Raw genomic sequence first — 144,179 nt, 5'->3', positions numbered from 1 at the left:
GTTCAATATGCTGCTGAAAAGAATACATACTGTTCAACTATTGGATGAAGTATTCTGTAGGGGTCTATTAAGTGCATTTGCTCTATGCTGTCACTTAATTCTAACATTTTTTGCTAATTTTTTTTTGTTGTCCTGTCTGTTAGTGAAAATGAGTTATTTAAGTATTCCACTATTATGGACCAGTACTTTTGATTAATAAAACTAGTTTCATTTACTTTTGGTACATGAGAGTTAAGAATCGTTATTTTTCCCTTGATAGAATGTTACTTTTATGAACAAGATATGACCTTCTTAGGCTCTTCTGATTAATTTTAGTTTAAAGTTTATTTTTTCAGATATTAGTACCACTACACTTGCCTGGTATGGTAGTCCATTTGCTTGATACAAATATTTTTCCCACTCTTTCTCTTAAAGTCAATGTTTTTGTCAGTAAGATGCATTTCTAGTTGGTAACATATGGTCACAACTTGATTTTATAATCAGACTCATCATTCTATGCCTTTGGAAAAGAGAGTGAAAACCATGAATATTTAACGTTAGTATTAAAAATCGTGCAGAATTCCCTGCCTTTTTGTTGTTTTCGTTGTGCTTCTTTCTTGTTCTTTATTTGCCTATCAACGTGTAAGATTTAGTTTCTCTTTAATAATTATGTGTAACTTCCTCTTCTGTCTGCAATATGTGTTTGACTAGTGCTGACTTAGTGGTCACAAATTGCTTTATTTTATATCACTGACTTTTCCTTGGTTTCCAAAGACTTGAAGCAGTGGCTCAATTTCAAAGTCTCTTTGGCTTCAGGCTGTTTGTAAGCTGGTAATAGGAACTGGTCACTTTGAAATCTGAGTTCTGAGCAGAGAATAGTTGCTTAGTTTTCTAGAGATAGCCATCCTGTATTGATGATGCCCTTACCGGGTAGAATGGGGCTGCTGACTAGCTGACCATTTAGATGCTCTGCGTTCTCAGCTCAATAGAGTTGAGACCTGACCTTCTCTATGCCCAGCTCCTGTGGCAGTTTCCCATCCCCCACTTGCTGACCATCTCAGCGTTTCCTCTTTACTGATTGTTTTGTGGCTTCCAAGCTTATAGTTGTGCTTGCATCCTGATACCTGCTTGCTTGTAGCTAACTGTATCTGACACCTTCAGTCCCTCAGTCTTGAACAGGAGGCCCTTCCTCAAGATGGAACCTGGATACAAGATGGAACCTGGATACAGTTCTCTGAATTTATGAACGTTAAGGCTTCCTTGTCTGATTGATGCTTTTCTGTCAACTCAGGGAGGTCAAAGCTCTTCCTCAGTTTTACTTTTCCAAATACAATCTCTCTGTTATTACACAGACTACTGTCTTTAGGAAGTGTAATGGGCAATGCCTCTTCTCTGCCACCATCTAGCTCACTTCTAAGATTTTTTTTTCAATCATTTTTTGTTATGCAAAGAAGATATATGTGGTCCAGAATTATTTTCTTGTGTTTTACACACTGTTATCAGATCTCTTCTGACTTTAATAAGCAAAAAAATGCTATGGAAGCAATAAAAATATAATGAAAGAGGAAAAATGCTTTGTGTTCAGAGTGGTGTGTTTCAGCAAGTGTTATCTTTGTACTTGAGATCCTTATCATATTAGTAATTCTGGGCATTTATCCAAAAATCTTTTGTTCTTTCTCTGGATGTTTAAAAAGATGACTACACTGAAAATACACTGCATATTACATTCTTAGTGAAAAAGCTCACTAAAATTGTGTTTTTGTCTGACATGTATCAACACTGCTTGGTATTTCTGCTTATATTGCTATTAAAAGTGACAGTAGTTTCATAAAATACTAAGGCTTTCCTCTGAAGACAGGTGTGGTTCAACAGACCAGATAGATTTAGGCGTATCTGTCAAGAAGTCAGCCATTTTGCTATTTTAGATCTTTTGAGTGATTGTATTGCCTTTCTTGTATAATTTGAGATGTTAATTTGTTGATATAATAACCTATTTATCAAAATAAGTTGGATTTGTCAGGGTGTGAGAACATTGGCATTATAAAAAAGAATAAAATTGTGAAATATTATAGTAACATTTTTTATAAACAGAAATAACAGCAAATAAAATGTTACCAGGGGAAAGGAAAATCTCACATAGTGTTAGAAGGTTCATAGAATTATATACTTTTAGGACAGGTATTTTTTATCTATACAGAAAGTCATGTGTAGTTAATATCCATCAATGAGATTTTACCAACATTTTATATGGTGCATGAACACAAAGTAAGAAACAAAAGCAAGAAAACTATGGTAGATCTCTGAGTAAGTCTCCCATGTAGTGCAGAAGTTATCACAAATTGAGGATTTTATAACAATGTACACTGACAACTTCATGGTTTCTGTGAATTATGATTCCTGACTGGAGCTGGGGCTTTTCAGGGTCTTGTAAGGATTAAATAACAACTACTTTTGTGCTCAGTGATGTATAGTGCACCAACTCAGCCTGCTTAGTTTTGTTTGCCTGCTGCAAGGATTGATCTGCAGGCTTTCTCTAGATCTACTTGTACTTGTTGGAGTTTGATTAAGGACTTTTCTTTTTCTTTTCTTTCTTTTTTTTTTTTTTGCCAGTCGTGGGCATTGGACTCAGGGCCTGAGCACTGTCCTGGCTTCCTTTTGCTCAAGGCTAGCACTCTGTCACTTGAGCCACAGCGCCACTTCTGGTTTTTTTCTATATGTGGTGCTGGAGAATTGAACCCAGGGCTTCATGTATATGAGGCAAACACTCTTGCCACTAGGCCATATTCCCAGCCCAGGACTTTTCTTCTTTCATTCATTTAAATATTTTTCAAATGATTAAATATTCAAGGTTAAGTATGAAATGAAACAAATATATATATATATATATATATATATATATATCACAAACTATTTGAAAACCCAAATTGTTACTTTATATTGAGGACAAAATTGAATATTAATTTATTTATTTGCCAGAAATAAATTTGTTAATTTATACAATGCAAAATATTAACCAGGGCCAATGGTATGTATGATCACAGTCTTATAAATATGAAATGAGAAATTCAGGGACTTTGCTAAATGAGATACCTAGTCCCTATGTCCTAAGGCATTGGCAAAATAAAACGCAATGAGATATTGACTTAAATAATTGCAGGTTCTCTCTTTGTTATTGGTGTGTGATAAATCCTTATGGAAAAAGAACATCTCTGTAGTATTATAAAACATTGTTTTTCTCATTTCCTCATCAGAGAAGTCTCTTTTTAAGTCTTTAGCCCACTTGGTGAGGGGGCTGTTGGTTCTTTGTGGTTTTGTTTTGGAGGAATGTAATTTTTTTAGTTCTTCATATATTTTAGATATGAGGCCTTTGTCTTCCGGGTCTTTGTTAAGGAAGTTCCGTCCCGTACCAAGGAGCCCAAGTGTGTCTTCTACTCCTTCTTGTAGTGTTTTCAGGGTGTCTGTTTTAACTTCAAGGTCTTTGATCCATTTGGAATTGATTTTGGTGCAGGGTGATATATAAGGATCTAGTTTTAGTTTGTTGCAGGTGTTGAACCAGTTTTGCCAGCACCATTTGTTAAAGAGGCTATCTTTCTTCCATCCTATTGTTTTTAGCCCCTTTATCAAAGATTAAGTAGGCATAGTTCTGTGGGTTCATTTGTGGGTCTTCAATTCTGTTCCATTGGTCTTCAGGCCTGTTCCGGTGCCAATACCAAGCTTTTTTTTTTTTTTTTATCACTATAGCTTTATAATACAGCTTGAAGTTGGGTATTGTAATTCCTCCAGCACTGTTCTTTATGAAGAAGTGCTCTACATCACTGCCTATAAAAGAAATGCAAATGAAAACAACATTGAGATTCCACCTCACCCCAGAAAGAATGTCCTTTATCAAGAAAACTAACAATAATATATGTTGGAGGGGATGTGGCCAAAAGGGAACCCTACTTCATTGTTGGTGGAAATGTAAACTGATTCAGCCACTCTGGAAAACGGTATGGTGATTCCTCAGAAGGCTAAATATAGAGCTCCCGTATGACCCAGCAGCCCCACTTTTGGGCATCTACCCAAAAGACCACAAACAAGAACACACTAAAGCCACCAGCATAACAATGTTCATCGCAGCACAATTTGTCATAGCTAAAATATGGAACCAACCCAGATGCCCCTCAGTAGACAAATGGATCAGGAAAATGTGGTACATATACACAATGGAATTTTATGCCTCTATCAGAAAGAATGATTACATTGCTCCATTCATAAGGAAATGGAAGGACTTGGAAAAAATTATACTAAGTGAAGTGAGCCAGACCCAAAGAAACATGGACTCTATGGTCTCCCTCATAGGGAATAATTAGCATAGGTTTAGTCTAATCACAGCAGATGATCACAAGAGCCTAATAGCTATGCCCTTATGAATGCATAAGATGATGCTATGTGAAATGAACTCCATGTTATGGAAACGACTGTTATATCATTGTTGTAATTACTTTCAACATGCCATGTGTAACCTTAGCCTCTATTGTTGATGATCTTTTTGTATCCCCTTCCTGTGGTTGTACCTGCACTATCTCTGTATCTCATCTGAGTACCCTGGATACTGTATATACTGGTATTAGAACTAGGGAAGTGAAAGGGAATATCAAAATCGAGAGACAAAGGATAAAAGGACAAACGACTCCAAAAGTAATAACTGCAAAACCATTTGGTGTAAACCAACTGAACAACTCATGGGGGGAGAGGGCAAAGGGGAGGGGGAGGGAGGAATGAGGGAGGAGGTGACAAACAGTACAAGAAATGTACCCAAGGCCTAACATATGAAACTGTAACCTCTCTGTACATCACTTTGACAATAAATAGAAAACAACAACAACATTGTTTTGTTTTTTACTAATTCTCCCTCCTCATGGGTAGATAACATTAATATGTAGGTACATTAATTACCAACACCTCTTCTCACAGACACGATTGATTGTTGAGAGTTTTTTGATCCCTATTTAAAAATGTAAAGAGTTTGAAGAGTTCATGTTTCAATTCTGCGTCTTCTGCCCTGCATTCCTCATCATTTGTTGTAGAGCAGAAACCGTTGGCCTTCATTTTCTGAGGATTTATAATGAACAGGCTTTAAACTTAGAACATTTAGAGGGGAGACTTCATGGGACTTATAAGCTTTAATCTTGACCTGTACTTCCTCTTATAAAAATAAACTCTAAGCATTGTTCCTTTGATATAATTATAAATGATCTTCCCAGAAAAAGAGCAAGTCTATTTTGATAGAACCTGGTAAGTACCACTGAAACATGAGTGATTGAAGGTTGGTTAGGCTGTTAGAGGCTAAAATTGGATTCCACAAAACCATGACATTCTTTAACTGCAGCCAAGTAGCACACACGGAGAGAAAAGGGCGGTAGAGATCCAAAACGTTTGGCCATGATACTTCACAGAATTCACATTTCTTTGAAATAATTTTAAACTCATATATTACCTAAGTGAGAGCCATTGTGAATACAGGAATTGAGCTGCCTTTGTTTTTCTTCTAAAATAATATAACTGAACATTTTAGAGTGAGCCAGTATCAATTTTATGGCAATCAGTCAATCAAAACAGGCATGAAAAACAACCAATCAAAAATCGCGGTTCTATTCTCCTTAAGTGCACTGGCTTTGTCCTTCATCTCTAACATACAGGACATTCTTTGGAAGTTAAAGAACCCGTGTTTACAAGGGAAAATAATGGCCTCAGTATCCTGCAATTGATTTTAAGGGCCAATAGAGAAACAAGTGGTTAGTTCAGTATTCTATTACCACAGCCAGTATAAAATCAATCAGGGGGAAAATGTGTTTCCTTTGTAGACTTTAATCAATACAAATAGATTTGCAAACCTCTTATATGGTGAGGAAGAAAGTACCCACAAGTGAATGAGTTTGAGGTTTTATTTTTTAATGTTATTTGTAAAATGGTCCTTTGGGCTGCTTACCTGAGCAAGGGCCCAAGTTTTATCCTTGAAACCACATATGTACCCAAACAAAATAATATTTCCAGATCTTCTGTCTTCAAATAAATTTCTGAAACTATATTTCTTTTACCCAATGTTATCATATGTTGGATGCTTTATATCATTGAGAAATACATAACTCATCTGAATTTCATTTTCATTTGAAGCTGCTATAAAAATGGAAACCATGTAGAAGACACACAAGTACTTAAGTGTAGTAAAAGACACAGTTCTTGATGACTAGAGTCAGGAGAAGTTTTCCTGACAGCTATGTAGGTGTGTGTGTGTGTGTGTGTGTGTGTGTGTGTGTGTGTGTGTGTGTGTGTTTGTTTATGTATGTTGGCCAAAAGATGTGTTTTGATATCTTAACATCAGTAGCAAGTCATTTGCCTGCACCTGCTTTCTTGCTTTCCACTTCTCCATGAATATTTATTGACAGTCTATTTGGGGCAACACAACGAGATACAAGCTGATGATCTAAAGAAAAATACAACAGGGCTTCTGCTAGTGTATGAAATGTCCATATACACAAAAGATTCCACTACACACTATGCTGTTCAGGGTTTTGAACAAAGTGCTTAGGAACATAAATGGCTAGAATAATGTCAGACGTATGAATAAGAAATAAGTTGGCAGAAGCAGCATAATTTAAGTAGGGCATTGAAGGGAGTAGTAAAGCTTGAAAAAAGGAAAATTCCTGTAAATATTAAAAGCATATGCTAAATCTTAATTCAGAGCAAGAATCCAAGTAAAATTTTAATGGTCATTAGAATAAACAGCGAACATTTCAAATGATATCTATTCCTTTCCAAATCATCTCGAGTTTCCTAGGCCTGGCAAGCCCCGTTCAAGATTTATTATGGCAGGAAGTCACTGCAAATATTGCAAGTATTACATTCTGCAGATATCTGTGAGAAAAAATATGTTCTTTAAAGAACTCGTTAGGGCAAAGTTACCATTGATAACTGGATAAACTGCTAGTCAAGAAGTTATAAAGCAATTTAACTAGGCAGTGACCAAGGAAAAACAGGAATGACTTTCCTAAGGTTCATAACAGCAGCACATGATTCAAAAATGTGACAGTGAGACTTTTATTTATTTATTTAGTTAGTTAATTTTATTGTGAAGGTGATGTACAGAAGGGTTGCAGTTACATAAGTGAGGCAATGAATACATTTCTTTTTGAACAGTGTTCCCCCTCCTTCATTTTCTCCCATTCCCTCCCCATTCCTCCTGCCCACATATCACTGTACATTGGTTCACCCTTTGTCCCACCATTTCTGTGATTTCCCTTCTCTTTCTCAAATCAGATAAACTTATATACAAGGAAAAATATTCCTTACAGCATTATTTAATATAGCTAAGATGTGGAATCAATCCAGATACCACTCAGGAGATGAATGGATCAAGAAAATGTGATACACACACACACACACACACACACACACACACACACATACATGTATATACACAATGGAATTCTATGCATCCATCAGAAAAAAATGGTATTGACCCATTCGTAAGGAAATGAAAAGACTAGGGGAAAAAATCATATTAAGTGAAGTAAGCCAGACCCAAAGAAAGACAGGCTGCATGGTTTCCTTCATTTGTAATAACTAAAATATTTCTAAAATATTCTTAGCAGAGGATCACAATAGCTCAGTAGATATGTGCATATGTCCATATAAAATGATGCTTATCAAAATGAACTCAAAGAGGTGGAAACAACAGGGTATTCTAGTGTACCGTTTGCAGTTATTCCTTTTTACTTTCTCCCCACTTCCTTTGGTTTATTCCCTGTTGTCACTGTTTTGATTTTTGTACACATTGTCTTATATATAAGTTTATCTGATTTGATGGTAAGAATTTATTGTAGATACGAGGACAGTGACTTGCTTGGCTTAGTGTATGTGTCTCTAATGGTGTTAGTCAGAGTGTGACACGTGTTGTTAAGAAAAATAGATATCTGGGATAATTATGGGATTTCCTGCTTGATGATATCTTAGTGTGAATGCAATGAATCAGCACTTCAATGAACAGTGGGATTCTCCTGCCTGCTCAAGTTTCAGATGGAGGAAGTGGAACTCTGATGATGATGGTCTCCATTTGCCTTCACTATGGAAATCTTTGTTAATTGAGACAGACTCTGGAAGAAAAAATTCGGAAATACACATTTTCCCCCACAGCTTTATTATAAACTTCCCTGAACATCTGCAATTTTATGTTCAAACTAGAATCATTGAAATATATGGTTTTACATTCACTCAGTTATCCCTGTTTTCAATCACGTGACCTTTACATTTAGTACATGATGTGGAGAGCACACTGCTGTGTAAGAGTAATTGATCATACATTTTGAGGGGAAATTATGGCTTCAAACAATATACACAATTATGTGATAAATCTTCTGTAATGCACATACTGCATGTGGTTATTTTACTCCCCTAGAGGCCATTTTTGTCTTTGAACATTACATTTTCTCCATGTTAAAAATGCCATTAAGGTAAAAACTAAGTTGATAATAATTGTCCTTTGGAAATGTGGAGAAACTCTCTCAAAGAACTTTAGTGGATGTCCATGAGTCAATTTCTTTGTTAGTGTCCAAGATATCAAGCCCTTCTTTCTACTTGTCTTTTCCTTCCAAAATGAATTTTTATGAAAAAGTGTAATGCTTCTTTGATCAGTACATATTAATTATATAAAGTAATGTATTTCCTGGTGATATTTTCATGTATCTATATGATACGATTTAATACCTCTGTTACATTCACTTGTTCGCCCTCCTACTTTTTCTTGTCCACTTTCTTCCTAATTGAAATTCCTTCTACTTACATATCTTTCACAAAATCTAGACTCTAAATATTAGAGAAAACATGTGACATTTGTCTTTATCAGTCTAGCTTTAATACATGTAGAATATGCCTTAATAAGAATTCGATTTCCAGTTCCATCCATTTTCCTGTAAACAATATGATTTCACATTTCTTTATAATCCAATAGTACTCCAGAGTTAAATACAGTGTATGTTACCTATCAGTTTCATCCACTGATGGGTACCTAGTCCAATTCCATAACTTAGCTATTCTGCATAGTGTTAAACAAACACAAATACACAGGAAACTCTATTGTATGCTGTGTTTCATGTTTGAGTATACAAGTAAAAGCAGTGTAGTGGTATCCTATGGCACACACACATATACATAAATACATATATGTATGAGTATGTATATATGTATATATATCTATGTGTATATATACATGTATACACACATATGTATGTATTTATATATATATATATGTATATATATATATATGCATGCCCTTGAGATAGAATAAAAGCTGTCTAAGATGGGCTTCTTAGGAAGACTGTTTCTTCCAAGCAGGTAAGCTTATACCATAAATCGTTATGCATATCAAATTGACATTACATGACTATTTCTAAATTTTGAAACTATCAATTATGTTTGGAGCAACTGAAATTCATGAAACATTCCTTAGAAACATACACAAATCCATTTATTATATTTGATTGCAAAAATATAAAAAATTCTATAAATATAAATATTTATAATAGTCTCATTAACACAAATTATAAAGAAACTACCTACATGAAGAAAAAAGGCAGAAGTTTGAAGACACGAAAAGACTACAAATAATAAGTTGGGCACATTGGATCATGTGTCTAGTTCCAGCTACTGGGAAATAGGGAGCTAGGACCAGAGGAGCACTTGACTGTGGGAGTTGAAGGTCAGCTTAAAAATGATAAACTCCACCTAAACAACCACAAAACGGAAAATGAAAGTTATAATATAAAACATTTCAAATAAACAGTTCAACTAGGTAAAACAAAATTATATATAAAAGAAAGAAAAAGTTTTATAGGAACAAGTAGACCTTAAGGAATTGCATAAGAACAGTAATTAAAATGTCAAAGGATATATTGAATATAGTAAGTCTTTAACACGGATTACATAATTAAAACTCATATGATTCACAAATAAAACAAAAACAAGAATTAAATGACTGCCCACTCTCTCTTTCAGAATACATGATACAGATAATAGCAGTGCTCACAGGAAAATATGTCCAATAATATCCTCAAACTTGCAAGGAAAGAGTAAAACCTCATTTTAAGAAGCTTGGAAAAAGCTGAATCTGGTTGTTGTGTTTTGAGTATAATTCCAGCATTTCATAAACTGATCATGAGAAAGAGACAGGGAAAGAGAGATAGAGATAAAAAGAGGAGAAAGAGAGACAAAAACAAGACCCAGAGAGATAAAGAGAAAGAGGAAGTAAAAAGAAAGGAAGAAAGAGACAGAAAGAAAGAAACAAAGAAGAGAAGAAGGAGGAGAAGGAGAAGAAGGAGAAGTAGAAGAAGGAGAAGAAAAGGACAGGGAGGAGGAGAGACAGAGAGGAAGAAGAGAAGAAAGAAGAAGGAAGAGGAGAAGAAATGCATTTTTTAATATTGAATTTTTTCATAACTCATAATGTATTAGCAATTTTATTTTAGTTGGAAGACTTTGCCTAGAACATTATTCTAGTTTCTCTATATCTTAAAAGAAATAGAGCTCTTTTAATGCAAAAGTTTCTAGAAACCATCACCCTTACCTTTTCTTCAATTGGTGACTCTGTAAGCCCAGCAAGGGAAGAATTGAGGACTAACCCCCAGTCAGCTCTTCCAATTTAATTACAAAAATCTCAGAGAATAATCAAAGAATTTGGAGGTTGGTAATATGTTAAATCTCCTAACTCTAAGTACAGATGATCAGCCATGAATTATTTTCATTTTACCATAGAGTCAAGTACTCAGTTTCTCAAAAAGTCATTTTTTCTTACAATTCTTATGCTTAAAAATTTGGAAATCTATAACTGTGGTCCAGAGTAATTTCTTTACTCAAGTTGTTTTCTTTGGAATCTAATGGAATGATCTGAACACATTTGGATACTGAGCTGAGCATGCATTTATCAAAGTGTATCCCTCAATATCAGAACTTCATTGACAATAAACCAGGCCAATTGGATGTTTTCTGTTATGAAAACCTTCTCTATGCTAAGATAATTCATCAAGAATAATGTTTGTCTCTCCAGGTTAGTGGTGTAGTATCTGAAAGTCACATTCCTGTAACTTTGTGTTTTGACTGGCCAGCTTCATGGAGAAATCAGGTTAGAAAAACTGTGGAAAACTGTGGGTGGTATCGTCTGTCTCTAGCACATTCTTAGAAGGGGATAAAATAGTTCCTCACACTACAATGGCACATTACTTCTCATGCAATGAAATTTTCCTTAAGGTTTAATTGCTGTGCCTGTTGCTTTTTAGCAGTAACTTTTTGGTTTAGGATATAGTGTGTGTGGTTGTGATGAGCAGAAACAATAAGCTGAGCAAGCAGTTGGTTGCAAATTCCCTAAATGATTTCAAGTCTGATACTTTGTGCACGTTGTGAACAAATTCAATCATGGTATTCAGTATAAACTAAGTGGAAAATACAACTTGTAGGCCTGATGGGAAGAGGAGCCTGAGGGAAAAGAAAGGAAGTGGTGACATGGTCCAAAACAGAAATGCCTCATTACCTGAATTGTGAAATGGTAACCCCTCTGTACAATACCTGGATAATAACAATAACATTATATTTATAAATGTAGAAAATTATCTCTTGATCTCTTACCTCTAGATGTCACTAGGCTAGTCCTGTATGTTCAAAGATCTTATTTATCTGTCTCAGATATGGTTTGTTTCCAATGAACTGTACTTCAATGTATTTGTATAAAAATTTTATGTATCTTAAGCTTTGGATTTCTTTAATCAAAGATTTTGTCTTGTTTTATGTCTTATTTACAGCACTTGCAATAATGAGGCTGTGTTACAGTTATACAGCAGATTTGGCTGAGTAAATTAGAATTGTCATCAATGTAAATCCTTACAAAAATGAATAAAACCTATAAATTAAGAAGTACAATTTTAAAACTTGAATATTGTATGATGGTATTACCTAAAATAATAGGTTGACATTTTATTTCATGCAATTAGAAGAGCATTGTAACTAATTAAATGGTTGATGGATGGATTTTCCTCTGTGATGGAAAGTGATCAACATAACACCCATGCCTTCTAAAAGAGAATCCTAATTTTAGCTCACATATTAGTATCTAAAACAAGTCCACATCTCCCTATACACGCTAGATATAGCACATAGCTCATCGAAGACCCTAAAATTTAGAGGTAATATTTTGGCAGGTATGGCTCTTTGCTCTTTGTTATACCATAAATCTGGGAAGGCGAATGTGACATTGTGTTAGCAGATATGTTGGACCATGCATCAGCAACAAGCTGGTTGATCCCAGAGTTGAAAGGCTCACATGATCCTCACAGACCTTTCACCTTAGTGCTGGATGACCAATGTCTAGAACAAAATAATTATACTAACACTTTTTTTTCAGTTTTTGAAATATGTCAGATAACATGCTGGATGTTATGTTAATTAGTGGAATCTTTACAGCAGCCATAGGATGAATAACATAAAAGACAGATACCATTGCTTCCTCTTTAGCAGATTGGGGTGGTAGTGCTCAGAAGACTGATGTAGCAAGCAGAAGAACAGCCACCAATATAGGAAATCTGACTGTAGAGGCAATGGTAACGGGACAGGGCTAACTCTCCGAGACCAGGTTTTATCATGAGAACAATGACATTGCTTACTTAGTAGCTGGCAATCACATTTCCTGTGCTCTCCTGTCTTCTGGCATCCTTCTGGCATCTTTTCCAGCTAGAAAGAAGGCTAAACATAGAGCTCCCCTATGACCCAGCAGCCCCACTTTGGGCATCTACCCAAAAGACCACAAAGAAGAACACACTAAAGCCACCAGCACAACAATGTTCATCGCAGCACAATTTGTCATAGCTAGAATATGGAACCAACCCAGATGCCCCTCAGTAGACAAATGGATCAGGAAAATGTGGTGCATATACACAATGGAATTTTATGCCTCTATCAGAAAGAATGACATTGCCCCACTCATAAGGAAATGGAAAGACTTGGAAAAATTATACTAAGTGAAGTGAGCCAGACCCAAAGAAACATGGACTCTATGGTCTCCCTCATAGGGAATAATTAGCACAGATTTAGGCTAGTCACAGCAGAAGATCACAAGAGCCCAACAGCTATGCCCTTATGAATGCATAAGATGACGCTAAGTGAAATAAACTCCATGTTATGGAAATGAGTGTTATATCACTGTTTTAATTACTTTCAACATGCCATGTGAACCGTAGCTTTTATTGTTGATAATCCTCTTGGATCCCCTTCCTGTGGTTGTACCTGCACTATCTCTGTATCTTATCTCAGTACATTGGAAACCGTGTATACTGGTATTAGAACTAGGAAACTGAAAGGGAATACCAAAATCGAGAGACACAGGGTAAAATGACAAACGACTACAAAAGCAATACTTGCAAAAGCATTTGGTGTAAACCAACTGAACAACTCATGGGGAGAGAGGGAAAGGGGGAGGGGGGCGGGGGAATGAGGGAGGAGGTAACAAACAGTACAAGAATTGTATCCAATGCCTAATGTATGAAACTGTAACCTCTCTGTACATCACTTTTAAATAGAAAAAATAAAAAAAAGATTATGTAGTGTACATTTCAATGAGTGTCAATAAGCAAATGTTGGTTCAAGGCTGGTCACTTGATCCATCAATATCCATAGTAATACCTTTGCTTTAGTTAGAAAAGAAATATGTGGAGTTGTGAAAGTGTATTACCTAAATAAAAAGTGCACTGCCTGTAACTGTCACTCCTTACAAGGTATTGTTTTAGGCCATAGAGAGATTTCTTTGTAATGATATATGATCATTAGCCTAGGAACTTGTAATCTAATTATAGAAATAGAACTAGTATATGAAAAATAATAGTGACTAATAAGTATAATATGAGTCATAGGGATTAATAAGTGTAATAAGAATAATTATAGGTATTTCAGAAGTGTAGAGAAGAAAAGTCAAAGAATACTCAAGAGTTGTGAAAGTCTCAAAACCCAGGAACATAGAACAGTTTTTGAAAAGGTAATTGATGGTGCTTAGGTATGAGAGGGTCATCAGGTGGACTGAATTGTGGATGGGAAAGATGAAACTTCTATTACTGTAGCCTTGTGTTTTGGCTCTGTGGAAGGGTCACTAAAGTATTACCAGTACCAATTTTTATTTTTAAATACACGAGTCTCAGCTTGGAAGATAAATTAGGCAGATACTGACCTATGAGGGACTCCTTCATAAGCTCAACAGTTCTAGAACTTTTGAGATGCCTACCTTTACTCGGCTTGTATTTTAGGTCTTGAAAAAGTTTTCTCACAATGTGTTATTTCTAACATCATGAACCATATGAAAATGGAGGGTACAGCACACACTATTTGTCTTCAGCCCACAAGATTCCATGACATAGATTAGACACAACTCAGAATGGAGGAAATAGGCCTCTGTGTTTATGATTTCACCATTAGCCTCTACTGAATCATTAGATCATATGAAAGCAAGCAGCTCCATTTCTATTACTTGGTGTTCTGAAGATCAACTGAAGAAAATGGATTCATCATAAAAAATGATCGCCAAAGATATTTATTTATATTTGCAAAATATATTTGTATATCTCAAAACAAATCTCTAAAGCCTAGTACACAGCTGGGTCACATCCACTAAGATATGATAGAACAGAGTGGAAAGTAATTGGTCTTAGGATTGATATCCTTGGTGGTAAGCAAAATTCTTTTATAATCAAATCATTTCTTTATACTTATGGAAAGTCTACAAATTTAATTTCAGTTTTAGTTTAAATAAATGATTAATGATATCAAAGAAAATAGGAAATCTGGAATTCAAGTATTTCAAATTTCAAGTATAATAGGTTCTGTTCCAAGCCTTATAACTTACAGAAAACTAAAGTATTAGCTTCGTTGCCTGGGAAGGAAGAAAGAAAAAACAACAACAAAAATTTCAACATCTTTAAAAATATTGAATTTCCCATGTTATTTTGTTATAGGAAAAAAATCACCAGTTTTGAATTAAGGACGTATCTGTTGGCTACATGGTAGTATTCCTACCTACTTTGGAGTGTCTGGTTGACATTAGACCTTTTGCTTTTTATTACTAGCTATACAAAGCTGCTTTATTACTATTATTTTTATTCCTTATCTCTCTTCTCATCTGGTAAAAGAGCTGTGGGTTGCAGGCATGTAATATCTGGCATTCATATAATTATTTCCTCTCCCAATTGCAATCTTAAGAAATCTTCCCTACTTTGACACTCTGAGTTCTTGCCAGATTTTTAGTGTGACACTTAAGAAAAGAGAGATTCTGGGCAAAATTTTTAGGAAATATTTGCTTTATAACTTGGTGGGAGGTATTTTTAGTCCTTTTACCAGATGAACTGAGCAATTGACAAGTTGCCACTACACTGGCCTTTGAGTGACTGATTTATTGTCCGTGTGGCAAAAAATAAATCTGAGAAGAGAGTTCTCAGCTATATATCCAATATGGTAACTACTGTTCATGTGTATCTACTTAATATTGAATTGAGAAAATTAATAATTTCCCTATTTACACTAGTCATATCCTATATATTCAAGATTCAGATGTTTTAAAATTAAAATAATACAATTAAGCTTTACTTCCTGGGTTTCTCTAACTACAATTTAAGTGTTCCAGAGTTACTGGTTGCCAGTGGCTATCATAGTGTGCAAAAATTATTAAACTTTCTCCATTACCTCATACAGTTTGTGGATAGAAGTGATCTTTCTATAATAGAAATGAATAATTTCATTTGTATTATATTACATATGACTACACATGTGATTTACAAACATAATATGGAAGAGTACAGCTAAAGTAAAGGCAAATTTAAGAAAGGAAAAGAGAAGTAGAGAGGAAGAGTAGGCAAGCATAGTCATACTATTTTATGTACCTATGTAAAAATGGTTGGGACAGATGGAGGTGGACTGATGGCAGGACTGATTCTCATCAAGACTCAGTGTGCTCACAAACTGGCTTGCTGTTTTGAAAGCCCTTTGTACAACATTTATAGATAATAAGAACTCAAAATTTAAAAAATGAAAAGCAGAAATACATAGAAATTTAGACTGCTATTTTTACCACAATTCCTCCACTACTAATAAAACTTTATGTCATTTGTCTCTATAAATTCTACAAATTCCAACTGCTGAGATGCTTGAGAAATCATATACTGTTAATTAGGGAAAAAGAGAAATGATAAAGTATTGAAACTCCATTCCTTAGGGAAGCTTTTATTTAGGTGATTATTTTAAATAAAAATATACCATTTAGATGAATAATCAATTTTAAAATATCAGAATGCAGTATCATAATAATTTCAGGTTGCTACAAGAGAACACTATATTATAATAGACAACAGAGTTTATTTTATTTTATTTTTACAGCTGTAGAGGTTGAGAAGCTTAACATCAAGATAGTGGATGATTCCAATGTCCAAGATGGACTTACCCCTTGACTCACACATAGTCTGTTCTTTCAGAGTTCTCCCAGGAGAGAAAGGTGAAGAGTCTCTTTTATAAAAGTAGTTATACTTTTTGTGGCTTAATCAAGAACCAATGCCTCCACTACTTAAGACCATCCACTAGAAGGTAGAAATTTCACATAGGAGTTTGGGGGAGATGCAAACATCTGCTGATAGTATTCCATCTCCACCAGCAGTATTCAGTTAGAACAGCTAAAGATTGATAAACATAAAAACTGGTGCTGGAAAGCAGCATACTGTTGTAAGAAACACCTGAAAACAGAGAACTAACTTTGGGATTGAGTAATAGGAAGAGGCCAGAGAATTAGGAGACAATGGCCAGGAAAAGCCTACATGGTAGTACAATTCTTAAGGTAAACCATAGGGTCCATGTTTCTTTGGGTCTGGCTCACTTCACTTAGTATGATTTTTTTTTCCAAATCCTTCCATTTCCTTACGAATGGGGCAGTGTCGTTCTTTCTGATAGAGGCATAGAATTCCATTGTGTATATGTACTACATTTTCCTGATCCACTCGTCTACTGAGGGGCATCTGGGTCGGTTCCATATTTTAGCAGTGACAAATTGTGCTGCAATGCACATAGTTGTGCCGGTGCCTTTAGTGTGGTCTTGCTTGTAATCTTTTGGGTAGATGTCCAAAAGTGGGGTTGCTGGGTTGTAAGGGAACTCTATGTTTAGCTTTTCTGAGGAACCTCCACACTGCTTTTCAGAATGGCTGAACAAGTTTACATTCCCACCAACAATGTAGTAGGGTTCCCTTTTGGCCATATCCCTTCCAGCATTTGTTGTTATTAGTTTTCCTGATAATGGACATTCTTACTGGGGTGAAGTGGAATCTCAGTGTTGTTTTGATTTGTATTTCTTTTATGGCCAGTGATGTAAAGCAAAGCACTTCTTCATGTGTCTCTTGGCCATTCTCATTTCCTCTTCAGAGAAGTCTCTTTTTAGGTCTTTAGCCCATTAAGGGGGCAGTTGGTTCTTTGAGGATTTGTTTTGGAGGAATTTAATTTGTTGAGTTCTATGTATATTTCAGATATGAGGCTATTGTCCATTGTATGGCCAGTGAAGATCTTCTCCCACTCTGTGGGCTTTCTGTTTATCTTGAAAGCTATGTCCTTTGCAGTGCAGAAGCTCTGCAGTTTGATGCAGTCTCATTTGTCCAACTTTTCTTTGATTTGTTGCATTTCTGGGCCTTTACTAAGAAAGTTTTGTCCTGTGTCTATTCCTTCTTGTAGTGTTTTCAGGGTATCTGATTTTCTTCGAGGTCTCATAGGGAATAATTAGTACATGTTTAGGATGGTCATAGCAGAAGATTACAATAGCCTAATAGCTATGCCCGTATGAACACATCAGATGATGCTAAGTGAAATGAACGCCACAGTATGGAAACAAGTGGTATATCATTGTTGTAATTACTTTCAGCATGCAATGTGAAACAGTGCCCTTTTTCCCCCTCTCTTATTCCCTTCCCATGGTTATACTCCCACTGTATATGATCTTAGTACCCTGGGTACTGTATATACATATATTAGAACTAGGGAAGGGAAAGGCAAAACCAAAATAGAGAGACAAATGATAAAAGACAAACTATTCCAAAAGCAATACTGACAAAACCATTTGGTGTGTAAGCAACTGTGCAACTCATGGGGGGGAGGGAAAGGGGGAGATGGGGGAATGGGAGGTGGGGGAAAATGAGGAGGTAACAAGTTGGATAAGAAATGTACTCAGTGCCTTACATATAAAACTAACCCCTCTGTACTTCACTTTGATAATAATGAAAAATTTAAAAAAAATAAGGAATTCTTAAGGTAAGTCCAGATGGGTTTCATAGAAGAAAATAGTCACAGAGAAATTCTCCTATTTCTAAGAGAATATCTAAAGATTATGAAAAGCATATTGATAGAAGTATACACAGTAAAGACTGCTGCAGTGCATTCTCAGATAGGAATTAGGACCATGTTAAAAACTCCAGGAGAGAAGATTGCTGTGAAGAACTTGCAAGGAAGTTGGCTGAACTGCATCAATGCTTGAGTGTTCTGTGGAAGATGGAACTTCTGAGCCATAAAATTGGATATTTAGTTGAAATTAAGAAGCAAAGAGTTGAAGTTAGTCCTCCTGAAATATGATAAAATCAGAGAAATGTCTGATAAAATAGGAGACAAGCAAGCATGTAAGAATGCCATTGATAAGCAAAGTGGAACTAGAACTTAAAAGTTTAGAAAGGTGTCAGGCTATGCATATTGAAAAAAATGACAAAGGAGGCACAGAAAAGGACAGGTTATAACTCATCTTAAATATGATGTAGCTTTAGGAAAACTAAGATCTCAAATTTTTCTAAAATTATAAGTATAAGTAAAGTCTTTTTATGCATGTGTACATACATTTGTATGAATATAGATAGACTTTTTGTTAGCATATATTAGCTATACAAGGAGATTTCATTGTATACAATATATTTCAATAAATGCTTGCCTGCCTATCACACATGAACGCTGTTATTATTGAACATTTATGATTAACCTATTGATTTATTTTTTAACAAACACTGAATGAAGTTCCTGTGATAAGCCTGGCAACAGGGTGGGGGCTGCATAGAGAATGGTGCATGAGAGAGACACCCATGCCCACTTAGACTGAATACCCTGCATTCTAGAGGTAGAAAAAACCCTAAGCAGGTAACTGATCCATCATCCATAGTACAAACTATGACAAAGAGAAGGAAAGTATTACTTCAATGCAGTGGTGTTTGGTAGTGTTTAGGTTTTAAGGTAGAGGAAGCTCATAATGAGATATCTTAGAAAATCCTGTCATAAGGGATGACAGGAAGTATGGCCATTCGCTTCTTCGTACCACTCTTCAAATTCCATTTTGGTTGGTCCATGAAGAGCAGCCAAGACTGAATGAACAAAGAAACACAAGTCAGATGAAAAAAAAAGTCTTTGTTGTTTTGTTTCGTTATTCATCAACTTTTAATCCAGTGCTTCTACAATTTCATACTGCACACTAGAGGCTGGAAACACAAGGCTGAAGTAAGAAGCCTTCTTGGTGGTATTGAAGAACAGCTTTGAAAACTATGTAGCCGCCAGCATGAAGAATGTGATTTGGTGTTAAGTATCTTCCTTGAAAAGTAAACCCCCCAAAAAAACGGAAGTGAGAGAGAAAATCTTAACTCCATAACACTCAAACACTCTCCTCTTTGGTTAGAAAATGTAGTTTCAGTACCTGCTCCAAAAATCTCTGAGATTCGTACTGTCATATTTATAGCTGTAAGATGAAAAATAAGAATTCTTCTCTTTAATTAGATGCTTGCAAAAGTTATGAATGGCCAGAGAAAAGGGAGATAGGTCATTTCTCTACCTGCTCTTTAAAGGATGAAGTTTGTTTACCACTAATTGTATCCTGTATGGAGTTGGCAAGCTTATCTGCTAAACTCTCTCTATTGTGGTCTAGGTCAGCTTCACCCGTGGGAGGAATAAAAGGTCCCAGTTCATTGAATCAAAGGCCTAAAAAATCATGGAGGACATGTTCCTATAATCAGGAAGTTTGTTTTGTAAACAAGTCCTCTTTAATCATGACATCCAAACTATTGTGTGTCACTTCAAAGTATTTCCACTCTAGCCCCAACTCATATTTTTGGTGGTGCACAGTCAAGGACTGAGCCTGGCAAATGCACACTCTACTCTGTCTGTTCCCTTTTAAAAGCCCAGAAAGATACAGTGAGTTCCCAGAATCATGTCTTCAAGCATCTTTATGGAAAAAAACAACAACAAAAGAATTTCACCAAGAAGGTCAAGTTCGTTCTTTCTTCCAGTTAAAGAATTATAAGTGCAGGAAAGAATTTAAACAGAGTTAAGTTGATTAAAAAGGGAAAAGAAAGAAAGGAAAACAGCTAAAATGATTCTCTGAGAAGGGAAAACCAGAGCTGGGTATCTGCAGTCCCTTCTTCTGAGACCACTAGTCACTAGTTACTTGGTTCTGCTTTCTCTCCCTTCTGGGGAAATGCATTTTTTTTGTTTGATTGGCTAAGTGGTGGCCATCGGCCACCAGACACCTTCTGATTGGACCATTCTCCTTGGAAGATAAGTTCCCTTCTGGCTGTTTAACCTGCCTCCCACCTCAGAGTACAAAGACAGAGTGGGAGGGTTTGACTTCTGCCTTGCTGAGGAGTGCTGAATGGCACAAGAGAGTGTTTTTTGCCATGTCCTTGTCTTCAACTATCTTGGCCTTCATCTCAGTCACTATTTTCTACACCTAACATCCTAGCTAACTTGGCTCACTATCCCTAACTTTATCTTCAAAAAGTGACTGGAGCCATTAAGAGGGATATAAAGTGAAGACCAGAAACATTTCTCCTCAAGCAACTGTCATGTTCTTAAAGTAGTGTGAGAGATGATGAGATGGGAGAAAGGGTCAGAATGTATGACTGAGAGGGGAAAAATATATATTTTTTTATTCTCAGAAGGTGAAGACCATGCAGTTCTGTAACTATCAGATTGAGTAGAATGGCTAGTAGTTTACAATTACTGTTGTCACTCTATTTGATTTTGGTACCCTATGTATTGTATATATGTTTCTCTAAATTCGGGAAGGGAAGGGGAACATGAAAATGGTGAGACAGAATGTAAAAGGCAAACCAATGCAACATCAATATTTATAAGACAATATAATGTAAACCAACTGTACAACTCAGGGGTGGGGGAGATTGGGGAGGAGGGAAGGTGGGAGAAAAATGCGGGAGGTGGTAACAAATCTGGCAGGAAATGTACTCACTATCTTTCAAATGAAACTGTAATCCTACTGTATATCACCTTGACAATAAAAATAAAATATAAAAAAATATTCACAATTGTAAATAGCAATGGCTTCTGAAATATGTGGTGTGTGTGTGTGTGTGTGTGTGTGTGTGTGTGTAAGAGAGAGAGAGATACCATTTAAATTCTTCACTTATTGCTACTAAAATTATAACTCTCCTTTTCAAATGTCTTACAGAGTTTTTGTAAGTCAAGCAGGCATGTCCTAAACAAAACAAGGCATAGCAAAAGCAATGTAGGTTTAGAACTCTCATGCTACAGAATGTGGGAATCACAAACTCTGGGAGTACAGCCGTTCCATAAGGACAAGAAAGCATTGCCATTGCCATGAGGGGAAGCCATTGAGTGCACCTGTGTGTTTGTTTCCTGTGATCACTGGAACTCCACCTACCATACACTCACTCAAGGTAACAGAAATGTATTCCTTCACAGTTCTGGAGACCAGAGTGCAAATTCAACATTCTGGAGGAACTGAACTCTTACTTGAGCTTTTAGGGGGAAAAAAAAACCCACATTGCATTACCTTTACCTGTTTGTGGTGGTTGTTGGCACTCCTCGACTGTGGCTGCATCACTTCAATCTCTGCCTCTGTGGTCATGTTACCAACTCTGAGGCTGTCCATGACTTGATCTATGAATCACGTATCTCTTCTGGGAACACTTGTCATTTTATTTAGGACCACTAAGATAATGCAAGAAGACACTCATGTCAATATTCTTCCTTTTTCAACTGAAGACCCTCTTTATACATTCAGGCTACATCCATGCTTCTGGAACTAGGATACTGAACTATCTTTGGGGGAAGCATTACTTACTCTATTATACAAAGGAATAGGAAGATCAGCCCCCCATAAAAATGAAAAGGGCTTTTCTTTTGAGGTTCATTCTCCTGGTGACATAGTTTCTGTCATGGCCTCTCCTTGACCTTAATCACAAATCTAGGAAAAGTGCCACGGGCGAGGCTCCATTTGTGGTATCTGTGTGACATGACGTGAGAGTGAGCACCACCAGCTTTGCCAGGGGAAAGAAATCGTAAATTGGCCTGCTCTGTGAGTTTCCGTTCTGTTATCCTACACGAACTGAATGCTAGGTGTTGGTGCAAGCAGGTAAATAGCAGAGGACTGCTGCCCTCAACCCGGTAGCATGCTGTGGCATCAGAGTCACTCAGAGAATACACTGAAGGTAAGCTCTTATATTCCCATGTTAGCACTTTTTGGCTTAGACCACGGGTTCCTTCCTTGTCTTTATGAATCTACATCACAATTTTGTCATGGATCTGTTAACATTTTGTGTTGTGAGTTTACAAAGGCCATGTGGCACATGAATAAAAGAATATTTGCTATGGTGGAGAGCCTTCCATCTGGAAATCACTGCTTACTAGGCCTCCCGTCAGAATACAACTCAACATTCTTTCTTTTTTTTAAGAGACAGGATCTCAGTATATAGCCCAGGCTGACTTCAGATGTGAAATGATTATTATCTAATTTCTTACTCTTGACAAACTCCCCCACAACCATTAATTCCTAGTTAGAATTATTTAGATGTAATCCAGATAATCCTAATTTGTGATTTTTCTCAATACATTAGAAATTGAGAAGTAACATAGGGACATGGAGAGTAATAAAAGGTTATCAATATAGGCTTGACAGAAAATGATCAGTACAAGGATTTGTGCTTCATATAATGTTCTTTGAGAACTGCATTGTTATCGTAAATCTGTTTACATGTCGATGAGTGTAATTATTTAATAAAACTTTTGCCACAGTTCAGCAGATAGACTCTGAAAAAATAAACTTTGGCTAAACACTGGAAAGATGAACAGCTCTCATTTGAAATGGTATTGTAATTATTAATTAATATTTAATATCATCCACATCCATCAGAAATAACTCTATTGAACATGCAATTTCTTTATGGAAACAGCTTAATTCTCATAGGACTTTAATGCCTTAGGTAAATCAGATATGATTATTACCCCAATTATATAAATACAGGCACTGTGGATTAGGAGAGATGATGACTTGCCTCAGATCTCTTGGCAGAATGGTTGAGCTGGGATTTTAACGTAAGGCATCTGGTGTGAGACCACCATTCCTTGAAATCTTTGTACATTCACAGTGCCCGGTCTACCACTTTCTCAGCCAGGTGTGACAGGATGTTCTTTTTGTTTGCTTAAGTCTCCCAGATGCCCACCCAAACCTCAATACATTAAGATGATTCTTTACAAGCTGGGGTCAACCACTACTTCCATTTCTCTCGTAACTCCTTTGTGCATGTTTTACTCCGTGTAGAGCACAGATTTCCCATTCAGAACATAGTCTTAGCTTTGCAATGATGATCCTGGCACACATCCACACAGCTACATACATCTGCACCATAGAGTAGAGGTATGAAATTCATAAAATAATGCCAGGAGAGACTCCGGGAGTCCCAGGACGACCACAGTTGACTTCAGAAATAGTGCTGTTTCTATGTATTACCTCAGTTTTGGAAGACTGGACTTGGAGAACGGAAAGAATGCAGAATTTTGAGTGAGAAACTAAGAATTCTGATCTGACTACCTTGACTGCCATGCCTATGGACAAGCCCCCTGGTTCTCCAAGGTCAAATGTGTACTTCTCAAATGCCAATAATATGGATATGTGTAACTTTCGTGATGTGTATGTGAAAAGCATTTTTTCCTTCCTTCCTTCCTGGTCCTGGAGCTTGAACTCAGGTCCTAGGTGTTGTCCCTGAGTTCTGTTGCTCAAGGCTAGCACTCTACCACTTGACCCACAGTTCCACTTTTGGCAGTTTTGGATGTTAATTGGAGAAGAGTCTCCTGGATTTTCTTGCCCAGGCTAGCTTTGAAATGTAATCCTCAGATTTCAGCCTTCTGAGAATCTAGCATTACAGGTATGAGGCACCAAAATGTGGCTCTGAATATATTTTAAGATTGCAAAGGATTGTCAGTCAGTCCTCTATATATTTCTAGCCCTCACTCTGAGATAATAAAACTTGCTTTTGAATATAAATGTGTCTCATAGCAGAGTCTGACCTTAATTGAGGGTCATGAGATGTCAGGCAAAGCAGATCAGGTCACTGACAGAATTTGTGCATCTCTAGATCATCAAATTTCCTTCATTCTGGGTAGAGGAATAACAGCCAGATTTCCATACCAGGGGGTTGTGCTCACTACTGAATTTCATTCTGACTGTTCTACTTTTAATCATTTAGTGTTAAATACCTGTTATAGAAAGATTCATCATATTTTTCCTTCTTTCTACTCTTCTTTCCCTCTTTTCTTCCTTTCCTCCCTTTCTTCCTCTCTCTCCCCTCTTTTCCCTACTCTCTCCCTTTCTCCTCTCCTCCCTGATTCTGTCCTCCCTCCCTCCCTCCCTCCCTCCCCCTCCCTCCCTCCCTCCCTTCCCTTCCTTCCTTCCTTCCCTCCTTCCTTCCCTCCTTCCCCCTCCCCCATCCCTCCCACCCTCCTGCCCTTGCTCCTTCCTTTCCTTCCTTCCTTCTTCCTGAGAAACAATAAGCTATATACACTAAATTTTCCATCTATATTACTTAGGATGACAGCCCTTATGGTCACTTTTCCGAAATAAAAAATAAATATATATATATATATACACACACATAGATGTATATATACACATACACATAGAAGTTATAATTTTTCAAATTAATTTTCACAATCTGATTCATTATGAGACCTGAAAAGAGCAGCATCTGAAACTTCTAATTTCTGGACCTTGTTTACTTCTAGTCTTGTAATAGGAAGAAAATTTCACTATACCAGAGATAAATTCTGGACCTTCCCAAAGTGATATCAATTGTTGCTTTCGTTATTCTTGGACATAGCCATTAAAATTACTGAAATGTTCTTCAGATAGTTAATTCCTGAAAGTTATTTTCATTTGACAGTATAGAAATTGTTATTTGAAATCTCTAGTAGTACATTATTTTAACTATTTTAGTACTTTCTTATCTATTTTCCAAGATTACAGAAAAAATTTCTTTTGTATTTATTCTTAATTTTAAAAGGTACCCCACTGTGCACAAACCACTGTGACTGGTTATAAGTGGTTATTCTGTATCTCATATTTTCTCATTAGCCCACTGTGATAGCAGTGTGAGACAGAAAGAATACTGTATATACTCTAAAACAGGAAAATATTCAGGCCCCTCTAGGATTCCTTTCTCTCTATCTCTTTTGCTTTTACAATGAAATGTTTGAAGCTAACCTATACATACACACTTTAGTATGGTCTGAAACTTTGGGACAGGTAAAACAAATGACTAAAGTTCATAATAATATAATTTATGAAAATTCAGTAGGAATAACTTTTTAGTTTAAAGAAGTTTTTCTATTACCTACCATATTAGTAAGCTATGTGTAGATATTTTCTTATAGTATGATGGGTTTAAAATATGAATGCATTAACATTTAAAAATGGAAATCTTTTTATATATGTCTAAGGTGCAATGAAGAAATACATCTGTTTGTTGCTCTATATATTAGTTATGAAGTCCCCAACACCACTTCAAATAAACGAATAAGCTTTAAAGAAACAAGTGGAAAATTAAATCATTGTAAATGTTATAAAAGTCAGAGTTCTAAAGTTTTAAATTTTATAAAAATTACAAATACCCACATATGAACATAAGATATAATGGTCAGAATATTGGTTTCTTTTTCCTTTTTATTTATTCAATCTACTCAAATTTTGAAGCTGAAGGCATAGTTCAAGTGACAAGGTGCTTGTCTGGAAAATGCTAGATCCAGAGTTCAAAGCCCAATACTTAAAAAAGAAAAAATATTTAATTACAATTCTAGAACAACTACAGCTTCCCTTCTGCTATAGTCCTTAAACTTAGCACATTTTTTTAAAAATCCGGAGAGTAACAGACATTAAAAGATGCTCAGATAATTATAAAGCACATGTTGTTTTTCTTCTGAAATATTTATCAAAGAAAGATCCAGGAAGAGAATTACAAATGCTTATCACCGTCATATTTGGCAGAGAAAACACTAAAGATGCATACTTGAGTAGATCACCAGAAATATTTCCTCCTTAAAACAGGATAAATATTCACTGCAGTATGCATAAGGTTCATGTAATCATTTCTTTTAAAATTGTATTTTGAATGTTTTAAATTTTAAAATAGATTTAGTTGTACAGAAAAAACTGAGAGTTTCGAGTTTGCTTATATGCCCCAAATTTTCATTTCTTCTAGTTTCTGTATCTGTTTTAACCCTATCTTTCTACTGATCTATTGGTTCCCTCTTTTCAATATTTCTTTCACTCTGTAAATTTATAAATAAAATTATAACTAATTAATCACATATAATAGAATTATATACATTATATAAATATAGCATATAGTTATATGTACTGCAAAATTCTGTTATCAAATTATACACATAAGTAAAGATCAAATATATACTTTATTTTTAATAATTATATGTAACTATATGAGAGCTACTGAGACATATGATTAACTAAAATATGACTTTTCAAATTTCTTGAGTTTTATTCAATGATACTTTACTAGCTATACAATGAAAGATTGATGTGACCTTTGCACACCTGTATACAATGTATTCCAACATAGAAATGATGAACTTTTATATAAGTCCTGCTTAAGATTTTACATAAACCACTGCTTATATTTTAATATAAATCTCTTTGTCTGAAGTTAACCCAATTATTCTACTTGTTTAAAATAGTTTTATTATGATATATCTTTGTTCATCTCTTTATTTTTAGCTTTTAGGGATGTTTATAATTAAATTTGGTTTCTTATGCTCTCTGTATAGTTGTGTCCCATTAGTTAATTTTTGGAACAAATTTTCTGAATTACCACAATTTTTTAGTATTTAGTCTGCTGACATTTTCAATCTTTTAAAATATTACCAAAGGAAAAAAAGTTGTAGTCAAAACTAAGGAAAAAAATTACTTTGATTATTCAAATACATATGCAAGTGTAGAAAGACCTCTTTGATCTTTTAAAATTCACCCTTACTTTGATGTTCATTTCAGTCACTTTCATAGTCCTTGAATTATTATTTTGTAATTAGTTTTTAATATGTTTCCAAAGATATTTAGGGTGAAACTAGAACTATAAGTACTTCTAGTTCACATCAAATTAAAGCAATTTTTGAAATAATCTTATTAAAGGTTATGTCAGAAATGTTGCCAGAACCATAGTGCATAATTTTGTTATTTATCTCTTATTGACAGGTGATCAATGCCTTTAAAGTTCATTAGATATTAGTGCAACTTAAGGGTAGCAGTAGCAGATTTGTAATCAGGAACATTTCAAATTTATGCCATACTACATGATGATGGCTCTATTAAACTCTGTGAGTTACAAACAACAACAAATAAGAGATTAAGAAAACATTGATGATATACTCAGATGGAGCTATATTTTTTACTGTGGTCTACTGTTTATTAGCTACTAAAATTATTATTAAGTATACCAGCACCCAAATTCTGTTTCCTTATTTGTTAAATGTGATAATACAAATTAGTAACAGTCTCTGAAAATTAAGTAGGTGACATAGCCAGAGTTATTGATAGGATAAAACTTAGAAGCAAACTACAAGTAGCTAAAGAAATAGAGCCACAAAATAAAGGATACAACTCTTACTCCACGAATGAGACACTGTCGAGGTAAATACAATCTGTAAAATTGTCTGAGCTTTTCATCTTTCTTCTGTTTTCAAATTTTAAAATGTTAAATATGACAATATAAAAAAAGATTCATTAGATTTTTTTAAGTCTACAAAAGGGAAGGAAGAATGCTTTGAGGTTTTACCTCTTGAAAAGAAAAATTGGCTTTTCAAGGAACACATAATAACAGTGTAGTATTTTTATGAACATATATGGAAGGTGAGAGAGTAAAGGGAAGAACACTTTCATTAAATATCACATGATACATTAAGTGACATTAGATTATTACTCATAGACTATGGTCATCCAAGCATGTATATTGTAAAACTAAAACAACAGCAGTAAAAAAGAAAAACAAAACAAAACAAAAACACAGGATGCTACTTATAAGTCTAACCAGCCAAGGGAGAAAACCACAGTTACTCTATTTATACAAAAAGATATACAGGCAAAAATCAGAAATAATGTCTTGAAGACTTTCACATAATTATAATAAATGTGTACACTCAAAGCAGTCTAATGAATATGGTAGAAATTACATTGGATAAAGTGGCAAGAACTAATTTTATATTATGCAAAACAACTTGAAAAATAGGATAAGACCTATGATTTCATTAATATGAAGTTATATATAAGGTAAAATATTCATGACAGAACATATATCCATGTTTTTCAGAAACTGGGTATGAATTAATTCCAATTGTGTGTGAGAGTTTTATGGGAGTGATTTAAATTTGTATCTTTGATTCTGAGAATAATTACAAAATTATATACATTTTCTGAGTTTCAGCATGCTGAGTATTTGAAATGAGCAAATTTTAACATGTACATTTATTGTTTCTCTTGATTTTCTTTGGGACTCAAATTCAGGGCCTCCTGTTTGAAAAGCACATGCTCTACTAATAGCCCATAATCCTAGCATCTTACTGAATAACATTTATCAGTGTAATCTTAAATTAAATAAAATGAGTTTATGGGGGCTGGGAATGTGGGTTAGCTGTAGAGTGCTTGCCTAGCATGAATGAAAACCTGGGTTTCATTCCTCAGTACCACAGAAACAGAAACAGCCAGAAGAAGTCGTGCTGTGGCTCAAGTGACAGAATGCTAGACTTGAGCAAAAGAAGCTCAGGGACAGTGCCCAGGCCCCGAGTTCAAGCCCCACAACTGGAAAATAGAGGGCAACTGGAAAATAGGGGGGAAGAGAGAGAGAGAAAGAGAGAGAGAGAAATTATGGGCATACATGATTGAAATTTAAAATGATTAAAGGTCCCTTTGTTTTTGTCAGATTCTCTCCCTTTTTTATGTTTATGCTAGTCATGGATTTAACAGAGCAGGGATTACCAGAATATTCAGTTTATATAGGAGTTCAATAGATTATTCTTATTAAACTGAATATCTCCAAAATTTAAATATGCAAGGCAAAGAGTCAGCCCTTATTGTCACAATGCATATTTTAGACCTAAAATGTTACAAATGCTTGATGGGTGGGCTTCTACTTTCATTTTACAAAAATTATACTTTCTTCTTCTTAACTGGAAGAAAAAAAAACTTGCAGTTCTACTCCAAAATTTGGTCAAAGTTCAATTTGAAACTCTTGCATATTTAAAAAGGCTAATTGGCAAAAGCTATATTATACAAGGCAATAAACATTACAAGTTTTGTTCTCTGTAACCTGGGAAAATGATTTCCCAGAGATTTCTCATAATTGCCAAATTCTGTTCAGATGGCAGACATATGTCACTTGCTAATAGTGTGCATAAGCATTATTAGTAATCTAGGTAACATACGGATATGTTAAAGAAAATAAAGAAGTGAGTTTTGTAGAAACATAAAAGAATGTTTTGAGCTACTCTTTGAGCATAAAAGGACAGTGTTTTAAGAGGATAAACCAAGCATTGTACGTGTGCGTAGGTAATAAAATTCAGATCCTTCCAGCAAATGAGCTTTACATCTAGGTGGAGTTCTTCAAAGGAATATCTGTTAGCTATTTGCTGCTTATTCTGAAATCACTAATGATGACAGACTTGAATATACTCCATGAAATACAGAACCAGAAAATTCAGGGCAGTGTAGCAAGTGACTAGGTTCTCGCTGGTAATTTAAAGTGCTGGAATTCACTTAAAGTAAAATAAATTGTTCAAAGTGCCCCCACTGGGTGTCCATTAGACTTTTATGGCAGATTTAAAGACTTGGAAGAGACTCACTGGAGACCCAGGGGGCCTGCATGTCTCTTTGATCAATTATTGTGCTTTCCATTAAAATATTTTTACTTCACTGTGGGGGCATCTTGATCATCCAGCATCTTGCTACAGTTGTCAGATCAGCTAAGACTCTTAATTTTAAAGGTTATCGCTTTCTCTGTGCTAATGCGACCCATGCATAAGGAGTTCAGCATGTACCAGACACAAATCTTGCCTGCTGGACCAAGAATTGACTTCTCCACCCAGTAAATGATGCTATCATAAAACAGCCTAGTGTGTCCCTTTAACTACCTGGCTGATTGAGGCACATGTATAGCAGCTAGGAGAGCTGTGCTGATAAGCTTTTCATTCAAGTACATGTGCTTAAAAGATAGTATGTTCCAACCTTGTGATTTACTAGTAATTCATTGTGCTTAGTAGGAATAAGCAATCTTAGTAGTAATTCATTGTGTTTCTATGTTGATGTGTGAGCTTGGTAATTCACTAGTGTCTCCCAACACCTTGTCCTACACCCAATGTTAACTGTGGGTAACTAATCTGGAATGGCCTCTCTTGAGAACCAGGAGGCCTCAGATTCTTTCTTGTCCTGATAAGTGTTGAGACAAAAATTCACTTGACAGCCTTCCTCAGAGATTCATTTGTCGGCTTTAGTCAGTTCTTACTGAGGATCCCAGTAGAAGGTAGTCATAGTACTTGAAGGTTGTACATAGTCTTTCTTGAACTTTTGTTTCCTCATGAAATGTCTTTGTGATCCTTCATCTGTGGGGAATAATAAGCAGGAATGAAATATGTTTCTCCACATCATGGAGTTACCATAGAAGCTCCATATTCATGGCCGCACAATTTCCTGAGAGAGAGGTATCTATGTGCTTAAGCCATTGTTATTTGGGAACTAAGTTATAACCATCCCATGTAGCATGCCCTGCATAACATAGAAACCAAAGAACCTAACCTGTGATCTATTCAGAAATGGTAGAAATGCTAACCATCTGTCGAAAGAGCTTTGAATAAAGTGGCGTGATTTGAGGTTCTATTCACATTAAGATATTGACTTACATAACGTTGTCTGTTTAAAACCCTACAATATTTGTCCTGATATTTTTTCCACTGTACTATTTATTGACTCATTCATGTTGATTCAGGCACCCAGTAATTATTTTTCCAAAGCAGTGCTAACAGAAAGACAAAGAAGTTCAAACAATAACTTTGTAAATATGAATGATAGTCTCAGAATTGAGGCTGATATTGAGAATGAAGCTCTCTAGGCAGCAGGGAGTGCTTAACACCTGTTTTCTGTATTTAGTAGCAGCATTCACTGTGCTCAATGAGTGTAGCAACTCTCATCCCTCAATCTCAGAAAACACTTGCTCACACATTCTAAAGACATCACTTAATTGAAATATTATTTTTGATTAAGTAACAATTATTGGCAAGGTGTAGATGACTCACACCTGTAATCCTAGATACTCAGGAGTCTGAGATCTCAGGATCATGGGTCAAACCCAATCTGGGCAGGAAAGTCCATGGGACTCTTATCTCCAACTAACAATCACAAAACCAAAGTAAATGCACTAAACATAACAAAAAGAAGTGTGTATTCATGAATATATATTTGGGAAGGGGTTGGAGGCCCCTAGAGGATCTAGAGCTTGAAGGAAAAAAAGTGAAAAAGTGCAGTAAGTGGAACTTACTGGACACTGATGAAAGTGAATTATGCAACCCGAGGGTGAAGATGAGAGGAAGGGAACAGAATACACTGTATCAAGGAAATGTGCTCAGTACCTGACTAGTGCAATTGCCATTTCTCTGTACATCACCTCTATAATAACAATAAAGTAAATAAAAAACACACAAGTGGAACTGTGGCCCGAGTGATATAGTGATAGCCTTGAGCAAGAAAACTCAAGCACATTGTCTTGCCTCTGAATTCAAGCCCAAAGACCAGCACACACACATACACACATACACGCACACACACACAATTATTAGTATCAATCCTCATAATACTGAGGTATTTATTTTAATAAAGGTTTAATAGATTAAATTGTCTAAAATACTAAGTCAATATTTTCACACATCTTTTGTTCATTAACTTGTCTTTCTTCATTGTAACACAAGTGAAAACTTAATTCCACATTGTATCTTAAGCCACTCCATAATCTCCTTTTACATTTCTGCTTAAGAGCACTTTCCTTTTTTATTCTGAGACCAAGGTATGAACTACTTTCTGTAGGTGAGCCAGTTCTTTCCCTATTCTTTATTAGCTAGCCTATAAAAGAAGAAAACTATGCCAGCACTTCAACTTTCTCTGAATTGCTACAGAAAAAACTTTTCACTAATATTTACTTCAAGGAAGTAGACTGGTTTATTCAGTACTACTTCTAAGACCAGATGGATCAATTTCTATCTCTATGTTGGGAGCTGTCCACCAATGATGGAAGGACCATTAACTCTCCCTTCCCCATGACTTGTAATCAAGTCTGAGATCCTAGCTTTCATAGAGAAGCATAGGCAAGGCTATACTGTGATACTCCCTCTCTGGTAGCAGCTAGCCTCCACTTCTGATTGATCACAAGGTGATCCATTTTTGGATACAGGCTGTTGGAAGCACAAGCATTTCCCAATTTTTAGACTTGTTGTTTCAGTAGTGGGAAGAACAATATAATTTCACATCAAAGGCACAACTGTCCTACTCAGGATATTAAAATCCTGCACTTCTGAGTTATTATGCCCTGTCATCTAGTAAGAAGGCTAGGTTCTCATCATCTCTATCTACAAGTAGCTAAATTTAGGATGGAGAAAAGAGTGATTAATCGGAATGCCATCAGTATGTTAGAAGGTTCATTAAAACCAGAACTCAAATTTCTATTCCTCTCCTGGTTTCCATTCAACCCCTTTCATGTATCCGAAGATAAAGAGAAACAAAGAAGTATATTGGAAACCATCTATACTGGTATTAGAACTAGGAAATTGAAAGGGAATACTAAAATAGAGAGACACAGGTTAAAAAAAGACAAACAACTACAAAAACAATACTTGCAAAACTGTTTGGTATAAGTGAACTGAACACCTCATAGGGGGAAAGGGAAAGGGGGAGGAGGGTGGGGGGAATGAGGGACGAGGTAACAAACACTACAAGAAATGTATCCAATGCCTAACGTATGAAACTGTAACCTCTCTGTACATCAGTTTGATAATAAAAATTTGAAAAAAAACAACAAAGAACAACATTTTAAAGAGCAAAAGAAAGTGGAAGTAAATAAAAATTACTGGAAGGAGAGTGACACAGGAAAAAAAGGAGCATTTTTTAATGCCAGTGTTGATTTGCTATTCAGGGGTTTGCATTTTTGCTTGACATTTTGCTCAAGGCTGGCACTCTATCAACTAAGCCAATGTACTTTCAGCTTTTTGGCTGGTGAGATGAAGATTAAAGTCTCTTGTGTTTGTGTGTCTGGGCTAGCTTTGGACAACAATCCTCAAATCTCAAATCTCAACTCTTGAGTAACTAGGTTTTCAGATGTGAGCTATTGGTGCCTGGCACCAGAAAACAACAGTTTGAGAATAATAACTTAAACATTTTTAAATGATACTCGAGAAGAAAATTTGGAAATAAGAAGTCATTCTAACCCCAACAAAGGACACTTAAATTTGTTAAGAGCAAAAGACTTATTAGAATTGTGACATATAACATGGAGTGAGTGACCCTGGATAAAACTATGAGTGAAACCAAATTATTTCAAGCCTGACACTTGTGGCTCATGCTTATAAATCTTAGCTATTCAGGAATCTGAGTATGAGCATTGCAGTTTGAAGCCAGTCAGGGAAGGAAAGTCACAAAGGTTCTACCTACAATTAACCACAAAAAAGCCAGAACTGGAGCAGTGGTTAATGCAGTGAAATAGCATTCTTGAGCAAAGAAGTTAAGGGACAGTGTTCAGGCCCTGAGTTCAAGCCCCGGTATTAGCACTAAAGTATAAGCAAGCAAGTAAGTAAATAAATAGCTTCCTCTCTTCAGTTGTTTCCTTGGGTATTTCATCACAACAAGAAGAGCTAACACAGAAAGTAAACTGCATCTTTGGACCTGGAGGTTTACATGGATAATCAAGAATCTATATGATCATACATAATTTTAACTATAGTTAGGAAAATATATATGTAGATATTATAGTGTTTATAAAATGATGCAACATTTCTACAATTAAATCACTAAACACTTCTAGTATATATTTTCAAATAAGCTCAGAATTGAAAAAAATTTAACTTCATTTGTTCTGCTGTTTATTGGATATCAGCAATGAAGGAGTGAATATATCTAGTGGTTATTATACATTACAAAATTTTCTGTGAAGTAGGGACTGTAGTCTTAAAAATAATTGTATTAATATTAAATAAGTGCTAACAAAGACCGATTAGAAAATGCTTCATGGTTCACCACTAGAAACCCAATTTGTTCTGGATGGGTAAAGTATTGGAACAGTTCATGGTCTTCTGGAAAATGGGACAATTGACTAAGACTTACCAGAAAAAAAGAGTGTACGATATCTTCATAAGGACAGAGAAAGTAGCTGACAGACAGATGGGTCTGGAGAAGCTAGTAATTGGATTTCTCCAGAGAACCAAGATGTATCAGCCTAGTTGGAATAAACAAGACTAAGAATAATAAATAATTCCTTAAGGGAGATGAGAACCCTCATGATATGGACAGAGGAGCTTTAATCTAATGATTAAAACTTAGCTCTAATACACTGTTGAGAGGAATGTAAACTAGTGCAACTACTCTGGTTACTCAAAAAATTAAACATAGAACTTCCCTATGATACAGCAATCCCACTCCTGGGCACTTATTCAATAAAACACAAACAAGCTTACAGTAAAGCCACCTTCACAACCATGTCCATTGTAGCACTATTCACCACAGCCAAGATATGAAATCAGCCCAGATGCATCTCACTGGAAAAATAGATCAAGAAAATGTGGTTTATGTATATACACAATGGAATTTTACTCCTCCATTAGAAAGAATGATATTGTACCATTTGTAAGAAAATGGAAAGACTTGAGGAAAAATATATTAAGCAAAGCAAGCCAGATGCAGAGAAAACAAATCACAGGGTTTCTGTCATTTGTGGTAGACAGAGTGTACCTTAGGATCTATAAGTCAACACTCTAGGCAGTAAGTAAGAGGTTACAAAAGAATTAACTGAAGTTTAAGGGACTGTATGGGAATCCAAATACTAGACTCATTTAGCAAGACTAGATCAAAGCCTAACAAAATCAGCACCAGGAAAAGGGTACATCTAAAACAAGCGGTGGGGCCAAGGGGATAGAGGTAGACAAATGAAAGAGAGAAGGGAGGGAGGGATGCAGTCAAGAATTCATTGTATATTCTACAAAACTGAGAGAAAAACAAGGGAGGAGGGGGGTTGAAGTAGGGGTGAGAATGTGAAAGTGGGTGACACTGGTCAAGATGCATTGTTTTCATTAACTTCTTTTTTTTTTAAATGACACCTCCTTTGTACAATTACTCAGAGGAAAGGAATGGACCTGCTTTTTTCTCAGGAGGCACAGAATAAAATGGATAGGGGAAAGATAATGTGAAGTGAGTGAGCTGGATCTGAGAAGACAGTTAGACTGGTTCCTGGTGATGAAGAGTAAGAGGCTCCAGAAGGAATTTGGGAAGTAGAATAAAGGGTTGCTCTAAAGATTTCATGGACTAAGAAAGATGAACATGAGAAGGATGAACCACAGCTGTCTGACTAATATCTCAATGGAGAGGCCAGTACTTGATAACATGACAAACTATGTAAGATGATTATTTCTGAGACAGTACAAAATCATTTTAAGAAAGATGTATTTTAAAATGCTTTTTTTTGTACAGGTAAAACTTCTACAGGTAAAAAGATCATTCCTCTATTACATGAATAAAACCATTATTAATAGGATGAGAATAACCAGTCTGCTTGTTCATATAGGCAACTAAAATTAAGAAAAGGTGTCCTAAGGAAATTGTTACATATAAGCCTGCTTATTTTATAAAAAGACAATACTCAAACATGTAAGAGATTAAAGAGCTACTTGTCATGGTATATATTATATATAGTATCATTCTATATAGGTATTAAATCTCTAGGAAACTTGTTTTAATAGATAAAAAGAAAATAATTTTAGATGGAATAAGTAATCACACGAAGTATATTTTTTCAAGTAAAATAACTACTTTGTAATATGGCTTTAAATAATGCAAGAAAATGAAGATAAAGCAGTTTGTAACTACAAAAATTGAGCATAGAGGACCAAACTTGAGTCACACCAAAGGCTGAATTTCTATAAACTGACATTTTATAAGATCTAAATTTTTCTAGTATTTTATTACTTCAGTCTATTAATAATGGCATAAGTTTCCAATACAACCATCTTTTAATTTTACTTTTTAATATTTTATTATTCCTTTTTATGCTAACTGTATTTTGCCTTAGAAATTTCCTGTGGTTTATCCCATCTGAAGTACTGATTCAAGCTGCCAGTGTTAAAGGGCAGCAATTATGAAACCATCCAAGGATAAAAGAACAGTTTTGTTTTATTTCCAAAGTTCCAAATTTATTGTCAAGCAATATTTTTTAAGATAGGATGAAAGAAAATTATTTTTTGTAAAAAATTGAAATGACATACAAATCACAAGCTGCCTCCTAAAAAGTATTGGATTTAGACTGAGGAACTACTCAGTCAGAAATTCTATAAAGTCTTTTCAAGTGTTTCTAGGCTTTCTTGTCTGAAACCAATTATAAATAACCGACTCTGAATATTGTAATTTTAAGACACCAAATAGAATAAAAGAAATAAAATCTCTGTATGAAATGAAGTAACAAGAATGGAGTACAATGAGGAAGTTTAATTTTAAAATTTGGAAGAAAACTCATAGCTGATGTTAACAGCTGAGGTAATACAGGAAGGAAGAGAAAGAGGCATTGGTGAGAATAATTGCAGAAATAGCACTTAGTCAAAGGAATATAAAAATAAAATCAGAAAGGAGGTAAGACTGAAAAAGGATGAATAGGAGGAGAAAAAGAAGGAGGTAGAGGAAAAGGAAGAGGAAGAAAAGGATGAAGAGGAATAGGAAGATGAGAAAAAAGAGAAGGAGGAGAAATAAGGAGGATGATAAGATGAAAACATGAGAATGCTGTTATCAAAAGATGAAAGGCTTAGTAATGAATCTTGGGATGGTAAATTAAGAGATGAGTTCTACACATATGCAATCTAAGATATCTATTAAACGTTGGTGGAGATGTTGTGAAGATAACTTGACCAACAGAGGAAAGGAAGTACAAACAAAAAGCACATCAATTTTCTAAAGGAATATTCTTGTAAACAGAGTATAATGCATAAAGTAACCCTGATTTGATCATTGCACAATGTATGCATTTATGGAAGCATGATTTGTACCATAATTAGGTACAGGCAAATCAATTAAAAATATAGTAATACATATTACCTGCCCAGTGACTCATGTCTCTTTTCCTACCTATTCAAGAGGCTGAGCTCTGAGGATTGTGATTCAAAGCCAGCCTAGGCAAGAAAGTCCCGGGGACTCTTTTTTTTTTTTTTTAATTTTTTCAATTTACAGGCTCAATATATTTTTTACACTTTGCTTGAAAGAAAATTTCAATTATTTTACAGTCTTTCCGTAGGCATTATATACACTGCACTTTATGAAATCTAAAAGGTATTGAAGTAAATTTTACCAACATTTTGGTAACAAAAGAGACAATGTTTCTACAAATACTTGTGCTATCTACAAAATAAAGCAAAACAACAACAACAAAAAAAAATCACAGGAGATGTTACTAGCCTTAACATGTACTTGTCACTGTTACGGATATTGTCATAAAAAGATATCTTTTAAAAATCAGAACAGAGACTTAATTTTTTAAATCTTCAGATTTGTAGTATGTTTCTAGTCTAGGATATTAAATATGATTCCACACATGTATGGTATTAGATAATTTCTCTAATTCATTGAGTCAGTTTTTGTGATTAGTGGTTATCCCAGGGACTCTTATTTCCAATTAATCACCAAAATGTCATAAATGGAGCTGTGGTTCAAGTGGAAGAGCCTTGAGAAAAAGAACAAGAAAAAAACAAAACCTCAAGTATAGCTCTAAGCCAAGTTCAAGCCTTGGGACAAGCCCATACACACACATACACCTATCATACAAAAGTAAACCTTAATGTAAACTAGTACAACTACTCTGGACAGCAGTCTGGAGGTCCCTCAAAACACTAACCATAGATCTTCCTTATAACCCCACCATACCACTCCCGGCCACCCACCCAAAACATCACAAGCCAGGACACTCACACATCCGTATCCATTGCTGCACTATTTACAATAACCAAGTGATAGAAACATCCCACCTGAGGTAAGCTCAGGGAGGAAAACAGCACATGTTCTCTCCTGAACAGAAGCTAGCTCTAAAATACACAGGGACATGGAAATTATACAGGATTCTAGGCATTCACACACAGTGAGACCAAAGGAAGATATTCTTAGGAGAGGAAAGAAAAGCACAATGCCTAGGTACATCTGATCACGTAAAATAATACTTATTGAAATGAATTCCAGGAAATGGAAGCAAGCTTTTTTTTTTTTTTTAAGAAAAATCTTAAGAGTAGTATTATGGGGGAGGTACTTTAGATTTTTATTCACATTTGAGATAATTAGTAACATATTTTTATGGGGATATGAAATACTCAAAAGATGCAGGAAGAAAAAAGGAAAAGCTTTGTTGAATTGGTACTATTTTCACTAGACAAGCTATAGATGAGACTTAGTGCACCAAGTATCCGCATTCAGGTGGATGGGGGAGGCCATGGTGGGGTTTGTGAAAAATGTATAATTTCTGCTATCCCAATGAAGTGGAAAGATAGAGGAAGTGCTAGAGAAGAGAACTGAGAAGAGTAGGGAAGAAGTAAAACTAGTTGTGAGAATGAAGGTTGACAGGATTAGGCAAATTTGATCAAAGAGCCACATAGTACTGTGGGCAAATCAAGAAGTATTGTTTTCACTAGCATTGTTCTGTCCTACAGATGCAGACTCAGAAAAGATAAGATTCTTTGTTTTGTTGTTAAATACATAGAATGGTAAAAATAATTAGGACTTTTTCTGTAAGTGTGTGGGCACTAGAAGAAGTGAGGGCATTAAGGGGAATAAAAGTAAATTTAAAAATCCACGAGTAAATGAATTGCAGTGGAAGATAGATTTTCCAGGGTGTAGCCACTGAAATAAAGTAGAGAGAGAGCAAAACAGAAATGTTGGTTGGAAAACATTGGTTGAGATACAAATAATACAGGCACAAAGTTCATGGGATGATCATGCGTAGTGGAGGGAGGATGGTACATTGCACTGAGGAAATGCATTCAATGCATTGAAGATAACAGGGATGGCAAGATACAAGACAAATGTGAATATTAAACTCACCAAATCTTATGACATGAGTGATAATGTGGACAATAGGAAGGGACCTGAAGCTACAATTTTGAAGGAATAAGAGTGAATAGAATCAGAAAAAAGTATTGCAAAAAGCAGGATGGGTAGCTTGTTCAAATTCATTCATAGTATGAGGTTCAAAATTGGGATTGTAAAAGATGAAAGAGAACAAAATTTCTTTTCCCTGTGGCAGTAAAGAGAAAGAAAGTGAATTCCTTACTTACACACAAAAGAGGGATTTGCAAGATTAAAATACTAACCAATTAATTAGTAAAGAACAAGAACTGTCAAGGTTTTAGTAGGCAGCAATGTAAGATTATTTTTTAAACAGTGTTAAGAAGATCTTGTAAATGAGTCTGGTTTGCATGCTCTTTCATACTTCATTCATCCTAGTTATGGGCTTAACTTCCAAGTTTCTTATCAGGACATATTCTAATGTGATGTATAACTGGCAAATAGTGCCTTCCTAAATTCTTGCTGAAAACTTCTGAAGCTGAGCTCATTTGAAATTATGTTCTTTACATATGCAACTAAGGATCTTAAGAAGAAATCCTAATGGATATAGAGAAGAAGTGGTTTCAATAACTGATGTCCTTAAAAGAAGGGGATTGACATGGAGAGACAGATACAGGAAACAGGCATGCAGAATGGATAGCTATATAACAATGGAGACAGAGTGGAGTGTAACTGTTACAATGACTAATGGAACCAAATACCAGAAAAGAAGCATGGAATGGATTTTCCCATAGAGCCACCCAATGGAGCCAACCCTCAAGAAGACTTCAGATTTCTAACTTCACGAATACATTTCTGATGTTTGATGTGATCTATTAAGTCTCTCTCTCTCTCTCTCTCTCTCTCTCTCTCTCTCTCTCTCTCTCTCATTACACAGTTCTCTTGATCTTAAACAACTATCTTGTTCCTGACTTACATTGCTGATTTCGTATGGCCTCAGGGTGGATGTAGTTTCATCTTTTAGAAAGGTAGTTAGAGCTTGTTCATATGGTAGGGGTCCATGAGAATGGAAACGTGGTGGACCTTCAAACCTCAGTCTGCCATATGTGTTCTCACTGCAAAACAACTGATGTGGCCAGAACCTGATATCTTGTGGCGTGGCACTCCACCAAAGGGCATGGCATAAAAACTGAAGCAGGAGTCACTCACTTTACCAAGAGTTGCATACTGCTTAGGATGTTTGCGTCCATATTTCAACTGCCATGGCCATACCATTTATACAGATTTTTAATATCTGACTCAATTTTCATTGAGTTTTTAGTCTATGTGTAGGAAGTACCTGGTCTCCAATCCATTTATTCCTTTCAGTGTGGGGAATGCACTGAGAAAAGAAAGAATTAAGATAATTTATGTGATTGCCTTGTCAGTATGATAACTAGACCTCCAGATGAACAGACTAATAACATTTCCTGGAGAGTCCATATCTCCAGAATGTTCTCAATTGCCTATCTCTGGTTAAACACTATATACAGTCAATAAAGACACAATATATACCATATGACTTCCTGAAACATGTCATGTATACAATGGATATGTTTCAAAAAGTATGTGCTCACCACAGGGGGAGATAAGAGCAGGTAGAGACCCTGGGCCAGTCGGATACAGGGAAGAAAGATAAGGAGAGAGGCCTTCCATGTTCCAACTCACAATACACTCATTAGTCTGAACTGCTCTGTTGCTCCTTTCTTTCATGGCAAGATACCCTGCATGGCCTGTATTAGCAAGGCTAAATCCTGTCTGACATCTCCGACTTAGATGAGAAGGGTTTGGCAAGTCAAGTCTTTGAGTTAGCATATTTGGGAGGCTTAAATAATACATTACTCACATTTTCAAAATGCTTAATGAGAACAATCTACTCTATCATTCCCATACAATGCAATATGAAATAATCCCATTACATTCAGAAGTGAATTTCTATTATTCTGTTTGGTCATATTTCATTTTTTGTACAACAATAACTGTGGAAACTATACCTAAGCAAACATAGCAAAATGTGCTCATATTTGGTCTTTCTACAGATCATTTATTCAGTATCTACATTATGTTAGTCATGGCTATGACTCTGACTCAAGTACCTTTCTTGCTCAAGCTGTAGCCAGTGGAATTTCCCCCCTTACAATCTGTTGTGGACAATTTTGAATTTGTAGTCTCAACACACTGAGTTTAATAGCATTGTTAAATAATGATACTCATTTCCTTTCATTCTTTTTTCTGTCACTCCTGGGCCTTGAACTCAGGGCCTGGGCCCTGTCTGTGATTTTTTGCTCAAGGCTAGCCACAGATCCATTCTGGTTTTCTGGTAGTTAAATGGAGATGAGTCTCTTAGACTTTATTACCCAGGTTGACTTTGAACCACATTCTTCAGTTCTCAGCCTTCTGAGTATTTAAGATTGCATTGTGAGCCACTAGTGCCCAGCTCTGATACTCAGTTTCTACACAGATTACAGAGAGATATATAATAGTAATACATAAGATTCAAATTTTATTCTGGTTGAAAGTTCCAAGCAAATAAATAATGTGAAACTGGCACCAATACAATGGGATATTATGATGCCTAAGTATTATGAAATAAGCAAGTTTGTATTGGGTCAACCCAAACCAATTTTATAAGCATGAAAAATGTCTGCAAATGCAAATCTAGAATTGGGAGTGATGATTTTAGCCAAGGGTAGAAACTAAATGTGAGTAGATAAATATATTCACAAAACTTTGCAGTTTTCATTGTAATTAATGGTAAAATTAGAATACAATAATGTAATGGTGGTATAATGATTCCGCCACATGCTGTAGATGATAAATGATATTCATTCCAGTTTTTCTGCATGATTTTACTTAAGTGGTTTAAAAAAAGGTGGTTCACACCAGATGTTCCAGGTATTTGTGGAGCAGATTTTTTTTCAGTTCCTCTGGGGATATTACATTCATCCAAATAAAAGATCAAAGGACTCACAATATGGGGAGATTTGAGCACAGCTGTTTCTTTTGTTTCTGATAGCCTAGTCATATGTTGACCACATGAGAAAGCCGGCCAGCTTCGGCATGGATGGGGAAACAGATTTTCAAAAGATAATGCAAATGTTTGGCCTTCAGTCTTTTCTGTGAAGACTTCTAGATATTTGATCATAAGCTTCCTGCATGTTACAGCCAGAGAAACTAAATGGCAAGAATGAAGAAATAATAGAAACAATTGTAAAAAAATATATATATAACGCAGTCCAAATTTCTCAGGAAGATTTGCACGAGTGAAATTGATCCCATTCTGTATTTATTTTACCTCTGGAAAAGTTGAGATTAATAAGCAGGCTATTGCAGCAAGGGAAGACACTGAGTGTGCTTGCTGACATTAACCTTTCATTATTAACTAAGTTAATCACTGTGTTTATTTGACACACATTCCTGCAGTTGAACTTCCATCGATAGAGAATGCTGGGCCTGGGGACTGTAGTTACACAGAACCCTAAGATTGAGTTTCTGCCTTTAAGTAGCTGGTAAACCCAGGACGATGCATTGACATATTGGGTGAACATGTAATAAATAACTCAATATAAAATACAGCAAGAATAACTGGAAATATAAAGAGGAAAATAAGAAAAACTCACCAGGGTGAGTTCCACAAAAAACATCATTGAAGCAAAACCAAATAACCAAGAATATATGCTTCCTACACCTTCCAGAGAGACACAGACAACATATTGTGCTATTTCCTGTAGTCACCAGCTCCTTAATGGGAGAGGGCGGGTCTCAGCCACCTCCTGTTCTGTGAGGAGACATTGGTAGTGGGTATTGAGTGGGACCATATAGGAAGGAGTTCCCTCAAGCTCTCTTATGTTTGGCACTGAAAGCTGTGTTACATAGAAGTCCAGTGATAGCCAAGCGTCATGGCTCAGGCCTGTAATATTAGCTACTCAGGAGGCTAAGATCTGAGGATTGTGGTTCAAAGCTGGCCTGGGCAGGAAAGTCCCTGTGAGACTCTTATCTATAATCTACCACTGAAAACCGGAAGTGGAACTGTGGCTCAAAGGGGTAGAGCACTAGCTTTGAACGAAAGAGCTCAGCAATATTGCTCAGGCTCTGAATTCAAACCCAATGACCACCACCAACAACAAAAGTCCAGCTGACACTACCACTGAACATCAACTCACAGAACTAGGAGATAGCACTTGCAATTACAGACTTTTATTTCAGCTCTGATGAATACTGTTGCCAAATCCCAAAATATGACTTTGAAAATTAGATATGTAAATTGACACTGATGGTGTATGAAAGGGAAGGTTCTAATAAAGGAATTCATTGGAACAATAAACTTAGAGTTTAACAAAATGAATACCAGGTGGCTAAAACATGTTGTGTCAGAATTATGGGAGACTTGAAGGGAAGAAGAGAAAATGCAATGCAAATACTCAATGGACCTATGTGAAGATGAGTCCAAGTAACTCTCAGGGATGGACTGGCTTGAGATAAATGACAAGGGGGGAATTATGAGAGGACTCACACTAATCCACATGCATTTTACTCATACACTGACATGTTGAATGGAAACCCCTTTGTGCAACTATTTAAAGATAATAATTATTTTTACTACAAAAAGAATGAGACATGCTTAGTTTGCAGCCCCTACAGTGAAATTTCCTAGCTGTATGACCTTGAATATATTAACCCTCTCTGCCATTGATTTTTCAATTATAAAAAGAACATCAGTGATATGTGATATATATTTGTCTAGCACAGAAGAAACATTCAATTTTTTTTTAATTTATAATTTTTATTAATTATAATGGTAATAGTACAATTAACATGAATATTGCATATTTAAAGGGAGTGTAATCCATTAGCCAAGAAATAGCTCCAATTAATTTCCCAGTTATTCAGATCCATCTTCACTTTGATGATCTTATTTAGGTCCAACCTTATATTATAAGGAATGTAATGTTGGACCTAAAATGAATGTTATTTGATCCAATGCAAATTCATGCTTATTGGTGAAGTGGGGAATTAATAAGCAGCTAAAGGAAGATACAGATTAATAAACACAATCTAATTCTAGGATCATAATTTGGCTCGGCTCTGGTAGAGATGTAATATGATGGAAATAAAAGCTATGTTGCTTAACTTCAAGCTGAGTCTCTTTCACTGTGTGTGAAAAGACTCCTCTAATGGTATTTTTTCCATCTGTTAAAAACTAACAAACAAACAAAAAAAAAAACAATGTTGGGCGCTGATGGCTCACTCCTATAATCCTTGCTACTCAGGAGGCTGAGATCTGATGGTCACAGTTTGAAGCCAGGCAAAGGAGGAAAGTCTATGAGACTCTTATCTCCAATTACTTACCAGAAAACCAGAAGTAGAACTGTGGTAGAGCTCTGGACTGAGTGGAAAAAGCTCAGGGACTGTGCCAAGGCTGTGAATTCAAGCCCCACAACTGACAAAAAAGAAAGAGAAGGAAAGAAGGAAGGAAGGAAGGAAGGAAGGAAGGAAGGAAGGAAGGAAGGAAGGAATAAAAAAAATGAAAAGGCACAATAGTTCATCGTGCTATCGTGCTGTGGTTTTCTTTTTTGTTGTTTTGTTTTGTCGGCTGTTGGACTCCAACTCTGGGCCTACGCACTGTCCCTGAGCTCTTTTGCTTAAGGCCAGGGCTCTACTATTAGAGCCACGAGGCTGCTTCGGATTTTCTGCGGATTAATTGGAGATAAGAGTCTCATGGACATTCCTGCTCAGGCTTGAACCTCGATCCTCAGATCTCAATCTCCTCACTAGGTAGGATTACAGGCGTGAGCCACTGGTGCCTAGCTAATCTAAGATTAGCATTTTCATCTTTTGAATATGTGGCATGAATGAAACTTAAAGGCTACAGGTGGATGAGTTACTTCTAATTATCTGCTTAGAGTAGATTGTCACAAGATGCTCTAAGCTTTATCTACCTTGAAGAATATTTACTTTTTAAAATGTTACTTAAATTATTGGCTTGGGACTCATATGTTTGGCTTCAATATTTGACTCTATCATTGATTTCCACATAACTGTAATGAGTTTTATTTTAACAATAGATATTTGAACATTAGCTTTCCAGAAGTTTCTGAACAGTATGGGTGGCACTGATGTGATTGGTACATTAAGTTTGGTTCCTCCTTCCCTCCCTCCCTTCCTCCCTCCCTCCCTTCCTCCCTCCCTCCCTCCCTCCCTCCCTCCCTTCCTTCCTTTCTTCCTTCCTTCCTTTCTTCTTTCCTCCCTCCCTCCCTTCCTTCCTCCCTTCCTTCCTCTTTCTTTCCCAGATAGTAGATAAGTCAGGAAAGCGATGAAGTAATGGTAGATAAACTGCATAATTAATCATGCAGAGAACCCCAAAATTTGAAGGCTTGGCAATGTAAAGCTGAGCCTTCTCCAATAACTTGTGGGTGGCTGTGTACGGGTGGCAGTTTTGTAATCACAACCATCCCATCTAGAAATTTACTCACATCAACACTTCATAGAAATGAATTTGTTGTTCTAAATAGATTTCATGAGAGCATGTTTGAAAATGATACACTAAAATTTTCTTTAGCATTCTGAGAAACAAACATCCTCCCAATTGAGCATTAATAAATATCACACTCTCCACTTTTAATATTCTTGGAAGAGTACTGTTGGAAATAAAATTGAAAGTAAAAGCAAATTTCCAGGAATTTCATCAAGGATGATTATTTGAACTTACTAAATTATATTGGCTTACTTGTTGCTAGACAACAAGGTTGATAAGCCTCACATAAAGATAAGAGCTTTAATAATCATATGCAGTCATATATTAAGTTACTTATTAATTAATGAACATTTACTGAGGAGTGGTTACAGCCCAGATACTGTAATATAATGCTTCACAATTGTCCCTATAAAGATAGAGAAAATCAGAGTACTTTCCCAGAGTGTTTCATCTCCTAATGTTAGAAATTGCTCTCAAGGGTATTAATAGTTCCCATCCATTCTTCACTTCTGGGTTACTTCCATGGGTGTCTTATCAGTCTTTCAGTTCATCAAATAGCGAAGAGTAGAGAACACTCCAATAGGAGACTGTGAACTGCATGAAAATGTTGTGTGGAATCAGGGAGGAAGTGAGGAGGCAGAACAGAAATGGTGTCAAAGTCAACTTGAACTTTAGTCTTATTAACTAATAAGCAGGGGCAGCCAGGCTTCTCTTAGAATTGAAAATAGTCAATGGGGATCTTCTATCTAACAACAATTTCTCTGCCACTTTGTCCATGTCTACTGACTCAGACTATGTTTCACATGTTTATTATGACCATATGAACCATTACAGCTTCATTATAATAACAGTGATAAAAGGTGTTAGTTGGTAAGCTGTATTTTATTAACACATTTGAATTTTAATCAAAACCTAAAGGTAAAGGATATCAATTATAGAACCAGGAAAATGCCAGAAGAGATGGTGAGACTGGTGTTTTAGGACTGGTTGCTATTTTTACCCACTTGTAATGGAGGCTCTGACAATGTAAAAGAAAAGTGAATACGTTCAGGAAAATTGCCTTTGGTGATTTAGCCATATGCTGTTTTTGTTTGTCTAACATTAATTTATAGACAACTTTCTATGAATCATCCACTAAAGATGTCAGCAGACATTGGATTAAATACTTACAATAAGGTAGAGATAAACCCAAAACTCAATAAACTTTGTCCTAAACTGGACATTGATGGCTTATACCTGTAATAAGAGTTACTTAAGAGGCTGAGATCAAAGGAGCTTGGTTCAAAGCCAGACTTGGGCAGAAAAGTCAGTGAGACACTAGTCTCCAATGTACTACTTAAAAACCCAGAAGTGGAGCGGTAGCACAAATGGTAGAGGGGAAATTTTAAGCAAAAAAGTTAAGGGACAACTTCCAGGCCCTGATTTCTGGCCCAGTAGCAGCACAATAAGGTTGGCCTGCAAGAGAAGATATATGGCTGATATGTAGCAAATTGATGTTATAATTATGGACTGTAAAGGGTATTAGGAGGAAGATAAATAGCATGAAGAATTACTGTATACAATGGAGTGACTAGTAAGGATAGAGGTATGAGTGTGAGAACTGGTCTTTCAAATATATATGTATAAAATATATATATATATAGTTTATATATCTATATTGTCTATAGATCTATAGTTAATATATCTTTATTATAGGTAGATGTAGATTTGTATATATATGTATATAGATAGATAGATCTGTACGTATAGGTAGATAGGTAGATCTGTATCTATCTATATATTATTTATTTATTTACATTTTTCATTTTCTACTTTGCATTTGAGTTTTACTTCATTTTGGTTAAGATTATTATATATTCCCTGAGAAAAAATGTGCACTCCACTAATTCCCTTGATTCCCAAGTTCTGCAGTGACTGGAATGATTTTGGTGGGGCTGGGGGTTGGGGGGTGAGGGTAGAATAACCCTTATAAGCACCAAGAGGAGGAATGTGAATGCCTAGTTTACTGATTGTGCATGGTTTAGTCTTTTAAGAAAGCCAAACTGATCTCACAAAAATTAACTACTCAGATACCAGGGGCTTGAAATCTATGGCCAAGGAGGAAGATTTGGAAATAATAATAATACAAATAAAATTCTATGTACCAGAGGCTTAGGCTTGTAATCCTAGCTACTCAAGAAGCTGAGATCTGAGGATTGGAGTTCAAAGCCAGCCCGGGCAGGAAAGTCCAGGAGACTCTTATCTCTAAGTAACCACCAGAAAACTGGAAGTGGCACTGTGGCTCAAGTGGTAGAGTGCTAGCCTTGAGCTGAAGAGCTCAGGGACAGGACCCAGGACCAGTGACTGACAAAAAAAAAAAAAAAAAAAAAGAAGAAGAAGAAAGAAAAAAGAACCAAAACCTTAGAAGCCCAACTTCAAGTAAACTTTTGGAAAGGTGGATTAACATCATTTCAGCCAGGGTGGGGGTTCTTACAAGCTGCCAGGGAGAAGAGCACAATCACATATCAGAATTACGCAAGATTTTTCAGCAGAGACCAGGAAAGCAAGGAGAGCCTGGAATGAGGTATGCCACACTCTAAAGAAAAATAACTACCAACTAAGAGTACTGTACCCAGCTAAGCTCGCATTGATAGCCAAGGGTCAAATAAAAACCTTCCACAGCAAGGAAAAACTAAACAATAAGTCTCCACCAAACCAGCATTACAGAGAATCCTCAAAGACGTTCTACAGATTGAAAATCAACAAGAACAAGATACTCACAGAGAAATGGATCCTAAATAGAAAAACAGGTTATTAGAGTAAAAATTGAAAAGGCACACCCTTAAAAAGATAGATATAATGAAGGGAACTAACAAACACCTTTAAATCCTAACTCCCAATATTAATGGACTTAACTCTCCAACTAAATAACACATCTTGCCCATAAAAGAAAATATATTCTGAAAATGAAAGGCGAGAATAAAATCTATCATGCAAATGGTCCCCATAAACAGGCTGGAGTTGCAATCCTAGTATTGGATAAAATTGACTTCAAATTAAAATCAGTAAGAAGAGATAAAGAAGGTTATTATATACTAATAAAGGTATCTCTCCTACAGGAAGATATAACCATCCTAAATATCTATCTATATACCAAATGCTGGAGCACTAAACTTCATCAAACACTACTGACTCTAAAAACACACATAGGTCCAAAGACATTGATTTTTTGAGACTGTAACACACCACTGTTGACTCTGGATAGATCAACATGCCAAAAACTCAACAAAGAAACCTCAGAACTAAACAATTCCATAGATCAACTAGACTTAGCTGAATATGTCACGCAGAAACACCAGAATTTATGTTCTTCTCAGCAGCACATGGAACATTCTCCAAAACAAATCACATTTTAGGGCACAAAACAAGTTTGTACAAATTCAGAAATATTGATATCATTCCCTTCATTCTCCCAGACCACAATGGAAACAAATTAGAGCTCAACAGTAAAAACCACCATAGGAAATCCTGAAACTCATGGAGACTCAACATCACAAAATACAGGCTGCTCTGTGACACAGCAAAGGCAGTACTCAGAGGAAAATGTTATCTTCAAAACCCAACACTTAATAGCAGTATCAGACATGGGATGGGAGGACCTCCCCTTCATAAGTGGATGATTCCCATTATTATAGAAGTCAATCCCCTATTGTGGGAATGGGATCATCATCAGCAAGTGCTGTCTCCTCTCTTCCTCTCTGACCTTTCTCCCCATGGAATGGAACAGCCAGAAAGACCATGTCAGGTGTTCTACCTTCTCAGCCATTACAACAGTGAAAAAATCAATTTCCATCTCAGACTTCATTCGTCCTCACACATTCCATTAGGGCTGCATGATGATGTAGAGTAAGATGGGCCTTATGTGCTCAAACCTTCCATTCCTTTATTCTCTTAATTATGGGATACTTTGCTCATTTTTATTTTTTAAAGGATTCATTCATCCATCCATTCATTTGTTTATTCATTCCTCCCTCTGTCATTTATACTCAGATGCTCTACCACTTAAGCCATAGCTCTACCCCCTTCATCCCCCTCCTGTACTTTTTTGTTATTTGCCAAATATCCATGAATACTTTGTTATACAGCTCAGTTTACTTCTTTTTAAAGCTTTCTTGCTTGTTCTCTGCCACTTTCCCAAGCAGAATTAAATACACAGTCTACCATCTGCCTATTATACCTACTCATGTCTTGTTTTCATTCTTGATGTTATAACCATGTGTATAATATTTCTCATCATCAATAAATATATATTCATCTTCTTTCTGGATGATGCATTTCATCCTACCTTTCTGTCCTTTAAAATGTATCGTAGTGTTTACTACATAAGAATTTTTAGGGAACTCTGAAGCTATGCTGGAAGACCAGGAAAGGTTTAAGAAGTTGGAATGTTTCCTCATCAGTACTCAGAAGGCTAAGAATGGGACTCTGGAAAGGCTGAAACAGCCAAGGCAAGATAAATGTCTGTGTTACTATTATCTGGACTCTCTGATGTCTAAGTCACAATTGACTGGATTCTATGGAGCTTGAGAGACAAATGGGAGTAAGTAAATATTTAAGTTACAATTGGAGATTTTGGAAATATGCACTGTTTCCCTCTGCTCCCTAACAATAAGGGAATTGGTTACTATTCTGCACACAAACTCTGTCTCATGTCAGTGACTGTAACCACAGAATAGATTGACACCTTGTTTTCTTCATGTATCTATGGTAACCTTCCCTATACTAAGCAAAATAAATAGGTTTGCTTATGGGGAAAAATTTCATATTGTTATTGTAATGATGATCTATGAAGGGGCTTGAGTTACATGAATCAGGTAATCAGTACAATTCTTCCACGTTTCCCCTTCATTATGTTCTCCCAGTTTTTCCCTCCCATCCCCACCCAGATGTACAGTCCACAGTGTCTTGTGAGTAGCACATTAAGTTCTTTACCTAAATTCCAGGCCAAAATATTGCAAAACCAGAGAACTCAGTCCTCATCACAGTCTAGTTGACAGTTGCTCCTAGCTTTGCATTATATGTAATGAAGACTCGTTTATTGTATTCTTGATGAGATAGACATCTTGGGGAGGAGAATTCTAGATAATCAGAATAGCAAATAAAGGGATCTCTATCAGAACATTTAAGGCAAGATTATTAGCTGTGGGAAAGAAAATGGTTTGAGACAGAAAGTAACCAATCATACATCTCATAGAACAAGAAAAAGACAAAAAGTGAAGGTGAGAGGAGAGATAAAGGAAAGGAGGAGGGCAAGGGGAGAAGGAGAAAGAAGAAATATAAAAGGAAGAAAGGAAACAGAAGGGAAAGGATGGTACAGGATTGTCCAGGTTGCAATGCTCTTTGAAGGATAATATTAAAAGACCACATTGACATTATCATTATTAAGAAGCAGAAAATTAAATGGTAAAATTTTGCCATAGAGAAGAGAACACCAGGAAAACCCTTGGGGAGATAATGAATATACTTTCTAATACATAAAGAACTCTAATCTAGAAGACAATGGATGAAGAAATTAGGAGTGTTTATTTTAAAGCTGTGTTTATTTTTAAAGTCCGTCCCCTTACAAAGATAAGCCTGTACAGAAAACACTACAGAATCTGTAGAAAAAGATACCCGTTATTTGCGTTATTATTTTGTTGATGTTGAGGAATGCCAGGAGACAGATACTTTTTTTTACAAAGCTCTTACATTGACTTCATTTCAATTTTGTCTACAAAGAACTTCTGATATAGTTACACAGCTTGACAGAAATAAACTGTTTATTTTGTGTGTGTTTCTCACATTATCTCTAAGATTGTCATTCTTTTGTCTCTCCATTTGTCATTCTCAATGAACAGCACCAATTATTTAGTGGTGGAGAAATTCCTGTGTTGTTTTGAAATGAGTTATAATCAGCTATAAAATCTGACATGCTTGTAATTTCATGTCCAAAGACATTAGAGCTCCCCGATTCTTCTTCTATTTGCAGTGGTGATAGGAACAAGATGAAAACCTAATTTAGTTCTCACCAATCTAAGAGGTGCCAACCTTTGTGCTCGCATTGCAATTATTTTCTTCACTTTTGAGTTTCGCTGTGGATAAACATGAAGAAAACAACTGCCTCGAGTATGAGCCGTTGTGTGTCAGACAGAATGCCTGATTGTGGCTATTTTTAAGGAGAGGAAGCACCCGCCCCCCCCCCCCCTGTGCTTTCACAGGGAATATGAAAATAGATCTCATCAAGGGTCACTCAGGTTTGCTATGGTCCTTCTGGTAAAAAGAAAGTATATATCTTCAGATCAAGTGTCTAATAGTACAAGAATTAGAATACACAAAAAAGGAAATTGCCTGGCCTTATGCATACTTGGATGAAAATGACTGATGCACATTAGTCCTCTGCCAGGTCCTGGAAGAGCTCTTCAGTGTTGACTTAAAGATGGAAAGTGCCTTGCTGTGGTGTTCAATCGCAGCTCCCTCAGAGCAGACAGCAAAGCTCTGAATTCCATGCAATATTATATTCACAGAGTCATCTGTTTCTTTTTCCTTCATTCCAATTGGTCAATTATTCAACAAATATTTATTGTTAACAAACTTTTCATCAGGATCCTCAAGGCTGAAGATAGAGCAAGGGATGGCTGCTGGACATGGCATGAGTTTCGATCAAATCTGGTTGTTTCAAAGTTTGCCCCATTATAATTTTGACTCTTCAACATGTTGTAATCCTAAGGGGCCTGTGAGAGGATTAGATGGGATTTCTTACTCATGAGTAACATTGGGAAACAGCAGTCATAAAAATGTATGAGAATACATTTTCTTAAGTCTGAATGCTTAAGGTTCGATGGTGAGACACTGGTTTATAAACAAGAGACCTCCGCATCTAATAAAGTCTCAGTAGATACAACAGTGTAAGCATGTTCCTAGAAAGGGGTTGTGGCTTGATTTATTACATTTTTGAAATTAATTTTCTAGTTTCAACTTATTTTCTATGTTTAAGCTATGAAAGTTTGTGTCAAGAGTGATTGATAGGATAATTCTTTCAGAAGATAATGAATGCAGTGGTCACTTGTTTTGAGCTGTGAAATACATTCCCTGCTGGGAATGGACTGTGTGGTTGCTGAACTCTGCAAAGAGTGCTGCTTATGTAGTAGGTCAATGTAACAGTATCATTTGATTTGATCTCAGGACTGAAATTTCTTCTGTGAATACTATTATACCAATGACAAAAGCCATGCCAATATATTTAACTATTTTAATAAATGTTCACACCTTTATAATGGGATGAATAACTTGGGACTACACATAAAAGCACACACACAGCGACAGAAACACACACACACTGGAGTTTGGTTTAATTTCATCATGAAGTAGGTCCTATTTCAATATTTTCTTTTATCTCAGGCCATAGATGCATTCATACTACACCCCTTCCCACATTCAGGAAAATTTATCTCCAATATGTTAATCACTCTCAAAATATGTAGAATGACCCCATCATTAATAACTATATAAAGTACAAGGAGGAATAGTAACTTTATTATAAAATTATCCAGGGTGATATCTGAATAATATATGAAGGGATACAGCTAGAAGCTACTAGATGACTTTGGTAGGTATTAAAAGAGAAGGAAGCTACCAGCTCAATATGTCTTTTATAGGTCTATGACTGAGACTTAAAACACAGTATCTGCTGATTTCTCTCATTAGCTGGCACTCTACCAACTACGTCATGCCTCCAACACTATATTGTTTATTTTTACATAATTTAAAATTTTTTGTTTTGATCAGCATAAAATATTTATGACACCACAGTAGCACTGCTGGGTATATAGCCAAAGGAAATGAAATCATTCTATCAAGGAGGTGCAGCACATGACTATTCACTGCAGAATTATCCACAGGAGCCAAGATTTGGAATCAACTGACATGTCTATCAAAGTATCAATCAATGTATTAAAAAGTGTGGGAGGATACTTGACAGGTGTTTTGGAGATAGAGTTGACAGGATTTGCTGAAATGTTAAACTACTATGTGAGATTTGTTCTGCAATCTGGATTTCTGTATCTTTCATAAAATGGAAAGTTCTAACAATATCAGCCCATCCTGATTGCAATGGCAATTTTCTCCTTACTCAAAACAGCCTCTCTAGTATTTCTCCCCATTGCTTTCCATTTTCTTAATGTATTTCCATTTTTTCCTTAACAATGTATCTCTGGTTCCTTCTCATGAACCCTTGATGCAGTACTAATAAAGAATACCCCTTGTGAGATTACTATTATTTCTAAGAAGTTTCTTAATAGAAGAAGGATATTGGGCTCTGAGCCAGTCACTGAGAAGTATTAAACACCACTGATTAGTTCAGTTACTAATTAGCCTCGACCTTTCTGAATCTCCTAATCTATCATGAGGAAAAAATATCTGTTATGACCTCTACACACACACACACACACACACACACACACACACACACACTCTTATAAGGACAAATGTGGGCATTAGCTTTCTACACTTGACTCTAGTTCTGCATAGAGCTTACATGTTACTCTATTGTGTACTGTTTTAATATTTCCTGTTGTTTATATGCATTCATTTGTATGAGGAGTTGATCAAATTCAGTTTATCTATGTTAATCTTTCTTTTTTTTTTCCAAATTTTTATTATCAAACTGATGTACAGAGAGGTTACAGTTTCATACGTTAGGCATTGGATACATTTCTTGTACTGTTTGTTACCTTGTCCCTCATTATGTTAATCTTTCTTGAAAGGTCTCCCTCTCCACATTCCTCTGCTTTACTAGGATTTAGAGGCTTTCCCTAAATCTTTGCTTCATTTGTAATCACTCCCAGCATGCTCTCCTCCTTTTCCTCTCCTGTGGTCCCTCCAACACACAGTGCCCCTTTCACAATCATTTCATGTTATTATCCTTGTAATTGTTATTATTTTACATTTTACCAACAGTGTGTAAAGGCTCCTTTCTGTCCCTCACCCTGGTCAGTACTTTGGTGGTGGTTTGCTTTCTTGATGACTGTTATTGTGTCTGGGGTGAAAATGGAATTTCAGTATCCTTTGTTCTACCACATTGCTTCTGGCTCAGGATGCCACACGGCACAAATAATTGTAAATACACTGGTTTTTAAATGTGTTTGTAGCCCATTTTGAAATTAATTCATGTTCCTTTTTGAAAGTACACTGTTCAATTTGGAAATTATTTGGGAGACTTTTTGTTTTCCTTTTCCTTTTTGTTTTTGCTTTATTAAAGTGGTGAATCAGCATATTGTCACACACTCAGTATAATGATATTTTATGTATCCACCTCATTAAAGTATGAATATGACGACAAGTTCTCACATTAAGGGAAAAGAAAAAATGCTAGGTTTCTTTTCTGAAGACTATCGTGGCACAAAAATGTAAGAGGGATAAAGGGTTTAAGGTTCTAATTTTGATCTGAATTTAAGTTTTAGAAACAGAAGTCACAGAAAAGTTTCAAAGAGCTTTCAAGACTTCTCCCCAAGGAGTCCATTGATGAGAAGTGAGTGCACAGATTCTTTGTCCCCTGGAAACAAAGGGAAGGGAGGCGGCGAGGCTCTGTGTCTTTAAGATGTTTGATGTTACAGAAGACGATTTTCTCTATCTTAGAAATACCAAAGAGGAGCCAGTTTCCACAACATAAATGTAATGGGGTCCCCCCAAGGGAGGAGACCACAATGTAATGGGGTCCGAGGGTGGGCAGAGAACCAAATGTAATATGGAGGTCAGATCTGGCCAGCACCATCATTGGCTGTTGAGGGATGTCAGACTGACTCCATCTCAGATTAAAGAGAGCAGAAGCCGACTCCATCTTCACTAAGATCCCCCAACCCTATCCAGGGAAGTTCCCCTTGGCTGTGATAAGATTGTGTAAACTGCTTGACGACCTGAGGCAAGGAATGTTCAAGGTTAAACCTGTGCCCGCCCATGAGTAGGCGAATCCACCTGCATCATGTGAGCCCCACCAAATCCATGCCCACCAATTCTAACTAGAGTGATAGGTTGGTTCAAACAGATATTATGAGACAGACTGTAACTCCATTGGCCACCTGCATGACCTGGCATGCTCTTCAAGTGTTGTAACCTCATTGGCCAACTGTGTGTGGCAAGCTTGACCATGTGGTGTTTGCCTTTATAACCCAACCCCAAGCATGGCCCAGGGCCCTCGGTCCCAGCTCCCGATTCTGGGCTGCGGCCCTGGCTGGCCAGCCTCCTTTTTACGGTTGGGGTTCCAGCTCCCGAGGCTGGGCCATGACCCTGGCCGGTCAGTATACTTTTTACTTCCCCAATAAATTCATCTTTTTACTTGAGACTGTCTCTGAGTGGTGGACTATTGGAGGGTTGGGGGATCCCCCACCCTCGGACCCCATTACATTGTGGTCCCCTCCCTTGGGGGGAACCCCATTACAATAAGCACTTCAGAAGTTTCTTTTTTTTAAATTTATATTACATATACTATATATTCAATAAATAATTCAGTATAAAAGAATATATATCTACACAGACAAGCTGTCTGTATTCATATCACAGAGTACATTTATCTGTGTCCTTCCTGGGGCTTGAGCTCAGGGACCAGATGCTGTACTGAGCGTTTTGTGCTCAAGGCTAGTGTTCTACCATAAGAGCCACAGCTTCACTTCCAGCTTTCTGGTGGTTAATTAGAAATGAGTATCTCACATACTTTTCTGCCCTGGCTGGTTTTGAACTGCTATCCTCGGATCTCAGCCTCCAGAGTAGCTAGAATTATAGTTGTTAACCACCAATACCTAGCTCACAGAATGCATTTTGAAAATAACACGTGATAACATAAGAATCAAGAGTGGAACTCAACAAATTATCCAACAGGAAAAAAATAAAGAACAGTTAAAGCTATTAGTTTTATGTACGCAAAAAGAAAAAAACACTAATAGGCATATTCTAATTTAAAGTATAATTTACAGTGACCAAATAAGAGAAGGAAACTTTTAAAATAATGCAGTGAATACTGGCAACCACAGGTTCTTTATGTCATGTCTCTGATAAGAACTAAAGAAAACAGTAGGAATATGTAAGGTCTTCTTTTCTAATTTTTAATTATTAATGGTTGTTTGCTAATAGCATTAAGACTCAATATGTGAGGAGACATCCAATATCATCCCTAATTCTATCATCATTCAACTCTAATCATTTTCTTCTATTTCTTATGAAATCTTTCTTTAATTGAATTTTATTGTCAAGGTGATATACAGACAGGTTACAGTTACATACATAAGGTAGTGAGTACAATTCTTGTACTTTTTATCCCCTCCCTCATTTTTCTTAATTCAAGTGCAGCTCCTTTTTTAAAAGCAGTTAATTGGGGCTAGGAATATGGCCTAGTGGTAAGAGTGCTTGCCTCATATACATGAAGCCCTTGGTTCAATTCCCCAGCACCACATATATAGAAAACGGCCAGAAGTGGTGCTATGGCTCAAGTGGTAGAGTGCTAGCCTTGAACAAAAAGAAGCCAGGGACAGTGCTCACACCCTGAATCCAAGCTCCAGGACTGGCCAAAAAAAAAGGAATAAAAACACTTAATCATTCAGTTCAATTTTGTAGATTTTATTTCCCTTAAATCCATTGTATATATTTCCATGTGGTTTTAGTCTTCCTAATTACAATTGCAACAGTTAGCCAAAATTTTTATTCATTGTCTCATAATTTACTACCCTATTGTTGGAAGTTTTTGCTTGTTTCTATTTTTCATTGGTAAAGTTAATCATGTAATTAATAATTTTATGCACGTACTTATATTCCTCTTTTTGAATTATGTCCTTAGAATAAATTCTCAGGGGAGGTATTATTGGGTCAAAAGGTATAAAGATTTTTATAGCCTTTCAGACAAGTTGCCAAATTGCTTTCCAAAAAGATTTTACTACATCCATTTATAATACCCCAGGTACCTCTCCTGATTGTAAGACATGCATTTCCACTCTCTTACTATCCCTTAGTATCCATTACCAAATCATCTCAAATACCCCAGCTCCACACCAAATAGATTATCCCTATTCCATGGCTACTCTCACAAAGTAAGAAGTTGTCTTTTGTTTCCTAAGTCCTATGAAGAAATTCTTCCTGACACATATGGCAGCCTGCAGGGCCATTAACATAGAGCATTTTCCTGACAGCAAGCTGTGGATAATTAGGGGTTTTGTCTCACTGAGGGAAAGAATAATAGATTGAGACGGTAATCACCAGACAGTAAGTATTTGTTCAATTAATGAGGTGTGGATGGCCTCCCAAGGCCATATATTTTTAATTTTTATTTTATTTTTTGTCAGTTGTAGGCCTTGAACTACGGGCCTGAGCTGTGTCCCTGAGCTCTTTGTTCAAGCCTAGTACTCTACCACTTTAGCCACTGCTCCACTTCCGTTTTTTGAGTGGTTAGTTGGAGATAAGAGTCTCACTGGGACTTATCTGCCTAGGCTGCCAATGCCAGCTCAGGACCTCGTGTTCTCACTTGGCATTCTTGCTTTAGCTGGCACTCTACTAGTTGAGCCATAGCCCTAGTCTGGAATTTTGCTGGCTATTTGGAGCTGAAGTCTCAAGATCCTTTCTGAGCAGGAGAGATTCAAACCAAAATAAACCAGGGCTAAGCCTCTGACTACATTTGCAGGTGTGAGACAGCACCACCTGGCTAATGAAAACTAATTTTCTTTTCCTTCTTTCACTCTTTTTTTTGTTGTTTTGTTTTACTTATTTTTATTTTTTGGCAGTATTTGTGCTTGCTGGGCTTGTTTGTTGACCTTTCTTGCTCATCGAGTGCTCTACTACTTAAGCCATGACTCCAACTTGACATTTTTTAAATCTTGATAGCTTTTACTAGGATTACAGCTTGTACTAGGAGCCTTGATCTCACTTTACTTGCTTGGTTGTGGATGGTTCTATCCCTTGAGATACAGACACAGACTGACTCTTTTCTTTCTTTCTTTTTTTTTTTTCTTGAGTAAATGGAGATGGAATCTTGTGGACTTTTTTGCCTGGCTGTCTTCAAACCTCAATCTTATAGGTTTTAGCCATTTGAGTAACTGGGATTACAGGCATGAGCCATCAGCACCCAACTTCATTCTTCAAATCTATTCCAAGTAGGATTTTTTTCCATGTCTTATACAAATAACCTTTTAGTTAATAAACAAATGAATGACCAAAGGTCACAATTTAACCCCATTCACCAAGTACATGGTTCATCTCTACATTCTCTTACAGAAATCCTTCCACCAAGCTTTTTAGGAAACTTTGTTGGCTAACATCCTACAAGCCAATGAAGGTGTTGGCCTGCATTCTGTCTTTCTTTGTGTTCTCTCTCTTTCCCCTTCTTTCTCATATTCTTTCTTTCCCTCTCCATCTCTCTCTCACACTGGGTCTGGCTCTCTACTTGCTGGCTGAATGTCTCAACAAGTTCTTCCCATTGCCCTGGATCTGTAAGTGATGGGCTCTTTCCATCTGTTCTGTGTGTCACCTGCTGTGTCTCACCCATAGATTTGCTCAAACCCACTGTTTTTCCCCAGGTTAGTGCTTTCCTGGACAGTAAACTGAACTCAGACAAAATAATAGCTAAAAGAGCCATCTGCTAGTGTAAAAAAACTAAATTTCTGTGACAAGAAAACTTCCTAAAAGTCAGATACTTGTGCAGGAGGCTTTTTTTCCAGCATTAAAAAATTAGTTGGTGAAAAACTGTCTTTGAGCAAATCCTCTGTAAGCACAGGTTGGAGCTTGTAGAGAAAGAGAGACGTTCTGAGATGTGCATATTCTGCAGTATCATGCAAATACTTGGATCATAAAGAATGGAAGGTAATAGTTCCTCAGTGTACTCAGTGGGTAGTGGGAGAGGCAGTGAGACTAATGTACTGCATCAGGGCAAGGAGGAGGCTTGTGGTTTATAAAAATCCTACCCTGGTCCAGTGTGCTGGCTCACACCAGGAATCCCAGCTACTTGAGAGATATGGTTAAATGTAACTATGGTCCTGGCTAATCAGAAGGCAGTAACAAAAAGATCATGGTAAGAAGCCAGCTGGGGCAAAATGGCAAAACTCAAAGAAAACTAAAGCAGCAAGGACTTGATGTGTCGCTCAAGTGTTAGCCCAGTTGCCTACTTAATGTAAGACCCTGATTTAAAAAATCTCAGTATTGCCTCATTCAGTCACTTCTCCAAGTCTCTATTCACTCCTAGTAATACTAAATGATTTAATAGATCACTTCTTCCTATCAGTATAAATCTCCCTTGCCTCTCCCCTACTTTTTGCATCCTAATAGATGCCTGCTAACTTGAGATATTTCCACAAACATTACTGAGAAGAATCCAAACTAGATCTACCATGTTACCCTACTTTCCATTAAAATGATTAAAAATTGCCAAATTTATATGGCTATTGGTACAAAGACAGATGTGATGTATATACAATACAGCTGTACACATGCATACATGTTATAACAAACATAATTATCTGAGCATAAGAAAAAGATGGAAGTCTTCTTACTCTATGGTGAAGTCTAAATTTTAAAATATTGTTCTCTTTAAAGTGAACATAGTCAAAAAGTTAATAGAGTTATAATAATTTTGACTTCATTGTTTCTTAGGTTTGTTTTTTTGCTTAAATCCCCAGAAAATTGAAATACAAATGACTCAATTTTTAATGTAACTCTTATAAAGATGAAAGCTTAGCTTTTAGAAATTCTAGAAAGCATAGATTAGGGTGGGGTTGAGATCATGGCTTGTGCCTGATACAAAGCAAATATTTTAATTGTTCCCAAACAGAAACAGATTTTGTTTTGAATTCCATTGTCAGATCTAGCAGTTCAATCTGAAGAATCTTCGCAGAGGTACCCAAGATTTCTCTATTAGTCATTTAGGATGCTCTGTCCAAGTCACTGTGACCTTCGAAAGAACACAGTGTCCTTAAGGACTAAAATAGGCTCTGTGTGAACCTCATAAAGCACATTGAGTTTGTAACTCTATTCCATGTAAAAGATTGTCATTTACTAAAAGGTGTAAAAGTTCTAGTCTTTTTCAAATCTAAACAAAGGTGCAAGTTAGAATTGGGAGGGAGGGGCATTATTGCGCTGTTGAAGTCATTAGATTTATTATATCAACAACACAAGAGAGGAGCACAATGGAAGGGTGACATTGATCAAGATGTATTGTATAAACAGGTTGATTTGTTCAACTGAAACCCCTTTGTATAACTACTTAAAGACAGTGAATATAAGCAAGTTAGGACAAATAATTAGAAGCATATCAGTAACTTTTGAGGAGGTATTTTTATTTTAGACAGAAGGCCAATATGGAGAACTGAACTATGTGTTTACAAACATGGCCTTTCATTTTCAGTGTAGTGCTGAGGGCTAAACAATGCTACATTCTTTCTAATGAACAACAACCAAAACAGTAGTATTTTTTTTTCATGAAAAGCTTCACATTTAATGTCTGTGATCACAACAGTTTCTATAAAACATGTCATTGTCTCTCATTGGAGAAGTAAATAGTAGGTTAGACAAATATTGTGTTCTAAATGTGGGATGCTTGCTGGTTACAGATTAATAAAACGCAAGACAGTTCTCAAGGTATTTACAGGTACAGATAGAATAGAATGTGAGAAAGGACCAATTTAAACATATGTGTCAAAGAAATCAGGTATGTAATTTGACTAAATTATTGCTGTCTTTTCTAAGTAGCTTCCTGATGAGGACTATGGGAATTTGTTACTCTAATTACATACTTGAAGCCCATTCCATGGCTACCTACATGGTCTTCCAAACCCAGATCAGTGAGGTATGAGAGAGACAGACAGAGAGAGAGAGAGAGAGAGAGAGAGAGAGAGAGAGAGAGAGAGAGACCATGCTTCTAATCAGAACTCTGTACCTTAACACAGAAACGTATCAAATTCCCTTTTGTGTTTAGAAGTATTGAATTTGTATTTCACAGGCATGGAAGCTACACTAGGAATTTAGTCATAGATCAATCCAGAATCCAGTCTCCTGTACATGAAAGAAAAAAGCAATTGTTCATTTGAAGCTGATATTCTGGCCAGGGACTTTTTCTGTCCTACTCTCTTCAGTAAGTAATGAAGAATTAAGAGAGTGAAATATTTCCTCAAACTACAGTCAAATAACTTGGACTATCTAATGATGATGTACTAGAAAATTTCAGCTTGCACATTTTTCAGGTAAGCATTTCAGAAAACCCCTGAACTTTCTTGAGATATATAGATCTTTTTAAAATTCACTATTCATGATGTGAGTTTAAAGAATAAAAGGTCAGGATTACCTATTTATTATTTATTTTCAAACCTATTACTATGCTAAGAATGATGTTATCAGTCTCTACACAGACGGACGTTTTGTTGCCTAGGAAAAATCTTAAGATAGATTAAACCTGCTCTTGAAAATACTGAAAGTTTACTAATAAATTTAACAATTTGTACACATATTTGAAAAGTATGAGAAATTCTCTGTTTGATAATTTGACTTTTCAACTTGTAGAAGATAGTTGAAAACTCAAGCCTTGACTGCAAATGAAAAATCAGAAAAACAATTAGTCAAATTTTATTTAGACAAGGAAATCCTAATGATCTTCTAGAAAATACATGCATATACTGCGTTTTCTTCCGCTTCCACTAACTTGATTCTCTTGGTTTAGAGATTGAAATTTGTTATAAGTTAATGCTTTTTGTATGTACCATCTCATTTAAATATCACAGAACTTACTTTATATGTTGTATGTATCTTAATTATGTTAAAGAAAGCCATTGCTATCAGAGATCTCTTCATTTTACTGCCAACAGTAATATGAGAAACAAGTAGGTTTAGGTCTGATGAAAAACTGGCCAGCCTCTTTCTCTTTACCTATATAGATTTCCAGTCCTGGGATTTGAACTCAGAGCTTGGGCACTGTCCCTGAGCCTCTCTCTGCTCAAAGCTAGCACTGTACCACTTGAGCCAGAGTGCCACTTCTGGTTTTTTTCTGAGAAGTTTATTGTAGATAAGAGTCTCACAGGCTTTCCTTCCTAGGCTGACTTTGAACTGCAGTCCTCAGAGGTTAGCCTCTTGAGTAGCTAGGATTACACGTGTGAGTCACTGCATCTGGCTTATAGGTATATAACCTATGAAATTACTACAAAATAGGAAGATGTGAGGAAGTTTTATAAGGGATTACAAGGTACATCTATTAAATAAGTTATTACAGTAAGTTAGTTATTACAAAGTAAAAAGACTTGTCCATATAAATGTATACTTATGCATATATACATATCATATATATGTCATACATGTGCATAGATTTTTTTCTGAAATGTGAAGTCTATGTTTCTTGACATAATATCTAGTTTGAATGGAAAAGATGCTCTTAAAATAATTGATTGGCAACTTTTTCAAATCAACTTTAATTTTATTTAGCACTAAGCTAAATCCCTACAGGTTTTGAATAACCAGATTATGTGAAAAATTGAGTGTGAGGCAAGACTAGTTAAAAGGATCCGTTCAAATGATGGACTCTTCCCATTGAGTTCAAATTTGACCATATTATGGGGCTGGTAGGAGATAAATCAGAGAACAAGAAACATTTTGATGTAGACCGAAGAAGTTCAATCTTCAACGAATCCTTTTTTTTTTCAATACATGCAGTCCAAAATGAATATCCATATAAGTGCCTGAGAATTCAGCTCATCCATGGGTTCATCCAAGATCCACACATCACACCCTGACCCTTGAATGACTGACTCTCAACCAGTTCCAAAAGGATTAAAAGAACATGGGTGAAGCTGCTGAGCACCTGCTGGTGACTCACGCCTGTCATCCTACCTACAGAGGAGCCTCAGATCCAAGCCAGCCCAGGCAGGGCTGTGCATGACATTCTTACCTCCAATTGACCACCAGAAGTGGTGCTGTGGCCCAAAGTGGTAGAGTGCTAGCCTTGAGCAGAAAGGCTCAAGGATAGGGCCCAGGCCCTGAGTTCAAACCCCCTGTTCACATGCTAGAAGGCAGAAAGGCCACTTGGAGTTATCACAGTGATGTCATAGTAAAAGCAAATAAAATAGTGTACTGTATTTTGTAACACTTGAGAGTAAAATGTGTGTGAGAGCTATAAAAGTTGAGCTACAGATTCAGGATTTTCTTATTCAACACTGTAGCATCCAATACTCTAATCCCTGTTCCTGGTCCGTTGTCACATTTTTCTTGTCTGATGATATTCTAGATGTACTGCTAGGGATTGGTCTCCCTTAGCTAATGGGTCTGTCAATGTTTATCACATGTTACCTTTGGATTCACCCTAGGATATAACGTCATTTATTTTTCATTTCAGTAGAGCCATAGGATAGACAGTATTCTATGGAATCTTTATCCTATTTCCTATATTGTCATATGTTGTATCTATACATCAGTCACCTACATAATCTATGAAGGAAGGAAGGACTGAAATCTTTTCTTACAGAAGAAACACTGATTTCCACCAAACTAAATATACTTCATGAGTACATAACAAATAGATGAATTGAAGAATTATACAACAAGGAAAATGAAGGATATATATATATATATATGTGTGTGTGTGTGTGTGTGTGTGTGTGTGTGTATATACTACATTTGATGCATGAATGCCTATGAAATGTTAGAACTATTTATACACTGTAATACTCTTGCAAAGGAACTTTATACAACTTCCTCAAATATTGATATAGATTGACATTTGACAGGAAATAACATTAATAGTACTTGAATTCTGAGAACTTTAAAAATCAAGTTTTATATTCTCCTTCACCAAAAATGACATAGATTTGTGGTTGACATATTTTTTCTTGAGTTACTACATCTGTTCTACTCCTTCTACAGTGTATCATAATAAAATGAAAGTGATACCCTTTCAGCTTAAATCTTCTCACTTTTCTCAAATCCTTGAGGGAGATTCCAGTTTTGTGTAAAATCCAAAGGCCTTATCAGGTAGCCAGGATCCAAGTATTCATTACTCTGATTCTAGACCCTAACATTAAAATGTCTGCTCATAGTTGGGGAAGATAATTTTCCTTACTGCTTTCTGACTACAGTGTCTTGCCACATCTATTGCTCCAAATAACTCATCCCTAGAAATTCTCCTGACCACTTCTCTCAAGGCTCAGATTAACTATTTTCTTCTTTTATCAGGTGCTTCTCAACCTTCGCCCTCCCTCTGCTTTTCATCATTCCTGGAGGCTTTCTCTAGTGCACATATTGTGTGTAGCTATATTAGTTCATTTTATGTATACTCAACTAGGATGGATGACCCTTAGGGACAGGAATTCTGCTTTGATAACTGGTGATTTCCTTTTCTCAGAAGAGTATTCGCTAATGAAACAATGTTCATGAATAAGTGTGTTCTGAAAGCAGAAGCAATCCATACAGAATGTCTATGCATCCAATATATACTTTGAATATTATGTTAATGGAGTCATGGAGCAGATGACATTCTGGGACTGACAATTGTCTCCCAGCAAAATGACCTTGAGGATAAGTTCATGTAAATATTTGTAAGATCAGTATTTTGTTCTTTTTATTGCTGTGTGAGAAAGTCCATGATGCAGCTCAACTATGATTTAAATATTCATCTGGTGAAGTACATTTCAAATAAAGAAATTTTGCAAGTATTTGTGTGAACTAAGTAAGTGGTTTTCAAAGAATTTCCAAAATAATTTTCTTCTTCCCTCCTTCCTTCCTTCTTTCTCTTTCTCTTTCTGTGTCTGTGTCTGTCTCTCTCTCTCTCTCCTATAAGGTGTATTGTGATCTCTCATTTCCCAAATGAGTAATGAGGGTAAATGTCACCTCATGTGATTATTTTTTTCATATGACCACTACCCACTTTCTAAATTTATTTTTAAAAATTCTATTAATAATTTTTTACATCTCCTAGATACTAGTCACTTGCCAGTTATACAGTTGGCAAATATTTTCTTGCCAGCTGTTGCTTGTTTTTTAATTCTCTTCAGAAAAATATTTTGAATGTGATAAATTTTGTTAATTATTTTTCTTTTCTGGGTTGTACATTTGCTAGTGTCTGAGAACATTTCACCACCCTTTAGGAGATGAAAACATTGTTTTTGAAAAGTGATGTTCTTGAAGTTTTTCTAATTTGATGTCACTTTGATCCTATAATATAGTTAATTTTTCCAAAAGTTTGAAGTTTAAATAAGAGGCCCACATTTGTCTGTAGTTGCCCATTCCCTCCAACATTATTGATCAGAGTTACTACCGATGTTCTGTTGAATTACTTTTTCTCTTTTGTCAAAAAGTAGTTAGGCATGTTTGCATAAAACTATTTTTGGATGTGCTCTTCTGTTCTGTTGTTGATTCCTATGTCTATCTTTTCACAAAGGCACAATTTTGATAAATAGCAATATGTTAAGTTTTAAATTTGTGTAAAATGATCACTCTTATTTTTATGTAAAAGTCATTTTAGCTATTTAAATTTCTTTGTTTAATTGAACAAAGAGGTTTTATTTTGAAATGTTAATATATGCATTCGAGGTAGCTGGGTCATACTCAGCCCATCTTTTGCTCTTCCCCATTCACCATCATCTTTCCCAAACCAATCTCCACAAGCTTTATTGTTCCGTTTCTTCACTTAGGGATATGATCATTTTCACCCTTTTCACCCTGTCTCTATAAATTCTTGAACTATCTTATATTTGACAAATATCTGGGATTTTTATAGGGCTTACTTTAAATTTCTGTAATGACTTGAGGAAAATTAACTACTAGCATCCATAAAATGAAGTTTATTTTGTATATTTGTATTTAATTTTCTCATCAGTGTTCTGTAATTTTCATCATAGAACTACACAGTTGTATCTTTAGATCTGTGCTGCTTAGACTATTATAAAGGGCATTATATTTTAAGTTTTGCTTACAACATATTATCATTAGAATATCAGAATACAGACTTGTTAATGTTTATATTGTTTGGGGGAATGTGCTAGACTTGTTAGTGTTAAGATATTTTTTGTTAGATTCTTTTGTATTGTTTTAAACATAGACAATCTTCACATGTACTGTTTTACTTATTCCTTTGTTAACTTCATGATTTCCCATGTTTCATACTTTCGTGTTTAGAATATCTTCTACTGTGCTCAATGGCAGGAGTGAGAGAGGCCACTGCAAATTTCAGCTTCTCATATGAAGGGAAAGCATCAATCTGATGATTGAATTTCATGAATTCCTCAGGTTTTATTTTTTTTGGGGGGTAGTCATTGTCAAATCAAATTAATTTTCTATTTTTCATTTTTATATGAATAATTGCTGAATTTTTTCAACTTTGAGTCACCATTATATCATATGCTTTTAAAATATTTTAGCCTATTTATATTTCAGATTACACTTATTTTCAACTATTACATAAGCCTTCCTTTGAGATGAATAGCTGTATGTATAAAGGGTCTTCCTCTAATACACATGAAGATAGCTGTATTTACATGCAGACCAGGTTATATGATAGTGTTTACTGTGAAATTTAGGCCATTATTTTTTAAAGAAATCATGACTGACATTTGTTTGGAAAGAATCATAATCAATGGAATAGATAAACTGGAGTCATTTTAAATGCTCAATAAGACCAAAGCAAGCAAGTTCAGAAGACCATAAACAAAAAGCCATCATTATAATGATGAGAGTAATTCATTTATATTAATAAGCAATGTGTGTTAATAAAAGTGATATTGAAAATAAAGGACAGAGATTTAAAAGTAGACTTGTGATACATAAAATACATGCTGTTTAGTGTGTAGTCAAAGGTTAAAAAAAATCTATGTGGTAATGCTAATCAAACCCTAGCTCTAGTAGCTATAATAAATTCAGACAAACCATCTTCAAAGCAACAAATACAAGCAGGCCTAAGCAACTTATTTGAATAATGATAAGCATGTTAATTACCCAAATAGACCTTAACAATTTTAAACATATAAGCTAGATCTGAAAGATAAAAATCAAATAATATTAAGAAAAACCAGCACAATGTTTGTCGCAGCACAATTTGTCATAGCTAAAATATGGAACCAACCCAGATGCCCATCGGTAGACGAATGGATCAGGAAAATGTGGTACATATACACAACGCAATTTTATGCCTCTATCAGAAAGAATGATATTGCCCCATTCGTAAGGAAATGGAAGGACTTGGAAAAAAATCATACTAAGTGAAGTGAGCCGGACCCAAAGAAACATGAACTCTATGTTCTCCCTCATAGGGAATAATTAGCACAGGTTTAGGCTAGTCACAGCAGAAGATCACAAGAGCCTAATAGCTATGCCCCTATGAATGTATAAGATAATGCTAAATGAAATGAACTCCATGTTATGGAAATGAGTGATATATCACTGTTGTAATTACTTTCAACATGCCATGTGAAACCGTAGCTTCTATTGTTGATGCTCCTCTTGTATCCCCTTCCTGTGGTTGTACCCGCACTATCACTGTATCTTATCTGAGTATATTGGGAATTGTATATACTGGTAGTAGAACTGGGAAACAAAATCGAGAGACACAGGATAAAAAGACAAATGACTACAAAACCAATACTTGAAAAACTGTTTAGTGTAAACCAACTGAACAACTCATGGGGGGAGAGGGAAAGGGGGAGGGGGGAGGGGGGAATGAGGGAGGAGGTAACAAACAGTACAAGAAATGTATCCAATGCCTAACGTAAAAAACAAAACGAAACAAACAAACAAAAAAAAAACGATGAGAAGATAAAAGAAAAATGAGGAGAGATAGACCCGTACTGTTGTGCCAAGTCACAAGACCACCACCAAGAAGACCACCAAGACTCAGACATTCCAAAATGCAATAGCAAGGCAAGACTTTATTCAAGCGGGGCTGCGGCCTGGGCCTCATACCACCCACGGACAGACACATCGGAGGTTAGGAGGCAGCCTGGAGCTGCGATTACACAGGGCTTATAAAGGCAAAAAACCAAGTTACAGCAATCAGGTGTTCAAGCAAGCAAGATTACGGTACAAATCTGATTGGCTCAGGGCTCGAGGCATTCTGGGGGTGGTTAGAGTTAAGCATTCCCAGCGGTTAGAGTTCTAGACTGGCTGGGCCCTAATAAGCTTGTCCTGGGTTTTCTCACAGGGCCTGCTTATCTTAGGTTCGTGTGGTAAAGTGGGGTTCGCATGGTAAAGTGGGGCCTGACTGGCACTTCAGTACAATGGTACTTTTGGAGAGTTCAACACTCCTATGTGGAATATGGGTAGATAAAACCTTTACCCTTATCGAATTCACATTTATAGAGCACTCTCTTAATAATTGCAAATTACTTACTTTTTCTCAAGCTCACGTGGGATGAGCGCCAAGTCCTCATGCGTCATTCACATAGACACCATTCTTGACCATCAAAACTATGGAAGAACAATATACAAAAAAAAATCTGTTAGACCACCATATAATTCTGTAAGAAATTAGAAAAGTAACTGCAAAATGATCTAATTTTAGACATTCAGTAACACACTTTTTAGAAATATGGAAATATTGAAGTTTCAACTCAGGGCCTTGCATTTGCTAGGCAAGCACTCTACCACTTAACCTACATCCTTAAGCCATTTTGCTTCTGTTGTTTTGGTAATAGTACCTCATGTGTATTCTCCAAGCCGCTCTACCTGGATTGTAAGCCTCATATTTACATGTCTCATTTAGCTAAATATTTATTGCTTTAGATATGTTCATGTGAACTGATTTAGAGCTACTCTGTTCTGGAGACATGAGAAGGAGGGAGGAAATAGAACTTATTTTGGAATTGAATGGGGATTCCAAGGTCAGCAATAAACATACACATATATTGTGCTGCATTTAATCAAGGAGTTTACTGTGGGGATATCAGTTAACAACTTTAAACCAATGTGAATGAATATCAGAACTGGGCTGACTAAATGAGCTGTGTGTTGGGAGTCAGAGGTTTCTTGGGAGTAGCAGGAACAGGTGAGATGAGTAGGAAAAATCAATGATGCATGTGGTTATAGGTAAACATTTGAAACACTAGTTGACATGTACATTTAACCGAATATAAATACAGAGATCAATATAAAAGCCTATGCAACTTATGGAAGTATATTTCAATGCACTGAAGTACATTTTACATATAATGCAGAGCTAGGTTTATGTTTCTGTATATGTTGGAATATAATATAGAAATACAGAAATAAACTTCATGTACATAAAGTACATGGGTTGGGATACATGTATATATTTCTTTGGTCTTTTAGTGATGAGAACCTAGATTTTGTCTCAGTAGAAATTAATATACCTCTTGGAATATGACAAAAAGAATCAGGGACTATTTCTGAGAAAGCATTGATTCCAGGAATGAGTCTGGAAATACATAATATTGGTCTGAAAAATACGTGGCGCATACGTGGACCTGGAGCATACTGCATGCTGATAGATAGAGATAGATAGATAGATAGATAGATAGATAGATAGATAGATAGATAGATAGATAGACAGATGATATATAAATAAATAGATAGATACTAAAAATGTAAATCTGTGCAAAATAATTACAAATAATTTATGCAGGTTCTCTACCCCTTCTCTTAAATAACTTTGAACATTGTGACTTTCCCAGAGCACAGTGAGAAAAAAATTGCAAAGATATCCATGCTATGGCCTGAAAATGTCCTCTAAAACTTGTGTGGTAGAAACTTGTTTCCCAAGGGTCATTTAAGAAGTGATTAGTCAGCTGGGCACTGGTGATCCTGGTCTATAATTTTAGCCATGTATGCGACTAAAATTTCTAAGATCATGCTTATAGGTCAGGCCAAAATTGTGTGAGACACATCTCAGCCAAGAAGTGTGCATGGCGGTTCATGAATGTCACCCAGGTAGGTGGGAAGCTGAGATCCTGATGGTTCTCATTCTAGTCCAGCCTTAGGCACAAAAGAGTTCACAGGACTTTGTGCATTTTGTAAAAAGCTTGGCCACGGTGGTGCATGCCTTTCATCCTTGCTGTAGAGGGATGCATTCATGGGAAGATCATGATCCAAGCCAGCACAGGAAAAAAATTAGACCCTATCTCAAAAATTCATCAGAAAAAGGCTAGAAGTATGACTGGAGTAATAGAATTTTCTTCCTAGGAAGTGTAAATTCATGAGCTCAAGCCTCAGTAACGATAAATAAAGAAAAGAATTTCTTGCTTGGGCTATGAGATTAATGCCATTGTTGTGGTAGTAGATTCTTATAATAAGGATAAGATGGTATAAGATTCTCTCTCTCCCTCCCTCTCTCATTCTCTGTGTCACACATGCACATATACATATGCAGACACACATGTACACACACACACACTTGAGTTCTTTCCAACCTCAGGCATAAAGAAAATTAACTGATAAGTGATAGGAGGCAAAAATGGAATGGTTTGGAGTAAGATCTCTGGTTAATATTAATACATCAGGATGATTTCTATTCTTCTGAAATGTATTATACTAGCTTACAATGCTAATAAAAGGAAAATAATTACATTTATACCACTCAGGAAGAAAGTATGTAGCCAGGCACTGGTGGCTTACATCTGTAATCCTGGCCTTCCCGGAAGCTGAGATCTGAGGACTGAGGTTTGAAGCCAATTTGGAAAGAAAAATCTGTGAGACTCATATCTGCAATTAAGCACCAAAAAGACAAAACAACAGCAACAAAAAAAAAAAAACAGTAATTGAGCTGTGGCTCAAAATGATAGAGTGATAGCTTTGAGAAAAAGAGCTCAAGGACAGCACCAGGCAATGGCTTCAAGCCTCAGAACTGGCACAAAAAAGAAAGAAGGAGGGAGAAAAGGAGAAGGAGAAAAAGAAGGAGGAGGAGAAGGAGGAGAAGGAGGAGGAGGAGGGAGATGGTGAGGGAGGAACCATCCCCACCCCTCAGGAAAAAAATCAGCAACTGGATTTACCATTGGTTTATAAACTAGTTTGGAGAGTATTTTAATCCAGATAAAAAATTGGAAATCTCAATTTATGTCCTGAGATTAGTTTTTCAAGACAAGAGATGTTCCGAGAGTAGGATTTATGAATTATGTCAAGTGATATGCTCCACTCAGGAAGAGTAATGAAAGAATTCTTAGTAAACATGCATACATGCATGCATGATCAATTGTGGGACATACCAGAGCATGTTACATCAGAAAGAGGCAACTAGCTGGCCCCGCCTGTCACCCAGCCCTGGGGCCACTTGGCTATTACCCTAGAAAGGCGGTTCTAGCTGGCCCTGCCTCCCAGCTTTGGGACCATGTGTGGCCAAGATGGTGCCTGATGGTGAACCCGGAGGCAGTCCTGTGGGCTGTGACGTAAAATAAGGCCGCCTCTTAGGATTGGTTCCTTGGCCCTCCACCCTTGACGGACAGCTCAGTCCCTAGATAAGTGCAAGTACACCCCTCCCCTTCCTGCCACTCTCTGACTTATTTAAGAGCAGACTTTATTTCAATAGAGTGAGATGTGTGCAGACATTCTCCTGGACACGTCTGATTGTCCTCCGGTGGGGGGGGGGGGGGTGGCTGGGTGCCGGCAGTCCTTCGACCCTTCTCCTTTTTTGGACTGCCCCGGTCAGGGCCAGCTTCCCCATCTCTCCTGCAGGTCAGGAGAGCGCTGGGGGCCAAAGACCCCAACAACTGGTCCCCAAGGTGGGGCACGAGAAAGCGTAGTTTTAGAAGTGAAGCTATTGGCAAGCCAAGTCAAGTGAGTTCCAAGAGGTAAGGGTATCCCCAGAAAAGATGGAGCAATCTCAAACTGAGCATGATGATCTGGCGCTTAGGGTGCTGAGGTTCATGCTTCAATGCATAGGTTTAGACATCTTAGACTCCCAAGCCAAAAGGGCCTGGGAGACCTTGACATGCACCACGCATTGGCTGGCAGATGCTAATCTCTTTAGCTGGGTTACTTGGGACCAGGTAGAACAAGCGATGAGGAAAAGGGAAATTAACTTGGGAGAAGATCCCCCTCTTGGTTTCTACCCTACCCTATCCCCCCTCAAGGCCTGTTTCTCCCCAGCCCCCCCAAAGGGACACCTGGGGACAGTAAAGGCCCTTTTAAGACTATCACGTCTCCCGCTTCTTGGATGGAGGGGAGGCAGCCCCCTGGCTCGCCAGGAGGAGAAGGGCTTACTTGCTTAACATCTGCTTTGAAGGTTTTCTGTTCTTGTTGATGCTTGCTAAGTTTGGAGGTTTGGTTGAATTCTGCTTGTTGTTAGCTAAATCCTAAGTTTTCTCTAGCATTGACCTCGTGGTGGACAATAGAATGGGTTTTAGCAAGTGCCTCCCACCCAAGCACCAGGTAATGGGTGTGCCGAATTCCTGGAGGCTGGGCAGGGATGTGGAGACTCCAGCTCCCGGTAACCCTGCCCCCCACCCTAAAACCTGCAACTGTGGCCTTACAATTCAATGTATCTTGCAATTCAAATGCTGGAAGTCGAAGGTGTCTTGCTCTGAGCCTGCTGAGGCTCTGACCAGCTCTGCCGCCTTTGTGTCTGTGTTCTGTTCGTGTCTTGTCTTCCATCTCCTGGACCTTCTCTGGCCATAGCATCCCACTTCAGCCCTCCATTGGAGCTGAACTGGTTTCTCAAAATGTGGCTTCTTTATTTGCTAGATAATCTGTGAAAAATTTTGTTTCCTAGGGAAAGTTTTTGTTTTCTAACTGACTACGTGGTTCTAAAATATGGGCAAAATAATATCATATTGCCACTGGAATTCCAGAAAACTTACATGGCCAATTATAAAAAAAATTTCTAAGCGTGCCCCAAAGCTTGTGCACAACTGTCTGTCTGTCTGTCTGTTGGTAAAACATGTAAAAACTGGCATCATGATTTCAAAATTACTTGCTTTTGACTACTATTTTAACTTTCTTTTAAGTCTTGTGTTAAACTCATCTTTGCAGCCTGTGGGTGGGGTCACAGTGAACAGCCTGGAGGCAATCCTGACTCTTATCACCAGTCTCTAAGCCAAAAGAAAAAACCCAGGTTTTAAACCAAAACTGATCATGTTTGGGTGCAAGCAAATGTGTCTCAGAAAAACCAAAAAGTTCTAATACACAGCATGTGGTACAAGTACAATGATGTAAAACAAGTGTGTTATTCTTTATGTCCATCTATGCTAAAAGTCAAGTGTACATCTGATCCTGACAATTCTTTGGTATAGACCTAAAGTTTTGCTTCTCCATTTTTCTCTCCTGTGCTCTCATAAACTCTTTAAGATCAAGGGACCAGAGTCATTTTGGAATGAGTGTGCAAATATGGCCACTAAGCTAGATTTTCCTGACCCAGGATTAATAGTTTCCTTTATAGGATGCAGGTCAACATGTGTGCTAGCTGTATGGACTGTGGACATGTGTGCTAGCTGCGTGGACCATGGCAGTCTGTGGGTACATGAAGCTGCCTCCATAGTCTGCTCCCAAACTGCCTGGTTTCACTACGAATGATTCCTTATTCTCTCTCTCTCTCTCTCTTGCATGGGAGGAGTTAACTCCAGAGGCCTTAGGCCTAATGTTATCTGGCAAACTGATGTGACCCACTATGCTCCCTTTGGAAAATTAAAATATATATTTATGTCCATAGACACCCACTCACATGCTTGTTGGGCAACTGCCCATTCAGGTGAAAGGGCCGGGCATGTGGAAAGCCATTTCCTACAATGTTTTGCCATCCTGGGGCTACCCCTACAGGTAAAGACAGACAATGGGCCTTGCTTTATAAGCAAACCATTGCAAAGATTTTTTCAAATATGGAATATTAAACACACCACTGGAATACCGTACAATTCAAGGAGTCAAGCCATAATTGAGAGGCATAATAAGACCCTAAAGGACCAATTAATAAAACAAAAAGGGGGAGGCAACCCCCACGACCAGTTAAGGAAAGCCATGCTTACATTAAATATTTTAAATTTTTCCAAAGACCAACCTCTGATGGCTTTTCAGAGGCATTGGTCAAATCAGACACTTTATTTAAAGGTGGAAGTCCGATGGAAGGACCCCCTTACTGGATTATGGCGAGGTCCTGACCCCCTTATTAGTGTGGGAAGGGGCTTTGGATGCGTTTTCCCGATTGGGAAACCAAGCCAAATTTGGATACCTGGTAGAGACCTAAAATACTGTTCTGGTCACCAGACTAACTACCCAAGAGCAACCCCTCTTGAGGTATGCTTCCTTGTTTGTTCTCTCTAGGAATGAAAAAGACCTTGTGGATTTCTTCCTGCTCCTTCCTGGAAATACAGGAAACCTGCCTGCATGTATCAGCAATTGTGGACAACAATGTAGGCAGCCATCCTCCCTTCCTACCAGTGCCAGCCCTACTTGCCTTGTTGGACTCTACCTCGATGTCTTTTATGGTGCAATGTTTCTCTGTGGCGATACCACCTACAGCTTATTGCCAAAGAACTGGAATGGAGTTTGCACTGTTGTTTCCCTTTTGCCTTTCCCCTGTTGCTGAGCTTAGGGGTTCCCATTGAGGGTGGGGGAAATAGGCATTGAGGGTCTTGGTGCCTTGCTTCATGTTTACGATAAACTGTCTACTAATGATATGCATCAAGATGCTAGCACCATCCTAGATTAGCAATCTCAATTTGACTCCTTGGCTGACGTGGTCCTCCAGAATCGCCAGGGCCTGGACCTGCTCACTGCCAGAGAAGAGGGACTCTGCCTGCCTTAATCTTGAGCAGCGCCGATGAACTGAACTCCAATTTTCTCTGGACTGGGTGACATGGGTGGCTCCCTTACCTTCTCCCCCTTGTGGGCCCCTTGGTTACCATAATCCTTGTGTTTACATTTGGCCCTTGCGTGGTTAATAGGCTTCTCCAATTTCTTTTTTTGGCCATTCCTGGGGCTTAGACTCAGGGCCTGAGCACTGTCCCTGGCTTCTTTTTGCTCAAGGCTAGTACTCTGCCACTTGAGCCACAGCGCCACTTCTGGCCATTTTCTGCATATGTGGTGCTGGGGAATTGAACCCAGGGCCTCATGTATACGAGACAAGCACTCTTGCCACTAGGCCATATCCCCAGCCCCTTCTCCAATTTCTTAAGGGATGAGCCAGAGCTGTCCAGTTAATAGTGGTCTGACAGCAATATGCTGCCTTTAGCTGATTGGGAACCCTATGAGGTTGGCCATGACCCCTATCAGGGTGTACACGCATGAGGCAAAAATAACAGGGCCTCCTCTTGAGTGTCAATTCCTCCCCCTGAGTCCTTCTACTGGGCTGGCAGGCCCTGCAGGTAGGATTGCATGAGGAGCTAGAGTGGTAGTCAATGATGGGTAAGATCCTCAGAGGAGGCAACCTAAGACAGGCACACTCTCGAGTAGGGCAGCCACCTGCTAATAAAACAAAAAGGGGGAGATGTGGGACACTTCAGGGCATGTTACATCAGAAAGAGGGAACTAGTTAGCCCCACCTGTCTCCCAGCCCTGGGGCCATTTGGCTATTACCCTGGAAAGGCGGTTCTAGCTGGCCCTGCCTCCCAGCCTTGAGACCATGTGTGGCCAAAATGGTGCCTGATGGTGAACCGGAGGCAGTCCTGTGGGCTGTGACGTAAAATAAGGCCGCCTCTTAGGACTGGTTCCTCAGCCCTCCACCCTTGACGGACAGCTCAGGCTTCCCTTCACAGTCCCTAGATAGGTGCAAGTACACCCCTCCCCTTCCTGCTGCTCTCTGACTTATTTAAGAGCAGAGGTTATTTCAATAGAGTGAGACATGTGCAGACATTCTCCCGGACTCATCTGATTGTCCTCTGGTGAGGGGGAGCTGGGTGTGGGTGGTCCATTGACTCTTCTCCTTTCTTGGCCTGCCCCGTTTGGGGCCAGCTTCCCCATCTCTCCTGGAGGTCAGGAGAGTGCTGGGGGCCAAAGACCCCGACAATCAATCATGTCTTTTCAGCTATATATTACATTGCATGTTTCTGTGTATTCACTGTCATTATCACACGAGGACCTGAAGACGAATAAAATAATTTTTTTCCCTTTGTGCATTTCACTGCCCAGGGAATGGTGCCAATATCTCCAACATGCACTAAAAGGGAAGGACCTAAAGAATAATGACATATAGCCACAGACTTTATGTAATTAGCACTTTCCTCAAGAAAGTTATCCTAGAACTTGGAACTTGAACTACACATAGAAGAGAAAACAGAAAATGAAGCCACACCCTGACAAAAATAGATTAAGAAAATGTGGTATATATGCACAGTGGAATTCTATGCTTCTACCAGAAAGAATGACATTACCCCATTTGTAAGGAAATGGAAAGAGTTGAAAAAAAATCATATTAAGTGAAGTAAGCCAGACCCTAAGAAACATAGGCTGCATGGTTTCCCTCATTTGTAATAATTAATATATTGCTAGGATAGTCCTATGAGAGGATCACAATAGCTCAACAGCTATGTTTATATGAATGTATAAAATGATGTTAATTGAAATGAATTCTAAGGTATGGAAACAAGAGGTCTTTTTTGTTTTGTCCTCTATTGTCACTGTTTTTTTTTTTATTTTTATTTTGGTGCCCTGTGCCTTTTATATATGTTTATCTGATTTGGGGAAGTGAAGGAGAATAAAAAAATGGGGAGATAAAGGACAAAGGGTGAAGTGCAATGGCAATATCCCCAAGACACTATGTGCAAAGTGGGAGAAAAATGAGAGTGGATAACAATGTTCAACAAGAAATATACTCATTACCTTACTTATATAACTCTAATCCCACTGTACATCACCTTTACTATGAAATATTTTTAGAAAAGAAAATGAAGCCACAGCTTGACATAGGAATTGAATTTTTAATACTACCAAGATATAAATAAATGCATAAATATGAAGAGTAACAAACACTTAACACATTATGTCAAAGGAAAATGAGCAAAAGTGATCTATCAAAATGTAGGGCTCTCACGTTATCAATAATTAAAGCCAAATTGGCCATGAGAAAAACTGGGAACATTTATCTCTTGTATAGGACAACCTATGCTAACACATATTTTCACTATTCTGGATGCTGTAAATTTATTCTGTTTATAAATACTTTCAACAAATATGATTACACTGCCACATTTCCATCTGAGTTCCAATGTTAAGAGCCTTCAATGCAAGAATTATTGCTCCTAGAAGACAAGTAGCTGCTTCCTCCCTGACTAACTGCTGCCTCCATCCAAGGCACCATGTTTGTGATTCCTTGAAGCCACAGACACTGGAGCAGAGGAGGCAGATGGTTCAATTTTCCTTAAATAAACTAAGAAAATATGCTTTGTGGCCACATATCAGAGCACCCATTGTCTTTCCAATGCTGTGTTCTTTCCATTTTCTGAAAAGCTCCCTACCAGGTTCTCAGTAAATAGGAAGACTGAAATATGCACAGCCCACCTCTTCGTGTGCTACAGGTGGAATTGAAGGAGCCTTCTCTGTGGCATCCGAAAAATCCCAACTAAAAGGCTCGGAAGTCACAAAGGCCCCAGTGCTGCTCACTTCCCTGCGCGGTGACAGACAAGTGACAGATAAGCACATGTTCATCACAAATCCAGATGTGATGCTCAGCAGGAAGAAATTCTCCTGGCACCTGACACTCAGTTAGAAAGGTCACAGTATTCAGAGTCTTCCAGCAAGCACAGATGGAGCCACCTTCCCTGGTGGGACTCTGTGGTGAAGCCATTCTGCAGGCGGAGTATAGGGAATGTGTGCCATATTCTGCGGCATTTAACACTCCATTGTATTCTTCCTCCTCTCATCTGCTCTCCCTCCATGCTTTCTTTGGTCACCTTGATTAACTTGTCCATTCCTGACACCACAGGTCTGCAGTTAATCTGGTTTGGATGCCTCTCATCCTACTGCTTCATTGCACTCCTAAGCATCCTTGGAACATCCATCCTTTCAGGCCTGAAGGGCTTTGCTTTTCTGCCTGCTTTTGATCTTTCTAGTCCATTTCTATTGCTTGTTTTATTTGGCTCATATTCATGAACACAGTGAAGGAAAACCTGCTTTGATCTACTTAACCAGATGTTAACCTTATCCAGAATACCCTTGTAAACTTACACAGAAGATCACCTGACTAATGTTATCTGACTATCTGGGCACCCTGTGGCCCAGTTATATTGGCACATAATAGTAATCATTATCACCTCCAAATTACTTCTTTATCAGTAGGACTCTTATTGTGAAAGCAGATGAAGAGCATTTTGTGGCTTTAGGATATAAAATGGATTGTTTGACATCATTTTAGGTAATATTTTCTGTCTTGAGTTTACTAACATGTTTCACTTTTGAGGAGGTGAAGTCAAATCAAGTTTACACAGATAGCCTTTATTTGTGTTTATCATCTATGCTCATTTCCCTTTGTGAGGATACACTTAAAAATAAAAAGTGTAAAGTGTAAATGTCCATTTAGTTTTGCAGTTAGTATGTTATTGCATGTGTAATCTAGACCAAATAGTTCAAAAGCCAATAAGAAACAATTAGTTGCAATTAGTAAACCTGTTTCCTTGGTGTAATATATGGATAAGGGATGGGGAAATACCACCTCCTATTGTCTGAATGCTATTTCTAATTAAATTTAATCTAAGATATATTGGCTGAAAAATAAAATGCCATATCCCTGGAATGCTAAAATGTCTCATCTAATTTTGGCTTAGTCAAATATGATTCAACAGTATAATGCTTCATTTTAAGATTTAATTTCATTAAAGTTTTATTTGGGAGTGGCAGTAGATTCACAGGAATTTGTAATACTGAGAAATCTCTGCACCTTCACTAGTTTTTCCAGTATTAACATCTTGTATAACTCCAAAATAATGTCACAACATAGAAGTTAGTATTGAAATGACCACTGCAATTTTTCATGGGCTTATTTGTGTATCTCTGTATTTGTGTGTGTGTGTGTGTGTGTGTGTGTGTGTGTGTGTGCGTGTGTGTGTGCATAATGTTGTCTTATGTCAGGATTCAAGGTTTCTCAAACTAATACAACTGGATAATAAATAGATAAATAGAGAAAATGTCAATATCCTTAGATATAAAGGAAATGTAAATCAAAATGACACTGAGATTCCATCTTAGCCCAATCAGATCAGATATCCACCTGAAAATAACAAATGCTGGTGATGATGTTGGAAAAAATGAACTCTAATCTATTGATGTCAGGAAAAGGAATTCTCATGTAGAATTGTAAACTAGTGTAACCATTATAGAAATCAATGTGGAGGTTCCTTAGAAAAGTCAAAATAGCACTACCATATGATCTTGCTAAACTGTTCTTGAGCATGTGTCAAAAGAATAAATGTCAACATAATAAAGAAAACTTCACATCTATGTTTAGAACAATATTACTCATTAGAGCCAAAATGTTAAATCAGCTGAGGTCCCAACAACTGATAATCAAATAAATAAAATGTGGTGCATACATACAATGTAAATTATCCAGCAAGAAAAAAATTGAAACTATGTCTTGTGCAGGAAAATATATGGACCTGAAATCATCCTATGAAGCTAAATAAGCCAAGCTTAGCAAGACAAATTGCAGAATGATAGTGCTCATGCACGTAACTCTAGCCACTCTGAGGTCTGAGATCTTGGATTTTCATAGTTGAAAGCCAGAGTGGACAGAAAAACTAGAAAATTCCTTCTCCCAAAATAGCAAAAAATCAGTGCTATAGGCATTGCTCAAATGCTAGAGTACCAGTTTAGCAAGTAAACCAAGCAAGCATGAAGAGTTGAGGTCAAACCTTACCACTAGAAATAAACAAACAAACAAATAAATAAATTTTAATAGTCAGACATAATTGTATGTGAGAGAGACAGTGGAGAGACAGTGTGACAGAGGAAGGAACAAGTTATTAGGTAAATGTCATTGCTCATTATATACATGTGAAAATCTAATAATGACATGCCTATGAAATATAATATGCCGTTGTGTCTTTTAGACAACCAGATCATTAAGCAGGAATATCATGCTAGCCTTGACACTACTGTAGTTTGTGAAAGGAAAAAGCATGAAACATGTCTAGCAGTGGGTCTTGAATGGAGAAACCCTTGCAAACACTTCTCTTTTCGCTCCCATTTTGCTCACATGTACACAGACAGAAAGGAGTCATCCTTCAGGTTAGATAGATTATTGGAACAAAGCTAGAACTGCAGAAATGCATTACTACATTCTCAGGACTCACATATTCAGTGAATTTCAACCAACAGCAAAAATGTGACTAAGAAGAAAATGATCTAGACTGAATTGCACTGGTTTTTTCCTTGATCAAGTCATGGTCTAATTTTTTTTTCTCTCTCTGTTCTTTACTATCCCATTACTCTTATACTTTAGTGATTTAGCCACAGTTTTGAACTTCTTCTTAGCTCCTTCAATTTTCTTTTTTTTTCTTTTTCTTTTCTTTCTATCTTACTTTAATATATTTTATAGTTACTGTAGAGGTGATATACAGAAGGGTTACAGTTACATAAGTCAGATAACCAGTATATTTCTTTATGAACCTTTCCTCACTGTTTCCCAGATTTTTCCTCCTGTCCCCACACACAAGTTGATAGTTTATTTTCCACATAGTGTCCATGGAGTACCATTGCTGCATTAGTTTGCTCTTTGTCCCACCATTTCTGTGTCCCCTTTACCCTACCAAAGAGAGATAAGTGAGAAAGTAAGGCAAAAAGAAAAGAAAACGAAGATAGTAAGAAAGAAAAAAAATCTCTTGTTTCTATTTCCTGGAGTTCATTTCAATAAATATTATTTTATATGATCAGATGAACATTCTATTGTACCTTTGTGATCCTCTCCTGAGCCTCTTCTTTTGGCTTCATTGTGTGAAGGCCTAGAGATCTGCATAATTCATCATGTCCCAGTGTATATTTTTCTTTTACCATCCATTGTGTTTACCTGTAGATTTATAGACACATTCTAGTTATCACAAATGAGCGCTACCATACAACCTATGTTTCTCTAGGTCTGGCTTACTTCAGTTAACATAATTTTTCCTAGTCTCTCCATTTCCTTAGGAATTGTGCAATGCCATCATTTCTGATGGATGATGAATACAATTTCATTGTGTATGTATACCACATTTCCTTCATCCATTCGTTCACTGATGGGCATCTGGGTGGATTCCATATTGTGGTTATGGTAACCAATGCTGCAATCAATATAGTTCCTTAAATTTTCTGATCTCATAATTGATTCAGTAACTTGAACTTTGTATTTTTTTCTCCAATTGAAAGTCCCTCCTCTTGCAGTCTGTTTTTTCCTTCCTTCCTTCCCTTTTCCAAAAATAATTGGGGAGCATCTACTATATTCCAGGGGACTGGAGATACAGTAGCCCTAATGTACATCATATCTCTCTTAAATAATTGAATATTCCATTAGGGGATCCAATTTAAAAAACTAAACACATGATTTTGTAAAAATAAATAACAAAAAGAAAAATTTTAGTAGTCTGGTGCATAAGATTTAGATGGTTATTATGTAGACAAAAACTGAAATACCTATTAGAATAATCTAAGGATCTCCTGTAAGTCTTATCAACACTTTTTTGTCTTTCTTATTTTTAATTTAACAAGCCCTCTCTTGCCTACACTAGAGAGAGTCACTTCAGTCTTCCCAGCTGTCCAGACTTTCCTCTTTGCTCATTCACATTGGAGTAAGAAGTCTTGATTTTATTTATTTTGTATTGGTTTATTGTATTTTTTTATTTGAGTTAATGCACCTATGTAATTTGAGGGAACATCATTGTGATGTTCCTGTATGTGTGTACTCAGTGTACATTGAACAGATTCACTTCTTATGTGATATTCCCATTCCTTCTCCTTTTTCAGCTAGTCCTTTGGTGGAAAGGTGGGAAATGATGCAAGGGGTGTGACATTGACCAAGCTGCATTGTGCTCACAACCTGACTCCTGGTACTAAAACTCCTTTGTACAACTGCTTAGTAATAATTATTAGGTTTAAAAATTTTTAGAAAAATATGTCTTCCCTGAGCACTGGTAGCTCACACCTGTAATCCTAGCCACTCAGGAGGCTGAGATATGAGGATCGTAGTTCAAAGCCAGCCCTGGCGGCAAAGTCCTGGTGAGACTGATCTCCAATTGACCACTTAAAAACCAGAATGGTGCTGTGGCTCAAGTGGTAGAGCACAAACAGGCCCTAAGTTCAAGCTCCACAACAAACCAAAACCAAAACCAAAACAAAAGATTTCTTCTTGGGGAAGGGAAAAAGGAATCATGCTTCTGAAGTGTACATCTCCCAGTGACAGTTGGAGAAGCTGGGGAGAGACACATCAGCCCAGGGCCTGAACAAATCATTTGGAGAAGAAAAGAAAAATGAAAGGATCTGTGTCAGAAGCTACATTTCTATATTTTCCCCTAGAGTTCGCTGGGGACATCAATGATTTTAATCTCTGACCATGATCTCAGATTTCCATACCTGTTATACAGGAAGCACTATTAAAGGGGAGCTCACATGACTTCATGCTGATGGAATTTACCTAATGAGGGTGCACTCTGTTGGCCACGGTTGGAAGCTTTGATGAATGTGGAAAGTTCACTGGGGTTAGCTACAGGAAATGTGGTCTGCTTTCTTGCTCTTTGATTTATACACTCTGTGATCTTGGACGGCCTCATTTCGACGTTGTGTTACTAAGTATTGTAATATCCATGGCCATTATGTCCTCTGGGGAGAATTTGCCATTTGTAAGTTTAAGCACACACTTCTGTTATTTTTAATGTGGAGCATTTGTTTGTGTCGTCTTGCCTGTGCTTATCTGGTATCAATTCACTTCATCATTCTTTCTGACTTTAGATACTTTTGGAATGGCTGCATTTCTGTAAGAAGTAACTGAGAGATTGGCTAAATGACTTAATTTGAAACATTTTATCTTTTCATAGGAAGCTTAAAGAGGGTGGAGCCAAGGTGAATATGATTGAGGAACTGTGTATGTCTATGTGAAAATCTAATAATGAAAGCAAGGAAAGTAAATTAAAAGAATTTTTTGCTTCATATGATATATTTTTGTGTTGTTTCTCTAAATAAAAACACCACCTTGCCCCCCTCCAAAATAAAAAGGAATTTTTGAACTTCAATCTTAGGTTCTGAGCAAGTCACATTTGGTGACTTTGATTTAAGATATCAAGTATAGCAACACCTGACTTAACTGTGATGACAAATGTAATAATACAAATCATCATTAGAATTTTTATGTATCTTCTCAAGCTCCTTACATTGTCTCCTTCATAGAGCAGAAACATAGTACTTTCTTGATTTATCACAATTTTCATTTCCTTGGAAATTATCCTTAAATTTCGCCTCATTTCCCCCCAAATTTCCCCAAAGTGCGCTTCATTCTCCACATGTTCCTCAAGGATAAATATGAATTTCTGTTATCACAAAAGATAATAAAAGAAAAGCATTGAAGAAAGGAAGACTCAGCTATGGGTTATTATGGATATCTTCTTTTCTTTCCAACAGCAAAAAGTCATGAAGACAATTTTCTGGGGGTTAAAAAAAATGGATCCATTTAAAACTGGGATTGTGTTCATCCTTGGAGTCTCTGTGGGCAATGGAGTGTGACGTGTGGCTGTTAACTCTGGCAACTTGTCATGTACCAGCTGTTCCATCTCCACTCACAAAGCCCACAGGCCAACTCGGAGCGAAAACAATTCCATAATAAATAGGATCATAGAAAAATTATAACAGCCCAATCCAAAAGATCCCACATTTCTGCAATTAATGCATAAGGTGACTCCCCATGAGTAAGGATCACCTGAGAAGCAGGGGTTTATTTGCCCTCAGTATTTTCTCAGAGAAAAACACACATTGCAGTCTCCATGACCGCACTCATAGTAAATCTTGACGCAATTCTTAAGTGAACGAATGTACTTTTGCTTTGAAAATCCCAACCAGAATGCTGCCCATGCAAAGAGCACAAGATTATTTCAAGGATTTTTTTTTTTAAGATAACATATTGAAAGAGAGATACTAAATTCCAAACTCTCAATGCAGGATCTCTACCCTTGGAATATTTTATGATTAGTTCATCAAACACTGGCAAGGAGACAAGGTAAGTGCTCAGACTCTGGCATGGAGGAAATCTGGGTTTGAATCCTCTTTCCACTGCACCAACCCCATGGCAACAAAGGAATCCAGCACGCAGGGCAACTACTTTGCTTGTCCCTCAGATGAGGACAATAAGGTGGAAACATAATTTTCTTTTTTTTTTTAAATTTAATTTATTTATTAATTGAACACAAATTTTTTGGACAGGGTGTTGTGCAAAAAGGGTACAGTTACATAGTAGGGGAGTGTGTACATTTCTTGTGTTATCTTATGCCCTGTTTTTCTGTCCCTTCTCTAGGTCAGATAGACATATATACAATATACAATGTATCAAGAACATATACAGTAGCCACATGGCTGCACCCAAGAAAATTCGCCTAGGGCTTTCAATGCAATGTCGATATTAGACAATATGTCGACAGTAGTCTTATATGAATGTACATACATAGATTTTGAGCTATTGTATTCCACTGAGAGGTCAATTTTTGACCTTTATGTGTTGAGTAATTGTTTGGTTTTAGTTACATACTGTTGGGTTGCTGCCCCAATCCTATGGGAAATACTATTTGACAAGCAGTTTTTGGTTTCACAGACTTGGTCTCTACTGTCTCTCCGTCTCCCTTTCTTAACAGTCATATATCAGGGAGATCATGCCCCTTTGTTTTCTGTGTTCTAGGCTTGTCTCGCTCAACATTATTTGTTCGAGTTCTGACCATTTCCCTGCGAATAACAATATTTCACCATTCCTAATCGCTATGTAGTATTCCATTGTGTATAGGTACCATATTTTTTGGATCCATTCATCTGTGGAGGGGCATCTGGGTTGTTTCCATATTTTGGCTATTGTGAATTGTGCCGCGATAAACATGGAAGTACAAATGTCTTTTTGATATCTTGGGGTTTGCTGTTTAGGATAGATGCCTAGGAGTGGTATGGCTGGGTCATAGGGTAGGTCTATATTGAGCTTTTTGAGAAACCTCCATATTGTTCTCCAAAGTGGTTGTACTAATTTGCACTCCCACCAACAATGGAGAAGGGTTCCTCTTTCCCCGCACCCCCTCCAGCATTTGTTGTTGCCTGAGTTCAGAGTATAGGCCATTCTAACTGGAGTGAGGTGGTATCTCAGGGTTGTTTTTACTTGCATTTCCTTTACAACCAGGGATATTGAACATTTCCTCACATGTTTCTTTGCCATTTTTATTTCTTCTCTTGTGAAATCTCTCTTTAGCTCCTTTGCCCATTTCCTAATTGGTTTATTGGGCTTGGAGGGGCTTAGTTTTTTGAGTTCTCTGTAGATGACAGATATCAAGCCTTTGTCTGTTGCTGTGCTGGTGAATATCCTTTCCCATATCGTTGGCTGTCTTTCTGTTTTGGTGGCTATGTCCTTAGCTGTGCAGAAACTTTTTAATTTGTAGTAGTCCCATTTGTCCAGTCTTTCCCCTATTTGTTGTGCCCCTGGGACTCTATTCAGGAAGTTCCTTCCTGTGCCTATAAGTTCTAGCATCTTTCCTACTCTGTCCTTCAGTAGTTTCAGGGTTTCAGGTCTGATATTGAGGTACTTGATCCATTTTGAATTGATCTTGGTGCATGGTGATAGGCTTGGGTCTACTTTGAGTTTTCTGCATATGGCTGCCCAGTTCTCCCAGCACCAGTAGTTGAAGAGGCTATGTTTATTCAATTGTATGTCTTTAGCTCCTTTGTCAAATATCAGCTGACTGTAAGAGTGCGGTTTTATTTCTGGATCTTCAATTCTAATCCATTGGTCTTCCGATCTGTTTTTATACCAATACCATGCTGTTTTTGTTATGATGTCCCTGTAGTAGAGCTTGAAGTCTGGTATTGTGATACCTCCTGCGCTGCTTTTTTTTGCCTAGAATTGCTTTGGCTATTCTAGATCTTTTGCTGTTCCATATGAATTTATGGATTGTTTTCTCTATTTCAGTGAAGAATGGGCCTGGGATTTTGATAGGGATTGCATTGAATTTCTATAACAATTTGGGCAATATGGCCATTTTCACTATATTGATTCTGCCTACCCATGAGTATGGGAGGTCTTTCCATCTCCTTGTGTCTTCTTTGATTTCCCTTATTAGATTTTTATAGTTTTCATTAAATAGGTCCATCACGTCCTTGGTTAAGTTCATCCCTAGGTACTTTATTCTTTTTTTGGCTACTGTAAATGGAATTGTTTCCATAATTTCCTTTTCTGTTTGTATATTGATAGTGTACAGAAAAGCTGCTGACTTTTGTGGATTGATTTTGTATCCTGCTACTTTGCCAAAATGGTTCATTGGGTGTAGGAGTTTGGGGACTGAGTTTTTTGGGTCCTTCAGATATAGGATCATGTCGTCTGCAAATAGGAATAACTTGATTTCTTCCTTGCCGATGTGGATCCCTTTGATGTCCTCCTCTTGCCTTATTGCTATGGCTAGGGATTCCAGCACTATGTTGAAAAGAAGTGGGGAGAGTGGGCATCCTTGTCTTGTTCCTGAATTTAGGGGGAATGATTTAAGTTTCTCTCCATTTAAAATGATATTAGCAGTTGGTCTGTTGTATATGGCTTTTATTATTTTGAGGAATGTTCCATCTATTCCTGTTCTCTCCAAAGGTTTTAATAAGTATGGATGTTGTATTTTGTCAAAGGCTTTTTGGGCATCAACTGAGATAACAATGTGATTCTTGATTTTAGTTCTGTTTATGTGGTGAATTACGTTGATTGATTTACGGATGTTGAACCATCCTTGTGACTGTGGGATGAAGCCTACTTGGTCATGATGTATAATTTTCTTGACCAGTTTCTGGATCCTGTTAGCTAATATTTTATTGAGGATCTTTGCGTCTGTGTTCATTAGTGATATTGGTCTGTAGTTGTCTATTTTTGTTGGGTCTTTGCCTGGTTTGGGAATGAGTATGATATTAGCCTCATAGAATGAGTGGGATTTCTCCCTCTGTTCCTATTTCGCGGAAGAGTTTGAGGAGTATTGGTATTAGCTCCTCACTAAAGGTTTTGTAGAATTCATTGGTGAATCCATCTGGGCCTGGGCTTTTCTTTGTTGGGAGGTTCTTGATTACCTCCTGTATCTCACTGTAAGTTACTGGTTTATTTAGTTGATTTATTCCTTCTTGGTTCAGTTTGGGCAGTTTATACTTCTCTAAGAATTGATCCATTTCTGTAAAATTATTGTTTTTTACTGAGTAGAGGTTCTGGAAGTAGCTCCTTATGATTGTTTGAATATCGTGTGTACTTGTTGTAATTTTTCCTGTGGAGTCCCTGATTTTACGTATATGAGTCTCTTCTCTTCTTTTTTTTGTAAGTCTTGAGAGGGGTCTGTCAATTTTATTTATTTTCTCAAAGAACCAGCTTTTAGTCTTATTTATTTGTTGAATAGTCTTTCTATTTTCAATCAGATTTATCTCTTCTTTAATCTTTGTGATCTCTCTCCTCCTAGTCGATTTAGATTTGGTCATTTCTTGTTTCTCCAGTTGTTTTAGTTTAATCGTGAGGTTATTCACCTGCTCTGCTTCCATTCTTTTAATGTGAGTGCTGAGGGCAATGATCTTGCCCCTCAGTACTGCCTTAGCTGTTTCCCATAGGTTTCTTTGTGATGTATTTCCATTGTCATTGTGGCTTATGAATTCGTTGATTTCATCTTTAATTTGGTCTGTGGCCCAAGTGTTGGATAACAGTGTGGGGTTTAGCCTCCAAGAATGTGTATAGCCTCTGTGGTAACCGTTGTTATTGAGGGTTACCTTTAATCCACTGTGATCAGATATAATACATGGGATGACGTTAATAGTTTTGTATTTGCTGAGGTTCTTTGTGTGGGCTATGACATGGTCTATTTTGGAGTATGATCCATGGGCTGCTGAGAAGAAGGTGTATTGGGTCTCTGTAGGGTGGAAGATTCTGTATAGGTCTGTCAGATCCATTTGGGATATGGTGTTACTTAGGTCCTCAGCTCCCTTGCTGATCCTCTTGGTGTTGGATCTGTCTCTTGGAGAGAGTGGGGTATTAAAGTCACCCAATATAATTGTGTTTGCATCTATCTTGTTCTGTAATTCTGTGAGAATTTGCTTGACATATGTAGGGCCTCTTTTTTTTTGGTGAGTATACATTTATCACCGTGATGTCTTGATTCTGGATTTTTCCTTGTATTAAAATGTCGTGTCCTTCTTTGTCTTTTTGAGTTGATTTTAATGAAAAGTCCAGCTCGTCTGAGATCAGGATGGCTACACCTGCCGTTTTGGTAGGTGTGTTTGCTTGGAAGTTCTTGCTCCATCCTTTCATTCGGAGCCTGTTTTTGTCCCTTGCTGTAAGGTGTGTCTCTTGTAGACAACAGATGTCAACTTGTTGTTTGCAAATCCATTCTGCCAGTCTGCTCCTCTTTATCGGAGAGTTTATACTGTTTATATTCAAAGAGATCCAGGATAATAGTGTTTTTTCCCCTTCCATTTTCTTGTTGGGCTGTTTTTACTCTTTTTTTTTTTTTTTTTTTCCTTGTCTTTAAGGAGCTGTTCTTTCTGTTGGGCTTTGGCTATTGTAGTTTCTTTCTGTTTCTGTCTGTGTCTCTTGTACGATCTCTGTTAGGTGGGTTTCCCCTCTTAGAATTCGCTGTAGGGCTGGTTTTTTATTCACATACTCCTTTAGATCCTCTTTGGTATGGAATGATCTGGTTTTTTCCCTTCGAATGTGAACTCCAATTTCACTGGATATTTGATCCAAGGTTGCAAATTGTTAGCCTGTAGTACTTGGATGGTGTTCTTCCACTCACTTCGCGCTTGGTAGGTTTGTGTGGAGAGGTCTGCTGTTATTTGAATCCTCTTCCCATTGTAGAAAATTTCTTTCTTCGCTTTGGCTGAATTCAGAATTTGCTCTTTATTCTTGAGTTCTGAAGTCTTGAATATTATGTGCCTTGGGGTGGCTTTTCTGGGGTCTGGCCTGCCAGGTGTCCTATAGGCTTCCGTTACCTGGATGGGGTCCCTTGTGAGATTGGGGAAGTTTTCTGCAATAACTTTATTAAAAATATGATGAAGCCCTCTGCTCTGGTATTCGGCTCCTTCTTCTATTCCAATTATGCGCAGATTATATCTCTTGTCTTTGTCCATTAGTTCCTGGATTAGTCTTCCCTGAAGCTTCACCATTTCTTGGAGTGTGGTAATTTTCTGGTTGTTGTTGGCTGCTTCATTGTTGAAGTGAGAGATTCTGGATTCCATATGGTCGATTCTTTGTGCTGTGGATTCAATTGCGGAGTTTATGGATGTCAGAGAGCTATTTATGGTTGTCAGATCAGCTCTGATCATGGAAATTTCTTCCTTTAAAGAGTTGTATTTTAAATCTATTTTTTCATGCATTTCACTTCTCAGGATGTTAAGGTCTTCTTTAAAGGAGGCTTGCAATGTATCCATTTTTGCTTCAATTTCTTTCTTGGCTTCCTGGATGTCCTTCAAGACTTCCCCTCTAAACTCCTGGAATTGTTTTCTGATTTTGATTCTGATGATTTCCCTTATTTCTGTTAACATGGCCTCATTTGCTTTTTTATTCTCCGTCTCCTCTTCAGTCGTGCTGCTTTTTGGAGCTGGCGAGTTGGCTTGCTCTTTGATGAACTGTGTTATATTTCTTTGTGATTTGCACATCTGGGGATCTGTAGGTGGCTTCTCTGGTTTGGTTTTGTGCTGTCTCCCGCTTGTCCGCCAGTGGGAGCCTTGTGTCCTGGTGTCCTGGCTCTGGGTTTGGGTTTGGCTTTGAACTTTGCTTCCCAATGGGTGAGCGTGACCTTCTCGGTTGTTGCTGAGGTGGTCACTCTCCCTGCTCTTGGGGGCCGGTAGGTTCTGTGTCTTTCTCTGTGGGACAGTGTCCTGGTGCTGTGCTGTGCTGACCCTAGCGAGCCCCTATTGGGGGTTTGCTGGTCTCTGATTCAGCGTGGCGTGGAGGCTTATCTCTTCTTTGGTTCTTTTTTCCACTCTGTATCTTGGTCAGAGGAGTTCACCTCTCAGGCAGTTCGCCTTCCTGTGTGGACCGCTCCGGGGCGGGTGTTGTTGAGGGGTGGCCCACCCACTTTTGTGGAATGAGCCAAACTGAGTGGGCACGGGCCACTGGAGAGCTCTGCCCTCCTGTGTAGGCACGCCTTACCAGAACGGGCGCTGTCACCGGTGGCCCTGCCCACCTATGCGCTGCCACTGTGGCCCCGTCCACCTGAGCGGGGTACGCCTACCAGAGCGAGCCCCGGGTTGTTGGGTTGTGCTTGCACCCTCTCACGAGTCCGCTGTGGGGGGGTGGTATGTGTGGGGCCCAGTAGGATCAACTGTCTGTGCGCAGGCTAGCGCCCTCAGACTGCGCCTCCGCGCTGCGAGGGGAGCCGGTGATTAGGTCCAGGTGTCCCTGCTGTGCTGGTATTGCCCACCAGTGCCTGTGATTTTAGTTGTAAAAGTCCGCAAGGTCCAGGTGCCTTGGGTGGGTCTTGCACTGCTGGCCATCCCCTGGCCCCTGTTGGGAAGGGGGCAGGGCCGATTCAGCCAGTTCAGGCTCCTGGGTGGCCTTGGGGCTGCTCCGCCCGTCTCCTGGTAAACTCCTGTGACTTCCCAGCGCCTGATGGGAGCTTCCCGCCTGATTTGGGGGTTCTTTGTTCCCTCGGGGTGGGGAGGGGGAGGGAGGGAGATCTAGCTTCTTTGTAGGGCTTGGGTCTCTGATAGCTGGTCTCCTGTTGGGGGAGGGGGCAATGGGGGACTCACTGGTCCTGGATTGTGTGTGTGTCCCGCGCCGCCGTTGGTCCTTCGAGTGTGGCAATAGGTCATGGTGGCTTCCCCGGCTCTCTCCTTCTGCACCACTGGGTTCCCCAGCCGCTTACGTCCGTCCGTTCCTGGTGTGGGCCCGAACTTCCCGTCGCCACCATGTGTCTTGGTCCTCACTCTCCCTAGTGTCCATGGAGGCCCGCTGTCTGGAACTCTGTGCTCCTGGCAGTTGGTCTGCTGATCCCTGGGTCCCCTTTCCCAGCCTAGCCCTGTTCGGGCCAGGGTTGGCTGGTGGGGGGAGGGTGCCCCATAGATTTTCTGGCTCCGTGTAGGTTTTCAGCTCTTCTTTTTTACTCCTTTTTGTTTTCCTGTGTTTCTCCACTGCTTCTGGCTGCTGGTTTTGCTGCATTCTTGATGGGGTGTTGGGTGCTGGAGTTCCCAGCTCGCTATTCAGTTGGAGCGAGTCAGGGTACCTCCCTACTGTGGCGGTGCCATCTTCCTCTCCCGGAAACATAATTTTCATGGCATCATTAATCATGTTTTTGAGTGTCACTTTAGTACGCAGTCCTCATTACTCTGAGTGTTTTTTTGGTTGTTTTTGACTGTTGTCATCATTACCATCATCACTCACCAAGACTATCATCATCATCACCACCACTACTACCACCATCAAAAGTTAGTTGACTGCAAATATGGAGATTTACTCTGGGTTCTTAAATCCATTAGTCTATGGGCCTGTCTCTGTGCTGATGCATGACATTTGGCTATTGTAGTCATCTATGTGTATCTTATAGTATGTGGGTGTATGTCAGGGTGGAAGATTATGGTGGTTGTTGCTCTCAGTGTTTTGTCTCATGAGACCAGATGTCCCCATGTAGCTCAGTTGAACTTGATGTACTTATGTAGCCCATGCTGGCCTCAAGCTCTTAGTCCTTCAACCTCGGCCTTTCATGTGCTGGGATTATAAGTGTATATCACTACACTCAGGGTTAGTATGGTTTAAAGTCTTGTATTTTTGTCTCTGGACTTGGTCTTTGTGCTCAGCATTGCTTCAACTATTTTTTTGTTTTCCATAGGAATTTCAGATAGAATTTTTTGTGTGAAGAATATCACTGATATTTGATAAGAATTACAATAATACACTAGATAACACTGAAGAGTATGGATATTCACATAAAAAATAATTCTTCTGATTCATGAGTCTGGAATGTCCTTTCACTTTTTTGTGTGTCTTTTGCAATTTCCTTAATCAACAATTTACAGTTTTTATTGTCTGTACTGACTTTTTCTACCTTGAGTGTACTTATTCCCAGGTGTTTTTTGATATTTCTTATAAATGGGATGACTATATTTCTTTTCAGTTAATTTTTATTTGTGAAAAAGTGTTATTGTTTGGTATATTAATTTTGTACCCTGCAGTGTTACTAAATTTATTAGTTCTGATTTGTGTTTATGTGAGATAGATTTTTCTAACATCATGCCATCAGAAAATAAGTTTAATTTGACTTCTTCATTGTCCATCATCATGCCATCTTTTTCTTGCCCAATTGCTCTGTCTAGGACTTTGAGCACCATGTTAACTTGCAATAGTGAAAGTGGGAATCCAAGTCTTGATCCAGATCTTTTTCCTTTTCAGCATGATGTTAGCTACTCATTGGTTAAGGATTCTGGTATTCAGTCTTTCCTATGTTTAAATATATTCATTTTATGTCCTATGAGTAGCAAAGATGCCCTCACAATAAAATGTGTGAGATATAATTAGGAAAAAATAGAAGCAAGCTAGATGAGGAAACAACTATCAAATCAAGCATTAAGTCACAGAGCTTGCCAGGAGCTCTTATGTTCCATCCATGAAAACACTGTAGCTTTCAGAGTTACCACACTTGGAAACAGATAATCTACATTTGTGGCAGATGCCACTGACTACCCCCTCATATTTGATGTGCTTTTTTACTAGGACACACCTTGTGGAAGAGACGATATATACTTCTGTTAGAGCAAACACTCAAAAAACAGTCCATGGCCTGCCTAAGTATTTTTTTTCTAGAAGAAGCTCATCAGCAAGAAGCTTCTTTGTTAACTTTGTATTGAGAAGTGAAGACAATCTTCAAGGCACAAAGAAAATGTGAGAGGAATAGGTCTTCTTGTTTTTAGAGTCAATTGTTTAGTATCACAATATTACTTTATTTAACCTGCTACAAGATCCTGGAAAGAATCTCTAACTTTGTTTCCCTCTTATGTTTGTCAACCAGATAGAATTATTTCCTCTACTTATTTCCTAATCTAAATCAAGGCCCACTCAGTTTGATAAAATATTATTTTTGTTTGATAAAATGAACTAACTTATATTCACTCTGACTAATGTGATCTTCCCTACATACTTGCTGGGTAATACTGAACAAAATCATTTATCTGATTAGACTGTATTTTGTTTGTGAGATATTGTTTTTATTGAATGATAACTTGCAAAAGCACACAGTAAATGAATATATATATGCATATATAGAGTTTCTTGTGTTTGTATTTTGCATTCCTTCATAGCACTTCCCATATTTTATCATTTTCATCACCTTGTTGTCATTGCCTTAAAAAATTCTGTCTTTGTACTAGGCTTTTAAGTTCATGAGGACTTTTTCAACAGTGCATGTACAGTGTTTGTCAGAGTGCTTTATTGGTTGTAGGTTGCATAATGTTGTTACTTAGGGTTTTTTAAATGTATGTATTTTTTTTTTAACATGAACTCATCATCTAGATTACCTCTGGGTGTTACCTTGCATTCTTTCAAATTCAATTGTCTGCCCATGTGAAGACACAATGTGTTATGTGTTCTGTAAGTGCATATTTTCATTGGGCCAGTAAAATGCATCTTCTTTGTATTGATGATATACAAACTGTATACATCATCCAAACAGTGCATTGAAAACCCCTCAAAATTTTCAGCTCCAAGTTTGGTATTACTGGAAAGTTAACTCCATAAGTGTTCATGAGCTGAAAGAAAGGTGAACATGCAATGAGATGTGCAGACGGTTAGAATGCATTTCCTTTTCTCAATATCGATGGAAAACAGAAATTTTCCAATAATTGAAACCAAGCAGTTCTGTCTTTTGCCTCTAGATGTCTCACCAAGAATTCTCTTTGTAGAAGACATTCTGATGCAATACCCTAACTATAGGCTTGGATAGAATGTCATCTTGGGTACTAAGAGTAAATCATATGAATTTAACTGCAGTTGGATCAAAACATTCCAGCGGTGTTTTACTTTTAACTTCTCTGGAAAAATGCAAATAACAGATGGTGGTAGAATAGGCAAATTTATGAGAAAAGTGACTTTGTTTTAGTCATTCCAAAGAGCCACATCACAAAGAGCCCCACCTTTTTGGCTTGATGAACAGCTTCCAGGTGTAACCCTTGATATTGGGAAAGTGATATTTAAAGATAATAGTCATCAGCTCATCTTAACAGCTTTTCCACTTCAAAAATAATTCATATCACTTTTACTCCCAGTAGGTTAAGAATGAAGTTCAACATATTGTTTTTCTTTTGGATATAGCTTGTGCAAGAAAAATAATGAGGATTTGTCCTTGGGTGGAAAAAAGGTTCCATTAGTTAAACCAAAAACAAAAGTAACAATTTGATGTCTGGGGAGGATATGAAACTTTTTTGCAGAGGGTAAAAAACAAAACAATTTATAACAACTTGGAGCACAAATAAGGAGAAAAACATTTTTTTTTATAAAAGATCCTATTAGTAAAAGTTTTCCCCACCATAAAATTATACAGTGTATTATATATTACATAGGCACATACTATAAAATTATTTTGTTTATGTGAGAAATAGGAAAAATATGAAAATAGTTTAGAAATAATATTCTAACTGTATTAAAATTATACAGTGTATTATATATTACATAGGCACATACTATAAAATTATTTTGTTTATGTGAGAAATAGGAAAAATATGAAAATAGTTTAGAAATAATATTCTAACTGTATTTTTTTTCTTGTCCTTTTTGGTACTGGGGATCGAACCCAGAATATTGCATTTGCTAAGCAAGTGCTTTGCCATAGAGTGACATCCCAGCCACAGAAGTAATATTCTGAATCAAGTGTTATTCAAACTACTTCCAAAAATAGAGTCACTTGAGTGTGTTTAGGTAGGCTGATCTTCTATTCAAACCTCTATATTTTTCCAAGTTGATTATAAAGTCTGGGTGTGTTGGCCCATGCCTATTGTCCCAGATACTTAGGAAGTACATATGGGAGGAATGTGGTCTGAGGAGACAAGTTAGGGGAAAAGAAGATATTATCTAAAATTTAAACTACAAAGCCAAAGATCTTGGGGTAAGACTCACACATGTGGCTCTGAATTTGATGTCTGATACCACAAAAAAATGATGAAAAATACTTCCATATTCCCTAAATTGGCAAAGGCAGAAAATTGGTATTAATGTGTTGAGTCAGCATATGAATGAAAGATGAACCGATTTTTTTCTTGCCTCTTTAAATGTTTTAATTTTTCTTGTAGACTCTTAATGTACCAAGCTTCATATTATTTTGGTTTCTGTCTTTTGCCAACACATCTTGATATTGTTTCAGATTAGACACCAGTGTAGCTTGGAAAATCTAAGAACCTCAAATACATTGCACAATGAATCACTCTGGAAAAATCAAAATGAAAACCTTGTATGATTCATATTGCATCTGCTTTTATTTAATAATTGATAAATTGGCTTTTACTTTGGCTGATTTAATCAGTTCGGGTCATATAAGTTGCATATATTGAATTTTTACTTACATATTTTAAGGTATCTTTTAAAGAATCATCATTAATTACTTGATTATCTATGAAGTATAGGGGCAAACCTAAAAGGATCTTCATAGGCTAAGTTCATCTTCCATATCCAGCTTCATCTTCTTCTAACAACTGTAAAAAGAAATGTCATTTTCACCTACTGTGGTAAATCACTGTTCAGTTGGAATGTAACTGCTTTACTGGATGACATCTAGTTCCTGTCAGTAGGAACAATCAAATCTTTTTCTATTTGAGGACATTGAAGAACTATTATTTGTTGGTTTACTTGTCTCAGATATCCAATGAAATGTTAAGGTTACCATAATTAGCCATTGTAACTTCTTCCTGAGAGCATTCAACATAATTTGACTGAATTGGATTGACTTTGACTGCCAACTAGCCAGTTATAGCAATAAGTATGGCTAGTATTATCCATGGGGAGAAAAGATGGTAGAGCTCTGATAATGATACTTAAGAGAAATAAGATACTAGTGTAGAAAGTTTCAGTGGGTAAGTGAAAGAAATCAATGGTGAGAAAGAAAGAGAGAGAGAAAGGGGGGAGGAAGGAAAAAGGTGTGTGAGAGAGAGAGAGAAAGAGAGAGAGAGAGAGAGGGAGAGAGAGAGAATAGAATGGTGTGAAAGGAAATGTGTGCTACCTCAAACTACTACATTACAAGGATAACTGGTTCATCCAGATACTGAATCTGGGATTTTTTTTTTATATCTCATCTTGAAATGCACAACCTTTCATTCACTGGAAGTGTAGTCACCTTTGCTATCTTGATGTGTCCATCTAGAAATGAGCCAAGAATGAGTTATGTGCAGGGTCTATCTGAGAAGTAAGTAGGTAAGCCAAGGCTTCCACCCCATGTTCCTTCTCTTCCACAAGATGACATATTCTAGTAGCTCTGTAGGCCCTGTTCACCCACTCACACCCACTTCTGACATCAGGTCTCCAGCACATTGCTAATGAGGCAACTGGAATTTCCCAGGAAGACGGTATGTGCCAAAGTTCAGGAGACTAGATGTGCCCAGAAAATTAGAAAGCACTCAATTTTGAATGTGTTGTGATTTTGGATAATTTACATATATTCTCTTGGTTTCAATGTTCAAAATCAAATCTGCAGTCCTTTCAGAACATTTAAATAGGAGGTGCTTCTATGGTACCCTGAAAATCAATACAGCAGTAAATAATAATGGATCAATTAAACTTCTATGTATTGCAAATACAATAATAATTGTGAATAGACATATTTTTATCACAGATATAATCTGAAGTTTAAGAGAGACATATATCATTTAAATCCATTGGGCTTTTTGTTATATCAAACGAAATGAAACAAAGTTTGGTTTCTTTATGAATTGACCTCATATTTATGAAGACTCTGCTGAGCTTGGACTATAACAGTGAAGAAAACACTTCTTTCCCTCCACCTGAGGTAGGATTGATTTGAACTGACAACTAAGGATTCTAAACCAAATTTTGTATTTTGAAAGGATCCTGAGATCATTAGTAGTTTACTATTCAACTGCTTTGACAATCAAGCCGAACGACTTAATGCAGGCTCATACTTCCTATTATACACACTAGTGGGATCCTTACCACTATTAATCGCCTTACTTAACATGTATCATACACTGGGATCCCTTAACTTAATCATACTTAACTTCACTCACGACACTGTGCCATCACTTTTTCTTTAATTTAATGAAATCTATGCCTTAAAACTATATATTACAAGTACTTTGGGGCCAAAGGGGGAGAAATAGAAGAATGAAGGGAGGTAAAGGGGCAAGGGGGGGAAGCAGGCAGGAACAGATTGTATATACCATAGAATTGAGAAACAGAAAGAAAAGGGTGGACTGAAGGGGGGTGAACATGTTCAAGTGAGGACTCAGATCAAGATGCATTTTGCTTATATTTGTTAAATGGCAAAAAAAAAAACACCCATATTGTACTCATTACCTTACTGATGTAACTGTAACCCCTCTACATCATGTTTACAATAGAATTTAAATTAGAAAAGCAATATACAATCTAAAATGAAGATAAGTAAGGGTAGGAGTGGGTTGGGAGAGGTGGGTAGGTATTTTGAAAGGGGTGGGGTGAAAGTGTTCAAGATACCCTGTGTTCATAAACTGCATTGGTGAATGGCAACTTTTTGTACAACTACTAAAAGATGAGGCAAATATTCAAAGAAACCTTGCAAATACTAAAAATTACAGTGACTCTATTTTTTTCTAGTATTAAATATAAATATTGTTAGATACATATGTATATGCAAATGTGTGTGTATATATATCTACAACCTAAGTGTGTATATATATATATATACTATATATATATACAAGTTGCAGATAATAGGAAAATAAATTGATATAGATGAAGAATATATTATTTGTTTATGCAGTGTAGTATTCAAGAAGGATGCTTAGATATAATTCTAATTTCTTTTTTTTTTTTTTTTTTTTTTTTTGGCCAGTCCTGGGCCTTGGACTCAGGGCCTGAGCACTGTCCCCGGCTTCTTTTTGCTCAAGGCTAGCACTCTGCCACTTGAGCCACAGCACCACTTCTGGCCATTTTCTATATATTTGGTGCTTGGGAATCGAACCCAAGGCTTCATGTATACGAGGCAAGCACTCTTTCCACTAGGCCATATTCCCAGCCCTAATTCTAATTTCGAAAAGAAAGAAATACTCTTTAAAATGAGGACTATAGGTCACCACCACTTGGAGAAGGTAGACTTTCTGGGCAGGAAAGCATAATATACACTAGCCCTGACCTGGTCATCTGAAAAAGATGATGGGTCCATTCCTCCCTCTCTCTCTCTCTCTCTCTCTCTCTCTCTCTCTCTCTCTCTCTCTCTCTCTCTGTCTCTCTCTCTGTGTCTCTGTATCTCTCTGTCTCTCTCTCTGTGTCTCTGTCTCTTTCTCTCTCTCTCTCAATAATGGACTTTGAAGATAGGGCCTTTTATTTGCTAGCAAGTACTCTACCATTTTAGCAACATGCCCCAATCCTTTTTGCTCCAATTATTAGACAAACACAGCCTTGTTATTTCTGTCTGGGCCTGGCTAGACTATGATTCTCCTATTCATGCTTTCTGTATAGTGGGGATGGTAGATGCTTACCATCACACTGACTTATTTTTATTTCTTGAGATGAGATCTTGCAAACATTTCACTTGGGAAGGCCTCAATTTAGGACCTTCCTGATCTTCATCTCCAGAGGATCTGTTAGTATTACAGATGTGAACCAACCTGTTCAACATCTCCAATTAGAGCTATTGCATGTACTTTGCCATGCCCCTGGGAAGAAAAGAAGGAAAGGTAGTCACTGACAGTGTCCACAGGCCTTTGTAGGTAGATTTCTACATGGACCATGGAGTTGAGCATAAAGGCTGGTGAACAGGTGTGGCAAAAATATAGAGGAAATCCAAGAAAATATGGTAGTGAGATGCTGCTAAATTTACCTCTTGATGGTTATTTCAGAATAATGTTTTAAAATGATGGATCCTGAGTAGAGTCCTGGAGTCTGCAGTCAGTGCCTGGCCCTGCTGGGATCCAGAGAGCCCTGAACACCTGATCCACATCTTATCCAGCAAGATGGCCGAGGAGACCCCACCCTCGCTCCTGTGTCTCCGGCAGAGTCTGCTGAGCCACCCGGCCCTGGCCAGCTCTGTCCTGGACGATCTGCCAGTGAGGCTGTTCCCTTCGCTCTTTATGGCCCCAGCCTACACTGGGGGCCACAGAGAGGTGCTGAAGGCCATGGTGCAGGCCTGGCCCTTCCCCTGCCTGCCCCTGGAGGACCTGGCACAGTCGCCAGACCCGGAAACCTTCAAGGCTGTCCTGGATGCGCTCGATCTGCTTCTTGCCCTGGAGGAGCGCTCTGGTCGATGTAAACTACAAGTGCTCGAGCTGCGGGATGAGCACCTGGAGATTTGGACACAGGGATACACCTCTGTAGTCCAAATCTCCTATCCAGACATCTTGCATGACAAGCAGGACCAGCAGTCCTTGATGATCACAGTGGACCTGACCATCCATGATGGCGCTGAGGATGATCTCCAAGCCCTCCTCCTCCACTGGGCCTCGGAGAGGAAAGAGCAAGTCCAAGATCCAGAAGGCTCTGCATACGGTGAGGCTGGACTCCATTCCAGGAACTGCTGGTGAGTAAATTCTCGTGTGAATTAACCATGAATATTTTTGGTGTTCACCTGGGCTTCACGAAGAACCTTCACATCCTGAATTTCTACAAGATGATCGACAACTTCTACATCCCCAGCCCCAAGAACATCAGGCCTTCCTGCTATTTTGGGGCACGTCTGGGGCGACTGAAACATCTGCAGGAATTCCATGTCCACGACGTGGTCTTCTCTGATGGGCAGCTGCCCACCATCCTCATGAGGCTGAAGCCTTTGAAGGCCTTGTCTCTGAGTTCGTGTCCACTGCCGGAGGCCGACCTGGTGCCAGCACCTGCGGCTGAGGAGTTTGCCTATGGTCTTTTTCAGTCCCAATCCCCTGCGAGCCCTGCTGGAGCAAGTGGCCGGCACCCTGGAGAACCTGGCCCTGGAGCAGTGTCCTCCTATCACTGATGCCCAGCTCTCCGCCATCCTGCCTGCTCTGAGCCTGTGCTCCAGGCTCCGCTTCTTCAGTTTCTATGGCAACCCCATCTCCATGGCCACCCTGTGGAACCTCATGAGCCACAAGGCCAGGCTGGGCCATTTGAAAAGGGGGATCTATCCTGCACCTTTGGAGAGCTACCGCCCCCAGAGAGTGGTGGCCAGAGAGCATCGACCCTGAGAGATTTGTCCAGGTTTGTGCCAGGTTAGAGCAGGTATTGAGTGAGACGGGATGGCCCAGAAGGTCCAGATCTGTACCAAAATCTCTCATCAGGAGAAGGAGTGCCAATTCTACAGCCTGGGGCCGGATGGCTCCTGGGAGGTCACTAAGGAGGGTTCTCCTGGCCTTCCGGCTCTGTCTGTGTAGTCAGAGGAATTTCCTCGCATCAGAAATGAAAGCCGGGACAGAAGTTCATCCTCCATGAGACACAAACTCCAGCGTTCAATGTGGTGTGAAGAGACAGGGTGTCTGGTCCTGATCTTTTCAGCTCAATCATAGCTCTGGAACCCCCGTAATTTCTTAGCACTTTTCAGGTACCTGTCTCCAGTGCACACACCATCAGGAATCTGATGTTCATTCAGCGTGGAAAGAACTGGAACATGATTGTGGTTTTGTTAATAGTTGTAAGCAAAACTCTTTAAGCTGTAGGGCAATCACTTACTATCTACAGTTTACTGTATCAATCAATCAATCAGAAACAAAAACAATGGAAAAAAGCAAGAGTAGAAAAATACCATTTTTTGGCAGTAAAGAATTGAGAGTAGAGTTGTGGTTTGGAAATGACTGAAGAGCAGCCCTTGATCATCGCCATGGACCTGACCCTCAAAGATGGCACCCAGGATGGAATCCAAGCCTCCCTGCTTCAGCCGGCCTGGGAGAGGAAAGGATGAGTCCCGCTGTGCTGGAGGAAGCGGAAGCTTTTGTCTGACTCCATCTCTGAAATCCAGAAGGTTTGTGGTGAGGCTGGACTCCATCCAGGAGCTGGTGGCAAGTGATTTCTTGTGTGAAGGAACTGTGAAATCATTTGCTGCTTACCTGGGCCAGTCGAAGAACCTCCTCAACATGGCCAACATGCGTGCTGACTTCTTCCCTTCCTGTCTAAAGGATTTCTGGTATTCCTGCCTATGTGGGGCACATCTAGGGCAGCAGCAGAATTTCCAAGAGCTCCATGTGCATGACACTTTCTTTCCTTATGAGCGGCAGCCTGCCCACCTCAGGAGCCTGATGCCTTTGAAGACCTTGTCTTTGAGTTCGTGTCCCCTGAAGCAAGCCAACGTGAGATCTTTGTCCCAGCGTCCCTGCACCAGGCAGCTCGAGCACCCGAGTCTGAGGAGTTTGTTCCTGGGCCCCTGCAAGCTCTGCTGGAGCAAGCGGCCAGCGTCCTGGGAACCCTGGCCCTGCAGGACTGAGACATCATTGGTCCCCAGCTCCCTGCCATCGCCATCCTGCCTGCCCAGAGCCAGTGCTCCCAGCTCAGCTTCTTCCGTTTCTATGGAAACTGCATCTCCATGGCCGCCCTGCAGAACCTCCTGAGCCACGTGGCCAGGCGGGGTCATTGAAGCAGAGGGGCGCTCTCCTGCCCCCCCTGGAGAGCTATCACCCTCCAGTGCACAGCGATCCTGGGCCCTATGAGATTTGCCTCGTTTGGGGCTTGGTTTTACGCCGGCATTGAGAGCCACAGGGCCAAGTCACAAAGCCCAGATCTGCACTGATTTCTGTCATTGCCACAAAAAGTGCCAATTCTATAGCCTTTGCCTCTGGTCGTTGCACTAGAGGGTCTCCCTGGCCCTTCTGCTTTGCCTGGACAGTCGGACACTGAAAGGTTCTAGGCGAGGAGAGAGCACGTGGACAGAAGTAGTGGTGATTGAGAGTTTATTGGAGTGCGCTCCCGGACGCCCATCTGGTCGGGATCAGAGAGGTTGCGCCTGGGCCTGGGTCAGGCAGGGTTTATATGGCAGGGGCAAAAGGCGGTTTGGTCAGTGATGGTAGTGAGCAGGTGGCTTGTTGTACAAGTCTGGGTGGTTCCAGTTGGTCTCAGGCTCATACTTGGAGGCTGATGCAGGTGGTATTTCCCGTTAGGAAGGTGGTTTATTTTTGGCACCTGTGAGCCCTCCAGCGGCCTGGCAGGCAACACACAAATCTTGGGGAAGTCCCTGACGATCTATAATTTTATTATATCAATCAATAAATTCATTTAAAAATTTTAAAAAAATATAAAAAAAATGATGGTTCCTGAAAAAAATACATATATTTCCATTTTATTTTAAAACAATTTCCCTGCGTTTAATGAGTGTAAACCAGCCATTTCTGGAGACTATGAAAATATCAGAAGCTATTTCCCTAACCCACATTTATACAGCACAAAGAGATAGTGTATCTAAAAAATTAGTATAAAACATCCCATGACAACTTAAACAGGGCTCTAGGCAGTCACCCACAAACAGACAGAGTAAAGGAAGTTACACCCAGGTGTAGCTTCTCTGGTGTTTTATAATCTTATTTATTGAAACAGATTCTAGAAATTGAAAACAGTTTTTTGTTGTTATGGGCAGTGGTGGTGATTTTTTTTTTGTTTGTTTTAGGTTTTTTCTTTCTTCCGGGGGTGGGGGCAGTAAAGTGGGGCAGAAAGGGAGTGAGGAAGGGTGAACAAATGCAATCATGTTATTCAGTATGTGGAAAATGGCCCTATGTTACCTGTGGACAAGCACGGGAGGGGGAAACTCAACGAAAGGAAAGGAAGGGATGACATTGTCCAAAAACGTTATTCATTACTTGACTTATGAAATGGTATCCCCTCTGTATAACACAATAATAGTAACAATAAAAATATATTAGACTATCACTTTGGGAAAAAAATCTGGAAATACACTTAAATCTATGTTCCAGAAATTCTGTCTTTTGGTATGAATGGTAGAAACATAAAAGTTATCGTTTTACCAAAAAAAAAAAAATCACCTTTGTAATTGCTTAATGACAATGCAGGTGTTTCTCAGGGCTTCACAGCTAAATGAAATATAGTAAACCCTTCAAAATGTATTTTATAAAGCATAAAGAAGGAAGGAAGAAGTGCATTCATGTACAGATTTTGTCATCAAATATTTTTCAATGTTTCATTCTGGGTAATAAAACAGATACTTTGACTATTGTAATATTAAGAGTTCAGTCTCATGAAATTAAAGGAGTGACTCTAGTACTAACATCCAGGTAACATTGGAAGATTGATTCCACCATCTACACTTTTTTCTTAGGAACAGATATTTATGACCATGCATAGTTGTCTTAGCTTATTTTCCTTTTTTAATCCCATATTAAAATGGGGGAAAATTTCAAGTTTAAAAAATATCTAACAGTTAATGTAGCATACTTTAACTTATAGCTAAAAATGAACAAGACAATACCTTCAGTATACTAATGTTTCTTAAGCTCAATATAAACACACACACACACACACACACCCTTACAGATATACTTCATTTGGCTTAGATCCAGTTGGCATCTCAATCAGGGCTGATGTCTTTCAGTAGAAGCAATTCCCTTTATTGCAACACAATATGTATTAACTACATATCAAAAACTTGTAAACTCTTTACAAAGACTACAATGTCATGTGGCCTCCCTCTGAAAGAATCTAAGACAACAAGTGGAGAAAAAAAATAAAAGTTCCCTTCAAGTCAAGGACACAGTTGAACAGCTCTGAAGATCCCTGCTTCAAAGGAGGCAGTGTCTCCTGTTTATAGATGATTTCATAGATGTTTCTATGTAGGGAGGAGGTGGTCACAGGAGCAAATATCCCTGACACCCAAACAAAATAATCCCAAATAAAATAGATGATGTAGTCACAGTAAAAAGGGAGATAACTATTCATGGGAAAAATGTATGACCTCACCCTTTGAGAATACCCAGTGAATCACTGGCGCTTTCTTTCTTGCTTGCTTTCTTATTTGCTTGCTTGCTTTGAATCTCCCAGTTCAGAACTTTTCCCTTTGAGCCTCAAGGTTAGCTGACTCAATTCAAACTGGTAGGAGCTTGGCAAGGATGGTTAATTTAAGCAAACCTCATTGTTTATAGAAGTAATTCTTGTCACTGATTTGGCCTTGTTACTTGCCTTGTCTTTGCCAAAGACATACTTTACTCAAAAGCTAAATGCTATGCTTATTCCTGACTTTTTATTTTCTGTTTGGTTTTGTTTTGGTTTTGGTCTCTGGAAAGCTGAAAAAGAAGCCTCTGAGATCATGAGGAAAATGTTATGCAAATCAAATATGCAAATGTACTCAGAACCAGAAGAATCAGTGCCAAAGATCATGACACTCATGCTATCTTATCATTTTTATGTGTGTTACTTGCAAAAATCGACAAGTGCTACCAGCCCACTTTCTTCTTCTTAAAAGGCCCCATAGTTTAATTGAGTCATTGTGAAATCATAGCCTCAAAACTGCAACCAATTTGTTTGTGCAATGTTTTGTATCTAAGGAAACAAATGTGGACTTCTAGAATTACATTAACTTTTTTGAGCCATGTAGACTTCAGAAATTTTTTTCAAAATCTAGCAATGCCATGCCACACAAAAAGGCTAATGACTCTTTGGGGGTAGAAGTTTGAACCCCCTTGCTCCTCCTCCTGTGTGTGCCTCCCTTCTAATTCTCTCTAGAACTCTGATTCCTGCAAGATGAGTGTATAGGACCATAGATCTCTCCAGAGTTTGTGCTACCAGATAATTTCAGTTTAATCCAGAGCATAACACATTGTTGGAGAAATGCAGGTGTGAAGCCCATCTGTCACTTTCTTCTACCATCGATCAGTGATTCCCAGTATCAAAGTGAAAAAGCAGCTTTTTGGCTTCCTCCTCCAGGAATCTGCAGAGCCAGTCCTGAGATTTATGCTTGAAACTGGGGAATCACTGGGAATCTCTGGCTGAGGGTTGCACTTTGAGAAACGCAGCCCCGTGTTTGATGCCTGTTCATTTGAAATCCAAACAGGCTAATGTCTGCTTTGCTCTGATCAATGGACAGTTTCTAAAAGAATCTGCTAGTCAGAAGCTGCTCTACCTGCTGCGTTCAGAAACGTTGAGTGATGGCCGTGAACAGCCTGGTAGGTGAGTTGTTGAGCAAGATGGTCAGGGTAGCTTAGCAATGACTTGGTGATGCTCTACCCTTGTTTGACTAGATAGAGATGAAATTCTGGTCCCAAGGAATTCCAGTAATTGAAACCATGAGAGCCCGCTGAAGTGTTCATTCTGCCCTGCCCACCATTCCAACTTTCACAAGTGGAGAGCAAGGTTTCACTCAGCCTCTCTCCTATTTCTGAAGTGTGCATGCATCCCTGCACCTACTATCCTTTCTGCCAGGCTCCTGGGCTTTGTGTTGCTTTCTGGAAAAGGGAAGCACTCTGTGTTCGCTTCCTGCTGCTCATGTGCACATCAGAGTCTCTCCAGCATTAGGTTAGTGTCATTCATTAATTGATGACTACTTTTTAAAAAGTTAAGATTATTTGGGATGTCATTTAAGTGGCATAAAATATTCATGAGTAAGAAGGGAGATCCTTTTTCTCCCACTTGATTATTTAGTTTATTACTGGGTTTTAATTCCATTTCCCTTTTTGAGAGTACAATGCATCTTGATCAGAATCACCACTTTCATTATTCTCCTCCATCTCTGACAACCCTACCCAGCTCCTCAATTTTTTTGGTTCTATTTTTACCTATGTACCCAAAATGTTTTGTTGTTGGTTGTTCTTGTTTGGTGGTGCTTGGAATGTCAGGGCATCCTGCTAGAAAAGCACTGTGCCACATGGTTCACAACTCCAACCTTTTGTGTATTTAGTTTGCTTTTCAGGTTAGTGGTCTTACGTTAGCCCAGGGCAGGCCTCAGTCTGCAGTCTTCTTGTTTCTACCTCCTGAGTAGCTGGGACTAGAGATGTAACAACACATCTAACTTGTTTGTTGAGGTGAGGGTTGGCTTTCTACCAAGATGGCCCCAATATCTATCCCAGTGACTTAAAAAAAAAAATATATATATACATATATATATGTGTATACACACACACACACACACACACACACACACACACACACACATATATATATATATATATATATATATATATATATATATATATATATATATATATACATGCCAGTCCTGGAGCTTGAACTCTAGCCTGGGAGCTGTCTTTGAGCTTCTTTCACTCAGCACTCTACCACTTGAGCCACAGCGACACTTCCAGCTTTTTTGAGCAGTTTATTGGAGATAAAGGTCTCGCAGAGCTTCCTGATTGGCTGGCTTTGAACTGTGATCCTCAGATCTCAGCCTCCTGAGTAGCTAGGATTACAGGCTTGAGCTACCCGTGCCTGGCTTCTAGTGACTTTTCAAATAGAATATTTAGGAAAGATTTTTCTTCCAGAAAAAAAAAATGACCAGAAGGGATATATATTTCGTTTAAACTCTCTAATGCACTCCTCTGCTGGGGGTCATTGCTAAGGAGGGAAGCAGTGCATGTGTGAAGACAGGAAGGACTCTGAGAAATTTTTAACATTTCTTAATTTTGTTATAGATGTGTAGAAAGATATGGGGTTAATAAAGAACAGCCTGCATGTTCTTCATATCCTTGTCATCAATATTAATATTTTATGTAAACATTCTTGTACCTTATAGGATTAGAGTATATTATAGAAATTAAGAAATTGAGATTTATATAAAGTGGATGGTTCTATGTCATCTTATTACATGCAGATAATTGTAACAACCACCAGGATCATAGCAGGCAGTTAACCTAACACCCCAAAGGTCTCCATCCTGCTACCCCTTCATAATTACCCCCACCATGGCCTTTTCTCTCTATAATCCTAGTCCCAAACAGCCACATGTCTCTTCTTCTTATGTAAACAGTTACATATAAATGCAGTGGAATGGAACATGAGCTAAATAGTTTTTGCCATGCAAAATAACACCCTGAAGATTTAGCCAAGTTGTACTTTGTTCGATTACTGAATAATACTCCAATTGACAATAGTTTATCTACTGAAGTTATCTATATGCCATTCCTTATGTATATACCATGCCAAAGGCCTTTAGGAAGCCTTCACCAAAGTATGTTACAAAGTTAAGAAAACATGAATGAGGAATACTTAAAGCGGAGAAGCATTCATAGTATGCTAATCTTTGTAATGGAGTAACATGGCCACTGGGGTTATTTTCGGAATTGGCTATAGATTTCCTGGCAGCCAGAGTAAACTACAAACATGACAAATGGCATAGCTCTCATTATAGAAAGTGGGGCGCCTGCTAGCTCTTAAATGAAGAGAACTGATCTTTTCAGAAATTTTTCTTAGGTCATATTAATGTAATGGACAGTTTGACTCAAACTAGATTTCTGGTTCTTCTCTTTTCTAGCCTCCCTGTTGACCAAAGCCATGTATCCAGTTAAAATCAATGAGATATGTATACAGTAGCTTGTAAAATATAACACTGACATTCCTCAACCTGTGGAGCCCAAATTTTCTCCATTTAATCATGAGTAGGATTTACAGAAGAGTTGGTGTGTGATTGGGCATTTTAGATTCTGCGAACTTCTATGTAGTCTTTAATCTCCTCTTACTTCTCCTCTCCACTCACCCCTCTCCCCTCATATTTGAGATTTGGGGTCCACACATAGCAGGTTCAACCATCCTGAGGCAATCAGGCTGGACAGATGATATGGAGAAGTTCATAGACAACAAGGAGTTTGTTCAAATACCATCTATCTGGTTTCACCAGAGCTGTTGAAGTCATCCCAACCTAAGACTCAGATCTTGTCATGAAGAAATCCTGGAGATGATGAAGTCATCATTGTCACCTCATCAAAAAGATGTTCATTAAATCTATTACCAGTGAGATCTGGGGCAAATTGCTTAGGCTTCTTAGCAGAGTTGTTGAATCACAAACAACTGCCATTGGAAAGTGTTGATGGGAAAAAGTGTAGCATCCTGTGTATTAACCACCTTTGAATCATACTAGAGTCTGACGTTATCTGAACTATTAAATAAAAAAGAAATGATCTATGCTTTCAAATTTTTTAATTTTATTGTCAAGGTGATGTACAGTTTTATTGTACAGGTGATTACAGTTACATGTGTAAGGTAGTAAGTAGACTTTTTTTAAATCAAACTTGTTACCCCTCCTTCTTTTTTTTCCTGATTTCCTCTCTCTTAAACTACCCCACCCCCCATTGTGAAGTTCCATTCCAACATACTGTCTGATGAGCTATTGCATTGGTTCCCCTTTGTCCTTTGTCTCACTTTTTTGTTATTCCCCTTCCCTTCCCTAATTCAGATAAGGTAAGTGTATATACAATACCCCAGGCACCAAAATCAAATACAGTGACAGTAAGGGATAAACCACAGGAAAAACAAACAAAAACAAAAGAAAAAAAGAAGTAACTTCACATAGTACATTAGAAACAAGAACAAAGAAAAACCTCCTGTTTCCATATCTTAGAGTTCATTTCATTTAGCATCACTTTATATGTACATAGCTATTGAGCTATTGTAATCCTCTGATAGGACTATCCTAACCATATACTAAATGTTACCAATGAGGAAAACCATGGAATCTATGTTTCTTTGGGGTCTAGCTTACTTCACTTACTAGGATTTTTTTTTCCCATTTCCTTATAAATGGGGTGATGTCATTCTTTCTGTTAGAAGCATAGAATTCCATTGTGTATATATTTCCCAATGGGAAGAAAAAGATCATTAAAAAAAACCCCAACGTTGAACATATACTCCTAACAATTTCAGTTTTAATAAATTTTATTATATGTGATGCCTATTCACTTTCTTCCTTCACTTATTCACTTCTTTTCATTTCTCTCTTCTAGAGCAGAGTTGAATATAAGCATTTGGTACATCCTAAAAGAATATTGTTTTAGAGATCTCCAGGACCTCTGTGATCTCTTGCTTTGAAAACACCTTTAGTGTTCTGAGAGGAGAAACTTGCGATCTAGGATCCTCCCAAAGTTACAGCGTTGAGTGTGACCCCCCAGTGCCTGTCACTGCTTGTTCTCTTCAAAAGTGCCACATGCCTTGATGAATATGTATCGCATGGCCTTCGCATAGATGACTGCTGGCCTCTGAGAATTCCCAACAGGATGAGGAGTGAGAACAGAAGAGACTGTGATAATCCCTCAATGCCAGTCATTGGTAAACATCACTCTGCACGTTTGAGTACAGAAATAAGTCACCCTATGAGTACAGAAATAATGCACCCTATGGTGGCATTATAGCACACACAACACGATCAACACCCTAACCAACATTTCTCATTTGTGGCCCATCGTTGCCTTCAAGTGAAACGAGGTATCTTAGAACCCCTTCTCTCCCCACCCCTCAAAAAAAAAAAGATCTCTCCTTCTGAAATTCAATAGATTTTATTGAGACTAGTTTCAGATACTAAGGACTCCTCTGACTTTTGGAAAGGTACCCTATAGATTTAAGAATAATATGTTTTCTAATGTTTAGGTGAATTAGTTTGTTTTTTTTTTTTTTGGCCAGTCCTGGGCCTTGGACTCAGGGCCTGAGCACTGTCCCTGGCTTCTTCTCGCTCAAGGCTAGCACTCTGCCACTTGAGCCACAGCGCCGCTTCTGGCCATTTTCTGTATATGTGGTGCTGGGGAATCGAACCTAGGGCCTCGTGTATCCGAGGCAGGCACTCTTGCCACTAGGCTATATCCCCAGCCCCTGGTGAATTAGTTTTAATATTCATTTAGACTTACTTATTTGTCATGTTCTTCCAAACTTCTACATCCTTACTAGCCTTGTTTCATTGTTATGTTTCTGAGAAAGATATTTTAAAATACCATGGTAAATATTCCATACATGTTTTAGGAAAATTGCTTTTTAAATTTACATGTAAATTTGATGTTTCCTTTAAATGAAACTCATGGTATTGTTTAAAACTACACATCTTTATTAATAACTTTCTATGTAACCAATACATTTTCTGACAAGTACATTATTTTCTCCACTGACTTTAAGTATCTTATTTTCTTGTTCTAGCTCTGTTAATTTTTGATTTGTAGATTTTAAGATTACCTTGTGTACAAATTCAAAAGCAATATTTTCTGGCAAGTTATTCCTATTATCATTAAGATTTTTAATCATAATAAAGTTTATTTTATGCATCATTACTGTTAATTCATGAGTTTGTTTTATATTTTCTTTTCACCTTTTTACATTTAATTTTTATATGTTAAATGTTTATTGTATATAGTTTATAGCTAGATTTTTTAAATATCAAAACTGAGGATTTCATTTTTATAAAAGACAGCTTGCTCTTTCAACTTTTATTTGATTAATTTCTAAATTTTAATTTCAGCCCATTATTTAACCTCAAGCTTATTTTTAACTATTTGACTATTTCTGCTCCAAAAAGATTGTCATTTAGATGAGCAGGTTTTCTTATCTTCTTCCTCATTTCAACTTATTATATACCACTCCTCAGTATTCAACTTTTGTGTTTTTAGCATTTCTTTCAGTTTAGGTCTATGGATTGTAAGCTCTCCACTTTAGTCAGAAAATGCTTTCATATTTTACTACCTTGAATGATAATCTAGCTCAAGGCATATGCATCCCAACTGCATTGAGATAATCTTTTCCTTACATATGTAAACATATTACCCCTTTTCTCAAATATGAAGTCTCTTGTTGGCAGTAATAATATATGAGTCATGTTACTTGCCCAAGAGCTTAATGCAGAGGGTATTCTACAGTATCAGTGAACAGCGTGAACTGAGTGCCACCTCTTAGGGTGGTGTCTTAGATATACTTCATCTTAAAGGTCAGTGAGTTTACATACCTCATTCACTTGTGACCATAGATTTAAGAAAAAAATCCCAGCACCTCATTTAGAGACTTGGCCTGTATGTAACTTTGGAATGATGCTTGGTCATTCAAACTCCTTGTAGCCTGGTCAAACTAGCATGATTGTAAGTGTGTGTTTGTGTTTGTATATACTACATATGCATGTGCTTTATTAGATATAATATAGGTGTTATAAATTAAGTGTTTCATACAAATAGTAGTAAAAGCTACTGGAGAAATTAAGGGTTTTCCCTCAGCTTTTATTTTATAAGTTGTGACTACCGAATACTCTGTAAAGCTTCAATAAGCCAAAGGCAAAATAGTTACTGTATCCAAGTTTTTAGATGTTGAGATACTTAGGATTTAGGAAAAGAAATATTCTCTTCTAGCATTGATATTTTAAAATAGGTCTACAAAATACATTTCTGATTGAACTGTGGTTCTGTAATCATTTCCAAAACACTGTCATATAACTAGGACATATAGGTTGTATTTGGCTTATTTTGAAAGGAAGTTCACTCTGGTAACATGGAATGTTTAACATTTTAAAGGTGATAGATCTTTGAAGATCTTTGAAGAAGGCACCAAGCATGTTTGCAGAATCCTCATAGATGCAAACTTTCTCTAAGGCACACAAATCTTTCAAAGGGCATGGGAAAATGAAAACTAGAAATGAAGAAAAGATAACTGTATCTGTAAGTTATCACCCTTATATTTCCTTTAGTCATTTTCATTCTGTTAATTCATTCAAGATCATTTGTTGAATACCTGTGAATACTGCCACTTGCTAGGATCATGAGAGCTAGAAATTTTTGGCTACTGTCTCAAAGACTCTATGGTTTAAGTAAATGTAACTTTTCATAATATGTTACAAACTGTACTAGATACATTCCAGGGAAGTATCAGACTAGCAGTCTCCATGCCAGTGAACATTTATTGACCTAGAAAATGTAGCATAAGAACTGTTTAGGAAAGAAAAATTGAACTCTGGGGTTGAATGGCAGGTGCATCTAAGATGTCAAGATGGCCCCATGAGAGTGTGAGAGTCAGAGGCTATTAAACATTGGAAGTACCAGAAGGACTGCTTGGCTTTGCTTTCCAACATAGGATCTCTTCTCTTTACATATGACTTTCTGCAACGATGTGTGTCCTGGGAAAAGAAGACCGTCATGAATAGTGCATCAGTGTGCTTATCATTATATTTCTCATTGTAAATTTGCATTCTTGTGTAAATATACTTCCAGGAAGCTTAATTACTCCATATATCTTTCCTGGATGGTTCCCTGGAGATGCATCCCCACTTATCTGCTGAATAAATAAAGCATCTGAGATGAAAGCAGAGCTCCATCCCTCAGCCCTGGAGAGTTCTTCAAAGCAAATGCCACCTTGTCCTCCGGTGACACCTCTGATCTCACAGCATGTCCTTCTTTTTCATACATCTACAGGTACACATGTTCATCATGAATATTTTACTTCCCATTCTTTGAAAACCACCACTGGAGTGAGTTGTTTCAAGAACATCTCTGTAGGAGAATGAGGATGTTCATTATTCCCAAGTGTCCACCTATGCCCATGAGCACTGGCCCTGCCCCAAGCCTGGAGCTAATGTCAGTCTTCCTACACTTCCAGCATGCAACATCCACTTACAATAAAATTGCCTTCAAGGTATATAGGCTTCATGAAAAATTTGGGAGAGGAAAGATAAAGGGTCTTTTTGTAATTACAAAAATAATCACTTACTAAGGAACTTGATCATTCGTCTACCCCAGAAACTTCTACGTTGTAGACAATGCAGTTTGTCATAGGTTCCTGTTCTTCATGGGACTCTGCATTCTGAAAGCTAGAATTCATAACTTGTGATTTTTTTCAATCATTCCAACAACCATAGGAAACCTAGTCCATTCCTCTATTTGCCTTGTCTCTCCCATTCCACCCATGTCTTCTCTAGACTTAAATTCTCAATAGAATTTTTTTCTTCTTTTCTTGGGAGCTAGATTACTTTAAGACGTTTCTTATGCATCAACTGAAATATAATCAAAACATGCTGTGGATTTGCTCTGTTACCCGGTAAGTAAGATATGTAAAAGAATAAGATTGGTGCAAAAGTCTAATCCACTTAATTACAGCCCATATTTATGAATCTTTCAAACATGTTTGTTTGTTTTTTTTCTAAAGTTCTCTCCTGACACTCGGATTTGTTATGGTAGCATTGAGAAAGAATCACAACCTTGTTTGACTGAGCAGTTCCTACCTGTCTTGGCTTGCCACCCACCAGAATTAGAACATTCTTCAAGTATGCACACTTCCCACTGTTTACTGAGACAACTCTGTTAACCATGGCAAAATGGCCAACTCTGAAAATACTCTCCTAAAACCCCCTATGAACTCATTGCAACTACCGGCGTCATGCCATTTATAAGGATTTCTGTGAGTCTTTAAAAATGTTGTGGTTTATCACAATTTGCCACAAACTTGCCTGTGGGTGCTGTTTATCAGTACTAAATTATTTCAGGCGGTCTTCCTGTTAAAGCTTTGAATGTTCTCTGTGACTCCTTTATGCTAATGTTATATTTATCAGTGGTATTTCAGCTCACAGGAAACAAAGCACATTCATAAAAATCTGGATTTCACACAAAGATGGCTCTTTCTTCCACATTGCATTTAAATCCATTCATTCTAAGTATTTCCTCTCTATTCCTATAAATCTGATACAGAGACTGGATGGGCCCATCAGTGAAGTCAATCAGATAATACGTTACACATTAAGGCAGAGTAACTTTAACCAACTGCTAGGAAAAACGGCTTCAGATGTGTGTGGTTTTTGTACAACATGCAATCTGTTGTGTTTGATCACATCTTATGAGGTGGGAATCGGGGCAGCTCATGCCCACACACTAAATGAATATGTGTTTATGGAGGCAAATAAACGCTCCTTTTCTCCCACACCAGCCTCTGATTCCAAGTAAGGCCACGAGATCTGGGTGGAGATCACCTACAGTATGAGGCATGGCTTTCTTACAAAGAATTCCAAAAGTCTTATTTACTGTATGGTTTTGAGAGAGAAAACTGCACAGTTGACTTCTGTTCCTACTAAGATCCATCTTATTAAATGATTTCTACATTCAAGAAGATGATTTGAGATACATTTGAAGAAAGGGTGCCTGGGTTTTGTTTGGGATTTTCAATGAATCTGTCATTGGAGCTATGTTATCAATCATGCAAGTACTTGGTAAATACAGAAGTGTGTAATGCTGCCTAGGTTTAAATATAAATATGATTCGACTACTTAAAGTAAATGAAGAGGTCTGGGCAATCAGCTAGCAGAACTATGCCAAAGCAAAATGACAGGAAAATAAAAGACCTGCTGCTTGCAGTGGAGAGAATTCTTATGTTCCCTAACTTTGTGTGTTGAAATCTCCACCACCGATGTAATAGAATCAGAAGGTGGGACATTGGGAGGTGATGAGATCATGAGGATGGATGCCTAATCGAGAGGATTGATTTCCTTGCCAGGGAAGCACAGGGAATTCTCTTGTCTTGTTACTGACACAGGAGAAGATACCGAGAACTTTCTTATCTGCACCCATGCGGAGGCTGTCGTTAGAACCCAACTAATGCTTCCAACCAGACCTCCAGGCTGCCAGAAATAAATCCTTATTGTTTATCGATCACTTCATCTACAGTATTTTGTTAAAAGTTTAGTCAAAAGACAAACTGTTTGCACATGTCAATGTGTACTTTCTATGCAATAGAAAAGCCTTAGAAGTAAAATCTCACCATTTCCATTGTTTGGCATATTTACACACTTCATGGTATTAGTTGATAAATCATCATTTATAAATCTTACTGGAAAGGGTGGTCTGAAATTATTGCTATAGCCCATAAGACTAAAGATGAAACAAATTCTCAGAGATGAAATTATTAGTACATGTAGTAGAATCTATTTAAAGAAAACTTGATCACCTCATTTAAAAATAAAAAATGAACAAGAAATGCACTCACTGCCTTACAGATGAAACTGTAAACCCTCTCTACTTCAGTTTGACCATAAAGAACAAAAACTAAAAATAAATATTGATATGTGAAATTGTTAAAGACTGAAAGGCGTTCCTCACATAGCATGGAATTAAGACTAAAATTCTTGTATGTCACAAGTGCATCAACTTCAAGTTGAACTGAATGTAGCTTCTAAGGCTTATCAGACTGAAAGAATTGAAATAAAATTTAATTTAATCTTACAATAGAGATATTCATTCTAAGAAGAACATTTTTTTTTTTTTTTTTTTTTTTTGGCCAGTCCTGGGCCTTGGACTCAGGGCCTGAGCACTGTCCCTGGCTTCTTCCCGCTCAAGGCTAGCACTCTGCCACTTGAGCCACAGCGCCGCTTCTGGCCGTTTTCTGTATATGTGGTGCTGGGGAATCGAACCTAGGGCCTCGTGTATCCAAGGCAGGCACTCTTGCCACTAGGCTATATCTCCAGCCCCATAAGAAGAACATTTTGAGAGACTTGACAACAACAATATTAAGAGAATGCCCCTTTCTTCTGAGGTGATTACAGTATAATGATGTAGCCCCATGCAGACAAACTCTAGATTAAATCCACTAGACTAAACACAGATCAGGTTTTAGAGGATCCAGCAGCAGACCAAAGACATTTTTTATCAGCTCGACAAGTTTACATAGTTCTTCATTTCTAACAGCAGAATACTAGTCTTGTTTAATTCAGACGATTTCCCTTTCTTTTTGTATAAAAGTAGGATTCACAATGTTTATCTCTCTTTCCCATGATCGAGATGAGGCTAGAAGAACTTTGATCCTCATGGCAGCTACTTTGCTGTTCCACGGTCATGGGAAAGTGCACCTTATACGCATGCATAGAAATGTCACAATGATGTTCCTTTGTATAACTCATTTATGCTAATGAAAATAAGAAAAATATAACTCAAAATCATTTTTGAGTATTTTTCTCTAAATAATTTCTGGCCCCCACCTCGCTGAGATTCCTACTAAATACTTACTGGCAAGTTTCAGAGACCAAATCTCTATTTTTCTGATCGTTTCTTCTGAGCCTGGCACTGCGCAAGTTTCTGAGTATGCAGTAACATGAGGTATGTTGCTGTCTGGCATGAAATGAATTGTCTCCCCTAAATTTATGTCCACTCCCTAAGATCCATCATGACTACATTTGATGTTGGTGCCTTTAAGACAATAATTTAGGTCAAGTGAAGTCAAAACTGTGGGACCCTAGTCCCCCTTCACACACACATGCAGAGAGAGAGGGTCATGGGAGGACATAGGAGTTTGTCTCCAAGCCAGGAAAAGAGGCTTCCCTAATAAACGACATTTTCTGTTTCATCCATCCATCTTGGACTCCTAAAACTGTAAGAAGATAAATTCCTAATGTTCAAGCCACCCATATGGTATTCTGTTATGGCAGCCCTAGCCAGCCAATATACCTTCTATCATGCAGCTTTAAATCAAACAAATGACAGCATGGAGTTGATGTATGGTGAGATCGGTGTAGCTTATTCACATGTGTAGTGTGAATACCACAGAACAAATATCATGGCTCAATATAAACTGGCAAAAAAATGCATAGACATTGAATTCCCAATTTAACTCCTTGCTTGGAGTGAAACTGTGATGTATGAGAAAGAGAGAGAGAGAGAGAGAGAGAGAGAGAGAGAGAGAGAGAGAGAGTGCGTGCGTGTTTAGGCAGAGAAGAAATAAAAAAAACTAATGAGATGATAGAGCTTTGTAGAAGTGGCATTTTTAGAAAAAATACGATGGACTTTTAAATGTGATTATTGAAAAGAGCTCCATTTTAAAGATTCATCCAATTGGACAGTTGTCACACAGATAGCAAAGAAGTTCTTGTGGCACGAATTCTCATCAATGGACAAAAGGCAAAATCTCCAAAGCAATTTCCTGCTTGGCTTACCACTTCTGCTGGATCATTTTGGACGTCTAATAATCAGCCCACCTTTTCCCACCTCAAAATATGTCCATAACACCCTTTGTGTATCTATTCCTTCTCCTTCATAAAGAGAACCATTTGCATCACCTAAAGTGAAGCTATGGAAGAGCTTCAGACTTTTTTTTTTATTCTGCCTAGTGCCATTTGGAGATTTATTACATCGTGGTGGTCCATATAAAATGATCAGTCCAGGCAGATGGGATGTGGGTGGACAATCGGAAGCATTATATGTATTTTGTGTCATGCACTAAATGATTTCAAGGACCTTCAGCAGCCCACACTCACCCCTATTAGAGTGCATCAGAACTCAAATGCCCCTTCCTACTCTAAAAGAAAAGAAGGTGAGTACACATAAAGTTAGGCATTCACCAAAACATTACTTTCTCTTCTGTGTACACAATTCTGTATTCTCAGTAGCATATTTTCCTTGAGATGTGAAAAAGGAGTAGAGGCTTTTTATTTTATTTATTTATGTGTTAAAGAATTTCCAAATCCCAAGTCAGGAAGAGGTGCTTAGCAAAGCTGCTCAATCCCCATTGTCTTCAGTTCTGATCCTGAGTTTTTGAAGTCCTTTAAAAAATACAACACTTAAATGATTTATCTGTGAATAGCTGCTTTTTAAATTGTTTCCACGTTTAACAACAGCTGGTCTTTGGGACATTTAAAGATGCTAGATGAATCTGACCAGACAATTTCCTGAGCTTGCTTAGGTCCTAACACAAGTTGACTCTGTGGAGAAATGTCTATTCTCTGATCATCATTTACCCATAACATACCTAGACATCAGGCACTGCTCAAGATACACAAGGCAGTGTCTCAGAGCTCACTCACTAGAAGAGTATTTTCAGGGCTGGGAATATGACCTAATGGCAAGAGTGCTTGCTTCATATACATGAAGCCCGGGTGTGATTCCTCAGCACCACATATACAGAAAAAGCTGGAAATGGTGCTGTGGCTCAAGTGGTAGAGTGCTAGCCTTGAGCAAAAAGAAGCCAGGGACAGTGCTCAGGCCCTGAGTCCAAGCCCCAGGACTGGCAAAAAACAAAACAAACAAACCAAGAGTATTTTCCTTATTACTTTAAGTACACCTTTGCACTTAGGCCTTGAGCTATGGTATTTGTGTTCACTTTCTGTCCAGTTCCTATTTTGATAACAAAGGTGAACAAGTCAGTTATATTAAGAGTTGCCATTTGCTCCATTCATAAGGAAATGGAAAGACTTGGAAAAAAAATCATACTAAGGCAAGTGAGCCAGACCCAAAGAAATATAAGCTCTATGGTTTCCCTCATTGGTAATAATTAGTACATGCCTAGAATAGTCCTAGCAGAAGAACACAGTAGCTCAATAGCTATGTACATTTGAACACATAAGATGATGCGAAATGAACTCCACCTTATGGAAAAAGTGGTTTATTATTGTTGTTGTTATAGTCAATGTACCATGTGAAAATATACAATTTTCTTTTGCCTTTCTTTCCAATGGTTTTACCCATAATGTCACTGTTACGGTACCTTGGATATTACATATATATGTATATATATATATATATACATATATATGTCTATAGGAAGTTGGGTAGGAAGGGGAATATTAAAATGGAGAGACAAAGAAAGGGTAAAAGGTGAACCAATGCAACAGCAATAGTTACAAGACAATATGCTGTAAACCAACTGTATAACTGGGCGGGGGGGGGGGGGAGAACTGGGGAGAGGAGTGGGAGAAAAATGAGGAAGGAGGTAACAAGTTTGATAAGAATACTCACTGCCTTACGTATGAAACTGGAACCCCTCTGTACATCACTTTGACAATAAATAAAGCAATAAAAAAAGTTGTCATGAATAGAATGAGTTTCATCATAGGAAGACCAAGGAAGACCAAGGTAATTCATTTGCTCCTTTTGCTAAGTGTGGATGCAGCTAGAAGCTTCTATCTGTAAGGAATAGGCCTCACAAGACACTAAATCTGCCAACTCCTTGATCATTCCTGTATTGCTCAGGACTATGAGAAATAAATATTTCTTGTTTATCTTCTACCATGGAAACTCAGACTAAGATATTTTGTACAATAATAATCTTAACTCAACTGTGCAAACAAAGTACTTTACTCAGGCCTACCAGAAATGATGTCATAAAACTTTCCTACGTGGACGAGGAATGGCTTTTCTCTAATTTTCATGCCAGATACTCTCCGTCTAACTGCTAGAAGTTCTTCAACTGCTTTGGAAATGTGTATACAGCAAAGCAATTAGACGTTACCTATTCTGAGAGCTGCCAGGCAGGCAAGTCTGCAGAGGGGTAGGCCAGCCAAAGATGTCTTCCCGCTCTCTCCCAGCAATTCTTTGCCTCCTGAGGCTTATACTTAAAAGTGTCTATATGTTATTTCAGGGGTCCGTTCTGAACTGTATATTTCAAAAAAAATGGACAAGCTTGAGAATCAAAGCTAATAACACCCAAACTTGACTATTATTCTAAAGCCTCAGTCAGTGTCTACTTATTCTTCTTTGGGTGTTTTTGTCCTTAATTCTCCCTGTTTTTAGGAAATTACTGCTATTGCTCAGTAAGAATCTTATTTTTTTGTTGCTTATGTGTTTTGTTTTTGTTGCCAGTCCTGGGGTGTGGACTCAGGGCCTGAGCACTGTGCCTGGCTTCTTTTTGCTCAAGGCTAGCACTCTACCACTTGAGCCACAGCGCCACTTCTGGCCTTTTCTATATATGTGGTGCTCAGGAATCGAACCCAGGCCTTCATGTATACAAGGCGAGCAATCTACCACTAAGGCCATATTCCCAGCCCTCAGTAAGAATCTTAAAATGAGCTTGAGAGGCATAATATATTTTATAATTTTTAGTCCCTTTTGTAAGCTTCAGATTTTTTTTTAACAGTGCAAAATGCCGTTTCATTGACACCTTCGTATACTCTAAATATACAGTTGGTTCTTTATTCACCCAGGAAGAAGACTGAACTTCCTTGGAGTATGGATAGCTGAATTTGCTGAATTTCGGAACATCATTTTTCAGAGTACAGTGAAGAGTTCATTGTAAAAGACGCAACCATTCACAATGGATTTAGCATTTGTATTTGCAGTCACTTGAAGATAAGTGTATGTCTCTGGCAGTCAACCTAGCTCACATTGACCAGTCACCCACATTTTACAGTTTTTAAGTTCTATTTGCATCACCTGCAAATTTACAAATAAATAAATAAACTCCCCATACCACTAAGGGAGTAATCATTCCTTTATTAATTTGTAATGTCTCCTGCCCTCTTTCTGGGGATTTCTTGGCCAGAGAGAGTCTCTGATTTCCTCCCCACTGCTGTGGCTCTGGTGATGTTCCTAGCCATGATGCTGTATGACGCAACTTTCAAACTGCTAACTCTTCAGGTGAAGGCCCTCTGCCATCCTGCTGTCCTGATTCAGTGCCAATCTGAGTTATCAACAATACTGTCATGCTTGATCACAGACAGGCACAAAGATAAAGCAATGGGACACCTGCTTCTTTGCAATTTCCATCCTTCCCCTCATGGGTGGTCTTCCTCATAAAGCAGCCTCCATGCAATCTGTTCCCAAGGTCCCTGAGGGAAATCTTTTTTTTTTTTTTTTTCCTTCTGCGTAGGCCACCCACTTGCTTGTCCCTGCCCTGTTCTCTGGCCACAAGTATGTTGATTATGACCAAATATTCACCATTTCAGCTATAACCCAAACTACCACCCACCTGCCCTTTGCTAGAACCACAAATATACTGATTTTCTTCCATTCATACCTACCAATCCTAAATCCTATGCTAGAATCAACGAAAGTCTTTGTCTTTGCATTGGAATGATTACTCAATTTGCATTGAAGACACGATGTATTTAAATTCTTGTTTCTTAGAGTTTGAACTTTAAGCCAAAATGGGATTTTTTTTAAATAATCTAGAAATGTAGTTGACAAAACATATACTCAGACCCCCCTTTGCTCTGATGCTGTTCTCTAATATATTTCTATTTTTTAAAGGTCCTCAGATCATTCTAATTCTATTGTTCTACTTCTAAATGCAATGCCATACAATTTTAGTATTCTTCACTGCTCAGAGCATACAACAAACTTTTATTAACCATTCCTACAGTGGAGTTCCTTTTTGTTTCTTTTTTTTGTAATAATAATTTTGTATGATAAGCCACACTGTCATTTGTTGTGAGTATATGATCTTCTTTTACACATCCTCATGTTTTTCTTTCATTTCTGAAATTTCAAGTGCTCTCTGCTATCATTTATTTTCTGTTTAGGAAACTTCTTAAAACTATTTCTTAAGGATTGATTTACTGGAAAAAATATCCTTATGTTTATTTCACTAAGAATGTCTTGATTTCCGTTTCATTCCTGATGTATATATATATTTTTTTGCTAGATACACAGTTGAAGATTGGCAGCTCTTTTCTTTGTGATATAGGTAGCAAAGCATATCTCATCTACTTCTGAGATTTTTTTCTTTATAGATTTGCCTTTTAATAAAAAGATAGTGAAACTGAAATGATGAATTTTGCTGGAGGAACCATACGTTCATAAACTTCAGGGAAAGATTACAAAGGTAAAGTATAGAATAGTCACATGAAGAGAGATTGAACAACGGCTGAAAGGAAGTAAAATGATTATTTTCAGCCAAAGTGGACAAAATTTATCTTCCAAGGCCCAGGGGAAGAAAAGAAAGGGAGGAAGAAATTACATTGAGCTTGGAATTAGTTGTCTCATTTGATTTCTCTGTGTATCACTCTCAGTGCAATTATACTGTTTACATAGTGCAACATATATACATATATATAACTCAACTTAATGCCAACTTCTTAACTTAATCCCATTGAAAGAAATATTTAGGTAAGAATAGCATAGTACTTCTATAATCAAAGCTACTATGGTACAGGAAGGAAGATTATTTCCCAGGTCAGCTTGGGGAAAAAGATGTCAGATGCATCTGAAGACAAACTAAAAGCTAAAGGCTTAGGGGAGTGGCTCAAGTGTCAGAGTCCTTGTCTAGGATGTGTGATGTGCTGAGTTCAAATCCCAAAAGCACTCCCCCACACACACCAGGAAAATAAACATTTATGTATTTTATGTTTGCACTTTAAATTTACATAGTTACACAATGGACTGTGTTAGATTTTAAAATATCTTATGACCGTCTCGGACCCAAAGCCATCACACCAAAGTTCAGAACCTCCCATTGTGTGAGATGGAGGGTGTTACATTGCCTTTGAGTCTGCTCCAGTGAAATTATTTCTGGTGCCTGACTTGAGTGATTCTACCAGGTGAGTTTCTGAAATATTTTAATGAACTCATTATATCTCTATTAGCTCTAACAGTGGAAAAACAAATATAAGCACTTTTCCTTGGCCTAAGTAAGCGTAAATATTATACAATATCCTCATCAGTTTAGAGAAGACTGTCAATAAAGTAAAAATAATCCCTAGTCCAATTTATCTACTGTTTTTCTTTTTGGGGGAATGTGTTGCTTTTATCAGTATGACTTCTAATTTCAAAACAATAATTTAGCACGGTCTACACAACAAAATGAACCATATTTGCTAGATGGCAAACTTGCTTGTAGTATACCTACATTTTCTGCCAACTTACAAAACTTCTTGGAAATTTGTTTGTGAGTAAATGTTTCAAGTCTACAGAATTGCCTTTCTAAGAGAATCTTGACTATGTCAACAGCAGCCAATTGGATTTCAGGGAGATTGCCAAAACATTGGTTTGATAAAATAAAGGGGAGCTCTATTTGTTCCAACCTGGGCAGCAGAATATTGAGAGCGCTCCACATTTTTCTCTCCCAGTGGATATTTTTGTCCCATGAATCAAGGTACTAAGTTTCATTCACTTTGAGCTCCTAATAGAGTTCTTGGTACATATCTGGCGAGCCATAGTAATCATCTTTAACTCAAATATCATTAACAATCCTAATGATTTCCATTGACTACAAATAGTTTTCTACATATCTGCAATAAGCATAGGGTGATTTTTTAATTTCATGTTTCCCTGTTATTTCTGAATATATTCTACATGCATAGTGTACTATACATTTCCACAGAATCTTATTTTCTGACCCTATCCTTTCCTTACAGTGCCATAGTCCTATGGGGGTTATTCATGACTGATAGTTGGGTTCATTTTTTCAACTAGATACCTGGATCCAAATGAATGCTTTAATATTTCAACCCCTTAAAAATGTAATGAAAAACCTGTCATGGGTAATAAGTTGCAATGAAATGCTTGAGCACATTAAATGACAAGTTCTCTGTGATTGGCAATTCCAGTTCTCCTGGATTTGAGTTACATAGCTAATTAAGCTAAAGATGGCAACTGTGTCCAGAAAAAAATGAAACAAATTTAATAAATATAAAACACACTAAGAACTAAGACAACTACTTTCTTTTATGTCAAAATAAGAAAAAAACAATTAACAAAAGCTTTTATCCTAGAACACCTGATATCTGAATATTCCTTCTGCTAGCTAATTTCTCACATTCATCAATTTATTTGCTTTTCCTTTACTCTCTTGTGTGTTAACTGAAAATAACAAACTACTTTGAGCAAACAGTGGATTACTAGGGGTAAATAACTTCAAACAAGTTATATCATAAATAAATGTTTTAAGTGATAGTAAATTTTTTTAAATAAGCAGTGATAAAGTTTGCCTTTCTGTTACATGTTCCTCAGGGTTTACATTTGGAAAATTCAAATACTTTCCTAGATGTTACCCTGAATCAAAAGTGACATTACACTGATAAATGTGATTTTCCACTTCAGGAAAGTTTCTTTTTCCAGTCTGTGTTTTATGTTGTTGTTTGTTACTGAGACAAACCAAATGGTTAAATCAATACAAATGGTCTGAGAGGTCTGGAGAAACCACAAGAAAGTGTAGTGTCATTAAACTAAATTACACACAAGCACTTAAGCAGACAAATAAGTGTTTTGTTACTCTATAGCTATCTTTTTTTTCATGGTGAAGATGATTAAAAGTGTTCACAAAACATGCATGTTATAATAGCAAAACTTTCTCTGGTAATACCCTAATAGGCATTACTTAGTGGTTAGATATACAAGTGGAGACTTAAGAGTGGAAATACGATAGTGTTTTTCTAAGTTACAATATCGATCTGGAATTAAGAAACACCCATAAGAAATAAATATCAGGGAAAGGAGAGTAGAGTATTGCAGTGTTGACTAGAGAAGCATAGCCCTGGAGTGGCCATAATGAAGACAGACTCAGAAGGTACTGATATAAAATAATGCTGAGAGATTAGGTAATTAGGGGACACTGGAAGACAGAGTTTCTAGGCCTGTTCTTCCTGGTACCCAGGAAAGTTCTCCCAGTCCCCCGGCTTATGTCACCAATATCCCAGAGCATCTAAACACAAAGAAAGAGGCCTCCATCCCAGTATTCTACAAATTCAGTATAGGCCATGAAGCAGCCTGAAGAAAATTGTGAGGAAATACACCTTGGAGGAGAGAAGAACAACTTAAAATTTGAAAATATTTGAAATTTGAAAAAAAAAAAAAGAGAGGATAAATGGTTTGGAGCCCTGACCATGAAATTACTATATGTCAATTGTACTTCATATGTGGTAATTTACATTGTTAGTCTCTATAGACTGGTTTGTGACTGTCCCCAAGCTCAAGACAAGATAAATTATTTGAACTAACCTTTTTGGATGAAGCATCTTTAAGAAAAACAATCTATGATAGAAAATAATTGAATGGTAGTGCTTAAAGTCATCCTCAGTACATTTTTGTTTTGTTGATGATTATAAGTATAAATAGGAAAGGTGTTTCGGAAAAACATAATTCCCATACACATACATACAATGTTATATTCAGTATGAACCTTATCTGAAAACTTCAATTTGGTATTATTTTATTAAAGATGATAGTTAGCTACACACATCATATGTTTGCTCACATGGCTACTGGGATTAGAAGTGTGTGTGTGTGTGTGTGTGTGTGTGTGTGTGTGTTCATGTTTGTCTGTATTTTCTGTGATCCTGCCAGTTGTCATTTTGATAGATTAAATGAGAACTGAATGGACAATGCACTGAATCAATAAAATTCTTTATGAGTTATAAATTACACTGAGAAATGTTTCTACAAATCATAGAAGAGCAGCCTATGACATTTTTAGGAAGGCTGTTAGACTCAACGGATATATTGAAATCTGTTCTTTAACACAGCAATTTTATTATTTGTGATGAAAGATAAAAACTTAAAAAACTGAACAAATGTAGGTGAACTTATTTTATTTGTCTTTCTGACAAGTGTGGCAGAGCTGTGGAGTGCACACTTCTCATTCCTTTTTAGGTTCCCGCAAGGATTGTATTTCTGTCTGCACTCTACAATAGTGTGGGGCTGTTGTGAACCCTCATCATCGGGGTTCTGTTTCTTTCCGTGTACAGCTCCCAGGATTCTCCTTCCAGGACTACTGCGGAAGAAGACTCTGATTGTAATGGGGAGATTTCCTCTGAATGGAAACCAGTCCTCAAATCATGGCATATACTCTTGCCTGGGACATACATCAATGACTTCGTAGGACCCCAAAAGTCTCTCAGCTCTTTGTGATTACTTTATTTCTTTATTTCATCACAGTCTACACTGTATTAATGAATATAACTATATAGGACATGTTTAGTTTTACAAAGAGCCCATCTCAGTTCTAATATCTGAGTATTCATGCTTTGGCATACCACTAAATTTAATCTAGAAAGCTTATTAGAAGCTGACATAAACCCCAAAAAGAACAAGAGAAAAGGAACAATATGACCACAGAAGGTTCAAATAGATGACTCTCCAAAGAGAGAACTTCAAATGTGTGTTGGCCACAAATTTTTTCCTGTTCCTGTAGAAACAATCTCTTGACCTGTATAAACAGGCTCTTTGTGTCCACATTTTATAGCAGCCTGTATTTTCTAATTAACAGAGTATTATAAATGACAGAGGAATACAAAGAGAACCTATAGTACCATTTGAGTGTCCCATTTCTGGAGCACAGGAAATGACAGATACAACCAAGGGAAATCCACCAAGCCAGCAGTCCTTGGGGACTTTAATACAATCCAATTTTTATATTAATGTCACTATTTTCTCCCAGTAAATTTAAAACTAATACATCCTGGAAAATGTATTTTTCTCTTGTGAGAATAACTCTTTTTTTTTTTTTTGAGAAGAGTTTTGGTGCCTCTTTTCTCCATTTGGAACCTTTTTACTTGCATGAACCATAGAAAAGTTACAGAGGTCCTAAGAGAGAAATTCTGAATTTATATTTGTCACTCTGAGTTACTTTGCTTTGAGTATGAAAAGATGTGTGGTCTATCTCTTGATATCTTGTCATATTCACTCACTAGAAAGTTTTTAGGTGCTGACATGAATGGAGACTCCTCATGTAGGTCATAGAAGAATCCTTAGTGCTTTCTAATTTTGGTCTTAGGTCTCCCCTGGATGTGAATACTATCATTCTAAAAGTGATTAAAAGCATGGGAAATATATTTCTTTACCATATAGTTTGTGTGTGTGTGTGTGTGTGTGTGTGTGTGTGTGTGTGTGTGTGTGTTCTGGGCATGTTTATCTGACATGTTATGAAGCTAGAACACATTTAAAGGCAACTTGCAAAGTAAAACAATGCCTTACCTACTCCCCCACCCCCCAAAAAAAGAAAGAAAGAGGAAAGATGTTCACTTCCTAAGCCTCAGAAACCTGTAAGTATATTGCATTATGCTGCAAAAGGAAATTAAGGTTGTACATGAAATTAAAGTTGCTAATCCGATGGGTTTAAAAACAGAGTCATCATCCTGACTTTCCTGATATTCTTATGCATTTGCAAAGTTAAGTAACCACGGGAAAGTCAGATATATGAGATGCAGTGTGACAGTGATATGATGTGAAAAAGATCCAACTTGCCATTGATGACACTGAAGACAGAACACAACACCCAGCCTTAAGCCAAGGAATGCAAATGGCCTTTAGAAGCTGTAAATGGCAAAGAAATGAACTCACCCTCCGAAGCTCCAGAAAGGAATGCAGCCCTGCTGACGCCATGATTTTAGCCCCGTGAGACCCATGTCAAATTTCTAACGTACAAAACAGGAAGATCATAAATTTCTGTCTCCATCTAGATGATGCGTACTTGTTACTGCTGTAATAGAATACTGACATGTCTGTAATGGCCCTATTAGAATCAAATAATGTGGAACTATTTCTGAAATGGGTGAGATAGTGCTACATGGAACACAAGTAACCAACTACTTTTCATTCCTAGGGAAAGCTAAATAACAATGAAAACGTGAGTAGGGAAGTCGCAGAACTTTTATTGGAAATGAGATCCATTTGCTGAATTGTGCTTTTGAAAATACAGTGCAATTCCTGAATGAAATAATCGCACACACCACATGTTCCCTATGCTCAGGTTTGCTCAGAAGCAGCTCTTCTGGGTATCAGGAAAATAAATTACATTCTGTTGTGAGGTCCTCCTAAGCTCACAAGTCTCTAATTGAAGACGAATAAATCATAACAAGCAAGGATCTTGAAACTTCAAGGCATAGTGTTTGCCACTTAGATGGAGTGGGTCAAGAGCTAAGGATGTTATTTAATACCGACAGCAGATTGTAAATTTTCCAACTCAATCAGGGCTATACTTAGTGTGATGCTTTTTGCTGTATAGGCTCAGGTTTATGGCACTTGGTGTTTATTTTCTCATATACTTTCCTTTGTCCTCACTATGAAATTCTTGGAATTGGTACTTCTGTCTTGTACATTGGCTAATGCGTTAGCTCAAGACAACCAGTAAGCTTCTACCATCACTTGGGTCCAATTTCAGCTCCATTATTGTATAAAATTTCATGTTTACAACATTCTAACTCTGTGTCAAGAATAACAACTTCAGTCACCAAAGCTTAAAGAGCCTTCCACATATCTAAGGATGACAAACAGTCACAAAAAAGACATACTACGGCAAACATTCTTAAATTTATTTTGTGGAGTAATCCCATTCGCCAAACTGACATCAGAAACTGTTCACTGCAGTGATCCCAAATACTTCGGAAGGACACTGAAGACAGATCCTTTTCAGACCTGGAGGAAAACTATATTTAATCCAGTAAAATGTCCCATATGTCTCATAAGGTTTTAAGAGTAAACAGTCTACTGGAAAAATTTAGAAGCTAAGCAACGATAAGCAGGATTTCCTACACATTTTTACTTAATTAGTCATGTGAGATTATGTTCATTGTTAAATCACCTAATTGGGATAGATCATAAGGCATTATTAACTGTTTAATTCTGATTTCCTTCAATCTTCAAACTTTATCAATTAATATCTGGAAATAGCAAAGAGCATGCTTTAACAGCTGAAAGATCCAATGATCTCAGAATTAATTTTAATTAATCTAGATATTTCAGTCTGAAGCCACACATGAGGTTGGATACTTTTCACATTCTTGGCTTTTGGGTTTATTTATTGATCTGTTTATTATTTATTTTACCTAAGTGAAGGGAGACAACTGGAAAGGTAGATTTAATCAAGAAGTTTAAATCTCATCACTTTTTCATTAAAGGGTATTAATATTAAGCTAATTTTTCAACTTCCTGGTTCTCAGCCTTCTTGAGTATCTAAAAAACATTGGGCTATGTACTCTCACAGCAATTAAGAAAAAAAGTTATACCTGTTTTTGCATGAGTAATTGAAATACAGGATTAAACAGAGTGCACAGAAATTATTCTTTAATTGTCTTTCTACATAATAGCACTTATCTTTCTCATATAAACCATTGAAACATATTATGAAAGCAGTTTTACATTGGAAAATTTGTGCCAATTACCTATAAATTTAATTATATCTACTATTTCAAGATTAAAGTTCTTATGATGAAAAGAATCATAGCATAGTCTTAAAAGAATAAGTACCTAGATTATTGGCAATAAACACTATTTCTAAGAAGCAATTATATTCAAAAAACCAAAACACTTTTAGTATATCAAAAATGAATGCAAAATAACTATATATAATTGATTAAAACACACATTCATCAATGCCTTGCATTTTCTAAAGCCTTACACTTTTTAGGTATACTTTATGGTGGACTCTAGGTATTTGTAAGATAATTTTCACTTATAGGTTCATGTTGTAAACAAAATGATGTTCATCCTAAAAATTGTCGATCTGAAGTATTTTTGTTTGTTTCCTTTGTGTCTTTTTGTTGTCGTTGTTTCTGGTTTCTTTTGTTGGTTTTTGGTTTAGGGTTTTTAATGTCTGGTTTTGAACCCTTGTGCATGTCTGGTTTCTGTCACTAAGCTATCCCACAAGCTGAAAATTTTGTTTCATTCCTCAGTTCTTATAGAGTAAGCTGTAATTATGCTTGGATGGCAGATCTAATGGTGGACTTGTATAAGTAACATAGATTTAAAAATGTGTGAATATTATTCTGTCAGAACAACTTTTGTTTTAGATTTTCTCTCTCCCTCTTTTTCTAACTCTCTGTGTGTTTGTGAGTTGTATAGCCCCACTAACTCTCTTCTGTTAGCTCTTCCATTACTTTTTCTGTATGTATTTTTATTTTTTTCTATCACATTCTCCATATTTAAAATAACTTTTTTTCTTATGCCTCCTGCTCATTTCTCCTTTTTTGTTTCATTCCTATTGCTCTACACTTCCATTTTTTCTAGTTATTATCTCTCTTATTTCTAGTCTGATTTTCCACAAACCTTACTGTGAACAAAGAATAGTCCACTTTGCTCCTCTTTGTGAAGTCCCAGAACATCTTGTTATGGTGCTTATCATTTATTTCAGTCATCACCCCTTCCTGAGATCACCATGGACCAACCTGCCTCCAAGCATGAAGAGATATTACTTAAGTTCTGGTGGAATAATCTGGAAATTCTACTTCATATCGCTAAGGAGTCTTGCCTCTAACCTTCTGACAACGGGTTTTCTTCTTAAATATCTGTAGGGGAAATCTGGGTATCATTTGCAGTTTCTCCTCAGACCCTGCTCTTTCACTTCAGGGCAGTCAATACGTCATCTCAATTTTATGTTTCAGGAATTACATTAAATACCTGCTTCAGTTTTCCCCGTGACAGTCTTAAGTACCTAAATACCTCAAGTACTTTCTTTTACCAAAGTCTGCTCCATTCCTTAATAGTACTATGAAAATTCACTTAGATTCAGGATCACAAATTTCTACTCTTTGTGTGTATTTCTATTTCTACTTTTTATGAACTTGAAATTAATGCATGCATATAAGAATACATGCATACATGTATAGTATCTGTAGAAATTGTATATATAGTACATGTACATGTATGTTTATATCATTAATTAGTACATGTGTATATACACATAAACTACATATTATAATGTTGATTGTACTGCTATAGAGGAATTTATATAGTTATAATAAGAAAGAGAAAGGACCTATCAATTTGGAGCATGAAAAATAATTTGACAATGTAATAAATGACTTAAACATACATTTCTGAATGACACTGAATTCAGATGACTCATGTTTTAATCACTAAGTGGACTGCTATTAAAACTTGCAAAGCTCTGCCTCTTTCTTGAAAAGTGCTTTTCTTTGTGTGCCTCAAAAGAAAGAGTATATTCCAATACATGATGCACTGGCCACAATTGTAAAATCATACAGAATTTTTAGACTATGGAACTAGGTTGTGGAATATGGAACTAGGTTTTGAACTATGTAACTAGCCTCTGCTCTGAGACTTACTAAAGTCTTCTTTTCTCCACTTTTCCCAGTGTAACCCTCCATTTGACATTCAGTTCATATTATATTCATTCAGAACAAGCAATTAGTTTTGAACCTAGCTGTTTGGAATATTATGCCCCAGCAGGAAAACTAGAGAGCTGTTGAATAATACAACTGGCTAGTAAAACAATACAATTAAAAACTAGGTGGAGATAAGTAAAATAGTTTTATGCAATTTTAGGCTTGTATTCTTTTCCTCATCATTCCACACTTACTTATAAATTTACTTTATTCCTCAGGTTTATTAACAGTAGGTTTATTCTACTTGAGTCTTGCACAACAGTGTGAGTTTGATTTAACTATGATTATAATTCTGGAGCTTTGCAGCCATTGTCATAAGATTAGATTGAACAATCCAATTAATTGAAATGTTCCCAACAGTAATATCCTTTTACTATTTCTAAAATATATCCTAATAGATGTACCCAACTGAAATTATAGTTCATAAACTAGTAAGAATTATTACACATTTTTCAGTAGTTATGACTAAAGTATGGGTAGCATGGAAATGATAAACTGGAGGATCAGAAACTGGAGTACTAGCCAGGTGCTGGCGGCTCACGCCTGTAATCCTAGCTGCTCAGGAGGCTGAGATCTGAGGATTGCAGTTCAAAGCCAGTCTGAGCAGGAAAATCTTTTCTCCAATTATCCACCAGAAAACCCTAAGTAGTGGTGCTGTGACTGAAGTGGTAGAGCGCTAGCCTTGAGCTGAAGAGCTCAGGGACAGCACCCCGGTCCAGAGTTCAAACTGTATGACTGACAAAAAAAAAAAAAAAAAAGAAAGAAAGAAAGAGAAAAGAAACTGAAGAACACTTAAAGTCTTTAAAAGAAAAGGCAATAATTTGTGACAGCTGAATTTATGCTTATAATGTAAATAACTACTTTTTATATTGCTAACTGCTTGTGTTATTAATATAATGATGATGATCTATATAATACAATAGGACTATGTTCTATAAAACATGGGGTGTCATCAAAAGGTTGATGGAAGTGGAAGAGTATGGACCTGTGAAAGTTCACTGTTTCCTGAAAACAGTGAAAGAAACTAGTAAAAGTTGCCAAGTATTGATTTTTCTTTTCAGAACTCCGGGAATTAACTGAAAGCTTACTGCAACCAGGGCACTGTTAGTGAAAACAAAACAAAAGACCTGATGAAAATCAATAACAGCGGCAGACTGTCACTTGCTGGGTAACCCTGGTTTTTCCCCAGATCCCCAGGCCTGCAGCAGTCTTGAAAATACACAGCCTATATTCTTGGTACTTTAGGGAGAACGGAACTCATTTCCAAACAATGGTTAATATCTGTTAGCTTCTGAGAAAACTCCAGAAAGTTTGTATGTAGTGAAAATATGAATTCCTACACTGCTCACTGCTTCGGAGGATGGAGTATTTATCATTTCTTTTAAATCAACTGCCAGAGGCAATGGATGAAGTTAAGGTAAATGATGGAACAGACCAAAAACAAAAATAAAAATCTTACCAAGGGAAGGACAAAAGGTGAATAAATGCATTAGTGGAACGCACTGGACACTGTTGAAAATGAACTATACAACTTATGAGTGGGGATAGGAGAGAAAAACTGGCAAAGAGTGAGGAAAGGGGTGACATTTTCCACAAAGAAATGTACTCATTATCTGACTTATGTAACTGTAAACCCTCTATGTATCACCTTTATAATAACAATAAAAATGTTTTAAAAAATGGGTTCGGAATATGGCGTAGTGGTAGAGTGCTTGCTTCGTATACATGAAGCCCTGGGTTTGATTTTTCAACACCACATACACAGATAAAAAGCCTGAAGTGGTGCTGTGACTCAAGTGGCAGAGTGCTAGTCTTGAGCAAAAAGAAGCCAGGGATAGTGCTCAGGCCCTGAGTTCAAGCCCCAAGACTAGCCCCCCCCCAAAAAAAGTTAAAAAAATTTAAACAAAAACCTTACAAAGGAAAGCTACTAAATGAGAGGCCCACAGAGACTTTGAAAAGTGTGAACACATTCCTGGAACTCTGGAAAGCCATATTTAGACACAGGCTGTATGTGGCTCTGTGTGTGATCTCAAAGACCCGAGCTTTCAAATTTGGCTGACCCTGAACTCAAAAGAAAGGACACTAGACTATAACACACATCTACATCATCAACATAAGAATAAGGAGGGAATGAGGGAGGAGGTAACAAACAGTACAAGAAATGTACCCAAGGCCTAATGTATGAAACTGTAACCTCTCTGTACATCACTGTGACAATAAATTTAAAAAAAAGAAAAAAATGAATGAAGTACAGTTAAAATTGTAATACTATGAATAAATTTAGAATGCAATACATGTGTATTTTTGTTTGTACTTCCTGTTTTTTTACTAAATGGTTAAAATGCAATTGTATCATTCCATAATTATAACTCTTAAGTAAATGGATGCACAAGATGTAAGGATGTTATCTATGGCAACAATTATACAAAGTAAGATGAAATGAAAATGTATCAATATTTTTGCATCCATTTGAAATAATGTTGTTAATAGGATATTAAGACTTATCCCAAAACAACCACTAGTAGTAATTAAATATTAAGAAAATTAAAATAATATAATAAAAAATAATTTATCCTGAAAGAAGGTGGTGATGGGGAATTGAGCATCCAAAAGTGAAAAAAAAAAGATAACAGAACATGTCAAGTTCAAAAACATAAATCTAGTGAAATTTAATTTAACTAAATTCTCCATTTAAGACAGAAGTTGGTAGAATGAATTTAAATAAATTGGATCAGCAATATGTTGTGTCTAAGACATTTTTTAAACTTCAGTACACAAGCTAGTTGAAAGCAAAAGAATAAAAATATACACCAGGCAAATGGTAACCAAAGAAATGAAGAGAATATAATATCATACAAAATACACTTTAAAACACAATGTGTTACAATGACTAAACATTTTACAATGGCAACATTAAAGGGAAAATTAGAGAATTCTGCTGAAATAATTGATTTAAACAATCCTTTTTCTACAATGGAAAGAACAACAACATTTGGTAGATCAACAAATAAAAGAACGTTAAGGTAGCATGTAGACTTCATATAGAACAACCAGTACACAACATAGAATCCAAAGACAAGTTTTACAGACATGGTTTTCAAGTACATATGTAAAATTTTTTTTTTTTCAGGATAGACCACATGCCATGGGATAAAAACTTTCAGAATGAATTTAAAAGACTTGCAAACATACAATGCATACTCTAAACCACCATGTATACTCTAAACTATAATAAAATGACACTTCATTAATAAATGTAGATGTTAAATTACACACTGGTGGAAATAAAAAGGACAACCAATTAGGCAAAGAAGCAATCACAAAGGAAATTCCATGATTTGAAATGAGTAACGCTCATGAAGTTCCAGCAAAGTGGCGCTCACAATAAAATCCGTACCTCTTTTTTTTTAAAAGTCTTTATTCCAAATATAATTGGTCAAAACAAAGGTACACTATCTTCAGACAGTTCTTAAGGCAATATACCTGGTGCCTCTGCAAGAAAATGTCACATGAAGATAGAGTCACATGTTGACAGCACCATCAGGGCTACACTAAAGTTATGACAGTAAATAAGCAGGGGATACTGTTATTGTACAGCAAATACCTGAGTGTTTGATGTGGCAATAAAGGTTGTTTCTAGTAACACTATGAGGTACTGAGAGTTTGGATTTCAACATACCATTTTTGAGAGGACCCCAAATGCACCAGGATGACTCCATGGAGAAAGACTAGCCTTTTCCACAAATGATGCTAGAACAATTAAATAACTAAATATGGTGAAGATGAATTTGGATCAACTTCTTCACACCACATATGAAATGGATCAAATACCTAGAATTTTAAAAGACTTAGAAACAGTGTGTATCTCATGATCTTGACCAGCAAATTATTTCTTATCTGTGACACAAAAAGCATGAGCAATAAAAAAGTTAACTTCAACAAAATTAAACTTCTCTGTACATGAAAGGAAATGACCATATACTTGAAGAAATGATTACAGAATGGGATGAAATATTTATAAACCACATGTCTGAAAGGAGTCCACAATCTGGAGTAGAAAAAGAATTCTTAAGGTCTAACAATATAAAGAAAAATTTTAAACGGAACCAAAAACAACACAAGTGGACTTTTCCCCAAAGAAGTCAAATAAGTACTAGAAAATATAATCAGCATAATTTTCATTGTTAGGAAAATTAAATTACAATGAGATGTCACTTACTATGTCTTTTCAGAATGTGCAAAAATAAACCGATTTTAAGAATATTTAAGCAAATCATAATGCCTTCTTGTGTTGACTTAGTGGCAACAAAAGGTAAAGTTTAAAAAAGATTATTTCATGCACAAGGATCTTTTTGAACTCAGGTCGTGAGTAACTGTCACTTAGCTTTTGTGCTCGAGGCTGGGGCCCTTCCTCTTGAGCAACACCTCCACTCTGACATTTGGGTGGTTAATTAGAAGTAACAGTCTTACAGAATTTCCTCCCTGGGCCAGCTTCAGAACATAATCCTCAGATCTCAACCTCCAGACTAACCATGATTACAGGCTTGAGAAACCAGCATCCAGCTTCTTTGTAAGAATTTCTAATGATAGATGAAGAGACATATTTTAATTAATAAAAGTAACATGTTGAGAGAACTGATTTTCCTATAGAAACCAGATTCATTTCACTCATTCAGTAGAAATTTACTAAGAAACTAATAGAGTCAAATTCACTAAGAAACTAATAGAATCAAGCATTGTTCTCCTTTTCTGAATATATAGTTATCAACATTCTGTCAAGTCCTGTGTGCCTGGAGTTCATATTGTACTTGAGTGTATAGATCCAGCAACAATGGAAAGAGTAACAGGAAATGCAATGGAAGGATCCATGGACTGCAGAGAAATGGAAACTGGTGATGTGCTTATGGCAACATAGAGAGGTTTGTATTATTTATAATAGCACCACCGGCTGTGACAAATAAGCTTGCAAATTTCAGCATCTTTATATTTACATAATGGTCCAATAGGGTTCCAATATACAATAGACAGAGGCAATGCACACCACCCAATCCCTTAAAGACCAGGTTGATGATAACTCTGTCCTATTCAACAAATGGCTTTCAAACTTTCCTTGAATAATGCTAACCAAAAAAGATGGAGGATACAGATTGGAGGGCATCTTTTGTTGATATTCCATTGCCTCATATGCAAGCTTGTAGTTTCCCAACTCCCTTCCTCAGCTACAGGAAAGCCTGGAAAACCACCTAGGTATAAATGAAGCAATCTTCACTAAGGTGATCAATATTGACTACCATCAAATCAAGGGCATTGTTTCCTAAGAGCTATGTTTACACACTCTATGATGAAAAGCCCATGTAAAGCCTTTGGAATAGAATGGTAAGATATTATTGTTTTGTTTTGGTGTTGTTTTTTTTGCCAGTCCTGGGCCTTGGACTCAGGGCCTGAGCACTGTCCCTGGCTTCTTTTTGCTCAAGGCTAGCACTCTGCCACTTGAACCACAGCGCCACTTCTGGCCATTTTCTATATATGTGGTGCTGGGGAATCGAACCCAGGGCTTCATGTATACAAGGCAAGCGCTCTTGCCACTAGGCCATATTCCCAGCCCAGATATTATTGTTAATACGCTTCAAAGATTCCTCTGAATGACCATAGTGGAGCAGGAGAGGACCCTAGTAAGAATACTGAGAAGGACTTTGTAGGTAAAATGTGACGGTGGCTTACTAATGACTTGAACCAAAATATCATTTCTAGTTGAGACAGAGAGGATGAGGAACACATTGCAGTGAGCTTGAGGGTCTTCAGACAACTTGAAAATACCCAATTTATGTACAAAGGTCTTATTCACACAGAACCTTAGCCAGCATTTCTTATCAGAATCGTGAGCTCATACACATTAAACAAGTTTCATCCACTCCCCACCCAGCTACTCCTGGTTCAGTTTTATACCACCATGCCAAATGAGAATGACTTCATCCTTGTCTTTGGAGGGTGTTTGGATGTTGTTCCTCTCTATAAACCAAGAAAGCAAGCATTTCAAAGAGTGCTTACAAATCAAACTGCCTCTCCAGTTCTTCACTAGGGCTGGAGTTAAATCCAGTGGTGAGACAGCAGCTGGGAGGGGGAAGTGGGGAGTGACGCCCATTTCAAGGGCATGTGACCATTATGATTCATAAAGGGAAACTGGGTCAGAATTTGCAGCTGGGGAGGCACCAGGAAAAGATTTCTTTTATTATAAAAACATGTATTTAATTACTGCTCAAAGCAGAAGTAGGGGGTGAATTGCACAGCTGGATGAGGGAAACAAATTAATCTGCTGACTTTTAAAAGCCCTCTTCATATTGAAATATGCCCACTCCCCTCCTGGTTTCCAATCAGGTTAGAACTAAGAGATTTTCAAAGTAGCCTCAAGGCAAAAACGAGGAAGACACAGTAACATACGCTAGGCATTTCCTCAGGCTGGTGAGCCATAAGAGCTTTGGGCTGTAGTTCCTCTTTTTAAACAAAGCCTGGACAGTATTGAGGATTACTTTTCTTAGCCATTAATGGCACTTCCAGAGATGACGATGTTCTTTGTAAAGTCAGCATTGACACTGGGCTCCCTGGACACATCCCTGTCACAAAGATGACACCCTACTACCCAGAAAAAGATAAACTGTAAAATAGATCTTAATTCCATATGTTAAAATGGAGGAGCGTGGATTAAGTTTTCAGGCTTTACATTGTCAGTTATTAAATAACTCCACTGACATAAAAAAAAAACTCTTGGCAAATGTCATAATATTTTGGTTGAGTTTTTTTTTTTTGATCACATGTTGAAGAATACAATGAACCCATCTGTTATCAAAGATCATAATCAGGGCGAAATTAAAAGATGGGGATTTTTTTTAATTAATACCAAAGTTATTCCAGGAAAAAGATCAGAGAAAAATATGATTTGATAAATATCTCTGAGGGATTAAATCTAGATATCCAGGAACAAGGATTTGGAATAAAAAATAAGACATTCATTGAAAATGAAGCCATAAAACTGGAAGACAGTAGGCTTGTCAAGAATCATTTTCATTTAAATAGCAAAACTCAGAGAGCCTGCACTTTATGAAAAATCATGACTCCAAATACTATCACTGAATTTATTTGGAGATTCCGAAAATATTTGAAGGAAAAATGAAATAACCTAATTACCTCAGCTAAAGCTACTGTAATGTCTCTTCTATTTTCTCTAAATTATGCTGTGAATAATTTTAAAAACTAGAACAATTACAGAAAAGATGTTATACTGTAATTGATCTGTATTATTTTTATTTAATTTTACCAATATTATAATATCATTTGATAGTTTATTGAGAAATTAAGGGGAAAAAACATGGCTGAATGCCATCACTGAGTTCAAGATCCCAGGACTATTTCTCAAGTTCAATAAGTATATATACAACTTAAAAGCATTAAGATCTAGCTGCATTAAGACTTTAGTAATATCTAGTCATTTGTATTTGAATAATCTCATAATTTCTTCTAAATATTTTAGATCTTTCATATTTCTGATAAAATCCTTTAAATGATTTTCAAATATGTCTGACATTGAGACTCCTTTGGTGTTGATTTGAAAAATGGAAGAGTAGAAACAACACTGACAGCACAATCAGGTCAACATTATTCTGGATCTGGTTGTTCTCCCACTAAACAGGCCTTTAAGATGTTCAGAAATTATTTAGCCTTTGAACCTCTTTAGTGTAGAAATAAGTCAGTGAAACTAAACTGTATTTTTCGCTCTCTTCATCACTAAATGTGTGGACCTTCTATGTTCCCAGTAGGTAGCAGTGTATAATGTACATTTCTGTTCTCACATAGTAAGACACTGAATGATGACTCAATCACATATGTAAGCCATTGCAGTTTGTGCAATAATTGTTCCTTCAAACATAAACTTTGTTTCTGGCAGTGACTGAGTGGAGCTGTCATGGTGTCACCAAGGTAACAGCAGCATCCACAGTTAACAGCTCTCAGGTTTGGACTGACTGCTACCAAAGAATGGTGAATGCATCAAAGCCACCAACAATTCTAACTCTACCACACATGACTACCATTATCCTAAACCCAGCCACACAGCTTGAGTGGGAAATCAATACCCTTTCTCCATTAGAGAAACTTAATTTTATATTTGTATATCTTCAACTAGGTTAGAATAGGGTAAAACTACTTAACAAATTAAATACCAAACCTATTCAGATTCAAATCTAGTTTGAGGATCTAATTAAATTTCAATAAGTTTCCTCAAGATGTGTCATTACAACATTGGGACAAGGGAATAGTCTAAAAGCCTAAAAGATAAAAACTGCCAGAAATTCTAAAACCAGTAATAGAGCTAACATCTCATAGAATCTGTTCTGTTTCCCATATATTTGGCTAACTTGATCCACTTGATGCTCACAGCAAATTTTTGAGGAGGGTTCTAGTATTATTCTATTTTATTCATGTTTCTTTTTTTTATTCCTGGTGAAACTAAAAAAGAGGTTAAACAATTTGCTCTTGATCATTCTGCTAAGTAGAAGCAAAAAATGGTATCCACATTAAAAATCCAGTTCTACAACACACTTTTCATTGTGTGTTACCATGCCACTGCGTAATTATTGAAAAGAATGGCAATAATTAATAAGAGTGGAAGAACCAACCATCGGGCTGACAGTTTGAAAGTCTTATTGCTTGACATGCCACTGGCGTTTGTATAACATTGTTCTAACATGGTTCCTTCCCTCCAAGGCACAGGGGCCACAAAGGACTCAAAAAGAGTATAATGGGTGACTCCTCCTTTCCAAGTGACGGAAGGCAAGATTTTGTGTTCACAGAACCTTGGGAAGATATGTTCTTCCTCCCGAGTGGTGTGTGTGTGTGACTGGCTGAGTGGGAATGGGTGCCAAGAAGATATGGACCAGAAGTCCCTGAAAGCCTCATTCGTCTCCATTCTCCGAGTCAAATCACCGTCTGAAAGCACTTCTTTATACGACATTGCATTACATTCTCACTAGACATAAGCAGCATCCTTTGGTTGAACATCCCCCCACATCTGGAGGACACTCTGGTCCAGATGAGACCCAGGGACAGAGCCCAGCTTCTCTGCCGAGGAGCGCGCTGACTTGGGGCTTTTATGAATCTACACAGTAGTCTTCTTCATGAATAATTAGGGGAAGGACACTTGAGAATGAAATGACTGAGAGGTGTATGCTACATATTCAGATTTGCTGATTGAAAAAAAAATTAAAGTTACTTTCTTCTCTTTACTGATCCCTAAGGGGAAAAAACAACGAACATTCTCGCTGAAGCCTGGAGCAAATGTTTTGAGCAAATGTCTTTCCCCTTGCTTCCCTCACCTTTCTGTAAAACGTATTTTGCTTATGTGAGACTCCTGGTGAAATATGGCAAAGGGTTTTATGGGATTTCCTTGGTGGCACTATTGTCCCAATTTCTGGGACTTAGTGCCTAGATATTGTACAGACTCCCAGGATACCTAATGAAGTGTTTCCGGAAATCTGTTCCACTTAGCGTTCCATTTGCTATTTCCTTCTGCCATGTCCAAAGTTACTGTAAGCAGTTTGACTTCCAGAAACCAGATGGATGAAGTCTCTGAGAACAGAGCTCCTTGGCAGAATAAACAAGCCTGGAAAGCTATTGTCTTTTGCATTAACACTTTGACCACAGACTACTTCTGTGGGGTCATTTCTGCATTCCCCAGATGTGTTGCTCTCTGAATGTCTGACTTTTAGGAAGAGAGCACGATGAAATGTTGCCTGCAGAAATCACCATTCCAAAACAACAGCAACAGCAGTGTGTCTATGTTTTCAATGCAACTCTTCTGGTTACAACTTCAGCTTTGGCTAAATAAAAAGTGTACATATATACATATATATACATATATGTGTGTGTGTCTATTACACACTAAAATGCTCAGATAAAAACATATATGATAGTGGCTTTTATATTATTTGATACATGGTCCCTCGCCTACCCCTTCATTTTATTTAAGATAAATATTTCTCTAAATGTAGCTATGATTTTCTTTTCTTATTAATGATCTTCAAATATATATACATATGCATATATATTATATGTCAATATTAAGGGTACAAATTTGAGTACCTTTACACATTAGAAAGAGCTAAAACACAGAGCTGGACAGCATACAATTTTATGATAGAGAAAAATAGAGTAACATAATTTAGACAGAAATAATCAGAAACAAAGAAAAGACAAGAAAGAGAATGCACTGGTATTAAACAGAATATGATATGCTCCCTTTTTTTGCATTTGGCCTACACATTTTCCAATTAGCCTCTCAATTTCCCTTAAGTACAAAAGATCCTATGAATTAAAGACATCAAGTTGTTCCCTCCACTTGTGAGAAGGGTAATATACACTTAGAAGGGTCAGGATTACTTTAGCTTCAAACTGAGGAACAACTCCATCAAAGAAACCTTCAAATGACCTTGGCATGCTCTGATTACTAACTAGTCCTAATGACATGTATCATTTTCAACAGGAAACTACAAAGAAATCAAGGTTCCCAGGGCCAAGTGATGAAGGCCCTATGCTGATGCTAATTATTTGTTTGAACATGCCAGTGCATATTTTGCAATCTAGTTGTGAAAAGGTTTAGTGAAAAAAAAAATTCAGTCCTTGGAAGCTTTCAAAAAAAGGGGAGGCAGAGGTTGGGGATATTTCCTACGTTCTCCACTGTTAAGCAGTTAAATGCTGAGAACTTGAAAATGATTTTGCCTCTCTGCTTTTCTCAGTAGGAAGCAACAAAAGTTTTTTTTTTTTTAAAAAGACTTAAAGTAATGGAAATGGATAATATGCAAATGAATTAAACCTTTCATTGACACCAGGATATAATCAAGCACATAGATATATCAATTTGTTTTTAAATTTTTCTGGTGTCCTTTTTGCATGGGAAAGGATATAGCTAACAAGATGAATAGAAAACTCACAGAATGGGAGATTTTTACCAGTTATACATCGGACAAAGGCCTCATACTGAAAATCCAATTCGAGTTCTTTTATTTTGTTTAATACTAATATGAGAAAATTGCTAAGATGTCTATGCACTTTTGGAATTAGCAGGAGAAGACTAAATTATAGTCACTCCTAATCATAATCATTATAAATCCATTTGATTTTAATATGTACCAAATATTTTATGGTATAATAATAAAAGTATTCTGTATTAAAATGGTCATTTTCTCTACTTGAATATTGCCAAGTCAGGATAAACTATGAACAAAAATGTGTTTGACTATATGGTGTAAAACTGTACAACTCATGGGGGGTGGGAAAGAAGGAGGGGGAAGTTGGGTAAAATGAGGGAGGAGTAATAAGTTGGATAAGAAATGTACACTCTGCCTTACGTATGAAACTGTAACCCCTCTGTACATCGCTTGGACAGTATAGAAATGAATAAATATGTGTTTGAGTAAATTCACAGGGTAGTGTTAGCTAGGAATGCTCAAGTGGCTTACCACCATCCTCCTTGTTGGAACACCATAGAAGATATCGGGAGAGTCTTGCTTCTTACTTTTAATTTATTTGCACTGATAAATACAGTGAATTGTCATTAATATGAGAATGGTTCCTTCTCCTCCTCCTCCTCTTCTTTTTTTCATCCATCCACTCTTTCCTTCTTACTCTAGAAATAAACATTTGCTCATATATAGATTTAAAATTCATATTAAAGTACAGCTTACTGAGCCATTGGGAAATGTTTGTGTGTATATGCATAGATATGTAAGTAATATATATATTATATGTAAATTTCAATAGTTATTGAATGACTTTGGACAGAATATGTGAACTTCTGAAGATGACTAAATTTGTAGTGTCTTCCAAGTATTTATCCTTCCAAAAGTCTATTCAAATGATTCTAAATAGAGACATATGCACATCTAAATTTCCATTGTAAAGGGTGAAACAAATACTATAAGAAGTCTCTTCTAGGGGCTGGGAATATGGCCTAGTGGCAAGAGTGCTTGCCTCATATACATGAAGCCCTGGGTTCGATTCCCCAGCACCACATACACAGAAAATGGCCAGAAGTGGTGCTGTGGCTCAAGTGGCAGAGTGCTAGCCTTGAGAAAAAAACAAGCCAGGGACAGTGCTCAGGCCCTGAGTCCAAGCCCAGGACTGACTGGCAAAAAAAAAAAAAAAGAAGTCTCTTCTATGCAATATGAGGCATATGTAACACTATGAA

This window comes from Perognathus longimembris, chromosome 4 (assembly GCF_023159225.1).
Source record: "Perognathus longimembris pacificus isolate PPM17 chromosome 4, ASM2315922v1, whole genome shotgun sequence".
NCBI classification, from domain to species: domain Eukaryota; kingdom Metazoa; phylum Chordata; class Mammalia; order Rodentia; family Heteromyidae; genus Perognathus; species Perognathus longimembris.
This window is presented reverse-complemented; position numbering follows the sequence as displayed.